General features: G+C 43.4%; 3 protein-coding genes across 4 annotated transcripts; 1 reads left to right on the forward strand and 2 right to left on the reverse strand.

Annotated features, from left to right (window-relative positions):
- Positions 1–1,818: 1,818 nt before the first annotated feature.
- Positions 1,819–73,478, reverse strand: TBC1D2B (TBC1 domain family member 2B). Its single transcript, XM_031956765.1, has 13 exons — positions 73,039–73,478; positions 53,129–53,282; positions 41,693–41,858; positions 33,249–33,412; positions 31,195–31,421; positions 30,040–30,429; positions 19,145–19,255; positions 18,064–18,257; positions 16,494–16,988; positions 14,778–14,895; positions 11,715–11,900; positions 9,880–10,001; positions 1,819–5,168 (listed from the first exon to the last, which is right to left on the reverse strand). The coding sequence occupies exons 1-13, from the start codon at positions 73,408–73,410 to the stop codon at positions 4,973–4,975; spliced, it is 2,895 nt and encodes a 964-aa protein (XP_031812625.1). The 5' UTR covers positions 73,411–73,478; the 3' UTR covers positions 1,819–4,972.
- Positions 73,479–97,757: 24,279 nt separating this feature from the next.
- On the forward strand, positions 97,758–106,353 carry SH2D7 (SH2 domain containing 7). Its single transcript, XM_003754907.2, has 6 exons — positions 97,758–97,936; positions 100,469–100,558; positions 100,988–101,153; positions 102,642–102,869; positions 104,010–104,828; positions 106,303–106,353. Exons 1-6 carry the CDS (start codon positions 97,758–97,760, stop codon positions 106,351–106,353), a joined length of 1,533 nt encoding a protein of 510 aa, XP_003754955.2.
- Positions 106,354–110,968: 4,615 nt separating this feature from the next.
- On the reverse strand, positions 110,969–138,934 carry CIB2 (calcium and integrin binding family member 2). 2 transcript variants are annotated; one of them, XM_031956766.1, is made up of 6 exons: positions 138,407–138,934; positions 128,811–128,845; positions 117,620–117,731; positions 115,186–115,333; positions 113,086–113,281; positions 110,971–112,030 (listed from the first exon to the last, which is right to left on the reverse strand). In XM_031956766.1, exons 1-6 carry the CDS (start codon positions 138,455–138,457, stop codon positions 112,009–112,011), a joined length of 564 nt encoding a protein of 187 aa, XP_031812626.1. In that variant the 5' UTR covers positions 138,458–138,934; the 3' UTR covers positions 110,971–112,008. The 2 variants fall into 2 exon arrangements, with proteins under 2 accessions (XP_031812627.1, XP_031812626.1); XM_031956767.1 differs by lacking the exon at positions 128,811–128,845 and having other exon boundaries at positions 110,969–112,030; positions 138,407–138,672.
- Between the last annotated feature and the right edge of the window lie 5,245 nt (positions 138,935–144,179).

The raw sequence follows: 144,179 nt of genomic DNA on the forward strand, positions 1-144,179 counted from the left end.
TAAAAAGAAATAAAAGGAACCTACCTATCATCTTTGCAGAAGTGGGAAGGGGGGGGGGGGCTGCTACAGGTGTGGAATAGTGCATATACTATCAGATTTGATGGATGCCTGTCAGAGGAGTGAAAGGGAAGGGAAATAGATGGAAACAAAGGTGATAGGAAATGGTATTAACAATATATACAAACATCTACATGGAGAGAGGAGGGGGAAGAGAGACAGAGATAGGAACATAGAAAGACAGAGACCAGGGACAGAGTTCAGAGTTCAGTCCCCCCAGTGACACTTGAACTGATTAGATGCTGGACAAAGATCTTACACTGGAGTTATGTCTTTAGGCAGTCCACATACTGAAATGACTGAGACACAACTTAACAATACTGTGTAATTATCACAAAACCTCTTTTACTATTCTCCCACTGCAGAAACAGAAGGCACAAGGGACAACAGGCCATTTTTCCCCCATTTTTCTCTTTTGTGGATCTCCAAGAGTGAAGAATTCCTCACTGAAAAATCAGCTACTGCCGAGACGATGGCTCTCTCCCCATTTAGAATTTCTAGGACGATTCTGGCATGGGAGAAGCTGTCACTGTCTTTGCTCTGCTGGCAGAGTCTTTAGGACCTCAGGATCCTACCTCCAAGCTGCAATGAGGCACTGCGGGAGGATTTTGTGGAAGGCATTTTAACAAGTTGGAGTTGATTGTGGTGCACATTTTGTTTATACCGTAGAGAGACAGCCACAATGGCAAAGGCCCTATGAGGTTCTTTGGATCTGGGCATGTTTAACCTTGATGGGGGTATTGGGAAAGATGGTGAACATAACACTTGATTTCAGTTATTTTTAGGGGTGTGATGAGGAACAATCAGCCTTGGTCTCCTTAGCGGGGGATAGCAGGAGCAAGGAGAAGTTACAAAAAGGTGAATTCAGATATAGCTATACTTTCTCTGTCCTTCCCCATCTTGATCTCTTTAGCAAACTAGTTCAATTCTAGATTGTTTCTTCTCTTGCCCATTTATCCCATTGCTGATTCAGCCTTAGAGAAAATCAAGAAACCTGGCTGGCTGGGTCAGCACAAGCTTATGTATCATCAACCGGGCCCTCCCTGTTGTGAGGCAATTATTTTACTCCTGCCTCACAGAGCCACTATTCCACTTTTCACAGCAGCTCTTCCAGACCATTCATCCCTTCTAAACCTTCATGTCAGACCTGGGAGAATTCTTAAAACAGAGAACAGGAACGGGAAGGACTAATTAGGGGTATGACACATTCCAATGAAATTTCTTCATACTCGAGAAGGAACAGTCAAACTGGCCCAGAGATTTAGAGAGATTTAGAATCTCTCTCTTAGGGGCCCAGACCCCCTCCCTCTCCCCTCCCAGTCCAGCTGACCATTCCGAATGGAAGAAATTGAGGTTGAGAGTGGGAGCAGGTGGCTTGGAGAAGTCTAGGGACTTAATAATTGATGATTTGGAATAAACTCTCATGACTGGGATACACACACACACACACACCCCATCACTAGCCAACTTCAACACCTTTTTATGTTTTTTCCCCTCATTAGAATATGAGGTAGCTGATGGCAGGGGCTATTTTGCTTTTTGCCTCTCAGTATTCCGAATACTCTGCACAGAGCTTGGCACACAGCAAGCACTTAATAAATGCTGTATCTGCATGTTCTGGGCTCTAACAGAGTTAGCCCTAGACTACTACACCTGATTTCTTGACTCCTGGTCTTTTTCTACACTCCGGCTTACTTACATGATCCAGCTTACTGATTCTTTTAATTGTGTAGACAGGGAGGAAAAAAAAAACACTGAAAGTTACACAAAATTAACATATTTTATTTTTTCCTTTAATATTACAATTCTAAAACTTCACTTGAAGACTGTGCACATAGCTCCAAGTAGAACATAAGCCAATGAGGGCCTTCCTTTAAGGCAGGTTACTTCAGACATTTTTAGCCAGCTCTGGGGCTGGAAGAGGGATAATGTGGATTCTCACATCACAGATTCCAGCTACACAGGAGCATCAGATGCTTGTGTCAAAACGGCCACCCCTGAGGATTTCTCCCCATTCCCCTGCTCTCCGATGATCCGGTCGAGCTCGAACTGCCAGATCCACCCTTGTACACATGAAGAAAAATACTGCAAGTAATGTCCCCCAGCCCTACTCCCAAAGTGGGGGCAGTTTATACAATATGATAAACCATTATCAAAGAAAACAAAACAGTAATACTTGTCTATAATATTTGATATTCCCATACACAGTATAGTTGAAACCTGAATTACTATCAACCCACCACAGACCCCACAGCTCTTCTTTCTGGTATTACTCTTAATATTCCAGCATGAGTAACACAAGGGGATACCTGGGGCCAGAAGTTCATGCATAAAGTGAATGCTGACCAAAGATAGAGGAGAACCGTAACTCAGTGGTTTGTGCTTACATAAATACACATAAAGGGAATCATGCATTTGCCATATAAAATAAAATGTCCATTACCTAGAAAAACCTTGACAAAATTGGCTATAAAAATATAAACTGTAGTGAAAATAAACAAAAAGTACTTATTAACAGATATTCATTGCATTTATTTATCTTTTTCATCTTGAATACTGGATTTCCAAAGCACTGGTTTAGAACTCACCAGGCTCAGCTGCGGTTCTTCCAGCTGAAAGGGGAGACCCAGAAGGCTAAGGTGCTCTGCATGACCTCTGGGCTCCTTCACTGATTCTCCAGTCTTGGTCTGCCAGCCCATTGACTCTACTGTAGGATGGCAGTAATGGAGCCCATTCCACTCTAGGGTGAACAGAATGAGCCTCTAGACATACTAGGATGAATTCTGAAGGAGTTCAAGCTCCATCCTGCCAGTTCTTTGGTAGACAAAGTGAATGTTGGGGCGAGGGAGAAGCCTATCCCTTCCTTTCCCCACCCCCAAGCTCTCCTGGGACATCGGTGAGCTTGTTCCTCTCCACATTCTCTTCTGGTGTGGTCCCGGAGCAGGAGGGGACAGACGGCAGGAGGCGATGGGGCTGGACCCCAGGACTGCCAGAGTGAGAGCTGCCCTTGCCGCCTGTTTCTATGATTAATTCCAATACAGACAGCCCTGCAGGGATCTACTGATGCTGTGGATTCCTTCTGCTCTAAAAGAGCCCCACAGTATCTACTAGGGAATCAAAGGATCAAATGCCGGTCCATTAAGACTCAGGGCTGAATTTACAAATTCAGACCATATGTGGCAGTTCTCTCTAGAAACTCCCTAGAACCACTTTCAAACAGCAACTGCAAGATTTGCTTCTGGAAACAGTACCTTGTGAAAAGTTAACTCCAAGGGGTCTGCCAGAGATGAGCAAATTCCCACTGGAACTTGCCAGGGTAGGGACCGTCACTTTATAGGACGGAGGTCAGCGACCGCTCAGTGTGTATCGGTGGCTGCGAAGTCCCAGAATGGCTCATAACTGCGAGGCTCAACTTTCCACTGACTTCCGGAGAGGCATGTGCTCCATGAACTCTAGCTATACCCTGTCTTTCCCCATCTCAGCCAAGGACCAATGTTCTGATGCATCTCACATCAGATTTAACTTCTGAATAGAGAATAAGACTATAGTTTTAAAGGTGTGGTTCACTCTAGAGTTTCTCAAAAGAAGAATAATCCAAATTCTAACATCAGAAAGACTAAACTGAGTCTCAGTTGATAGGATGATTTTAAAAAAAAGAGTAGAAATATAAAGTTTTTTAAAATCACAAAACAGAAATTCTAGAAATCACTAACACATTTGATAGCATTTGCGGAATATGCATCATTATTTCTAGAGGTCTTTAGTCCAAGCAGGGACTTGGGGGGAAAATGTCCTTTTAAACCTCAGTTTTTAAAACTATTCCTCACAATGTTCAGGAACCAGAGTGGAACCACGGCGTAAAGCCCAGACAATTGCCTCTAGCCCAAACTGCCTGTACACTTTCTACTATAAACTTTAGAAAGCCTCCCGCATCCCGATCAGACTTGGAACAAACGGCAGCCGCGGTGTTATCAGACCGCACCTCCCGGGAGGCCTGTTCACAGACCCGCCGCAGGGATCACCGGGAGGAAAACACGGAGCCGCTCGCCGACTTTCTCCGGCTTCTCACAGAGGGTCTACGACTCTCTGCTCTAAGACTAACCAAGAACAAGGGGCCATCGGGCAGCGGAGCGCGCCGGGGCAGGGCAGGAGACCGGGACTGTAGGGGAAGGCCCAGGGTTAGGGGACGCCAGGTAACTCACCTGGAGCCAGTCCGCTCCCGGGACAGACGCTTCCGAGAAAAACGGAGAGGGGGCGGGGCGGGGCTTCCCAGTCGCCGGCGCCCAAGCCCCGCTTCTTCTCTGCGTGGCGCGGGTTCGTCACCTCTCTGGGAAGTACAATCTCAGCCTCCCCCAAAGCCTCCCCCTCCCCCCTCCAATCGCGCCGGGGACGGGGCCGGGCAGCCCCAGCATCCGCCACCGTCGCCACAAGCCGCAGGCCCCGGGGACGCAACCCGGCACTCCCCGTAGATGCGGTGGGCCCATGAGAACCGGGGCGGGCGGTCCCAAAGCTGCTCCGGATCTCGGGCTCGGGGAGACGGCGGCGGAAGGACAAGGAGAGTGGCCGAGACGGCCTTGCCCGGGGCCTTGCACCGAGGCAGTTCCAGCAGTTTCCGGGGGGAGGGCGCCCCCTTTCGAGGCGGCGGTGGGCTCGCGCCTGGGGGTTCCTGCGGGCTGAGGCACTGCCGGGGGCCAGACCGGGGCCTCCCCCCGTGGCGGGCACGGGCCGGGAAGGCGGCTGTAGACGAGGCCGAGGGCTCCGGACCCGGGCGGGAGGAGGCGCTGTCGCGTCGGAAATGTGTCCAGCAGACTCCCGGACGCGCGGGCACATTCCCGGGAGAACAGAGCGCCCGAGCCGCGTCCGCTCCCCCACTCTGGCCGTGACGCCCGGGGTGGGGGGGGGAGGGGGCGCGCGCTCAGCTGTCCTCGTCCTCGTCGCTGATGAGGTCGCGCTTGTCGGCGTCCGTGTCGCGCTCGCGGACAAAGTCCTCGCGGATGGCCTCCAGCTCCGAGAGCTCCAGCCGCACCTTCTCCAGGTGGTGGCTCCTGCGGTTCCGGATGGGCCGCAGCGGGAAGGGGTTCAGGTCCCCGAAGGCGATGCTGATCAGCTTCCTGGAAAGCAAGCACATGGAGCCGCCCGGGGTCAGTCACGGCCTCGCTCCTGCGCGCATTCATTCAGCACCGACTCCGGGCTCGGCCCGCCCTCCCGGGGCGCTCGGCCCGCCCTCCCGGGGCGCTCGGCCCGCCCTCCCGGGGCGCTCGGCCCGCCCTCCCGGGGCGCTCGGCCCGCCCTCCCGGGGCGCTCGGCCCGCCCTCCCGGGGCGCTCGGCCCGCCCTCCCGCCGGGGGAAGGCAGCCGCGGGCAAACGAGCCGCGGGCAGCGTGAGCCCGGCCGAGGAGGAAAGCCTCTGACAGCGAGGGCCGCCTCAAGCCCAATGAGAGCCTCTCAGAACGCTCCTGAGCATCTTAGGGAACAGGGCCGGTCCCCTCCCAGCTCTCTGGGGAGGGAACCAAAGAACTACTAGAGAACATCGTGAAATGCAACACGGACACTAATTAAAAATTAAAAAGTTTTCGTACAAACAAGACCAATACTGCCAAGCGAGCAGGGAAGCAGAAAGCTGGGGAACGGGGAACTTGACAAACACGGACGATAAAGGCCTCTTTCTAAAACTATCTATTTATAGAGAATGGACTCAAATTTATAAGAACACAAGCCATTTCCCAATTGATAAATTGGGAAAAATTGATAAATGAACAATTTTCAGAGGAAGAAATTAAAGCCATTTCTAGGTATATGGAAAAAATGCTCTAAATCACTATTGATCAGAGAAATGCAAATTAAGACAACTCTGAAGTACCACTCACACCTCTCGGCTTGTCTAAGATGGCAGGAAAAGATGATAAATATTGGAGGGGATATGGGAAAACTGGGACACTGATACATTGTTGGTGGAACACATCCAGCCATTCTGGAGAGCAATTTGGAACTATGCTCAAAAAGTTATCAAACTGTGCATACCCTTTGATCCAGCAGGATATCTATAGGGTCTGTATCCCAAAGAGATCTTAAAAAAGGGAAAAGGACCCACAGGTGCAAAAATGTTTCTAACAGCCCTGTTTGTAGTGGCCAGAAACTGGAAACTGAGTGGATGCCCATCAACTGGAGAATGGCTGAATAAATTGTGATCTGTAAATATTATGGAATATTATTGTTCTATAAGAAATGACCAGCAGGGTGATTTTAGAGAGGCCTGGAGAGACCTACAGGAACTGATGCTAAGTGAAGTGAGCAGAACCAAGAGAACATTGAAAACAACAAGATTATGTGATAATCAACTGCGATGGAGAGAGCCAGAGAGAGGACTATGGGGACTGAATGTGGATCACAACATAGTATTTTCACCTTTGCTTGCTTGTTTTTTTTTCTTGGGCTTTTTTCCCCCTTTTGATCTGATTTTTCTTGTGCAGCTTGATAAATGTGGAAATATATTGAGAAGAATTGCACATGTTTAACTTATCTTGAATTGCTTGCTGTCTGGGGAAGGGGATGGAAAGAAGGAAGAGAGAAAAATCTGGAACAAAAGGTTTTGCAAAGGTGAATGTTGAAAACTGCTTTTGCATGTATTTGAAATATAAAAAGGGCCAAAAAAAAAAAAAAAAGAAAAGAAAAGAAAAGAGAAAAAGAAGTGTTCCTAGTGCATGGGGAAGCAGAGAGAGCACACAGGGCTGTGGGACTAAAGCCTAAGTGTGAAAATCAGTTCTGTGATATTGGGCAAGCCTCTCTGGACATGGATTTCCCTATGAAGGTCTCTTTCTAGCTCCAAATTCTATTAACTGTAATCCCAGGGAAGTTGTATGGAGTCTGATTCATACATTTATTCATTACAGAGAATAAAAAATTCAGGGACAGCTAGATGGCACAGTGAATAGAGCACCAGCCTTGAGGTCAGGAGGACCTGAATTCAAATCTGGCCTCAGACACTAAATATGTCCTAGCTGTGTGACCCTGTTTAAGTCACTTAACCATTTGCCTAGCCAAAAAAAAAAAAAAAGTGCAAAAACCAATGTCAACAATTTGAGAAAAAAATAAAACCCCAAAGGACTTGAGGAATTCCTCTAGATTTCTGACACTATTTCATCTATTATGTTCTTGTGGGCAAAAAACCCCTTTTAGAAGGTAAGAAGCTTTTCTGCCAATGCTGGCATAAGACACAATCAGCACAATGGTGCCTGATGGGGCCATGTACTCCTCAGCGTGGCTCTGTCCTGGTATCTGCTCTTTTCTCTCTAACTACCCCGTTGGCAATCTGAAAGGCTCCCATGGAACTCAGGTTTCCATAGGTGCCTCCCAAGTCTACACATCCATCTGCCCCGAGCACATTAACCTAGGAGTTTTGTCTGTACTTCCAACTCAATTTATCCAAAATGGAACCAATGCTCTTTCCCCTCCACATTTCCCTATTTCTATTTCTACTGTTTTTCCAGTCACTGGTTGGAAAGCTGAGTCACCCTGGGTCCCTCTCTCTCCTTTACAGGCCTCCACTTGTGTCCAATCAGCTGCTGTCTTGACTGCTCCATGTCCACAAGCTCTCCCTTGCTCTTCCCACGGTCAGCAGTGGACCATGATGGCCGCCTCTGTATGAGGCTCTCCGTCCACAGCGAGCAGCCAAAGGGATATTCTCTGAGGCCCCATCCTGCAGTGGTCCCTCTTGTCTAGGAAAAATGCAAACCCCTCTGTCAAGAGCGCTCTGGCTCCAGCCAAGACCTGTCCCCTTCCTATGCTCTGTGCCCCAGCCCAAGGATCCTCCACCTCTGTCTGTCTTTGCCCAGGCTGCTCCTCTTCAACTCCATCTTTCAGCTCAAGCACCCCTTCCCAGTGAGGCTTTTCTAGACCCCTACCTCAGGACCTTGTATTTGCTTTGTATGTATTTCATACTTCTTTTTACATCTGCATATGTAGAATGAGTGCTCCTAGTACACCTGATGGATAATTAAGTGTTTAATGACTGACTGAATGGGTCAGAGTCCTGCAAATTATGAGACCAAAGGAAGTCAGAGCCATAAGACTTGAGCTAGAAGGGATCTGAGCATGTAGTCCAGAGGCCTGGAGGGAAGAAGCCATCCATCCATGGCCTCGAAGCCAGTTGGTACCAGAAACAGAGCCAAAGGCAAACATCCCCAGCCGTGCTTCCCCTTCATGTATTTTTCACTAACTCTTTCTGATGAGTTAAGAATGTGAAAAAGCTAAGTCACAAAGTTGTCTTGGACAAGTGACAACCTCTCTGAGCCTCTGTTTCCTCACCTGTATGATCAGGGGTCTTCAAAATCCGTTTGAGCTCCACAAATGTCATGCTAAAATCCCAGGCTAAATTACCTCAAAAATACTGGACAAGCAACTCCACAGAAATTCACAAGGTGGAGCTCTGCTGCCATGTTTAAGAAGCCAAATCAATCCTGGGTTTGACCGATGGGGCTGAAGGCCACACTAACATTCCCATCAAAAACCACAGGCATTTGGCCCGAATCCCGGCAGAGATGCCCCGACACTGGCGAGTCGGCCCAACTAGGAACTTTGTGCTGGGAACCAAGACAGCCTGAAAACAGCTCATTTTAAAAGAAGAACCTACTGCGTTGGAGCTCAAACTCTGTCAAATCTTCCTAGAAACAGAGAAATGACAATAGCTCTCACAGTCCCTCTCAGGCCTATGATTCCAAATGTCAGAGATGGCTTCTTCAAGATTCCTAAGAACATTTACTTAGGCATCAGCTCAGTGAAGAAAGGTTTATCTCCCCCCACTTCTCCACCATCTGTTGTTCATCATCGTGTAGAGGCAGCACCCATAAGCTCGGCCCAGTCCCGCCAAGTACTGGCCCAGTAAAAACCCATGTGCTCTCCAAGGGCTGGGACAGAAGGGTCACTGCAAGGCTAGACGTGACTAATATTTTGGGCTCATCAGCTCAGAGGTTATGTATTATATTACCGAGAAGCTGACACTGCACCATGGAAGCCATAAGCACAAGGATGAAATCACTCCCAGGTCGGGGTGACTAACCCTACCTGAAAGTCATTTCCCATTTCCCACCAATACGGCACCTCCACATAGCCCCACACAGGCCTCTCAGTGTATGGGCGCCGCCCCAGCTGCGCCCTGTCCAGCGAGCTCTTACCCGTGTTCTCCGGACTATTCCCCTGCGCCCCTGACTGTATTATGGAACTGCAGGAACAGCTCAATCACTGCATCATCTAGGTCTTGTTTCTTTACTATGGTCATCTGGCAAATCAGGGCCTCAAGGTCCCCAACCTCAGAAAGAGGGGGGACCAGGCAGATAATCCCCAAAGTCCTTCCCCACACACTTGGCAAGGGGTTTACCCATTACACACAAGGGAGAAAGCTAAGCTCACCAAACAAGGACTGGAAGAAAGCTGCTTCTGAGACGCAGAGAACCTGAAGGGCTAGCACGCAGCAAGCCACAACACAGACAGGGAAAGCTGCCCACTCCACTCAGACCCTTGACCCCGGGGCTCTTTGGTTCACGTGGGCCCGTCTGAGGCTGCTCTGGTGGCCCTCGCAGCCACAGGTAAAACCTGGCAGGAGACGGATGGGGGGCAGGGGCATGACGGAGGCTGCCCAGCTCCTGGGAGCAGTGAAATGAGCATCAGGTCCTTTTCTGGCACCATCTCTCTATTCCCTGTTGCTCCAAAGGTGTCTGTGGGCTCCAGAGGCAGCCTTGAGCCCAACCCCTCCTCACAAAGGGAGATTTCTTTGTGACAGGACCATTAGCCGAGATTTCTAATCCCTCCTGTCTTATCAAGCCCATACCTGGCATCAAGAACTGTGCGGGTGAAATGTCGCAGGTACTTGAATATGGACATCGGATCGTGTAACTTCAGGATCGCTTCTTCTTTGTACTTAAAAAGCGCCAGAGCAAAGCGGAAAATGACCTGTGGATTCAGTGGACAAGAGTCAGAGAGCTCTGGGAAGGGTCCCCATTGCCAAGCTCGCAGCCCGGGCTCCCCTCCTCCAGCACACCAGGGAAGAGACATGGGTCTCTGCCTCAGGGGGAGCGGCGAGGGGCAGGTCATCTTTCCTGAGACTCATTCTGGGCTCCGACTACGTGGGCACCATGAGTCGAGGGAGAGCGGCCGATGTCAGGGCCCCTCTTGGAGGGCGGGAGAAGATGGAGCTCACTGGTTTCCACTCAACTGGCTCTCTCTTAAAACTCCAGCATCATCTGCTTCACTTTGGCCAAGGTCAAAAAGCTTTATGACGAAACATGGTTTTAAATTTTTCTTTCATAACCTAATGCTTTCCCTGTTGCTACCACTACGAGGAAATCAGATACTACTTTTCTTATCTGAATTAATGGGTTGTTGATTGAGAGGAACACAGAAAGAACGCTGGATGCTGACTGGCTAGCTCACCTCCAGCAGGGCCTTTAGATTCCCTAGGTCTCAGATTTCTCCTCCGTAAAAAGAAGAAAATAATCTTTATGCTTTGGAAGCAAAATGCTGGGTAAGCCCCCAGCTTACAGGGAATTGTAATCACCATTGCTGTCCAGGATTCTAACAAGTAGCCCCAGGCCAAACGAAGTCTCCTTTTCAAGTATCTGTCCCTTCATTAGAAAGCACAGAAGCCAAAGGGCCTAGGCAGTTTCTGTACCTATTTGCCACCATCATTAAGTGATTGATGACTATCAATTGTTAGGCTTGTTCCATTCAATCAGTTAAGAACTATAGTTCAAAAATAAATGTTACTGACTAGAAATTAAATTAATGAGGCCTAAACTCATGGGTTTCATATCATGGGGGGGTATATTACTGCAAAACTTAAGAGTGTGTCCTGCTAACATGGGATAGTTACCTCTGAGGCATAGTTGAGGACCATCTTACTGATGAACCAGTAGATAAATTCTTCCCTTCTGGGCACTTTAAAAAACATTTGTTTATTTATTCTGGGTAATTCAATTTTCAGAACTCCCAGAAATTCCTGACTGCCTTTCTTTTGCCCCTCCCTCAACCAAATAGCTTTAGAGATCTATTGTAATATATGCTTTTCTTTAATAATCCAGAAAAAAAAAAATCACTGATGTCTCACACAATGTAACAAAAGCCCAGAGCTGTGATCTTCCAATACTGTCTACAAAAAGGGTTAGTCTTATTTTTCTTACCATGCTGGGCAAAATTAAGGACAATGGATGGCAGATTTAGACAACAAAAAGAAAACTTTTCTGACAATCATAACAGCACAAAGGCAGACTGGGCCACCTCAACGAGAGAAAGGGTGGATTTTAAGCTATAGGTAGATCCTCATTGGTTTCATTACAGGAAAGATTTCTGATTTCAGGATTAGAAGGCTCTAAGGTCCTTCTGTAACTCACAGGCTAAAATAAAAGATCATTTGCTAAACAGTTCTGATTTCACCCAAATTAACAGACTGAGGTCACACAGACCTGCCTTGAGGAGGCAATCCGAAAATAGTCTCAGGAGATGGCCCGCATGAATTCAAATCAGACCAGGATTCAACTTCAACTCTGAGGTCTTCCCTTCATTTCCCTATTGCACTTTCTATTTGGTTCTACCCAGACTTCTGATGTAAAGTGGTAAAAGTATGGTCATGAAATAGCTTCAAATATAAAAGTTAGGAGGCAAACATACCTTGGGTCCTTCATAAAGGAAAGAGTCCCAAATTTTGAAGAGGATGTCACTGACCACACTGTCCACAAATATCACCAGGAACCAGTTGAAGGTGATGAGCGTATAGTCCACTTTGTACTGTTCAAAGTGGGCGTGTAACCGAGGCAGCTTCTCACTCATCAGGTCCTTGAAAACTCGCTGGTCCACCTGCAGAGACAGGAGAGAGTGATGAGGATGGAGAAGGAAGGGGGGCTGAGGGTGAGAGAGGGTTTGGCGTGGGGGGACCTCGAGAACTATCTTCGAGTGTGTTTGGAAGAGAGAGAGAGCCATTATTTAAAAAAAAAAAAAAGGAGGAAGTAGAAAACCAGCATTTTTGACAAGAAAACCTCATGATCGCAGAGCCTTGGACACGGCTGAACGATGACTCCACAAATGTCAAGTTTTGTAAACATTCTGAAGGAGGAGAAAGACAGGCCAAAGATCTGAGCTTCCAGCTGAACTCCATGACATCCCATGAGCCCCAGTCTTCACCTTTGCCCCTGAAGGTAGCATCAGGTGGGAAAGCTGGTTTGTCTCAGCCTGGAGAGGCTTTATCCCAGAGGATGGTGATCTAGTTGGAGAGATAAGAGAGCCTGCCTCATGCCCATCCCCCCAGCCTTTTTCTCCTTCTTCACTGGGGACACCCTTGGGTTTGGCCAAGCCAGAGCACTAAAGCCCCAAACTCACCTCAAATGAAACCGAGGGGCTTTGTGGAGCAGGAAGGGGCAACTGGGGAAGAGGGGTGCTGCAGAGGATAGAGGACGAGGCTGCAGGACCCTGGGCAAGTCACCTAACCCTGTGTGCGTTTCCTCATCTGTAAAATGATCTGGAGAAGGAGATGACAAAGCTCTCTAGCTATCTTTGCCAGAAGATTCTAAACGGGATCACGTGGAGTCAGACATGACCGAAAAGCACTGGACAACACAAGAACCATCAATGACAAAAGACATTTGGAGAAACCCAAATTCAGCATTGAAAACATTTATTAGTATCAGCCAGATGTCCCAGAGAGAGGGGGATGGGGCTGGGGCTTTCTGTGTGGTTCTGAATGTTTTCTCCTTCCCAGGGTGATGGGTCAGGGGCAGCGTCCAGGCCCTGCCCTTTAACATGGAACGTGGCTCCTGGGTAGTGGTCAGCAGCCATAGGGTCTGATGGGATCACCCCTTATTCTCGAGTCCCTGCCTTCTTTCCTCAGAGGGGACAAGGCTACACTTTCTGGTTCCCTACAGTAACTTCCAGGCCTGGCAAAGGTGGGGTTCAGCCTTTCTGGCAAAGCTTTGTGAGACTCTTTACTCTCTGGATGGCTTCTATCTTTTTGAATACATTAAGAAAGACTCGAGGTTTGCTCCATGCTGTGTGGAGATGGAGAGCTCTACACATGATCAAAGAGTCAATCATGGGGGCTTTTGATGTGAAAAAAAGCATAGATTGTTCCTGGCTTCATGTCTGGGGCAGACTTGTGGTAGTTCCGACTCTGAATGTTTGGGGTGCGCGGGGCACCCTGAGCATCCTCAATGATGATTTAGATAGCTCTGCTGCCTTCAGAATTCTCCAACTTATTTTACTAGTGAGAAGCCTGAAGAAAACAGGATGAAGTGACTTGTCTAGTCACTCACTGCTAATAAGCATCCAAGGCTGGATTTGAACTCAGGGCCTCTTGACTATGGGTCTGATACCTTAGTCACACAAACATCTAACAGATTTAATTTTTTTTTTATATTTTTAGCACAGATTGGTGCAAATTTTATCCTTGAATTCATATTTCAGAAGAGATTTGTTTTTTTCCCTTCTGCTAATCTCTAGCTGGAACAAAAGCAACAAGTTTTTTACCCTGAGACCCTGAGTCACCTCACACTTTGTCATTTGGTCCTTCCAAGTCGTTCCTTTTTGTGCTGCAGAGTGACAAGACTTTCCTCCTGCCTTTAATCCTGTTTTTTCCCCTTTTCTTTCTCACATGATGATGCAATAATTGGGAACTGACACCAAAATGGACCTGCAGATTCATCAGCAAAGTGTCTATGAGCAAATACTCTTCTCTTGGGATATGAGCAAGCATCATGCACAGAGATCTTGGAAATAATTAATGCAGAGTCTTCTTTTTTAGGTAGAGGAAACTGAAGCCCACAGAACCAACCCAAAGAGTAATGCTAGATTTCATTGTCTTGATTCGACATCATTTATAACTTCCCCTGGACTCCTTCCTTCAGGATCCTCCCAAAGAACCATCTTTTATAATAAAGAAGAAAAAAGGAGAATGAGGAAAACTTTGGCTGGCTAAGCCATCCGTCACAAAGGTTTACTGTCACGCGCCTCGGGCCCTGCTGGGGGACGTGTGCCTCGTCCGGCCACTTTCTCTGGAGGGATCAGGCTGGGCCGCTCTAACGCTCGATTATGACCACTGGGCTGCTCTTTCCGTCTCCACAGCCATGCCCCCTGCACAATCTGCTTTTCTAGCTCTGCTGACTTCACTCTGTATCAGTCCCAGAAGTCTTTCCAGGCATCTCTTGGCCTATCATGCTGGTCCTCTTATGGCACCAGAAGAGCCCAATTCATTTGAAGGACAGCATATGTCTAGCTGTTCCCACCTTGTTCCCAGTTCTTGGCCATCACAAGAAGGGCTACCATTAAGATACATGTACATGGGGCTTTTCTTTTTGTCACTACCCCCCTGGGCATATGGGCTTGGCTCAAACAGCAGGGACCCTTCGGTCACCATGGTGCTTGCACGACTTCACAACTGCTTTCCAGAAGGGCTGTGGCAGAGGTAAGAAGCTAAGCTCCATCTCTGGATTCCAGATCTAATATTCTCTCCACACTGAGCTGTTTATTGCCCTCCACACAACTGACTACAAGTGTGGGCCCACAGAATGTGACAAGCCCTTCTGATCTCAGCAGCAACCATAAAACAGCCCTTGTTTAACTTTTTCATGCTAACAATTTCTTCCACACTTTTTCCTGGCGTTAACTAAAACCTTTAAAAGAAGTGAATAAAATGAAAGATTTAACTCTAAAAACAAATGTAACATTTGCCGAATCCTGTAGTACCTGTGATCCCAAGAGCGTCTTTGTATAATAATCTCGGGGCATAAAGACTTCCACGATGGTAACAAGACACCAAAAAGCATCTTCTTGGTCCAAGTAGAGGAGAGCGACTGCAGCCAACCTGCAAGAAGACCAAGAAAAATGAAAGAGCTGAGACTTCCAGAAGACATCGCTTCTACCCTATTTACAGGAGACATGTTGTTTCTCATTCCTTTCCAACAATCAAAATGATTTACAGCTTCCCAATTAAGAACAGCTAGCAGTACTCCTCCTCAAGCCCAGCATTTGAGAATTGAAAAAAGATTTCCTTTTCCGTTTCCTTTTTTTTTTTTTTTTTTAAAGAAACTCATCTTTGTTGCCAGGACACCACAAGTCAGTTTTTTCCTTCGACTGGACTGTTTCTCAGGAGCAATCATACATATTACATGGAAAAACAATAATTAAAAAAACAAACAAGAACAAATCTCTTCATCTCAGTAATTAAGTTTGTCATCCTATTCAAAGAGTTCAAGTAGATCCACAGACACTTAAGAAATCAGGAAACCAACATGGAAAGTAGTGGCAGTCTGAAGCCCAAAGATCCTCCTGACTCAATGACTGTGAACAAGTATAGGACTCTCTGGAGCCTGCAACTGAGGCTTGTGCTATTTATGACACAGGGGAGAAAACATTTTTACGTACATCCCTGAGTTTGGGGGAACAGGCTTCCAAGGATTCAGAGAAACTGGCAGTCTGATTTCATGGCCTCATATTCTACAAGGTTCTGGAAAGCCACAAAGAGAAAGTTCTGAAGAGAAAAGAAAAAAGGGAGCCGTTTCCAGAGCTCAAGAAGCAGGCTGCAGAACGAACTCCTTGTCCACCTTCTGTTGTCCAAAGACACGCCCAGAGAATGGGAGCCAAGGCAGCTAAGGGAAGCATCCTGGGAGAAGAGGGCCAGAGGAGCTGGGCCCGGGCAGGAAGGGCTCGGGGCCCCATGTTTGCTTTGAGCTGGGTTTTAGCTATTCTGGTGGTCACTGCAGAGGAGCTGGGACCTTAGGCAGGAGGGAACTATGGAAGGGCCTGAATGGGAAGGTGACAAGTCAGACTTGTAAAAGGAAGGCCACTTTGCCAGCCGTGCAGAGGATACACGGGGGGGAGAGCAGAGACTGGAAGCCCCAGGCCTGAGGGGGAACAGCTGAATGCTCAGGAGGGCTTTATTTTGCTAGCAGGGGCTTCTATTGGCCCAAAAGCTTCATTACTAGGGATTGATCATCCCTCAACATGCCAGCTCAAGGACTGTATTCTACTGGGGAAAAAGTATCCAAAGCAGCACCTTCTGTACTCAGAGATAAGCAGGCCAGGCCTGGGACGGATCTGACACGTTTGTATGAATGCCTTTCTGCTGGTGCATTATTCAGTCCCTCCCTAGGGGAGAACCAAATGACTTCAGACAAAAAAAAAAAAATGGCTTTCCTCAATACTACATGAAGAGGAGACATTTCTCAGAACTCCTCTGCTGCCAAACTGCATGTTCTATTTCTTTTCTTACCTTAAAAAGCTGGGAGGAAATATGGCCCAATGGGAGAGCATTAGCTATGGATCCAAGGATCTGGATTCAAATTCCACCTTCCATCCTCCTCCCCCCACCACTGGCCGGATCCATCTTCCCACCCCCAACATTGGCCTGGACAGCATCTGAGACACCCCAGGTCCCAATCTGAGACCCTGGCAAGTTCATACCTGTTTAAACCTTGGCAATATCCTATATCGGGGTTTCTCCATGAAAAGGCCAAGAGGACATTGCGCAATTTCTGAATGCCTTCTGAGGTCGGGGAGGAGTAATGCTTGTTATTTGGCAACGTTCTTAAGAGGTCCAGCTCGATCTGCTTTGAGGCCGGATTCTGCTTCTCGAGAGCATTCTGGAGCAGGGTCTGGAAGTAGCCGGGCTCCGCCCGGTCCTTAAACTTCTTCATGCGGAGGTCCACACACCACTTCCAAATCTTGGAGCGGTGCTCGTGGGGAATCCCAGTGCGGATAAGGTTTTTTAGCTCGGGGGAGCAGATCATCTCTCGGTTCATGATGCTGGCAAAATAATTTTCCCACTTGACCCCAGTGGAAATGTCCTGATTTTCCGTGAGCGCCAGGGTCTTCAGATCCAGCGCCCGCACTTTAGCGACCAGCTTCTCTTCCTCGTCATCCTCAGGCACCGTTCGAAAACCGTAAATGTCGTACTCACTGAGGGGGAGAGAGTCAGAGCTGTGTCAGCCTTGGGGCTACGCTATCGCAGACACGTGCCTGCCATTACCTGGCACGCCGGCAAGAGCTCAGCCAGTGGGGTGTGAGGGCACCGAGGCTGTCTGGGTGAGGGGGACGGGGCACTTCCCCAGTTGGCTCTAAAATGGGGCAAATCCCACCACTCTGTGTTGCCTAGAGCCATAGTGCTGAAAATGGCAGAGGACACACATAGTCTTTGCCCCCAACGAAGGGGTGGGGGAAGAGAAGCATTTATAGAGCATCTCCTATGTGCCAGGAGCTGGGTTAAGTGTAGCAATAAGAGTTCTGAGGTGCCTACTGGATACCAAGCACTTTATTATCTCATTTAACCTCACGACCACTCTGCAAGGTAGGTGTGGCTAGGACTCTGTCTCACAGCTCAGCAAACTGAGGCAAACCAAGGCCACCAGGATGCAGCTGAGGCTAGATCTGAAGGCGGACCTTCCTGACTCTCCAGCCCCCGGGCCTCCAGCCTCTTGTAACCCGGTAGGGGAGAATCAATTAAGAAACATTTTGTGAGCACCTACTATGTGCCAGATACTGTGGCTAGAAGAACAAATGTAAAATAGACCTTGGGACCAAGGACATTCTATTGAGAAGACACATGTACGAAATAAAATAACTGCAAGATAGTTCAGAGAGAAGGCATAAGCTCCTCAAGGTGAAATCAAAATGTAAAAATCAGCAATAATGAGTGCAAGGACACAGCCTGGTCCACCTTGGGCTTCTCCCGTTACCTAGAAGCTCTGTGACGGCCAGTGACTCCACCCAGAGGGCTCCTCCCCTCACTCCCCAGATTCTATCCTTTTGTCCTTTTATGTTCTGGGTCCTGCTGGAGGCCGCAGCTGGGAGGATGGGAGTGCCTGGCAAGTGCTGCTGTTACTGGCTCCATTTTACACAAGCCAGAACCCTGGGCTGAGAGGCGGGACCACAGCCCTCTATATTTTTTTCTCTTCACCTATAAAATAGGGGCAGGGGGATAAAGGCCCCATGGTGGGACAGGCTGGATTCTGCCCCCGAGAGAGCTCCCACTTACCTGACGAGATGCGGTTTGACAAAAGCTTGTTCAGGCTGCTCAGAGCCTTCCACCTGCAGGGCATCTTCCAGGAGCCGGGCTATGACATCCCGGGCGGGCCCCTGCTCTTCAGAGCACACGGGGTTCTTCATTTCTTGAAGCAAGATCAAGTACTTGCTCTCTATTTGACACAGCTTGGCTTCCAGGCTAGAATACTGAAGAAAACATTCTTGTGACTACTTTGGGTCAAAGGCAGAAGCAGAAAGCACAAGGATCTCCCTTACGTGAGCACTCCCTCCACCAATGCAAATCACAACCCATCACCTCGCTCTGACAAGTGTCTACTAGTCCTTAGACAACACAAAGTCTACCAGTGTGTCCACACACCTCGAGGGCACTTGTCTTCACTGGCACAGCCTTTAAGGCTCCATGCCACAGTGAGGTATCCGAGTGGGACTTCAGCAGAAAAAGATGTAAGGGGAAATAATAACCCTAGCATCCTCAGTTTCCTCATCCATGAAACAGTACAGAACTGCTCACACTCTCATAGTACCCTGAGATTTGTGAAGCACTTTACATGTATTATCTTGTTTTGTCCCATCCCAAAAGTGTGGTGCTTCTCCCCCCTCTCCCAGGGCTAATGTGAGACATTTATCTTTCCAACTCCAAAATGCTACCAAAAAAAGTAATGCAATTTGCTAGACCCCGAGTTCTGAGCTCCATCTTCCAGATGATGCCATGGCCCGTGTTGGTCTCATCTCCTTTCCATACCCTCAACTCCTCTACACTTACCCCATTTGGTCACTTTTAGAGTCTTAGTTGCAAGATTAAGAAAAACATTACAACTTCTGAGCAACTTGAACAGTTCTTTTTAAAAGGAGACATACAAAAATGATATTTTTAGCTATCCCCAACAGTGTCCCTTAAAATGTCACAAGAGGATCCCTCTTTTCAATTGGGCAAACTGATAGTATAATTCTTCGTAATCCCCAATAACCTTTTCTTCCTCTGTGAGATTTCTGCTTGAAGTGACTCTTCCCCAAACTAATAAACTGGCTCTCCCCCAGGCCTTCCCCAAATAGGGTGAAACTTTCAATCTGACCTTAACCATTAAATCCTTCTCTCGTCTTTCCGCATTTCTCCGAAGAGTTGAGAGTTCCAAAATCTCTTTATTTAGAAATTTATTCTGTGTCTTATACCCTTGAAGACTGTCCTGCAGAAGGAAAAAAAAAAACAACCCATGAACATAAACATATATTTTGATTCTGTCATTAGCACAACAATTAGAAATACTTGTTGTGTTAAAGTGTCTTTCTTTTATAGGTGGCATTTATGTAAATCCTTTTAACGTTTGCAAAGTGATTTAAAAGTTTACTCATGTGGTCCTTACAACAACTCTATGAAGTAGATGTGATCATCCCCATTTTACATGTGGGGACACTGAGGCAGAGAGCAGCCGACTTGGTCAAGAATTACTTCTTCACAGAGTTGGCTTGATCTAAGGAGCCAGATCTAAAGCATTCCTTAGGTTTTCAATTTAAGGACAGATATTCTGAGCGAAATGGACTTTGCTGTAAGGTGATGATTTTCTCTACTGTCTATAACATAGCCCCCCTGTCTTGGAATAACTTCTTAAAGTTACACAAATGCTATGCACATGCAAGTCCCCTTTTAAGAGCAGGATAACAGTGTGTCAGATTGAGAAGAAATAGGCTGGTTATGGACATTCTCACTTCTTCTTCCTTCCTTGGACACATGCCCCAGGGAGGCTGTGATCACAGCCCCATCTCCCAGGCTGTGACTTCCCAGGAGTCCCACTGGCCTCCGTAGCCCAGCTCTCTAAAGTCAGTGTCCAAAGGGACCCTGGACCCCAGAGCCAAGCATGTTCACATCAGAATGAACTCCAGAAAAGAGAGGGTCAATTCTGGAAAGGAGGACAAAGGCAGGTCTGAGCTGCAACCTAGCACAGAGGCCCAGGGAGGGGGAAGCTGTAGTTGGTCAGGGCTAAAACTACAACTAGAACCCGACTCCTCCTCTACGGTTCTGAAACTTCACAGCAACTTTCAATAGATTAAGAGTTTTTGAGAATCAGCTCCTCCTCTCACTGCGTGTCACATGCTCATTTCTATTAAACACATCTGGTTCCATTCCAGGCAGTATCATTATCATTCCAGCCACCGGATACTGTGTGTGGATTTTAAAAAGTGTCCTGCCCAACACGATATAAAATCACAGTGTGCTGGGATTGGCTGAATTTTAAAAACCTTCTTGCACAATCCCCTCAATTGTTAGGGAGTAAACTGAGGTGCAGGGAGGAGCAAGTGGACAGGGCTGGAACCGTGAACTTGGATGCCTGGTTTCCAGCCCTGTCTTCCTCTGCCCCGCGGAGCACAAATTTTTACGGCCGTTCCCATGGGCTTTCTGGAGAAGACACACGCTAGCTCTAGGTGCACACACAAAAGCAGTTAGCTGAATGCATCGTTTTCACATTCCGTAGCACAAGAACAAGCTGGTGACGAGCTTGGCTGACCTGCGGCTTAAGTGTGGGCTTGGCAGAGAGTCAGGCACACTATCAGCTATCAGTTTCAGGAAACCAAATCCCTTGGAACTCTGAGCAGGAAAGATTGAAAGGAGTGAGAAAGAGAATGTGAAACCAGAGTTTTCGTGCAAGACCATATGCAAACAAGGTTCAACACACACAATCACACATCTAAAAATCAGGGTTTTCAACAGCAAGTTGAGCCAGGGGCTTCCCCTGAAACCATCGGAGCCGTAAGTGCCAGGCTTGCTGCTAGCACCGCTGGTGACACTGCTCAAATGCTTTCAGAGTTCCTCAGGGAAGTATTTTTCACCAACACCCAGATTTATTAGCACGCCCCTCCACACCACAAACAGCCCGCCGGTTGCTTTTCTTTGCTAACTGACCTTTCGCGATCCACATGCCCGGGCAACTTAGCTGTGAAAGAAAAAGCCCCTGCAGACTCTGAAGAAGGGGCTCCAGGTAGGGTTGGAGGGGCACAAGACTGAGGAGTTCAGATCCCAGCTCCGACACGTCTGGATCGTGTGAAGGCCACAAGCTTCAGTTTCTTCCTGCACAGATAGCTTGTACCATCTACCCTGGAGGGCCCTTTCAGGCAGGACCTTGGAAAACCACCCCCTGGGATGCCCTGGTGCGAGGCTGACTTGCCCAGCCAGACCAGAGCTGGCAGGAGGCAGAGTGGAAACCTGACTCAGGGTCTAATGGAGAAGGCTGCCCTGTGCCCAACACGCTGGGCCACGGCATCCCCATCTCTAGGTCACAGAAACAAAGCGATAGAGTGGTGTGGGGCAGGGGGAGCTGGGAGACCTGCTTCTGCCGGCCTCGATCAGTTAGAAGACCAGAGGGAGCTCCTTCCACCTCCCTGACAAATCCGGACAGGACATAAGTTGGGGCGGATTTGAATCCCAGTCTGGCTGACTCTAGCCATCTGGGCCTCACTGAGCTGTGTCAAGGGCATGCCGGCCATGGAGCCCGGAGCCCCCAGCAACAAAGGGCAGTGGGCTCTCTCCCAGAGGGGAATTAAAGGCCCAATTTGTAGGCAGTCACCCCTGCAGTGAAAGGGGTACAGGAGCAGGGGTCCCACCCCAAGGCCAGAGCCCTGAACGGGGAGCGGGTTTCTGGGCTGGGCCACACCAATCCACCAGGTAATAATGGGCCAATCAGTGAGGCCGGCCTACAGAGCAGCGCCTTGTCCACCCCTGCACTCTTCTCATTAAATCCTCAAGCTAGCCCCCACATATCACTGGGGCCCAGCTACAGGGGCTCCCACACCAAACCACAGCAGGCTTCCTCTGCCTTCTCCCAGCAGCCCCGGAGGGAGACCATCCCTGGCCCCAGGGAGGAAAGGCAGCTTCTTGTAGGCAGCCGAGGCCTAAAGGGGTGCTGTCCAGCTTGGCCCAGAAAGCACAGGGACTGCTCTTTCCCCTACAGGGCTGATTAGGTCCTTCTGAGCCTGGAACCCTTGATGACCCTGTGGACACTAAGCTGACAGTGGCTCCTGAGCTCAGAAATGAGGTGCCCCCGAAACCTTCGCCTGGCAGCCTCTGGGTGCTTTCCCCAATCTGCTCCTCCTCCTCCTTTTAGGGTTAGACAATGTTTTCTAGGGGTTATTATTAACACAGGCAAAAACTTTATTAAAAAAAAAAACAAATTCAAAAAACAACATATTTGTGTTTAAAATACAAAAAAAAAAAAAAAAATCTATTTCATCCCCTAAACTCCCTAAATTATTTTAGATTCAAGTTCCTTGAGTCCCAGCTTTCTGAGCCAAGCTCAGTGTCATGGCCACAATTCCCCTCATAGGACAAAGGCAGCTGGCTTCTCCTCAGAACAAACCCAGGCTGAGCCTGAGAGCCGGCAAGAACATTCCCTCTTCATGAAGAGGCCCACAAAGGCAGGGGCCCGCTTAGATGGTGCTCCCCTCACAGACATCCACCAGCATTAGATGGTGCTCCCCCCCAGGCAGGGCAAGCTGGAGTAACCTTCCTGTCCTTGCAGGGCAAGCATCAGGAAGGCACCAGGACACTGCTCTATAGACTCCAGGCAGCTGCCCGCAGCATTTGTACTAGAAACAAATGTCTGTTTAGAAAGTCTCTCCTGTACCTCTGTGGAGCAAAGGGAGGGTCATGAAAGTGACTGCAACAATCCCAGCAGTCCGTGAGGAAGCAAGCCTGCTGACCAGCAGGGGAAGGATAGGCTGCAGGCATCTCAGACACAGGGATGCTTCTTTGTGTTTGGGACTGTAATTATTTGTTACAAGGGAAAACTCTATGAAGGGATGAAAGGAGACCAGTGAAAAGCAACAGGTGTTTAAAAGAGCATCAATTATATATTTAAAAAGAAAGAAAATGTACAGACTTGGGAATTTTTTTGTTTTAGGAATATCCTTGTTAATCTCTGCTTCTATTAAAAAATCTATCATTTAGAATCATTTTGGTCTGATTTTGTCATTTCATAAGTGTAGGGAAATAAGTAAGCAAACTACCAATTCAGGTCAGAAACAGCCCTGAACTTACCCTTCCCTTACTCAGAAAGTTGTCTTGGCTGCCTGGGGCATTGAGAAATGGAGCAATGTGCCACAGTCATTCTGAGCAGCTGATCACTATCAACCCAGGCCATATCGCCTGTCTTAAAACTTAAAAGAATCCTAGGGCCCGGAAGTTGTTTGAGCCATCTTTATAATCCCTGGGTTGTGAAACGCACAAGTCCAGCTTTTATTAGGTATTTGTAAGACAGCACCAGAAGAATGTAGCTTAATTTCAAAGCAGCAGGCTGAAAGTTCTGTCCTACTTTGGCCTTAGAGACAGAAAATCTTGGTGATTTCACTCAGATTTGGAGCCTATAATTTCTAAATAGAGTTTCCATGAATTAGAAGTATGTGCCCTCAGTGAATCAGAATCGTCCAACAGCATGTTATAATGAGTACTGTTTAACCTAGCTCCTTCCCTGTGCTAGCTGAATTTCCTATGTAAACTGGGGCAATTTTCTCGTGACTTCTGGCTCACTCAATTTTTTCTTTCAAATTAGGAGGGTGTGGCACAAACCATTCTAGATAAATTTAATCAAATCTCATAAACTAAATAATAACTGAACTAATATCAATTTGTTGGGATCACCACTGGGGAAAAAAAAAGATTCAGAAAAAGCAGACATTTTACAAATCATTCTACATCCCAGCTCAATGACATCATCAAGGATCCCCTCTAGATGTGGAGGGAAAGTTTACAATTCACCAAGCAAAAAGCTCAGGTACTTTAATGCAACATTACAATTCTGGTTTTATCAGGCCTTTTCTATGTATAATCAAGTTGTAGGAGATAGGACTGGACTCAACAACATAAGGAAACTCTGCTAACAGGAAGTCTTGTTCTTGTTCCCAGACCCCAACCAGCAAACCCCCTGCCGTGCCCACAGCGCGGGGCTTCAGCTGTTGCTGGAGTAGGGCTGGAAGCGTTGCTCAGAGACGGCCTCAGAGTCCCCGCAGCTCACAGGCTCTGAGAGGAAGTACAAAGTTAAAAGAAGCGCCCAGAGAACGTGGGTGTCATGTGGAAGGCGGAAGAAGAGATGGTCAGGGATGCTCAGACTCCCCTGGGGGAACACCTACTGTACACTCTGAAGCCCCCCTTCACCCCCCACTGCCCCCTCTCCCTCTCGCTCACCCCAGCAGTGCTGGGCAGTCTGGGTGCAGCCTCTGGGCCATCTTCCTTCCTGAGGGCTGTAGCCACACTGAGAAGGGCTGGCCTCCCTCGGCCGCCCCTCCCCACCATTCTGGTCCTCCACTTCCCTCCCTGCAGCCTCTCATCAGTCTCGCCCAGGGCCTTGACCTGATGTTCTCTAACTCCTCAATGCCCCGCGGGTCAGGCCCCAGGGCACCCAGGCTCTCCCCGGGGAGCAGCAGTCCTCTTTTCCCTGATTGTATGTCTTACTGCGGGCACTGTCAGCTGCTTTTGCCCCTAGCTCTTAACACGGGAATGAGAGAGGTCGAGAGAGGCACTAACGGAGCTGAGGGGCCTCCATCTGTGCCCCTTACAGGGGCTCCTCCAAACCTCGCCACGTCCCTCAGTCTCCCCTAGCTCCCCCTGCCCTTCCACTTGGCTAAGAATCAAGGCCATCCTCCAAGAGCTCCCTCTACTACCCTGGTCTCAATGCCCATGTGCCAGATACCTTCTGCCTCCTCTACCAGGCAAGAGTGACCCCGTTCCATCCTAGTTTTACTGCAGATTGTCCCTTGTCCAGCCAATCTTCCCCTCTGACTGCTGGAGATGTCCCCTCCCTTCCCACCCACCCCCGCCCACTGACCTGCCCTCCCTCCCCCACCTTTGCAGACCCTCACTTCTTCCCCAGGACTACTGTCCCATAGCCTGTCTTCCTTTCATGGCCCCCCTCTGAGAGGGCTGACTAGCCCCACTTCCCACTGATTCCCCTTTGTTCCAACCTCATGGATCCCTTGCCCGTCCAAAGTCCCTGGGATCTTGTAATGGCCTTTTCTTAATCCTGGCCCTTGGCTCTGGTCCTGACCCCATCCCCCTCTGCACTCCCTCCAGACCACTGCCCGGGGCGGCTATCAGCCCCCATGGATTCACTCTGGGCTGACCACGACCAAACTTGCCCAACCTAACCTCTCTGCCCCTGAGCCGGTCCTCCCTTCGCCCCACAGCTTGCACACACCTCCTTTGGCCACCCCCATGCCCTCCCACCTTGTCCCGGTCTCTTGGCTCCATCTGCACAACTTTCCCAGTTTCCCTCAGGGCTGCCCCCCCAGATGACCCTCAACAGCTCTGTGCCGGTCTTGTCTGATCTGGCTCTTTCCAGGCTCTCTCTCACTGGACCGGTTCCGCTTTTCCTTGTACAAGAGGGTTTAACAGGGCCGTGGATGTGGTCGGCTTAGTGGTTTGACTTGACTCTACATTACACAATTTCTGGGGCGCAGTTGTTTGTTGACCATAGGTGACAGCACGTACCCCTACTGCCCTTCTGGTGCCCTCCCCAATTTTCATCCCCAGGGGCTTGTGGCTCCAGACCACACAGCTCCACCTGGGGAGCCCTGGAGCTCAAAATGAGCTCCCGAAGCCCACTCTCAGAAGGCCTCCCCTCCGACTGGGGGGGCCCTTCTCTGGCTCCCCTCAGGCTCCTATCTCACCATCGTACAAGGTCTGCTTTACAGGCGTCTCCTCTAGGCACAGATGCCCCCTGAGGGCAGGCCAGGACATCCTGACAACCCAGCGACCTTCCTGCTTGCCCTTCAGAGCATCCTTCACCTCTGGAAGTGACTTGTCCTGAGACCCAGTGACCTGGTGTAAAGCTTCTGTGGGGACCATGATTTCCAAACCTCCCCCAGGATGTCCTGCCCCAGGCCCATGGACAGGACAGACTGTTATTACGCAAGTTCCCTCAGAATCTGAGGTATTTGGCAGCTCTATAGATAAATCCAGTATGACAAAATCCAGTGGGCATGAATATAACATCCTATGTTCTAGTTTGAAAAAAGTTAATGACAAGAACATATGGTTGGTGAATTATGATCTGACTTTTCATGATAAAAAGAACTTTGGACTTTAATGGCCCGTGAACTCAATGGGAGAGCAGCGGGAAACGGCAACCAAGAAAACTAAAACAGGTTTATGGCGGTTGAGCAGGAGGACACCAGGGCACCATCCCCATTCCCGAGCTGACATCTGGACAATGAGCTCTGCCTTAGGGGCTGTGCTTTAGGAAAAATGCTGACTGTCTTATGACTAGTAGATGAGGACTGTTTGGGTAGCTAAAAGTCAAGATTACTTGTATTAGAAAAGGATGTGGAAGTGGGAGTGATCAAAACAGATCTCTGCTCACTCCCAAATGATGCACTGATAAATATTGGGCTTCTTTTCTGTTTGTGGGTCTTTTTAAAACACACACTGACAAGAACCTACTTTTCCCCCAGGCAAAGATTTTGGTGTTGTTTAAGACCAGTGTTGAAGTCAGGAAAACCTCAATTTAATTCCTTACTTTTGACATATTTTTGTGTGGCAACTGGCAAGTCCCTCAACTTCTCAGGCAACCATCAAATATAACGCAATGTGGAAAGAAGGATTCATCCTGAGAATTTCCCACACAGATGAATCATTTGCAGGACCACAAAGTGCCTTACATTTACCTCACAGACTCCCAAGCTTTCTCCAAGGCCCTCCAGACCTGCCCCATCTCAGAAAAGTGTCCCCTCCCTCTCCTGACAAGTGGTTAGATAGTCTCGGCCCAAGACCTCCAGTGAGGAATGGAGACAGCCCATTTATTCAACTTCTGGAAAGCGCGAATTGTCAGGAAGCTTAGATTTACAAGCAGAAACCTGTCCTATCTGCTGATTCTCTGAGATTAATGGAGCAAACCCATTCTCTCTTCTTCATGGCAGTCCTTCAAACACTTGAGGACAGCTTTCCTCAACTCCAGCTCAGCACCTCAGTTCCCCTGAATTCCAGAGGCCTTTCACCACCATGGCTACCTTCCTCAAGATGCCCTTCAGCTTTTCAGTATGAAAACGTGGGGCACAGTTCTGAACATGGGCTGGCGCACATCAGTTTTTTTCTTACTTCCTTATTCCTGGAAACTACACATCTTTTAAAGTAAGTAAAGGTTGCTTTCTTGACTCCCATTTCAAGGAGCCATTTTCTTGAGATTGCAGTCCACTAAAACCCACAGTCTTTTTCAGACTGCTGTCAAGATCCTCATCACCAGTCGGGTACTTTAAAAGTTGATTTCCAAATCCAGATGTGTAAGACTCTATTTATTACTGTTAACTTCAGTCTCTGTTCTCAGCTCCACGTCCCAGCCTACTGAGCTATTTCTGAACCTTGCCTCTTTTCTTCTGTATCATGGACATCTGCAAATCTGATAAGCACCCCGTCTATGACTTTATCCAAGTTACTGATAAAAATGGTAACTACCACAGGTCCCACAGTGCCAAGACAATCTTCAACCATTAAGATGGCTCTTGGGACCCTGGTCATTTGCTGTGGTATCATCCAGTCCACATTTTTCCATCTCTGCAACAGGCAGAGACACTTTATGCTGACCAGTACTCTGTAAGCTTCATCTACAGGCTTCCCCTGATCGTAAAAAACAAAAGAAGGGAGATAACGAGGCTAGTCTGCCATGAGTTGCCTTTTCTAGATGGTTACTAATCAAGCCCTATAAAACAGAACATAAATAAATGAAGATCGCTGGCAAGGTCTATCCACTCTGGACTCTTCCCTTCTCACTAACGAGTCCAGGATCTGAGGTCCCTCACCATCTTCCACAATCCTTCAGCAATCACACCTTCTAGGTATGAATTCCCAGAGCAAGGTGACCTGGACTCAAAAAAGGCAGAGCTTTGTTCTCTCAGGAATTCCATATTTACCTGCGGTATCAAATATACTATAAGCCACTTTGTTATTCCTTTCTGGCACAAAGGTCGCTCTCTTTGGCAGAGATAAGCAGCAGAATGAGTGGAGCAGTTCTTTCTCTTCCCCCTAAGCAACAAGGTCTATCCTGCCTTCCCTCTCCTATCACTCTGTCATCCTGGGCTTTCCAGGGCAGCAGCATTTCTGACCTTGCTCTGGCAGGACTGGAACTCAGGTCCATGCTCATTCTCTGTGACTTTTCTTTTGTATATCTCCCAGTGAGAAATACAGGCGCCTCATGAATAAAGTACTAGCCTGGAAGACCTGACTTAAATCCCAGCTCTGGGCATAATGGATCCTCTGACATCATCACTTATTCAATTAACAATCATTTATTAAGCACTTACTAGGTACTAGGCTTAGTGTTAAGTGGTAGGGATATAAAAAAAAGCAACAGTCCCTGCTCCCAAAGACTCACAATCTAAATGGAGGGGCAGTATGAAAACTAGGTAACAATAAGAGGTATAAACTGAAGGTAATCCACAGAGGGAGGCACATTAATAGTCCCTTTTTGTAGAAACTGGGTTTTCAGCTGAAATGTGAAAGAAGTCAGAGAGAGTGTCTTGATCAAGGAACAGCAAGGAGGCCTGTGTCTCTGAATCACCGAGGACGTGGGAGGGAGGTGGGAAGGAAGCAGGCTATGAAGGCTTCCAGTGCCAAAGGGAGCTTTTGAGCTGCACCCAGAGCCGCGATAGAAGCACTGGGTGAACAGGAGGGGGATGATGGGGTGCCGGGGCTGAGCAGCAGGGAGAGAAAGAAGGAGGACCGGCCTGGAGCAGAGAGCCTGCACGGGGGTGCAGCAGAAAAGGAGGCAAATCTGAGAGAGACTACAAAAGGAAGAGGATGAAAGCAGGTAGAGACCCAAGTAGGGCAAACAACTTGTAAACCTGGGAATCTGAGAGGACAGGCCGCTGGTACCCTTGACAGTAGCAGGAAGATGGGGAAAAGGGAGGGTTTGGAGGAAAAGGAAACTCTACTTTGGAATCACAGGCTACACAGTCTGCAATGTCTCACGGGATGGTGCAGATGTGTAAGTGGAGATTAAGAGGGGAAAGAGTTCCATAATCCTTGTATTTTGAGACAGTAACAAAGAAGGCTGTGGATATCTCAAGTGATGAGCAATGCATCTCCCCTGCAGAACACACTCTTGGTTCTGCTACCTCTGGGTCAACCTGGATTAGAGTAACCTACACTTGCAGCCTTGTTGCCCTTCACTATCATTTCTTGAGGAAGTGCGGGGCATCCTTTCCCCAGGAGCAGCAAAGCTTAGCTCTTTGGGGCTAACAAATCTCTGATTACTGTTCAACTAGGCCAGATGAGGAATTATGGCACATTATACAAACTGAGGACAGGCAAGAAATCATCACTGTCATGGACAAAATGTGATATAACATAAAACAATATGGCTTCCCTGTGTGATTCCAAACCATTTAAGCATGAGGAAGTCCACAGCTGGGGCCTTATTTCCCTTATTTGCCTCTTCAGTCCAACCAAACTGTTGCCCTTGCTATTTCCTACCTAGGACACCTTTTCCAATCCCTTATCTTCATGCCCTGCCCCAGCTGTCTGCCCTTTGCTCAGAATGCATTCTCTGCCCATCTTGGTCTCTTAGAATGTTTTTCTTTCTTTAAAACTCAGATCAAGTGCTGTGTTCCCCACGAGGCCTTTCCTGACCTAGAGGTGTGCTCCTAAAGGGCTCCCTTCATCACATCAAGTCCCTCTCTGCTCCTCTAAGCATGAGTTTTCTGAGGTTCGTTCATCTAGTACAACGCTCAGCACACAGCAGTTACCTCATCCATGCTTGCTGACTGACTGAGGGCCTCAAACTGATTACTTGAAAGGAGAACCTTCACTTAGATATGAATGACATCTTGAAAGTTCGCTAAAGACAGTCTCATTATTTTATAATCACATGGAGTGGGCAATTTCTCAAGCTTATCACCAACATCATTAGCAACCAATTTTTCCCAATCACTTCCAAACAATGTGAGTTTCTGGTTCCTCTTCCTGTAACAAATAAGATATCTTTTACTGGCTTACTTTTAGTCTGTCGAGCTCCTGGAGGTCTTTGTTAACAGAAGCGGACATGGACGTGCCGAGTGTTTGGGAAGATGCGTTCCCTTCACATTCACTGAGCTGTCTGGAGAGTTTAATGATCACTTCATCTTTGGCTTGGATTGTTTCCAATAACATGCCCAGCTGTTCGTTGAGTTCACCAACTTTGCATTTCAAGTTCTTTACTTCCTGTTGGAGACTGTCTTTTTCCAGATTGAACTTTTCAAGTTGGTTGCTGAGACCTAAGATCTGATCATCCTTTTGGTGCAGAAGCTCAAGTTTCTCCTTTGGGACTCCATCACAAAGATGGCTACTAGTGAAATATTTATCATATTGGGATGACCTGACCGTCTGCTGTAAAAGTCGTACAAGTTCCTGGGGAGAGGACAGGGAGTAAGGGAAATAACAGAGGTAGGCTGAATTATTAAAACCTAAAATGAAGAAAAACAAAAATAACAGCGACTTTCCTCAAAGCAATTACCAGAAAATAAAGAAACTTTACTGATAATAAATAAAGCCCAGAATTTCTCTTTGGTGGACTTAAGAAAAAAAGTATTTACTTTTTAAGGAAAGCAATGAGGAAAGAAAAAATTATAATACATGCATAACTAAATGAACAGTAATATTATGGGAATATTTGTATGAGTATTAAATTCATCTTAGAATCTGAGGCATTTTTAGCACTTGAATTATTTAAGTCCATGTAAGTCATAAAATATATCTTTCATTTCCGATTGACTCAGAAATTAATTTTGTTATCTGGCTTATCTCAGCCAGACATAACTAAATTATCATTAATTCTAATGACTCCTGAAAACCGGAAGCTAGCAGTGCCTTGAGTCAGGAAGATTTCTAAAACCTATTAAAAGTAATAATCAGGTTTGTGGATGCAGACCAAGGTAGGAAGTAGGAAGCTATTCCCCTTAAAAAAAATTAGTTCAACTTCAACGAAAATTCAAGGTATCAAGCTAACATTATTGAGAGTATTTGTAACTGCAACACTGGCTATGGGCCCTGGAAATTTTAAAATAAACTCACTTTCTGGGATTTAAAATGTCTTAAATATTTATGTGAAATATGGAAGCTCTTACTCATTTCTGGTTCTCTATCTACCATGCAGTTTAAAAAAGAAACAGTTACCTTTTGGCTAGAGAGTTCCTTCTTCAGTCTTTCTAGCTCTTCCTGCTGGCTTTGAAACTTCAATTGCATTTCAGAAGCTGATTTACTGCCATTGCCTGAAGTCCATTCAACTGGAGAATCACCACTATTATTTCGGTTCTTGTATGACCCAATCATATCTTTCAAAGGTCGCTTTCCTTTATAAGGAATACGGCCAAAATCAAAGGGGAATGCTGAGCCAGTCACTCCTATGCAAAAACAAAACCATTTGTCGAGTAGAGGCCATGAAACTCAATCTGAAACTTCACAACTGCCTTTCATCTCTGCGTAGGGGGCTTTCTAGCAGTCCCTGGTGACCCCAGTAGTGTGCCCAGTTTCACAGACAGAACATGGCCCCTGAAGAGCATCTCCTCCTCCCTCCACTTCGGGCTCTCCCTTAGCTCTGGCACCTGGGGACCTCCGGACTCACTGATGAGGGCAATGATCCCCATCCCAGAGCCCAGCTGGCAGAGTCACTCACTGCTGTGACCAAAACAATGCATCATCACCTAGCCGCTCATTCCACCAGATGAGATCCATGGGAAACCCCAACCTTCTCTAGATCTAGAGCCTCCGCCCCCAAGAAGCCCCCCAAGTGCTCATCGGTTCCCACTCAGCCGCTCGCTAGGGCTTTCGCTCTCTAGAAACTCATCATTCTGCCGGATGAAACAGCTCAGAAACCTGCCCCTCTGACCTTTTCCAGGCCGCAGGCCTATGCCAGGGACCCGCCCTCCAGCCCCACTTTTGTGTCTTATCTTCCCCCGCAGACAGGGTGCTCCTTGAGGGCAGGCCCTGCCTCATGTCTTACACAGAGTCTAGCACAGTGCTGAGGATACAGGGGAAGGGGGAGTGCTCCATCAGTGATCAGGGACTCTTACTCCAGATCTCGTCTGAATGAGGAGCGTCTCTGAACTTAGCTCTTAGCCCTCACCCTACACCCACTTGGCATGGCCTGCTGAAATTTGGCTTTGGAGGGCACGGGCTTCTGGAGCCTGGAAGCAGCACCCTGCCAACTGTCTGAGACACTAAATGCCAATCTGCTTGTTCAGAGGCAAGCAGCCGTGCGGGTATTTCTTCTTCAGTGGGGCACGATGGAAAGCCCTCCAGAGGAGCCCAGAGACCCAGACTCTAATCCCGCTGGCTCCCTAAGTTTTGCCCAGAAGACCTTGGAAGCCCCTGCCAGCGCCAGAGCCTGTGCATGTTCTGCCCAAAGGCGTTTTCCATCTCTACCGCTTCAACCTGATAAAGGTAAAGGGGGCAGTGAACACATGCACCCTTAAGTAAAAAGGGTGTGATAAGCACACTATTAGGGAGTATGGGCCTTTTCCAGGGGTACAGCCTCCAGCAGTGTTATTTCAGGGAAGATTGAGGAGGGGCAAAGAGATGGAAATGTCAAACACCTAGAGAGGGACAGAGCTGGGACCAGAATCCATTATTCTTTCTACAAATGGGGCTAAAAAGTCTTTGTGTTTCTGTAGCTTTCTCTAAAGCAGGCTCTGTTAAAAAAAAAAAAAAAATTAAAAAACAATGTACAAGAAGTAAAACAAAGCTATTTCTTAATAAAACTTATGTAGCCATATAATTTTTCTTTTGATGGTGCTGGGGCCACTGAAAGTTTCTGTTACTTTGAACTGGGCTCTATTTCTCTCCTTTTTTACCTTTTCACTACTTGTGTCATTTTCATACACTCATCAAGCATTTAAGGACTTGCTAGAGGCTGGGGACATAAGGATACGACAATCAAGGAGCTTGCATTCTATGGGGGCAAAGGAAAACTCTATAAAGACAGTTTTGCCAGGCAGCTACACAAGCTGGAAGCAATCCGGCCAGGTTTCAGTTGGAGAAGGCTCTAGAAAGAGAAAGTCTGAGAGGTGGAAGGAGGAGAGCAGGAGGCTGGGTAAGCAGGGAGGTCTGGCTGGAGGACTGAGGGAGGATGTCCAGAAGCTGGAGGGGACTGCAGCCGCTGGGAAGGCGAGGGCCCAGGGAGCCCCCATGCTGTCTGGCCCAGAGCAGGAAGTCCTCAGCTGGATCTTTACCTTTGTTTCCCTCAGAGGTTTGCTTCTTTCCTTGTTCATGAAGCACAGATTCCTCTAAATCCTTTGGATTGGGGTCTATAAATTCCCACTCTTCATTGGTATAAAACACACTCTTCCGGCTGTCATTATTTCCTCTTCCAGGTCGAAATGAAGACATCGAATTTCTGTGAAAATTGGAGGGAATGGCTACTTAAAAGCTTTTACTACACCAAGGAGAGCCTAATCACTCTTATCAGCACATTTCCAATTTTGGTAAATATCTGAAAGAAGTTAGTGTCTAATACATTGTTGGTGGAATTGTGAATACATCCAGCCATTCTGGATAGAAGTTTAATAAGAGGCAGTAAGGGCGAGTTCCAAAGAAGTCAGAAACCACCTCAGCCAACATTTCTCTATTTGCCAATTGGAAGCCAAGGACAAGAGTAATTTTAAAATTAAATTGTGAAATGTTACAGGAGATGGCAGATAATTATAAGTAGTTTTATCTCAAACAGCAAATAGAAGAATAATCCAAAAGAAGAGTATATACAGCTCAGTATGAAAGTTGATAAACTCCAAGTTAATAAACTAAGAACATTCAGAAAAAAAAGACAGAAAAAAAGAAAAAGTGGAAGAAAATAGCATGCATTTTTACAAGTGATTTTTTTTTTTTATAATCAGTGACAGCGTAACCACCAGTTTTGTCTCCAATGTCTACATGAGAAAGAAGTAGTACTTAAGTTATCCATACAAATTACAGCTAGACCCACACTGAATGGAGGAGAAAAATGTGCAACAGGAGATCATTTTATAAAATATTTCATTGAGGAGAAGATACCAAAGATATTGAACGGAACTGACAAAAAGACAATAATATTACACTTCCCAAAAAAGGCCTCTCAAAGTACAAAAATAACAACCAACTTAGACTCCTTCCAATCTTCCTAAGAAAGATCTATAGAGAGAGGTTTTTTATTGATGACAAAATGAGAATTGAACAGGTGGGCTCTCACTTATTTTGAGTTACTATACTAGGTCACATCTTTATAAGTATTCAATTCAGAGGAAAGTAGAGTGAATACAATAACCAGTTGTATTTGTTGACTAAATAAAAGCATTTGATCCAGTACTCCAAAATGTGGCTTTACAGGTTCTTCTTCAAGAGAAGGTTCTTCTCACCTGCATTTTAAGATAATACGGAATTCTTTTATAAATTCAAGTTTAAAGATGATTCTGTTCAACAATGCTTATAAGATACATTATATGTTGTTTGTCTTTGTATACCTAGTACTTAGCACAATGTCTGGCATATAGAAGGCACTTAGTTGTTGTTTGTCCTTTGTTCTCAAAGAGGACCATGGCATCAGGAGGTTGATGTCATGACATATAAGTGAATTGGAATCAAGTGAGGGTGGACTGTGGAAGGTTACCTGCCACACTTTCTCCTCAATAAGCATTTGTTAACTTACTGGAGGCATAAAAAATTGAGAAGCTCAAAGACATTTGCCAAAGTCATGAAGGATGTCTTATATGGGGTCTCAAAGGAAGACGTATTCTTACAGATGGTAAAATACTCCAGATTTTCAAATGAAATTACATGAATTACAATAAGACCCAGAATATACTAGAATCTCTTCAGTGAGAATCATCATCATTTAAAAAAAGAGCATCCTAAGAAATAAGGATAAAAAAAAAAATGTCTATTGTTTAGGATATAGAGTTTGGCAATGCACTGATTTAGTGAGAGTATGTTTTTATAAATGACAGGCACTAACAATTTATTAGGTCCAGAACTAAATATAAACTTTGTACAGGAAACCAAACAAAAAGGGTCAATATGGAATTGATATCCCATCTAAATAAAGATAGTAAGAGAGTACTGAGATGTCCTTACTGAATTCAAATCAACAGGTTAGTTTAACTAAATATTACCAAGTCATCATCAGTAGTCTTTGAAAGATCAAATGAATGACAGAATTGCAAGATTGGAAAAGGGCAAATATCTTGATATATCATACCTTTCTGACCCTCAAGCAAAGAATATAATTTGCAAATTCTTTCAGTGATTTTCAATTATATCTGACTCTTCATGACTACATTTAAGGTTTTCTGGGAAAAGATAATAGAATAGTTTGCCATTTTCTTCTCCAGCCCATTTTACAGACAAGAAAACAAAAGCAAACAGAGTTAAGTGACTTGCCCAGGATAACACAGCTAGTGCCAGAAACCAAATTTCAACTCAGAAAGTTGAGTCACTCTGACTGCAGGCCCAGCATTCAATCCACAGTACCACCTAGCCACTCTTCTGCAAACTTTTAGGTCAGAGAATTTGACTTTTGATTCCAGTCAAAATTCCAGAATTTATTATTAACAAGAATGGCTAGTGAACAGCAAAAAAAGAAAATGAGTCCCATCAAGAGTAAGGATGGCTTTGGTAAGCCCAAATCCTGCCAGATAAACCTTAATGTTAAACTGCTAGAAAATGGGAAGGAACGAATTTACTCATTCTTATCAAACCATGACAAAGTTATTTCATGCTCTTCTTATGGAAAAGTTGAACACAAGTGGAATAGATTAGATAAAGAATTGAATGGTTATATTCAGTCATTAATGGTTTGTTGTCCACTTGGAAGATGGTCTCTAATGGAGTGCCTCCAGGATCCTTGCTTGGCCCTTCACTACTTAACATTTTTTTATTTAATGACTTGGATAAAGGAATAAAAGTAGATTTATCACCTTTGTAGATAACCCCAAATTAGAAAGCATCTCTGCCCCATAAGGACTGACTGGAGACTATTAGCCTGGAGAAGAGAAGGCTCCTGGGGTCCTGATAGCCGCCTGCAAGTTATTGAAAAGCTGACCCTTAAAAGTTTGATCTGTTTTGTTACAGAGGGCAAAAGTAAAGGTAAGGTATAGACAGTTCAAAGTGACAAATTTAGGCTTGATCTGAGACCAAAAGTCCGAACAATTGGTTTTGGTAAAAAGTGAAGAGTATCAGGAAAGGAGGTTGTTCAAGCCTCAGAGGAATAATCCAGCTTCCATCTGGGGAACTGCTCCCTGCCTACCTTTGTACTGAAAGATCTTGCTCTTGGTCACTCGCAGAATCTATTTCTGAATTGAACTGTTAAATTTAATCCTATGTGTCTAGAAGTTTGCAGGCTTGAGGTTTTTTCTGTAGGCAATCTATGTATTCTTTCCATTGCTTTTCCTTTTCTGTGTTCAGAAGTTCCAGATAATTTTCTTCTATTATTTCTTGAATTATGACATTCAGGTTTTTTGACTTGGATTTTTCTAGATCTATAATCCTTGTGCTGCTGTTGTTTGATGACCTCTCTTCAAGACCAATATGTTTTTCTTGAAATAAGAATGTTTTCCTTCAATTTTTTCCATTTCTTCCTCTAGACTGTCCTTTGCTTCTATGTGCATTCCCAACAAGCTGCCCTCTCTTTTGTCTATTTCTTTAGGCAGACTTGGCCACTGTAGATTCAAATTTTTCTATTTTACCAACTATTTCTGATCCTAAATACTGCTCTCACAATTCTCATTTCTCTTTTGATATACTCAGGAACAGCAGGCTGGAGTCCCATTTCCCCCTCTTTTTTATAGTCTGCAGTTCAGATCTCCAGGAAACTTGAATGAGGGAGAGGGGACAAGAGTGCAGGGCCCATGGGTTAGGCGGGCACTGAGGTGGGTGGTGAGGAGAGGTTGCTGAGTGACCTGGAGGGAGGTGTTGGTTCATGGGATTTTTGTTTTGCTTTGTCTTCTTTTGGATTCCTAGTGTCCTAGACCAGACGGATAAAACATGGAATCACAGTGCTCTAGACTGGGAAATATTTTGCACAATAAATAAAATTACAGTAGAACACAGATGATGTTAATATATGATTTTCTAGTTAAGATGCAATTCATGGGGTCCCTATGCATAATTAAGAGACCCCATTTCCATCTGAGTTTGACACTTCTGACCTAAACCATGGAGATAGCTGAAGTAGCTTTATCTTTGGGGCATAACTTCTGTTTTGGAGAAGGTTGAGAGGCTGTAAGGATAAGAAAAAATGTCTAGTCTCCATCTTGTTGGTCATATGACCATTAAGTCTTGTGACTTCTGCAGTGCATTCGATAAACTCAAGCTGTTTTTTGACACAAAATCCGATCTACTGAACACATATGTTCTTCTGGTGGCAAATACTAAGATGGCACATTCTCCAAAGACTCACAATTATACCTGACTCAAAGGGCAAAGGAGATCTAATACAAGGTAGGTAGGTTGTTGCAGGTTGTAGCAGATGAAACAATGGCATGCAATAAATAGTATAGGGGATATTTTCCTAGAAATGTATCATCAAGAAAGGAAGTAGATCAGTCATGTTGTAAAAGCAAGAAGTAAAATTTGGCCACCCCAGGCATTGCTCTGGTACACTTCCCCCACCCCATTTCCCCCAAAAGAGGAAGGTTTCTACCCCACTGGGTAGATTTTCTTGAAGGATCTACTAAAGAACAAGTACAAGAATAAAAAAAAGGATAAGAAGGCATGAAGAGACTGCAATTTGCATCAATTTGTACCAATGAAGGTCTGCTGTCAATAGTTGATAGAGGTGGTTCCTTATTGCTTCAGGAGTAAAAATCAATTAATGTCTCCTTGAATAAATGAGCATACTTATTAGATGCTATAAAAACAAATACAAGAAACCCTTCCTAGACAAAGTAAGCAATACAAACTTCTAACAAGTTTTTGACCCCAGAGAGCTTCTTATCTAATAGGGAAATTATATGTATACAAGTAGGTAAGGCCTAAAATAAAATGTTCTAAGAGAAAGGGGGAAGAGGACACGTATTTAAGTACCTACTTACTGTGGGCCAGGCATTGTATTAATTGCTTTACAAATACTATCTCCTTTCATCCTCACACCAGCTGTGCAAAGCAGGTGCAAAAAATCATCTCTTTTTTATGGCTAAGAAAACTGAGGCCAAACAGGGTTAAGTGACTTGGCTGGGGTCACACGATTAGAATGTGCCTGAGGCTGGATTTGAATTTAGGTCTCCCTACTCCACCTAGATGCCAAAGAGCAGTTCTGCCTTTTTACCATAAAACAAAGATAAGATCCAAGAAGATATAATTTAAGGAGAAAGTGATTACTTTGACTCATAAAGAAGCCGACAAGGTCTTCAGTAGGCAGAGGTGTGCAATGAGGGAAACAGTGGGAGAAGACCTGGGAAATGCACGGAATAGAGGGTAGGAAGAGATTGGTCGGCAGCAGGTGGTCTTGCTCAGCCATTAACAGTCTGTGAAGGGAAATGGAATGAAAGAAGGCAGTAAAGTTAAGTTCACAATGAGTTTAAGTAGAATCTTTCTACTGAAAGAGTTAACAGTCAATATCCTGGTAGAGTTCCCGGATACTATAGATCCTATAATCAGTTCATTCATTCAACAAATACTTCGTGATCATCTATCAGCTTATTTCTTTGCATTTGTTCAAAAATAGGCAGCTTCTATGATCTACAACACAGCCCAAGATGGTAATAGCTCATTTCTGCCAAATGTTAATATTCTATCCAGATTTTCATAGGCAAATTGCATGGTTCACTTTTTTAAAAAATCTTCCTTATTGCTTTGTTATGTTTGGATCTTAAAAAGTTCATAGAAGCATTAGAAAAACAACTATCAAATTTCTCAAGGGCCTGGAGCCATATGAATTCCACCAAGAGACTTTTCAGATTCCACCGAAGCCCAATGTAACCAAACCTCTCAATGGGATTAAAAGATGTTAACAAAGAAAGGGATATTGCCTCACTAAGAACTCATTGCTTAAATTCTCCCTTCTAGCAGTCCAGAGACACTGCCTGCCAACAAAGTCTCTCAATCAGAGGCCTAGGAGCACACTTTAAAACAAAGCCCTGCAATGAGATTTTACCATTCAAGGATCTTTTCTGTCTCTGGACAAACTGAAAGGCTCCATTTTTCCATGGTCCATCTCTTGTGGGATTAAGTTATAAACATCAACTTTGGAAGTTCCAACGCATTTACATTGGTCACAATAGAGTTTACTTCTTTTGGGAAAGTTGCCTGGCCATCAAACCGACCCAAGGAAAGGCTGACCAAAATAGGACATGTCTAAGATACTTGAAAAAAACAATATTTTATGATGGACAATGTATTATGGAGCTCTCCAAAGTCATTTCTGTCCTCCAAGCTTTCCCTCCTCTTCACAAAGCTGTTCTTATTATCAGGAAACGAAAGCTTTAATGAAAAAATGAAGTCTGGACCCATTTTTTAATAGAGCAACAGAACGAGCACCATCTAAAAGAAAAACCGTAGCATTTTGTGTCAGAAATCTTAGTTTTCACTCCAGGCTTCACTTTTTACTAGTTATGTTAGCTGGCCAGCTCCTACACCTGGCAGTGACATTAAAGAAAACCCTTAAAAAATTGTAAAATGCTACATAAAAATGTGAAATATCATTAGGAAGAACTGTGGGTCTAATAATCACAATGATCCTAAACAAATATCAACTCCTGAACCAATGGACTTAGTTAATTGAGGTAAGTATATGGCAGAACAGAAGGGATATACAGGAGAGCAAGAGCCACCACTGAGGGTTAAAGAGCACAAATCTGTATTTCAAAATAAGCTAACAGAGACACTGAGCTTCAAAACAAGCAAGACTCAAAGCAAAAGCCAATTTTCTGTAAATATTAAACTCTGAGGTCGTATGGTGGCTATTGTATATTATGCCTTATTAAAAAAACATTTGGATAGCCATCATGACTTTGAAAATGCCACGTGGAAACTACAGTTAATATCTCTTATGATAAAAAGACAGTTATACCATACAGCATCATGGGCATGGGAATCTCCAATACAAATGCCACCTTATAGTAATATAAAATTTTGACCTTTCCGAAGCCCTTTTATATTTATTTCACGAGCCCCCCTCTCAGTAGAAGGTTTGAAAAGCAGGAATTTCCCCTATTTAACTATGAATAAAATGAGAAATTAGAGGACTATCACTAAATAGCTCTGTGCCATATGGATGGTTTGATGCAGTTACTTAAGAGTGTGGTATAATGGGTAGAGATCTGGGTTCAAAGCTCCCTGCTGGACTCTGGGCAAGTTACTGAGGACTGTATTTCAGGGCTCTGGTAAGGAAGCACTCCGACATTGATGAAATCCAACCCAGGCCTGGTCCAAAAAACACGCAATTACAAAACACTGCCAACACATGAAATCATCAGACTGGAGGCGTGGGGCCCTGACTCTCAGCCTCTTCTCTGCCTGATCAGCCACGGACAGGTCAATGGGTCAACAGCACCATTTCACAACAGATGCAGGGACTCCCCACCTCTCAAGCCTCACTCCATCCACTCTTCCTGGAGGGCACAATAACCAGGGCAGTTCTGACCACAAGCTGACCCCCAGGAAGGGGCCCAAGAAGCCGCCCGCTCGCCTCGGGGAGCCCAGGGCCTCCTCCATCCCAGAGCATCTTGCTTCCTCCTCTCACTGGCATTTTTAGAGATGGCAGTGATAGTTATGAGCAGAGTTCTGGATCAGATCAAGAATCTTGTGAGAAAGCTTGATTGGGGCTCAGAGCGACAAGGAAACACTTCCATCTGGCCTGAGGAGAGATTCCCTGACAATGACAGCTGTCCCTGGGAATGGGGGCTTCCCATCCCAAGAGGTTTTCCAGCCCAGGTCCAGATTCGCGCTGGCACAACTCAGACCAGCTGACAAGCTCTTAGGAAGCCCCAGCCTGGGAGCCGTCCAATGGACGGGACCAGCCAGCTTGGAGGAGCTGCTGCCCAACAGGAGGACGGGCGCCTCTCAGAGAACACCACAAGAGCCCAGGAGTAGGGCTGGCCCCCCAGAGGCCCTCTAGGTCAGGGAGGCGGGTGCAGGCCCGGAAGCTGCCCAGGTGGCAGGGGACGCGCCCAGAGAGAGGGCCCAGGCCATGTATGTCAGAAGCAGATCTGCCCAGCTCCCCTCCCTGCATCCTGCCTTGGAGCAGCCAGCTCCTTCTGCTCCTGGCCCCGAGCCCCTGGCCCGGCTGTCTCCCGGCCCTTCTCTGGGCCCCTGTTTGGGATCTCAAGGCTCTCTCCAGGCTAAGGTTGTGTAACTCTATGACATCTTCCTCTCCTTTGCACCACTTCTATAGTTCCATTTTATGTACAAGAGAGTCTTTCTCTAGAGAGAAGAGACTCAAGACAGAGTACCGGGGGTGCTGGCAGAACGCCCCAGACTCCTAAGGAAGGACCCTGTCTCACGTTTAAAGCCAGGAAGGCTTACCAAACCCTGCCGTAGCGTTCCCTCACAACAAACATTGTTCCCACTTTACAGAGGAGGAACCGAGGCCCAGAGAAGCGCCGCAAAGGCCCGGTTCACAAAGAGCCGGACCAGAGCCGGGCCTCTGTCCTGGAGCCCGGCCTCTGGACCTTCCACGCGGAGGCAGCCATTAAGCCGACAGACTCACTTGATGTCGGTGCCCCACTGCTTTAAGGAGAAGTTGCTGGTGCTGGGCTGGACCGGGGCTGGCTGGATGGCGGCCTGCTCTCCCACCAGCTCTCCGGGGGCGGCCTCCACAGAGAGGACGTTTCTGGCCTTCTCGGCGGAGGTGTTCGGATGCAGGAGAATCCCATCTGAAAGAGAAGGAACATCAGCATCAGGCAACCTCGGCTTCCCCCCAGAACTCGAATTCAGAACTTGTGGATCAGAGACGGCTTTTCTATCTATGAGCAGCTTCTGGCATTCTTTCAGGGCTCTGAAGTAGGTCTTTTCTTTTGAAAAGAGGAAGAGAGGCTAGACTAACAAAAGTGTGCCATTTTCTGAGCTTTTTGGAATATTATGAAATGTTTCCCAGGGATATGAAAGCAAACTACCAAATAAGATCACCAGTGACATATAAAGATACACTGTCACTAAATATGGCACTGATCACTTACCCACAACCCTATCCCATCTAAATTCAACTGTCTGATTTTGCAGAATGCAGAACAAAAAAAAATTTTTTTCCTATTGAATACACTGTCAAACTCTCTAAAATAAAATCTCTGCCAAATGTTTCCACCTACAAGTCAAAAAAAAAAAATTATGGAAATTCTTCCAGACGAGATAAACAAGGGAAAATACATAATTTAAATTTAATCAATAAAATGTGTCAAATTAATTCACATTTTCTCTTTATACCAAGAAACACAAAAAGCACAAAGTGGACTTCCAGAATGGTAAGAATCCCCCACCTCAAGAGTTCAGGGGCATAACAAGTTCTAGAAGCACCATGAAGCCAAGGTCAAAATAACTAGATATTTTGAGTCCAACTTCTACATAAACAGAATCACTTTTTTTTTCAATGGAAAAAAAGTTCAAATCAAAAGCAAGATTAACCCAATGAATTCAATCCAACTGACAATGAAAGCAGCGCAACAATTATGTAGTAAGGCATGAAAAAAAAGTGATCAACTTTAAATCATCCATAATGGTAGGTGTACCAATACTTACACTGATATAGTTGGCTGCCATCACTATTGTCTGACTCAGACTCTAGACACCCTAATACAAGTAGACGCAAGAGAGATAATAGTTTAAGTAGGAGAAAAACAAAGAAAAAAAACCCCAAATACAGAGAAAAAGATCCACTGTATTTATCAATGAAATTCACAAGTACAATTAATTAGAAAGAAGAAAGTTCACTGGACTTTTTCCTTTTTTAGATTCCATGCTAAAACTGAAATATCCTGCTGAGAAAAAGGTATATTCATTCCTATCCCCAATCAACTTTCTCCAAAGGTTTATCATACCTAACTTATTTCCCACTAGTATCTTTTGCTGCCTATTCCTGAAACTCACTTAACGTCTCCTCTAATAATCTGGATGCTATACCATTTGCTGCATACATATTTAGTATTATTATTACTTTATTAGTTATGATACCCTTTAGCAGATTGTAACGTCCTTATCTCTTCTAATTAGATCTATTTTTGTGTTTGCTTCATCTGAGATTAGGATTGCTATCCCTGCTTTTTTTTTTTTTTTACACTTCAGTGGAAGCATAATATATTCTACTCCAGTCTTTTATCTTTATTCTGTATCTTTCAGCTTCAAATGTGTTTCTTGTAAATAACAAACTGAAGATTCTGACTTTTAATCCACTCTTCTATCTGCTTCCATTTTATGGGACAGTTCATCCCATTCACAGTTAAGATTACTATTTCCTGCCATCCTTTTTCTCACATTATACTTTTCTCGCTTCTTTCACCCGGTCTCTCCTCACCAGTGTTTTGCTTCCTCCTTCAAACTGCTCTACTTTTTTCTCACCATCACCCTTTTCTTATCCTTTTCTCCTTCTATTTCTGCCCTCCTTTTTATTAGCCTTCCCCTTTCCTTTTCCCTTTTTCCTTCTACTTCCCTATTAAGTGAGATAAATGTCTATACCAAACCAAGTATGTATGGCATTCCTTCTTTGACCCAAATCCAATGAGATTAAGATTCAAACACTGCTCATCATCCTCCCTTCTTCCCCTCTATTGTAATAGCTCTTTTGTGACTCTTCATGTGATATAATTTGCCCCATTTTACCTCCCCTGTCTGTTATACTGGGGTTCAGTGGATCAAAATATGTTTTCTGTGGTTGCCTTAGAGTTCTCAAAAATGGCTTGCTGACCCACTGGCCTTCTGGACCAGGACAGAGTAGCCAATGATGCTGTACTTTGGTTAAGAGCCTCCTGCTGATTCTCCACACTACACCTGTGCTGGGCTGCGCTCCCTCCTACCCAACTGAGACAGACTTTTTATGAAATACTTTCAAAATATCTTAAGATGGAAAATCATTATGCTCTGAAATGTTTGTGGGTTCTGTCACCCCAAAATCAGTTTAGAGGCTTAATTTAGCGTTGATTCTGCAGGAAGCTGGGGAGAGATCAGGCAATGTCTTGTTTATTCTCTGCCATCTTGAATCTGCCTCCATAATTTCAACTACTGAGATGATGACAACATTGCTTGGCATTTCATATGCAAAACACTTTGAGTAATTCCATTTGAAAATAATACAATGAGAAGGAGAAACACCCATATGTCTGAAGTCCTCTGTAATCAATTAACTGAGAAATAAAAATTTTCAGATTTTCTATTGAGAATGAAGTAAGAGATACATTTAAAGACATTCATTTGATTACATGAGTATGATGTGGTATTGAACCTGATGTTAGAAGTTAATCTAGAAGACAATGCAATTTTTTAATTAAAGCTTTTTATTTTCAAAATATATACATGGATAATTTTCAACATTCTTCCTTATAAAATCTTCTGTTTTAATTTTCTCCCTCCTTTCCTCCCACCCCTCCCCTAGACAGCAAGTGATCCAATATATGTTAAACATGTGCAATTCTTCTATATATATTTCCACAATTATTGTGCTACACAAGAAAAATCAGATCAAAAAAATTAAAAAGTGAGAAAGAAAACAAAATGCAAGCAAACAACAACAAAAAGAGTGAATATGTTGTGGTCCACATTCAGTTCCTACTGCCCTCTCTCTGGGTGCAGATGGCTTTCTTCATCACAAGATCATTAGAACTGGCCTGAATCATCTCAGACAATAAAATATTTAAGAAAACTTTTCTGTAAAATTGGTGAATTTCCTTAATGAAGATGTGGGGAAACTATCAGATTCTGGAGTGACATAGCTTATCAATGTCAAGGTGAAAAGGTCTAGAATGTAAGGGCTGGAAAAGAATGCTATCTCCTGTAATTTAATTATATTTCATGCTTCAAAGACAAACAATTGTATTGAGAAATATAAAAAATTCTACACTTACATAAAATGAAAGCTACATACAATTTTTTAAGTTGAAAAAAGTAGCAATTTTTTACATTGGTATAAAAGTAATCAACTTTTAAAAGTAAATTGAAAGAAAAGGTCTATAAAATTATGATAATATAGGGACAGAAAATAGGACACATATTATAAAACATTAGATTTCTTGAATCAAAGCACTTTGAAAAGTATCAAAGCTTAAAAAAAGGAAAGAAGAAAAGAAAGGAAGGAAAGAAATGTCTATTTTTCTTCATGATAAAGCAAATTTATTTTGCAATGAATATTTTCACCTTATAATTTAGTATGTGGCCAATATTTCTGAAAAACTGGATGCTCTAAATAATCAGTTGAGGTCTTCAAATTCAAGATCTGATCCAGAAAAATGAAATGACTAAATGCATGAAAAATTTATTATAGACAATGAATTTAACAATTTTTTTAAATTTTAAAAAGACTTGTTCTGCACATCAAGAAGTAATAACTTTCTTTAATTGCTTCCTGGTCTATATAGAAGTCATTACCATTTTATTTTAAAGGCCTAGATATTTCTAAATAGTGATGGGCATATTCAAATTGAGTTTTACCCAACAATAGAACTCACAATCCATCCATGACTGGCTGTCCATCCTGGATGACTTATCCATGTTCTCCCAAAGGTTTGCCACAGGATCTATCAAACACTGGAGGTTGTCTTTTCCTCCCAACATTATTAATGACCCAGTGGAGCCCTCTGCCAATCTAATTTTTATGAGCAGCCCATCTTCTTTGACTTTTCTACAACTTCCTGTTCCTCTTTGGAATTTCCCACTGTCAATGTGCTACAGCCTGTCCATCCTCTCCCTCATCCTTCTTTTGCTCGCTGTGTGATACTTATCTTTAGTTCTTTGGAAGCAAGGGTGTCCCATACCTCATTGCCATATAGCAACCCCAATAAAATGCTGTCCTAAAAAGAGGGACCTTTGCTTCCACAAGCTACTTGAGGTCAGTAAAAGAACTTTGCAAATTCATTCCTGAATGCAATCTAGCCCATCCTCAGTTCAAGTCTGGGCCTAATCTCTTATCTATCTGTACTGTCTGTCCCAAATATATGTACTATTGGGCAAGCTCCATTAAAGGTGGATAGAAATCCATTTGCCACAGATTAATCTGAAACATTTTATTTTACTTCAACTGAACAAGAAGAGAATGTCTTATGATGGGACATTGAAACAAGAATTTAAACTGGAAAATCTTTTAGTTTGGCTAATAGTAAATAAAAAGTTCTATGGTTTATCAAACAAGTGGTTCAAATTTTAGTATCATTTGAACATCCTGTCTGCATAACAGGATTTTCTGTTGTAAATATTATAACAATAAAATATCTATCTCCATTAGTGTTTGAAAAAAAAATATGAGTAACCATATCAATGATGACCCATTTTAAGGAAATTTACAAGAAACCCCCATACTTCATATTTATAATACTATTGTGAGTATTATTTTTATGTTGTAAATGTGAAAATTATTAAGGAAGTTATATCAAAAGACATCTGTATAAGTTATGGTATATTTAAAGTTTGTTATAAAAACAGTCATAAAAACTGTGAGGGTACAAAGGAAAAAATTAGAACAGAACAGGTTCTATTAGTATCACATCTTAAATTATACTATAAAGCAATACTTATTAAGAAAAACAATTTGGTTAAAAATTAAGAATTTGATCAGAATCATTATATACTTCAACAATGATACTGTATGAAGATGTATTCTGATGGAAGTGCATTTCTTCGACAAAGAAAAGATCTAACTCAGTTTCAATTGATCAATGATGGACATAATAAGCAGCTACACCCAAAGAAAGAACACTGGGAAATGAATGTAAACTGTTTGCATTTTTGTTTTTCTTCCCAGGTTATTTCTACCTTCTGAATCCAATTCTCCCTGAGCAATAAGAGAACTGTTCGGTTCTGCACATATATTATATCTAGGATATACTGCGACATATTTAACATGTATAGGACTGCTTGCCATCTGGGGGAGGGGGTGGAGGGAGAGAGGGGAAAAATCGGAACAGAAGTGAGTGCAAGGGATAATGTTGTAAAAAATTATCCTGGCATGGGTTCTGTCAATAAAAAGTTATTATAATATAATAAAAAGAATGTGATCAGAATATAACATCTACTGTTCAATAAACCCAAACATCACAGTACTAGAATAAAGACTTGGTATTTGATAGTAACTTCAGGGAAAACTGAAAAGCAGTTTGGTAAAACCAACCTCTCACATCAACATCATGATAAATTCCAAAAAGATACAAGACTTAGTCATAAAAGATGGCCTCATGAGCAATTTAGAGGAGAAATTTGAGAAGAAAGCAATCTATGAATGGGGGAAGAATTTATAATTAATAAATAGGGAGAATCAGAGGAGATAAAGTGGATGATTTTTCTTATGAAAATTTTAAAAGATTTTGTACTTCTTTTAAATTAGAAGGAAGGTATTTGGGGCAATAGCTTTGCAGCAAGCATCTTTCTCTGACAAAGGTCTCCTTTCTAAATTTAAAACCAAGAATTATTCCCCAATAGATAAATGGGCAAAGGATATAAACAGGGAAAGGAAGAAATCCAAGTAATCAAAAGCCATATAAAAATGCTCTAAATCACTAATAATAACTAATAATAAATCCAAATTAAAGCAATTTATGACCTAGATTGACAAAGATGACAAAAGAAGAAAGTAGCAAATGCTGGAGGTCTATGGGAAAACAGGAACACTAGTGCACCTTTGGTGGAACTATGAATTGGATCAGTCATTCTAAAAATCAATTTGGAATGACACCCCCCAAAATAAGCAAACTGTCCATATATCCTTACGAGTTTCAAAGAGATCAAAGAAACAGAAAGAGAACCTACATGTACAAAATTTCTTATAGTAGCTCTTTGCAAAGTAGCAAAAAGGGTGACTTGCTTTTGCGGAATGGCTAACCAAATTATAGTCTATGAATATAATGGAATATTATTTTCCATAGAAAATTTAAAACAAAGAATTTTAGGAAAAAACTGAGACCTCGACATACTGATATAGAAGGAAATGAGCAGAAATAGAACAATTTATATAAATATTATTAACTTTGAAAGATTTTAGAACTCTAATGAATACAATAATTAAATTACAAGTCTAAGGGATGAAGATAAAATATGCCCATCTAGTACCAACTAGAAGTGATGGTCTTAAAATGTTCCTAAGATTATCAAAGGATAAGTTAAAATGAAAAACTGTCTCATTCAATCAACTTATGTTTGCGTATAGATCCTGTTAAGTATTAACAGTAAAAAAAAAAAAAAAAAAAAAAGTGCAAAAAAATTTTAGCATCTTAAAAGCAAGAACCTGAAATATCCAACCAGTCAACAGTAAATAGTTTATAGATGATCAATAGCAAAGGCCCCTAACTGGTATAATCAGGACTAGAATGAGGTTAACATCTAATCTATCTAATTTTTCTGCTAGATGATGCTGGGGGGAAGAGTCTAATGATGCATGTGTTTTATAGGAAAAAAAATATGTAATGAGAATAAACTTAGATACCTTCCTACTAATATCAACGGTAAAGTATAGATGTCCATCGCTACTATCCAATATTGTCTCCAAAATGCCATCTATAGTAAATACTAAGTGAACTAAAAGAAACTGAGAGAATAAGCATCAACAATGAGGAAACAAAATGGTCGCTTTTTGCAGATGATGCAATGGTTTATCTTCAAGAAATTTGGAGAATAAACTAAAACTAGTTAGATTAAATTAGTTAACAATTAAAATAGTTAACTTCAGTAAAGTTGTGGGCTACAAAATAACTCCACATAAATAATAAGTATTTCTGTTTATTACAAAACAAAACAAAAAGAAAAGGAAGAAATAGAGAAAACCTATTTAAAATTACTACAGAAAGTATTTTAAGAGTCTACTTGCCAAGAAACACACAAGAACCATGTGAACACAACTATAAAACACTCTTTACACAAATTTAAATAAATGGAAAAATATTCGTTGTTCCTAAGTAGGGGAAGTCAATATAAAAGAGGGAAATGGACAAAGTAATGGAAAATAATGGCAGAATTTGCTCCAGTCGCACAATTATTGTGGTTCCGAGTCTAGTCTTACTCTTCAATCTTACCTAAACAATTCTTTTGACCAAAATATAACTGAAAAAATGGCTACAAGAAAGCTACTCTTTTCCAGATTCTAAATCCTGATTTTTTGTGTATAATTATTCCACTTCTTTCTACTAGAATAGTCACCTTTTTTCTACGGGAGTAAGAAGATAAAGGAAAAGCAATCATAAAAATTGTCTGGAGTGTGAATATTCTTCAATGGCTGGTGAAATGGAAGAGACAGACTTAAAAAATTATCTTGTCTAACCTATCTCCATTTGACAGATGTGAAACCTCATCTCCAGCATGGTGAATTGTTTTGCCCCAAAATATACACAGGTATAAGTAGAAAAGCCAGAAGTCAAATCCAAGTTTCCTAACTCCCCATCTAGTGCTACGCCAAACATAGTCACTCGTGCTGGTCATCCTTGCTACCAAGGAAGGCGAGGCTGGTACATTGCTTGAGTTCTAGAACACTGAGCGGTGGTAAGCTAATCTAGTTGGGGGCTTGACGTTAAGTTTGGTACCAACATGGTGAAGAGCTAAATGAGGGGCAAACCAGCCTGAGCTGAAACCAGAGCAAATGCTCTGGGGAAGAGAGGAAGATCCAGTTTCTACCCGCTTCTGTATCCCTACCCCATCCCCACCACTTCCCACCCCATCTCCCCAAATCAGTATTCTTTCCATTAGAATTAATAATATTAGTTATATGTGCAAATCACACATGGAACTGCAACCACTATAGAAAGATAATGGGAGACAGAGGTAGTTTTTTTTAAATGCACCTTTTATAATCACTTGATTTGAAAATATGGAAAATTTTCAACTTGATAAAGAGGTAAATAAAAGAGTAGAAAAATGTAAGTTTAACTATATAGGGATCTGTATGTTTTTCCAACAATGCAATACTTGACGACTGTTAAGTTCACAATAAATAATTTTCCACTTAAAAGACAAACATTATAACAGTTAGGTGGTACAGTGGATAGAGCACCAGCCCTGAAGTCAGGAGGACCTGAGTTCAAATTTGACCTCAGACACATAACACTTCCTAGCTATGTCTCTCTGGGCAAGTCACTTAACCCCAATTGCCTCAACAAAAACAAAACAACAACAATCAAAAAAAACCCGCAAACATTATTAGCATTTAATGAACCATAATTTTTGGGGGAAAAATCATACTATGTTGAAACAAACTGAAAAATCTAGTTTCTTCAGTCTTAAAAAGAATCAATTCTTTAACTTCAATAAACTGTTCTTTACATTATGTCATGAAGTGTAAAGTGGAAAAGGATGGGAGGAAGAGATGGAGAGATGAAGGAGGGAAACAAGCATTTATTAAGCACTTACTATGTTCTAGACCAGGGTATTAAGGAAGCCACTACCGAAAGAACACTGATCTCACACACTTCTCTGTTTAAACACTTTCAAATGCTCTTTGCTTTTTGTAATAATTATGATATTTCTGGAATTCTATTTCCCCTCCAGGCTTCTACTTCCTTATCTGTCACATGAAGAGGTCAGACAGAAAGATCTCTGTAGACCCCTCAGCACTTCCAAATGTTAGGGATTTTTAAAAAAATGTTAGTAATCTTAAGTTTTCCAAAGTAAGCTTCCTAGACTGGAAGGGTAACCGTAGTAACCATCACTTCTGACCTCAGTAAAAAGCAATTCCAGTAATAACAAACCAAACTCTCCCTGCAGGGGATCACAATTACATAGGACTTCACAGCTTGACAAGTAGGTCTCTTGACAACAACACAGTGAGGCAGGAATGAGAAAGTATAATTGTCCCCAATTGACAGATGAAGAAACTGAGGCAATAAAGAGTGGAGATGTGCCCAGCACCACATAGCTCATTTGTCTTAGAGCTAAGACTCAAATTCTAACCCTAACCCCAACTCTAAATGCCTCTCCATTCTAACCCTAACCCTAGCAACCCCAAGATCAGTCAGTCTATGAAACCGTGTTGCTACAACTATGTCCTTAGGACATACTTTCTGTTCTGTAAGAGAAATGATAAGCATCTAAATGGGTTCATAAAATTTGTGATCCATGCAATGCAGCCTGGTTTATAGTTAGGTTTGCACTTAGGATGGACTGTGAGACGGGAAATGGACAATAGACAGGGAGTCTGGAGCCCTATTTCTGCTGCCACAGACCAGCCAAGAACCTTTCTCCAGAAAGAACATTTCAAACACGGTCTAACAAATCATTCCCTGGCCCAGGGCTTTTGCAAAGACGTCCCTTGCTGTGTCTGGCTCTCATGTCCAAGGCCTCTGAAGGCGCCTCTCCTCTCTATGTTCTCCAAGGAAAGGATCAGAGGCACACGAACGTCACCAAATGCTCAGTCAGCAAACCCAAGCACGTTCTCCCTCCCTGCCAAGCAGGGCTTGCGGAGGAACGAGGGAGTTTTCTTGGCCAAGCCCAGTGCAGCAGGCAGGGCCTGAGGACCCTGAAGGCCTCCGAGACCCTGAGGACTCTCCTGTGCACAGTGAGCCACCCTCCCTGGCTTATACAGTGATTCTGGGGGCTCTGTGGGACAGGCCTAACTGCCTCATATTTGCAGGGCCCAAAGCCTCGAAAGCCCAGTTTAAGGGCCTGGAGGGAATATGAGCCAATCACTGAGAGAACCAAAGCCCAGGTGGGGACATCAGGGCAAAGCCAGCTTCTGATTCACACTGAGCACCTGGGGCTCGGCAGACTCAGCCCCACCAGGTGGATGACACGAGCAGAAGTGTCGCCTCCCAAGTGCACGTGGACATGGAGAGCTGTCAGCCCTGCTTAACAACTGACCACATTCCCAGGAGTCTCTAAAAAGCAAGACCCTTGCTAGGAAGCATGAGACAGGAGACGCTCTGAGACTGTGAGCCCAGGAGAGGGAAGAGCCCAAGCCTCATGGGGACATCACTGCTGATTCTGGGGACTGTAGGTGGCTAGGGGGAGAGCAGGGAGAGCTCCCCTTCCCTTCTCTTTATGGGCCATGTTGCCCACACAGAGCCACCAGCCCAAAAAGACACAAGGCACCCAGAAGATGCCCTATAGCATCAAGGCAGCTCACCCGAGCAGCTCTGCAAGTAAAGGATATGCCCTTTCTATGGGGAAGAATCTGCATCCTAGAGGCAGCTGAACCACTGTTCCCCCCTGCCTGGTGCAGCCATTTCCTCTTCTTCCCCCTCCCATCCCCCATCCCCCCTCCCCCCTGCCCCGCCCAATGCAGCTGTGCTTCTCTGCCCAGGGCAGCTGTGTTCCCCCCACCTAGTGCCCCCTCTTCCCAGGGCAGCTGTGCCCCCCCAACTAGTGCCTCCTTCCCAGGGGAGCTGTGCCCCCCCCAACTAGTGCCCCTCTGCCCAGGGCAGCTATGGTCCCCATCTAGTGCCCCCCACCAAATGTAGCTGTGGTCCCCAGGCTGATGCAGCTATGCCCCCCCCCCCCCAGTGCAGCTGTGCCTGCTAATGACTTCGCACCCACTGCCTGTGATATCCCGGTGGGAAGCAGGCCCAAGTTCTTGTGCACAAGCCTCTCCATGACATCGCCCACCTGCTGGATTAGTGAGTCTCATCCTCCCTCTGTGCACACCGGGAGAAATACCCCAAGTGAGTGCAAGGAACATTTCACTGCTGTTTTTCTCTCTGTGCTATTTCACTGGAGGTTTTTGCTTTGAACTAATTGTGTCTTCTGACTGATCAGGAAGAACCCAGGAGCTGATTTTTAATGGAAATGGGGCCCAGAGCACCCTAATGTGGGGGACACCCTCCTGATATAGTTCATTCTTACATGCAAGCTTCCCTCTGGACACGTGGATGTCGCTTTCCTGGGTTGGAGAAAAGCATTGCCCAGTCAGTTGACTGTTTCAAACCCATTGAGAAATGTGGGTAACATGAAGACAAAAGGTATCAGTAACATTTTAACCAGTCAGCACTAAAGATCCATACAAGTTCTCCCACATTCTCTCAATTCCTGATGTTACCTGTGTTATCTTTGGCAACAAGACCTTTGGAAAAGTCACCGGGATTTGGGAAGGTCCTGCTGTCCCGCTTCACAGGATCAAGACTGTTGCAATATTCCCACCTCTTCTGCTGTAATTCTTGTAACCAGTACGTCATGAGTTGACGGTTAGGAGCCTAGATAGGGACAAAAAGTAAATAGAAGATAACTATGTACTAAGAAATGTAGAAAGAAATGTGGATTTATTCAGTCACAGCCAGTTATCTCTTTAGGAGAGAGAAAAAAAAAGGGTCAGGGGGGAGAGAGGGAATCTTGTTAGGTCTGGGAGTTGGAAGCAGCAGGGTACAAGCATACTGGGTTTGGATTCATTAGAAAACTAGGTAGCAGCCAGAAGTCACACAATAGTTAATTAACACTGACCACACTGAAGAAGGCAAAGTACACATCACCATCAGTCCTCCAAACAACTATAAAATAACACTTCAAATCAAACTCAGGACCAGCAGAAACAACAAAAGGTAAGAAGAGAGTTTTCTAACCTGACACAACTTAGGTCTGCAGGAGCACCAGTGTTAGCCTTGGAGGTGACTGCTAAAGCAGCAGCACTTTTAGGAACTCTCAGCCCAGAGACAATAAGGGGCAGCTGGCAATTGCTCAGAAAGAAATTACAGAAGACCCCTCACAGGCACAGGATGCAGTTGGTGCTGGTTGGCAACTCTATTGCTCACATGCAATTCTGGATCGCCATTCCGGAGGGAAAGGAGTGTGTCTGTGTTGGTCATAAGGTAGCAGGGGGCTCTAGTCACAGTTCCAACACCAACACCAAGACCAAAAGCTAATGCTTGCAGCTGCAGGGGAATGGGGGTAAATACCAGAAAGCAGATCAGGAGGGCAATGACCACACTTCTCCCAGGATACCACCTTGAAAGAACCAAAAAGTTAGACCCCCAGAACTAGCTCTGAAAACAGCAGTTACACACACACACACACACACACACACACACACACACACACAACCCAGAATTGGCCTACAAAAATTCACTGAAGAAAAAAAAAGCTTCTTTAAAAGAAGAATAGGCCATTCCACAGATCACTGAAGAAAATAATGCCTTAAAAATTAGGATTGGGCAAATGGAAGCTAATGACTTCATGAAACTTCAAGAAATAATAAAACAAGTCAAAAGAATGAAAAATAGAAAAAATGTGAACTATCTCATTGGAAAAACAAATTATCTGGAAAATAGATCAAGAAGAGATAATTTAAGAATTATTGGACGACCTGAAAACCATGACAAAAAATACCTTCTAGATATCATTTTTCAACAAATTATAATGGCAAATTATTCCCAATATCCTAGACCCAATGGATAAAATAGACATTGAAAGAAACCACCAATCACCTCCCAAAAGAGATCTTAAAATGAAAACTCCCAGGAATATTATAGACAAATTTCCAAGTCAAAGAGAAAATATGCTTTGTATGATTTCACATGTATAAATGAATATTGTGTGCTCTCTCAATGAGGGAAGGGTGGTGAGAGGGAGGAAGAAAATCTGGAACACAAAATGTAAAAAGAAGATAAAAATATATAAAAATGAACGTTTAAAAAAGACTGAACAGCATTGTAAATGAGGGAAAATCAAATAACAGAATGATTCTCTACTTGTATTCATGAAAGGACAGAAGCTTCAATGCTGTCAGAAGAGGAAATACTTCCTGGACAACAGATGAAAGCTTGTGTCATGGAAGGGGCATTTCTCATGACTCAATTTCTCAGCAACCAGCTGTGCCTCACTGTCTCTTGTTCCTTTTTGCCAACAAATCCATCTTCCCTTGTTACTTTCATTTCTTATAGAACATCAAGTTTGGGATAATACTTTCAAGAATGCTATTAACTTATTTAGCCCCCTTCTGGAACAAAAGCAAAAGCTGTTTAAAACCACCACCACCACCACCACCACCACCACCACCTCCTTTGCAGCATGATGTTGTGGCAAGAAGACTGGACTTGAGGTGACAATCAAAATGGAATGCTGCAAAATCACAATGACCAATCCTGGTCCCAAGCCAGAAATAGGAGAAGACACCTACACTAGCTTCTTTGCAGAAGTAGGAGACCATCGGAAACCAGTACATAATGTCACACTTTTCCAATGTACTGATTCATTTTGCACACTACTACTCTCTTCGTTGTGCCATCCTGGCAGAAGAAACATGCTACTTGCAAAGACACATGGTAACTTATAAAGTATTGCTGGGAAGAAACAACTCAAGTATTTAAACTAGGGGTCTGCTCTTGCTTATGTACCATAACTTTAAACCTGCAGGCCATATTATATGTCTAAAATCTCATGTGACTTTCACCACAACCTTGTGAAGCAAGCAAGGAAGATATTGTCATTCTATTGAAGGGGATTGGGATAGCCAAGGTGGCCCCACGACTCAAAAGAGCGTGGAATTTCTTCACTGGTGCTTCAGAGAATGGAGTATTTCATGACTAAAAGCTATACATCATTGAAAGAAAAGCTTCATTACAAAGATGGACCTCTCTTTCAGGAAGAAGTCTAAAATCATTACAAGACTTTTGCAGTTACCACAGCAATCCAACCTATTCACTTCCCTCAGTTCCATTCAGAATTAGGTCAAGTGAATTTCTTTCAACTCCTGGCAATCAGTGGACCAAGGCCCACTATGATGAATCTAAAAGAGGCCCTTAGCAGCAATGGAACTAGGAAGTAGAAAGCTAGCCATGATGGAAAGACAAACAGATAGACGGATGGAGAGATATTTGTATACACATATATGCATGTATATTAATGTATACAGGTATGTATAGAGAAACCATCTGCCATATCTCCTCTACAATATACCTGATAAACAAGCAGTCATCACTTTCATGTGGAGACTTCTTCTGGATAGAGGTTTAATTATTAAGAAGTTTTTAAATTATATCAAGTAAAAAAGGTGCTTAATGTAAATTGTAGGGAAACATGTAAACTAAGACACATTCTAGTAGCAGATACATCCAGCTGGAAGAGAATTCAGATGAAATATGGGGCAGAGGTATGCTGTGGCCATGTTGTCAGGGAACTTAAAAGGGAAACAGAGGTGAATGCACAAAGTTTGTTCAAGAAATAATAAAACATGATGAGAATCTTTGGTAAAATCTCATGTTTCTAATGTTGAATCATTTTTTAAATTTATATTTTATTTATAAAAAGTTCCTTGGTTAGAATTGTATAAAAGTAGGCTATCCTTCATTCAGAGTGCCTTCTAGAAGGCGCTTAATAAAAATGGACCTGAAAAAAAGATATGCTTATGGTCTAATATGACTTAAGCTAGATTATAGGGATGAACGGTAGGGCCTTAATTAAGCCACTCAGATTCACTTTTGCCATTATTCTCAAGGCAATAGGGTCAGGAATGGAGTCTACTGCCCTGCTCCTCCCACCCCTCCCAAAGCCGGGTGCCATGGGAGCAGCCCTTTTAGGAATGTGATCTGTGCCTGCTTCTGTAGGTGATGCAGCTCCTGCCTCTGCAGTAGTCAGAGCTAGGGAAGAATCAAAAGCTTTTTTCACCAAAATCCTTGTCATTCACCAACTGGTTCAGCATGAAAAATATATAAGGTTTTAGTTAGGATTTTGATATTTTACTATTCCCTGAAAAAACCTTATGCATTCACCCCTTTGTTTTTCTATTAGAAACAATACAATAGAGTGGAAGGAGCGTGGACTTGATCCAATGATGTGAAAAAGTGAGGCACTGTTGCTGCCTTGGCTCTGTTAGGCCTTTCCATCTGACTTATAGCTGAACTCCTCTGAGTGTTTTCTCCTCCATCACAATACAGGCTTTACCCACCCGGCCTTGGAAACACCAAAGCCCTCACACAAGTCAAGAGTGTGACGGTTATCCCCAAAGTTCATGAAATCTCAGGCTGCATTACGAAAGGTGTGATGTCAGAAAATCACTATCCCACTGTACTCTGCCCAGATGAGAAAAAACCTAGAGTCCCAAGTGCAGATCTAGGTACCAGTTTTTAGAAAGATTTGCAATATGAGAAGGTACCCAAAGGAAGATAACCTGCCTGATGAAGAGTCTTAAGATCCTGTCATAGAGAATCAGTTGAAGAACAAGGAAGAACACGGGAGGCCTGACTTGGAGAAGAAAGTGCTTAGAGAGCCATGAGAGCTGCCTCCAGGTATCTGAAGGGACATCATATCACATAAGAGACTAGATTTTTTTCTCTTAGATTAGACTTGTTTTGTTTGGCTCCAAAGGGCAACACAAGGAGCAAGGTGGGAATTGTCAAGGCAGATTTCGGGGCACTAACAATTGGAAACTTCCCACAGAGGGGTGGGCAGCCCCAGAGTCACGGCACCAGCACTGCAAGGGGCCTAGAGGCCAACAGTCCAATGCCTGCCTTTTATAGATACTTCAGCGTCATGCCTAAGGTCACAGAGACAAGGAAGCCTCTGCAGAGGCACCTAAGCCCAGGTTCTGTGACCAGAGCAGGCTCTCTTTTCACTGTCTCATACTCTCTAACCTAGGTGTGTCCCTCCTTTCTGAATCTTAAAGTACAGGGTAGATAAAAATAATGCCCAACATTGAGATGGCACTCACCTTGTGCCGGGTACTATATACAGTGCTTTACAATCATTATGTCATGAGGAAACAGAGGCAAACAGAGATCAAGTGATTTGCCCAGAGACACACAGCGAGGAAGTGTCTGAAGTTGGATTTGAACTCAGGTCCCCCTGACTCCAGGCCCAGCACTCAGTCCACTGAGTACTTAGATGAGACTTGTGGAAGATACAGAAGATCCCTATTCTGGTACAAGTTGGACAACACACCTGAGATGTCTGGGATTCTACAAGAACTAGGGCCAAGTGCTCTCCTTCATTTTCTATTGCTTGAGCACTGACAGCCTTCAAGAGTCACTCCAAGTTCTAGAAAAATGCCAGGCGTGGTGTCTGGGGCACCATGTGTTTCTCCCCCCCCCACCCAAGCACATACAAGCGCACTCATGGTACATGTGCGTGCACAAACCCAACACATTGCAGCCAGCACATGTATGTGCATACATGTATGCAAACACAGGTATGTGCTTGTGGTTTTTGCATGCATGTATGTATGTATGCAAAAACCACAAGCACACTCATGCGCACTCACAGTAGAGGTGTGTATACACACCCAATACACCACGATCACACATGTATGTGCATGCATACATGCAAATACACAATCACACACATATGCACACAATGCACTCATACAAGGCAAGTGCGCGTGTACACACACACACACAAACCACCCTAGATATTTCCTCAGGGAGTATAAAGAAAATTTGTCTTGATCCCATCCAAATGACTTGCTCACGTGCCAAATGGACTTTATAATAGTATCTCCTCCAAAGTGAATTTATATTCAGACCTAGGGACAAGTTTAGGAATCATTCCTAGGGTCAGGTATTCTAGGTATCAGAGAAACAAGAAAACTTTCTCTTTCAAAGCATTTACATTCTGAAATCAGATAAGACAATTATAATGGAAGCTAATGAGATGAAGACGATGAGATATCAAGAATCAGTCAAAGACTAAAAAGAAGAGAAAAAAAATGGAAGAAAATGTAAAGTATCTCATTGGAAAAACAACTGACTTGGAAAACAGATCCAGGAGAAACAATTTTAAAATTATTGATCTACCTGAAGGCCATGACAAAAAAAAAGAGCCTGAATAGCATTATTCAAGAGATCATCAAGGAAAACTGCCCTGATATACTAGAACCAGAAGACAAAATAGTCCTTTAAAGAATCCATTGATCACCTCCAGAAAGAGATCCCACAAGGAAAACCCCAAGAAACATTGCTGCTAAACTCCAGAACTATAATCTCAAGTTAAAAATACTGCAAGCTGCCAGAAAAAAAACAAAAAACAATTCAAGGATCGAGGAGCCACAGTCAGGATTACAGTCAGGCAGCTTCTACAATAAGGAATCAGAGGGCTTGAAATGACATATTCCAGAAGACAAAGGACCTGGAATTACAACCTAGAATTAACCACTCAGTGAGACTGAGCATCATCTTTCAGGGGAGGAGAAGGATCTTCAATGAAGTAAGAGATTTTCAATCATTTCTATTGGAAAGATCAGAACTAAACAAAAAAATTGATCTCTAAATACAAGACTTAATCATAGAAAGAAAGGAAAAAAAAAAAAAAAAACATTATTTAAAGGTTAAACTGTTTATATCCCTAGATGGAAAAATGATACTTTTAACACTTGAAAACTGTATCTTTTATTAGGGCAGTTAAAGGGGGCATACATAGACAGAGGATATGGGTATAAATTTACTCTGATGTGCTATTAAAGAAAAAGACATTAAGGGATCATAAGAAGGGGAAAAAGAAAAGGGGAAATTAATGGGATAAATTAGATCACAAGAAGAAATATAAAAGACCTGTTACACTAGAGGGAAAAGAGGAGAATGAGCATTATCTGAAACTTAACCTCATCAGTCTGGGCTCAAAGAGGAAGTATCGTATTCATTCAGTTGTATACAGAAATTTTTCCTCTAAGCGAATAATAGGAAAAGGGGGAAAGAAAGGGAGGGACTGGAAAAAAGGAAGAGTAGAAACACTAGGAGAAAGATTTAAGAGAAGAAGGGAGGAGGGACGATAGGAGGGCAAGACAGGGTAGATCAGAAACAAAACACTATTAAGGAAGAACAGGATAAAAAGAGAATAAAAGTATATACAAGGGAGAAAATAGGATGGAGGGAAATACAGAGCTGCTAATCATAACTGCAAATGTGAATGGGATGAACTCTCCCATAAAAGAGAAACAGATGGAAGAGTGGATCAAAAATCTGAATCCTACAATATATTTACAAGATACACATTTGCAACAGAGAGATACATATAGAATAATAGTAAATGACTGGAGCAGAACTTATTATGCTTCAGCTGAAGCAAAAATAAAATAAAACAGGAGTAATAATTTTGATCTCATATAAAGCAAAAGCAAAAGCAGATCTAATTAAAAGAGATAAGGGAGGAAATTACATTTTGTTAAAGGGTACTTAAAGAATGAAGTGGTATCAATACTAAATATACCACCAAATGGTACAGCATCCAAATTTTTAGAGAAGAAGTTAAGCAAATTACAAGAAATAGACAGCAAAACTATAGTAGTGGGGGACTTCAACCTCTCCTCAGAATTATATAAATCTAACTACAAAAAAACCAAGAAACTAGGAAGTTAACAGAATCTTAGAAACTCAGATATTTTAGACCTCTGAAGAAAACTGAAAACTCATACCCCATGCCAAAATAAGGTCAAAATAGGTACAAAATTTGGGTATAAAGGGTGATACCATTAGCAATTTAGGAGAGCAAGGATAGAGAAGGGAGGAATGTATGGCCAAAGAAGAAATAGAGAACATTATGAAATGCAAAATGGACAACTTTGTTATGTTAAATTAAAATGTTTTTGCACAAATAAAATCAAAGCAGTTAAGAATAGGAGGGAAACAGAAAGCTGGGAGGGGAAATTTCCATCCAATGTTTCTTTAGAAGTCCAAATTTATAAAAAGGCAAGTAATTCCCCAAATGATAAATGGTCAAAAGATCTGAACAATTTTCAGATGCAAATATTAAATCCTCTAAATCACTATTAGAGAAATGCAAATTAAAATAACTCTGAAGTACCACCTCACACCCCTCAGATTGGCTAAGAGGACAGTAAAAGATGATAAAGATTGGAGGGGATTGGGGGAAAATTAGAACACTAATATATTGTTGGTGGAGTTAAGAAATGATCCAATCATTCTGGACAGCAATTTGGAATTGTGCCCAAAGGGTTATAAAATTGTGCATACCCTTTGATTCAGCAGTACCACTACTGGGTCTATATCCCAAAGAAATCATAAAAGTGGAAAAAAGAACTACATATATAAAAATGTTTATAGTAGCGGCAAAGAATTGGAAAATGAGTAGAAGCCCATCAACTGAGGAATGCATAAGTTAAGCTATATCAAAGTAATGGAATATTATTGTCCAAAAAATGAACAGGCTGATTTTTAGAAAGACATGGAAAGATTTCCATGAATTGAGGCTGAATAAAACAGGCAGAACCAGGAAAACATTGTACACACCAACAGAAAGATTGTATGATGATCAATTATGACAGACTTGGTTCTTCTCCACTAGTGGTTCAGTGATCCAAGGCAATCCCAATAAATTTTGGATGGAAAATGCCATCCACATCCAGAGAGAACTATGGAGACAATATAAATCAACACATACTATCTTCACTTATTTTTTCTTTTTCTTTTATTTTTTTCTCTAATGATTTTTCCCTTTTGTTCTGCATTTTCTCTCCCAACATGAAATATGTTTTAAAAAACCCGAATATACATGTATAACCAAGAAAAAGTTGTTTTTTACATGTAACTGCAAAATAAAAAATTTTAAATTAAAAATATTTCTCAACTGTAAACCAGATCTGAATAGTTCCAAGGATCAATCAAAGCCATTAAGAGACTTAGGGATGCCCTAAGGAAGCTGTATGAAAGGAAGGAGTTATCTGAACCGGAAGAGTCCAAGGGTCTGGAAGCTGAGAAGGGATAGTAAAATTATAGGGATTGAGCCAAGAACTGGCAGCCCTGGGGCAATCAGTGAAAGGAAAAAGAAAAAGTAGAACTGAGTTATGGCAGGGAAGAGAGACCTGAAGGAGAGTCATTGGCTAGACAAGCATCTAAGAGCAGAAGTCTGATACTTATGTCGCCTGTGGACTCACCTCTTTTTTTTTTTTTTTTTTTTTTTAATTTAATAGCCTTTTATTTACAGGATATATACATGGGTAACTTTACAGCATTAACAATTGCCAAACCTCTTGTTCCAATTTTTCACCTCTTACCCCCCCCCACCCCCTCCCCTAGATGGCAGGATGACCAGTAGATGTTAAATATATTAAAATATAAATTAGATACACAATAAGTATACATGACCAAAACGTTATTTTGCTGTACAAAAAGAATCAGACTCTGAAATATTGTACAATTAGCTTGTGAAGGAAATCAAAAATGCAGGTGTGCATAAATATAGGGATTGGGAATTCAATGTAATGGTTTTTAGTCATCTCCCAGAGTTCTTTTTCTGGGCATAGCTAGTTCAGTTCATTACTGCTCCATTAGAAATGATTTGGTTGATCTCGTTGCTGAGGATGGCCTGATCCATCAGAACTGGTCATCATCTAGTATTGTTGTTGAAGTATATAATGATCTCCTGGTCCTGCTCATTTCACTCAGCATCAGTTCGTGTAAGTCTCTCCAGGCCTTTCTGAAATCATCCTGTTGGTCATTTCTTACAGAACAGTAATATTCCATAATTTTCATATACCACAATTTATTCAGCCATTCTCCAACTGATGGACATCCATTCAGTTTCCAGTTTCTAGCCACTACAAAAAGGGCTGCCACAAACATTCGTGCACATACAGGTCCCTTTCCCTTCTTTATAATCTCTTTGGGATATAATCCCAGTAGTAACACTGCTGGATCAAAGGGTATGCACAGTTTGATCACTTTTTGAGCATAGTTCCAAACTACTCTCCAAAATGGTTGGATTCGTTCACAACTCCACCAACAATGCATCAATGTCCCAGTTTTCCCGCATCCCCTCCAACAATCATCATTATTTTTTCCTGTCATCTTAGCCAATCTGACAGGTGTGTAGTGGTATCTTAGAGTTGTCTTAATTTGCATTTCTCTGATTAATAATGACTTGGAGCATCTTTTCATATGACTAGAAATAGTTTCAATTTCTTCATCTGAGAATTGTCTGTTCATATCCTTTGACCATTTTTCAATTGGAGAATGGCTTGATTTTTTATAAATTAGAGTTAATTCTCTATATATTTTGGAAATGAGGCCTTTATCAGAACCTTTGACTGTAAAAATATTTTCCCAGTTTATTGCTTCCCTTCTAATCTTGTCTGCATTAGTTTTGTTTGTACAAAAACTTTTCAGTTTGGTATAATCGAAATTTTCTATTTTGTGATCAGTAATGATCTCTAGTTCTGCTTTGGTCATAAAGACCTTCCCCTTCCACAGGTCTGAGAGGTAAACTATCCTATGTTCCTCTAATTTATTAATAATTTCATTCTTTATGCCTAGGTCATGAACCCATTTTGACCTTATCTTGGTGTACGGCGTTAAGTATGGATCAATGCCTAGTTTCTGCCATATTAGTTTCCAATTTTCCCAGCAATTTTTATCAAACAGTAAGTTCTTATCCCAAAAGCTGGGATCTTTGGGTTTGTCAAAGACTAGGTTGCTATATTTGTTGACTGTTTTATCCCTTGAACCTAATCTATTTGTGGACTCACCTCTTTAAGGACACTGGGAAGTCCTGACAAGGGATGCTTTTCCCCAACTCTATAGTTAGTATACTCCTTCTTTTCTTATTATTCATACTGTTCTTAGTATAACTTACTGTTCCTTATCTAAACTTTCTAGTAATATGAATTTTGTTTCAATTACAAAGAGACCTTATCTTATTAACTTATATCTTAACTAAAGATAGGAGAATTCTTTAGATTTGGGTAGAGGTTGGACTCTATGCCAAAATTCATCCATCCATCCATCCATCTATCTATCTAGATTTTACTAGGAGATGTGGAATGATTGTGACTGAACTCATAATTTCATTTAAAATAAACTCCCTAAAAAACAGCAGCAGGAATAAAGCTGACTTTAAAAAGTGATTCTATTTTGGCCCTAGATTTAAAATGAGCAATGTAGCTATATATTTATAAACTTATAAATAAGTAAATAAATTGATATTGGAGTTATATAATTAAACCTTTTTTTTTTATAGATAGGGGTGAGATTACTATAGAAACCACTGGTCTAAAAAATAAAATATAAACTCCTCAGCTTGACATTTAAGACCTTCCAACAACCTAGACTCTTAATCAATGTTTACCTGATCTGAACCTACCTTCCCAGCCTCCTGCTCTTCAGCATATACCAGTCAATCTGCATGCTTTGAATGCATCTATAAACTCATCTATAGCTTTCAGAAGACTTCTTTCTTCAAGGAGAAGTGCTACCATCTCTATGAAGCTCCCCAAGCCCCACAAAGAGAAAGTATTCTCTTCTCATTTCAATTGTCCCAGAGCATTATGGATTGCTCTTTTGCCCCTACCAGAGCCTAACTTCTGTTATACTTAGCTATGTCTCTGTGTTGTGATCACCAACACACACTCACACACACACACACACACACACACACACACACACACACCAGTGAACCTGACTAAATCCCTTGAGGCCAGAGATGATGGTATTATCTCTGGATTCCTTATGATGGTGGTATTGTTTATCTCTGGATTCCAAGCCTGAGGCCTGAACTTTATTAGGCAATTAAGAAACTTTTAATTGAATCAAACCAAGATAAAGAAGACCAAAACCATTTTCTGCTTTTATTCTTTTTCATGGAGTAGGAAATGTTAAAGATTGCTGAAAATACTTTCTGTTTCCAAAGAGCATGCTAGTAAGAACTGTTTAAAAAAAAAAAAAAAAAAAAAAAAAGACCACATCTACATTCTACATTCCAATAGATTAGGAGAGCAGCTGGGTCATTTGGGTGAATCTGACCTGTAGCTAACCACTATCCAATCTAGGACAGTCAAAATGCATGAGCTCCACTTTTGTTTATTCGGGATAAATAAAAACTCATATGGCCACACCCAGTGTCACACAGGGAGTTCTGCTCTTGGCTCTGTTGCTAATAGTTTCAATGTGCCATTACATATTGCATTACATGATCTTAGCTTTTCCAATACCATCATATTTTTGGAAATACATGAAAACTTTACACAAGTGGAGGAGGAAGATGATAAGGCTATACGTTCTAAATTAATTTGTATCTGCTTCTGAAAGAAAACATTTCAATATCCTGACCCCAAGCTAAAAACTCATACTCATCTCACCACACTGCTGCCATGCATTATAGGTTCAAAATAGTGTCACAGAAGAGCGTCTGTTATCTGACAGAGAAGTCCAGGGACCACAGGTTCCGGAGCCACTAGCCAGAGCCTTCTTGGCTTTCTGGTGGTGGCCATGGCAAACCCACACTGGCCCTATGAACTGCTGGGCCGGCCTCTCAGCTACAAGGCCTTTGCACTGCCATTCTTGATGGACATTGCTGAACACTGGAAGAAAGTCACACTTTGAAGGCACCAAGGAAACCAGGCTAGAGTTGAACCTCAAACCTCAAACCCTGTATTAACTATGCGATCTGTGCCTCTCTGTGCCTCATTTCTTCAACTCTTAAGTCAAGGGCCTATCCCAGAAGATTTCACAGGACCTTCCTTGTTTAAAATTCTACAGTCCTGTGAGTCCCAATAACTTTTTTTGTGGTAGCAAATACCTACAAAATAAACCATGAAACTATTTGAGGAAGTGTTGACACAAGAGTGCAGAGATAAACCTGAAAGCCACTGGTCTAGAGCAAGCTCATTTGGATAGGAAGACATTCAAATACTAACCACAAAGGGTTCCTTCAACAAGAAATATGTTCACGATTCATTAAAGATGCTTACCACCTGTTTTGTGGTCCTTTAAGAACCACTGGGCCTTTCTGTCTGTCCCATAACTGAACCTTCCTATATGGGTTGTCCCCCCCCCCCCAATCTCCCCACTGAAAGGTGATTTCCTTGAAAGCAAGACTAGCATGCTTTTCTTTTTGTAATTCCAGGGTTCGGCACAGTGATTTCACACATTTTAATAGATGCTTTCTAATTCCTTCGTTTATAACATGGCAGTGGCCACATAACATGGTACCCAACTCTATTTTCCATGAAATGGCTCACTTAATCCCAATCTGCACTGGGAGATGGTAACCAAGGTCAGTCACGGTGCTAGCTCCCTCTCAAGGTCCTAGAACTAATCCAGATACGGGAAGGAAGAAAAGAGAGAGGACAATACAACAGTTCTACTCATCACCACTATAGCTCCCAAACCCCAACTAGTATGTTCCCTGTTTCTACAATTAGTCATAATGACACTGTTAACACTTAAGCATGAAACATATCCTAACAGAGAAGGCAAAATCAAGAACAATTATAAAATGTACTTAAAAGGTGAAAAAGGGTAATCATTGAAAACATAAGTCTACCCATAACCTGAGTTATCCTCTCCCAGCACTGCACACAATGTCCATGTTGGAGAAAGTGGGTACAAATCTAGAAGAACCTAGAAGTGAGGCACATGAGAAGAAAAAGCCTGCTCAGGTCTGTCCCAGCCCATCGCTGGATATCCCAAGCCACTCCAGAGAATATTCACCTGCTGAGAGAGACTCTTCTGGCCCTCTTCACTGTCCAGGTGGACTCAGACCACAGAAGAAGTGCTAAGCTCATTTAATAGCCAGCCAACATTGACTAACTGCTTCATGTGCACCAGGCACTGTGCTAAGCACAAATCACACAAAGAAAGACAAAAGGCAAGTGCTGCTTTCAAGGAGCTCATCATTTGGTGGAGAAGATAGATAAACATCTATGTACAAACAAGCTGTGTATTATCAAAAAGACCGCTCCCATCCACAGGATCAAGACCTTGTACTTTATTCAGGAGGCAATGAATGTTTCCGACAGTCAAAGTGATCCTTAAATAATGTTACTCATTAAAATAAAGCACTACTTCATTTTCATTTTATACAGAGCACATACAGGTCAGAACAGTAAGGAGAACAGTTCAGAGTCAAGAAGACTCAAGCAAGTTTTGAATAAACCATGAAACTATTTGGGGAAGTACTCAGTCCTTGGAGTATTATTTTTTAGGAGAGGAAGAGGATTTCTCTCCTACTTGTCATATTTCCCCTAAACTGCTAGTCATTCCTTGCTGCAAACAACTTGGAACCTCTCCCTAGCTAATTCCTTACCTTGAAGACTTAACCTTCTATGACACTCGTAGATCTCTTACAACCCCCCTTGGAACCAGAGCCTCCCTGGACCTTGTAGCTGGAAAGATCTCCAAGCACAGCCCTTCCTGGACAAGCACCTCCTCATGCTTCAGCTTCATATCCCTCCTAGCCATGCAGCCATCCCACAGTCTGCCACACGTCACTTTTTAATAGTCCTTTCCCACAAAAATGCTTCTCGGTGCCCACAGCAGGCAATAAGAACAGAAGACAGTTAAAGCTCTCTATGCCACATAGAACATTTGAAATCATGAATTTCTGATCTAGATAGGAAATCCTTCAGATGAATTCTCTGATTGTTTTGTATATATATATCTTACCTCTTTAACAAGATCATAAGTTCCCTGAAGAGGGGATTCTTAATTTGCATTCTCTACAGTAGCCGTGACATTATTAGCACCCTTACATTAGCCAGACATGGTATTCAGCAGAATTCACTGGAATAGCCATACTGAAATTTTTAAAAATAGAATTTACCAATTTTCTATTTCTTTATGGTATTCATTGTTAAACAAAAACAAAAACAAAAAAAATATTGTTTGAAGAGAAAAAAAAAACAAATAAATTCCCATCAAAACATTTCTAACAACTGGCTATATGCTGATACAATTTAAATGTACATTCAATTAAATGTACAGCAAGTGCCATTAGGGAGGTCAGCTCAATACCTCTGCCCTACATTCATTTCACTCCTCCCACTGCTTCATAAACTGTGGTCACTCTTAAAAGGGAAGGAAATTGGGAAAGTATGTGATCTTGCACTACTTACTGCAAGTAGCAAGAGGAGTCATTAAAGGTTAACAGCAGAAAAGTTTCATGTTAACAAGGCTTAATAAAAGCAAATTAACTCCACATTACTTGTGAAACTACACATTTCATCTCACCTTTTGAGCTATATTTGAGAGAGGTTCTACTTAGCAGATAATTTTGTGACTAGATACATACATACATGTATACATATATATATATATATATATATATATATATATATATATGGACCTTCTCTGCAAAGCATGAAGCACAGCAAATGACTCCATTAAATGAAACACTTCAACAGGTTTTTAATAAGCACCTACTATGTGCCAGGGACTATGGTAGACCCTGGGAATAAAATGAGACACCCCAGCAAAGCGTGCAGATGAATATGAAATCCACAAACTGCATACAAAATCATTGCAGGGGCCAGCCACCAACACCTGGAGGAGCAAGAAGCCTCTGGAAGCCGAGCTTTCAGGGTATGAGCAGCAGGGAGGGGGAAGAGGAATCTAAGTGAGAAGCTAAGAGAACGACAGCAGCCGAGACAGAGTCTTGTGTGCAGGGAAGGGCAAGCAGGTGCAGGTGGTGAAGGGCTGAGGTCGTGGAGGGGAGCAATAGGCAAACATCATGGAAAGAAAGCCAGAGCCCAGCTGTGAAGGGCTTTCAATGCCAAGTGGAGAACATTGCATTTGATTCTAGAAGCAAGGAGCAGGTCACAATAAGTGTCAGTTGGACCTGACTGTTTCAGTAACATCCCTTTGGCTGCTGTGTGGAAGCTAGATACAGAAAGATTACTCAGAAAACTTCTGCAATGCTCCAGGCAAGAGGTGACAAGAGCCTGAAACACAGTGGTTGTGGTATGTATGAGAAGCAGGGGACGGACGGATGTGAAAAGGTGTTGCAAAAATAAAGTTTCAAAAACATGTTGGTGACAGATCCATTGATACCATTGGTGAAGCCATAAATTGGTCTAATCATTCTGGAAAGCAGTTTGAAACTATGCCCAAAAAGTGAATAAACTGTGCCTATCTTTTGACCAAGCTTTAGTACTGCAAAGTCAACCAGTAGAATGATGCACTTTAATTTTTAATTACTTTTGTTAGAGTAACAAATGGTCTAACATCAAACAAAATTCAAATCAAATATAAAATAATCATACAGTGTGTTGAAGGCACAGGATTGTGTATGAGTCTGTGGGAGCAAGCAAAGAAACAGAGGCGGGACCAGCATATAAGAAACCTCCAATCTTTGGGGAAAAACAGGTGAGGCAGCAAAAAGCAGCAGACTTAAGCAGTAGTTCAAGACAATAGCTAAAAAGTTGTGACCAGAAAATCTATAATTAAAGATTAAGTAATTAAATGCCAAACTACTGAGTTCTTTTGGATAAATTATACTTTCTGTGATTACAAAAACCACAAGCATCTGCCAAGAAATAAGATGTTTCACAGAAAAGTTGTATCTTTCACACAAACATGACCATGTGACTACTCAGTTGTAGTGACCTCGCCCTGCAAGGCAAAGGACACACAAAATCCCAGTGTGTGCCCAAGTCATAGAAACCAACCCAAACCCAAACCAAGGCCCAGTGATCAAGATGGGGGCAAGGAGGCCGGATTAAGGGAGTCCAATGAAATTCCACAGGCGCTCAGTAAACCCAGACTGGGCCCCAGGCAGGGCAGGGGAAAGACCCCATGAGGCAAGTCCTCCCACCAGCAGGCTCGTCCCCATCACCCTCCTGCTGTCCGTGTTCATTTGTCTCGTCTTATGACCTTATTTCGATCACAGGAACAAGGGGACACTTTGCAGGCGGCCCAGTCTGCACGTCCACCATTGAGCAGGCACTAAGCCCTCCCCGGCGCCAAGCCTGGCCAAGTGCTCTCCAACTGCTGGGCTTGATCTGAATGGCTCTGGGCTTTCCATTTGCAGGTGGAAGGGGACTTTTGGTTTATCTAAGGTCCTGGTTTTACAGAGAGGGAAACTGAGGCCTTGGGGCCTGAGCTGTCCTGTCCAAGATCAGGAGCCAGGCAGAGTGAAGGCTCAAACGCAGGCTGTTTCAGTGACACCTGAGTTATACAAGTCATAGAGAAAATGATTCCTATCCTTTACTTTTAAAAAAAAAAAAAAAGGTTAAAAGAAAATCCCTGAATGAAACAGCAAGAGTCCACACACTAAAATACCTCCAGCTCCTGTTGATAAACAAGAACTGCTTCCCAAGGAGCTCTGGCTTCTGGCAAGAGGGGCCACCAGTGGGCTGCCCCAAACCCACCCCCGCATGGTGGTTTTCACACAGGATGTTTACTAAGAAATATATGGTGAGCCATTTGTAGAGGCTCCTCAAGAAGTGGTGTCTCAGGAAAGCCCTGAAACCCCTAACCACGGGCACTGTGGGATCCCAGGGAAACAAAATTAGCATCATCAGAGTCAGAGGATCCCAACTGAATCCCCCCCCCCACTTTCTACTGCTGTCACCATGGGCAAGGCACCCAGCTAACATCTCTGAGACCCTCTCTTCTGCAAAATTACCAGTAAGGACTACAGTCTCTAAGGCACTTACTGACTCATCTGGGTCCCCTTGTGGGACAGCATGCAGAGTAGGTAGGTGGCCCATTGGATAAAGCACCTGGCTTGGGGTCAGGAAGACTCATCTGCTTGAAATCAAATCCAGTCTCAGACACCTTCTACCTGTGTGACTCTGGGCAAGCACTTAAGCCTGTCTGCCTCAGTTTCCTCATCTGTCAAATGAGCTGGAGAAGGAAATGGCAACCACTCCAGCGTCTCTGCCAGGAAAATCCCTTACCACTCCAGCGTCTCTGCCAGGAAAACCCCAAAAGGGATCATGAAGAGTTGAATGTGACTTACAAACAACTCAACAATAAAGAGGATATGAATAAGTTCATAAAAGGAAAGCTCTTTTTATATCAAATATTTTATACATACACATATGAAACTTCAATTTAAACAAGACAATCCAGAATTACAAAGTCCTTTTGGAAACTGAGTCTACCTTGTGACAAGTTGGGCAATGGCTAATCAAACTGAATTCACTATGAACCTGGAGTCTGATTGAAAAGTTAGGAAGAATGAGTACTAATTTTCACTAAAACTTCACTAACACGGCAAAATTAAAAATTATATTATGATTCAATCTCTTAAAGCCTATTCCCATCCCAAGTCTCATATGTTCAACTTTTATGTTGCTGCTTATAGGGCTCTCACTTTGTCTTCATTTTAAAAATATTTAAAAAATAAAAAAACTTAATTATTTAATTCCTTTATGGCCTTACTTTGTAATTAGTTTGAGGCTAATTTCTTATGGTGTGTGTGTGTGCATGTGTAGAGATAAGAGCAAGAAAAAAACCCAATGAATTTAAGATCCTTTGTCTTCTAACCTCAAAGTCACTCTCCTCAAATCTTAAAAGATCATTTCTGTAGTACAAATTTGAATCACAGAACTTCAGAACTGGAAGTGGTCTTAGAAACTGCCCAACTCCTTCATTTTCTAGATGAGGAAACTCACAGCCACAATCAAATTTGTCACTAGCTGCACTGTCCCTCTAGAAAAAACAAGGGTGAAAAAGTTTCTTCTCCTAGACAGCATAACTAAGGGCCAATTCTTATTTTATATACACAGTTCTATGACACACACATACTTGGAGAGGAGGAATAATAAAAGCATGCCCAAAAGTAATCAAAGAAATTTTGAAACAGGATACCAAGACTGGAAACCATGTGATGAGAAGCTTCTATTTTCATTTTTAACAAACAATTCCACAGGAAATTAAATTTTCGTTACAGTGATAATTTTGTTAGCTACTAACTTCTGGGCAAACGTCCCTCTGCAGTTGATGAACTATTCCTAAATTGATGTATGGAGTTTGGTAAACACAACTCAAAGGCTGCATCTCTTCTTCTTCGGAGAAAAGCGCCCACAGGTTCTAAGCATCTAGTAAAGTAGCACAGAGAGAATGTCTGCTAGAACCCTCAGGCCATAATCAAAGTGAGAACAAAATGATAATGGAGAATAAAGAGCTCAATAGAGAGAGCTCTGAGGATGACCAAGCTTAGTGGAGGAGGCCTGGTTCACAGCTGTCACCCCAGTAGCCAGCACTGGCAGATGCTGCTCTTGCTGTCACTTGGTGAGAGTTTTTAAAAGCATACCATCCTGGCGACTGATGACTTTGAATAAGAAACAGATTATGAGAAAGAAGAGAAAGAAGAAATGGAAAAGATGAGTAGGCTGGACAAGAATGAGAACGAGGGAGTTGTGGGCTCTGGCGAGAAGGTCATGAGAAGAGAATCAAGAAATGGGGAAGGGGGTAAAGCAGAAGGACTGAGCAAGCAAAGTTGGCGGGGATTTTAAGGGGGAAATAAGGAGAGGGAAGGACAAAAGTATGGAGAGAGGCCACGGAATCACTGTGAGACCTCGGAGGCACGTTACAGGCGGGGAAACTGAGGCAGAAAGGCTCCGTGGCGGCCCAGAACCGGTAAGCCCAACATCCCTCCACTACTTCTCCTTAGGTGGGTTCCAGAGGAGCAGAAAACGAAAAGGACGCCCAAAGACGGGCAAGGAGGTCCGGGAAATGTTTCCAGAGAAGGCGCAGGACACACAAACAAGGGAGGCTGCACAGCACCAGAAGTCACCCAGAGCTCTCAATCAGGCCAGGATTTAACCGTCGGAATCAATCTGGGGAGGGGGCGCGAGGGGCCACTGCGGAGAAGGAGCTCCACCTCCCTGTTTCTAAAGAGCAAAACAACTGAGGGACCCAAAGGGAAAAGAGGCAGTGAAAGGCAGAAGCGGGGAAGAGGGTGGGAAAAGGAACTGGAGGGAAGAAGGGGCTGGCGAGGGGGTAGACATGGAGGGGGAAGGAAGAGGAGGGAAAGGGGGAAAGAAACAGGAAGGATGAAGGGGTCTCAGTTTTCGGAGGGTGCCCGCTTGGGGCGGTTCTGGGGGTGCTCGGTCTCGGTGGGAGGGGCCCGGGAGTGTCCCGCTGGGAAGGGTCCCGCCGGGGAGGGTCCCCCGGCGGGGAGGATTCTGGGAGTGTCCCGTTGGGGAGGGTCCCCCGCCGGGGAGGGTCCCGGGAGTGTCCCGCTGGGAAGGGTCCCGCCGGGGAGGGTCTCCCGCTGGGGAGGCTCCTGGGGGGGCCCGTTGGGAGGGTCCTGGGAGTGTCCCGCCGGGGGGGGGGGTCCCGCGCCTACCTTGAGCACGGTGACACCGCCCCCGCTGTGCACCTGGAAGAGCGCGGCGGGGGGCTCCTCGGCGCTCCCGGCGGCGGCGGCGGCGGCCCCGGCGGCGGCGGCGGCGGCGGCGGGCGGCTCGTCGGGGCCCTGGTAGCTGAAGCAGGCGTCGGCGATGTCCAGGTGGCCGAGGGGCAGCGCGTCCTGAGGGCTTTTGAAGTAGTAGAGGTAGCAGCGGCGCGGGTCGAACACGAACCAGCGGCTGCGGTAGCCCCGCAGGGGGCCCTTGCCGGACAGCTTCTGCAGGTAGCCGCAGAGCCGCGCCGGCTCCCGGGCGGCCTCGGGGCACCCGCCCTCCTCGGCCGCCACGGCCCCGGCCTCAGCCCCGGGCATCCCTGGGCGCCCGCCGCGCCAACGGCCCGCCCGCCGCGGCCGATCCCGGAGCCCAGCCGCCCCGCCTCCGCCCTCGTCCCCGCCCCACTCCCGACTGACAGGACGGCCGCCCGCCGCGCAAGGCAGCCTGGGACGCGTAGTCCTCGCCCGAGCGGGAGCGAGGCAGCCTGGGACGCGTAGTCCTCGCCCGAGCGGGAGCAAGGCAGGCTGGGAAGTGTAGTCGCGCCCGCGCCGCGGCTTCTCTCCGGGCCGCTCCGGAGAGGCTGCTCCGCAAAGCAGCCTGGGATTGGTTTCCTCTCTTTCCTGCCCTCCTTCCCTCCTTTTCTCCGGCTTCTCTTAGCCGCATGGCGGGCCGCGGCAGCGCACGGCCTGCTGGGATTTGTAGTCTCTCCTGCCTTCCTCCGCCCCTCCGGCCCCGGGCTTTCCTTGGAGAGCGGACACGAGGTTTCGCTCCCGCGCCTGTAAAGCCCATGGCAAAGCTGCCGTCCCCGACAAAGTGCGCCCGACGGTTAGAGGGCCGGCCCCCTAGGGAGTGGCGGGTTCGAGTCCCGCCGCCGCCGCAGCCCGAGGGTCCTAAGCAAGGCCCCTCGGCATCCCCGGGGACTGCGGGACGGCCAATGGCAGAGTCAGGCTGCCAGCCTGAGCGCCCTCGCCCCGGGGCTCCTCACCTCCCCGGGCCTCGGCCGGCACACAGTCGGCGCCCAATAAGTGCTTGTTGGCTCTGGCTGAACTAGATCGGCTCTGAGGTTCCTTCCTAAGGAAATGGATGGTGCCCGGCATACAGTCGGCGCCCAATAAGTGCTTGTTGGCTCTGGCTGAACTAGATCGGCTCTGAGGTTCCTTCCTAAGGAAATAGTGCTTGGCACACAGTCGGTGCCTAATAAATGTTTGTTGATTGACAGACGGAACTAGATCATCTCTAAGGTTCCTTCCTAAGGAAATGGACGGTGCCTGGCACACAGTCGGTGCCTAATAAATGTTTATTGACTCTGACTGAACTAGATCATCTCTAAGGTTCCTTCCTACTGAAATGGACGGTGCCTGGCACACAGCAGGTGCTTAATAAATGTTAATTAATTGATTACTGTGTTTCTTCAGATCTGTGGTAAATCTCTGCCAAGGGCAGGATCCAGATTCAAAAATCAAAAATCAGCCAGAATTAGTTAGAAGACGCCTGGGAGATGAACCCAGTCCAGTCTCTTCTTTTTCCCCTTGGCCAAGGGACCTCTAGAAAGGGAAAGTGACCAGCGGGAGCCCACATGGCGATCCATAAAAAGAACCCGGGTCTTTTGTGTTTGGGGGGCCGGTTTCTGGGGGTGACCTTCCAGGGCACCACCCTCTCATTCTGACAGGAATGCATATTTCAGGTCCATCTTTTCCCTGACAAACTGCCCCAGGAGTGGAGGGGATGCAGCATGGGAAAGGAAGGGCCTCCACGGGGACGACGGAACGGAGCATTAGGGGGCTTTGGGTCAGCTGCAGGCCAGGACCTCCCCTTCCAGCTGGGTAACTGGCTAACAACTGCTGGCTAAAGAAAACCGGTGGCCGCTGTTCTTCACGGTTAATGCCTTTCTTTGGTCCTACCTGGGCCCGCCTGGGAGTTTGCAGCCTGACATGGTTCCCCCACAATCCCTGACTCCCTACTCTCCCCCTTACTGGCCGAGTCTGCTTCCCTGGCCCTGACCTTCCCATGTCTAATCCCAGACATAGCCAGACCCCTATTCCTCGTGAGACTCTTCGCTTGACCACCTGACACTGTTGTTCTCAGCTCCAGGCCGCTCTTCAGTATAATTCTGCAATAGAAATCTGGCAACTGTAGCCATTAGAAAAGGGAGAAAAAGTGGACAAAGAAAGGCTGTTGCTTGGAGAATAAAATGAAATGTGCATGAGCCTGTCTGTGTGTCTGGGATAGACGTGCACAGGATCGATGGGGAGGGGGCCAACTGGACGAGGGAAGCAGTCTGACTCGCCTTCTGAAAGTGGCCAGGCCCCTCGGCAGTTGCCGGCCCCTCCCTGGTTCTCCTCTTCTTCCCAATGTTCTTTGGTGGTTCCTCTTCCTGATCACTAGCCATAGGGGTCCCCCCTTTTCCTACCTTCCCTAGCATTGTCAAGGATGCCCAGGCCCCTCCACCTCAAAACCGAGGCTTTCGTGATTCCTCCCCATTTTTCACCTCCTCGGATCTAATCCGCAACAAGGTCCACAATTCCATCCTCCACAGCAAGCTTTGCTTGAGCTCCCCTCAGCCCACAGCCATCCAACAATTACTCTGTTTTAAAATAAATTCCCTGTTTATCCTGGACGCATCTTGATTTGCCTTATTTTCTGACAGATTTCAGTCATTCCATCTCAGAGTTGGATCTCCACCCTTCCAGCCTATCTCTGCCTAGATCAAACGCCTGCTGCAGGATGCAGATGAGTGCCCACTAGCCTCTGGGGCAGGGAGCGGCCCTTCCAGAGGCGCTTTGGGACCCCCTTAATTATTAGGACATCAGTTCTCACACCAGTCCTGACTCTTTGTCATTTCTGCTCATTGCATGCTCCCTGTGCTGCTCGCCCACCCATCTGCCCTAGGGTCCCCGAGCCCCCTTCTCAGGGACCAGAGATGGAAGGGAGCAGCTCAGCCAGTGCCCCACGCCAAGAGAGAATCTGACCCCAGCCCGCCCTCAGCCCGGCTCACTTCCCCAAGTCCATGTATGCTGGCTGAGGGGGCCTGGAACAGCACAAGCCACAAACTCCACAACCCCTCCCCCAAAGCCCCCCGCACATCACTGAGACAACAGGAGGAGAGGAGATGCCATTTCTGCCCAGGCTGGTCACCACATGGCACCTCCCAGCCTCAACCAGGCCTGATGCCCCCCCTGAGCTGGGCTCCCCTGGGCTCTCACCACCCAGAGCCAATGTGGGAGCTTGTGGCCAGAGGGCTCTCAAACTCAAATAGAGACAGAGCTTGGAAGAGCGGCTTATTGACTTGGAAAACTTCAAATTAACATTATCCATGCTATATAATATATTTATGGAAGCGTTTTCCTCATTCTGTGTTTGAAAGTTTTACAAGCAACAGGACTTGAAGTCAATCAATCATCCAACCAACAAGCATTTATTGAGTGCTTACTAGGCTTGGGGTCAGAAAGATTAATCTTCTTGAGTTTAAATTCAGCTTCAGACACTTATGAGCTGGGTGACCCCGGACAAGTCCAACTCATCATGACCCCTTTGGGGTTTTCTTGACCAAATCATTAGAATGATCGGCCATTTCATTCTCCAGCTCATTTTACAGATGTAGAAACAGGTAAACAGGGTTAAGTGACATACCCAGGGTGACACACCTGGTAAGCGTCTGAAGCCGTATTTGAACCGCGGAAGATGAGACTTCCTATTCCAAGCCCAGGGTCCTATCCGCTGGACCACCTAAATGCCCTTTCCACATTCCCTAGCCTCCTTCTACACCATCCCATCCTTCCTTTGAACAATTCCAAACAGCTGAGCAGAATGCTGATTGAACATCTAAATATTACCTGTTTTTTACCTTTGACACTTCCCTCTTTCTTATTTCTCACGTCTAATACATCACCAGATCCTAATAATTTTCCCTCAACAATATCTTTGCTGTCCTTGCTCTCCCTTTTATACTCTTTGGACTTAATAACACAGTGCAGGAAGTAGAAAGTGCCTTAAATTTGAAGCCAGATGAGGGCCCAAGTGTGATTTTGCTAACTTTCCAGTTGGGTGACTTGGATCAAGCGCCCTCAGTTTCCTCCTTTCTACAGTAAGGGGGCCGGGCTCGAGGACTTCCAGTGTCCCAGCCATCGCTAACCTGCTTTGATGGTTTTCAAGCCGGAGACACGCTCAGGCCACTGCCTTCTATCACCTCTGCAGTGACGTGGGGTCCCCCCCCCTCCCGTGCTGTGGTCCCTCTTGCCTCCAAACCCTGGGACACCCTTTTCTATTAGTATATTGACCCCAAGGGAGGCTGGGAATTGCCCCCACTCTATCCTTTTATGGGGAAAGACCATAAGGAAACAAGAATAGAGGAAGTAGCCAAAGTTTACTTAAAAGAGGGAACTGGGGTAACAAATGTATCATAATCCAGCCCTGTGATGGGCAGCCCTCTCAGGCTTGCCTCTTGCAGATGCAAACAATGACTCATGTAAAGCTGAAGGATTGGTTTTTCCTAGATGCCATTAGGGCTGAGGAGGAATGGGAGAGGGAACCGCTCCCCTTGGGCTGAACAACTCTTCTAAGCAGCCCCTCCACAGGTGAGTTACTCCATGTGGCAGCTGCTGCCTTCTCAGAAAGGGGAGCTTTTATCACAACACAGAGCGAATGATACTCAAAACACTCATTCCCTCTCGTCACTCATAACAAAATATCAGCTCCTCAGCCTGCCCCGGCCACAACCAGCTTCTAACTGGGCTTTCCAGGCTATTTAATGTGTCTTGTCACCCTTCGAAACACTGATACCATTCTGCTCAGATATCTCTAGGGTAGGGTGAGTGGGGATTTGCCCTAGGGTGCTAAAATTTAAGGGGGTAAAAATGAACTCTAGCAATGGCAGAATGAATGAATGAATGAATGAAAAAGCATTTATTAAGCACTTACTATGTAACTAGGCACTGTGCCAAGTCCTGGGAATACAAATACAAAAGAAAGATATTCCCTGGCCTCAAGAAATGTATTCCCTAATAAAAACAAAGCAACACAGGAAAGGGAAGAAGGGAGGTGGAAGGATGGTGGGTGGAGCCTTAGACAATCAATTGAGGTACCTTTTCAGAAACTGAGCGAGTTGGTAGTAAGTCAATGAAAGACAATAAAATGAAGTTATCATAGCAATTATATTACACCAATCCAAGAAAAAAGAATTTACAAAGAGGCAAACCGGTGCGGCGGGTAGATAGCAGACCTGGGGTCCAGGGGAACTGCCTCTGTTGCCGTCTGTGTGTGATTCAGGACCTCCCAGAGCTCCCTGCAATGGCCAGGGCTCCAGGCTGTAGAGAAGGGCACCGGCTCACATGGGGAGAGGCTGTCCTGTCACTAAGGAGTTCCTTGTACTGGCCCTGAATTTATTCCTATGAATGACAAAGGGACTGGATGCTACTGACTTCCAGCGTGGGTCATGCTGCTAATTCGGGGAGTCCAGCTTGCTGGTTATGGATCTGCCCCCCTCCCACACACATACTTTCAGTCACCTTGGACTTCCCCATGTCCATCCTTGTCACTATGCCCACTGACCTCCTGTTGCAACATCGCCCCTGCCAGTCTCTCTGACTTCCAGCGTGGGTCATGCTGCTTATCCGGGGTGCCCAGCTTGCTGGTTATGGATCTGCCCCCCACACACACACTTTCAGATTTCCCCATGCCCACCCTTGTCACTATGCCCACTGACCCCCTGTTGCAACATCGCCCTGCCAGTCTCTCTGAAAACATGACCAATCTTCCTCCTCCTCTTCCTTCTCAAGTCAACAACTTTCTTCTCCCTCAGCCCACCCTCTCTCTTGTTGTGTACCAAAAATACAAAGACAATGAAGCTCTTGCCCTCGGAGAATTTACATTCAATCTGAGTAAATCCCTCAGAGATGAAGAAGTAGATTCAGAATAAATGCAAATGTAAAAGATAATTAAGGGAAGAAAGCCCTTGTGACAGGAGAGATCAGGCTAGATCTCCTATAGAAAGAAACAACTGAGCCCGATTTTGAAGGGAGCTGTGGCAATAAGGAGAGAATACACCGGGCAGAGGGCACAGCCTGGGCAAATGTGTGGAGAGGGGAGATTGTATTGAGGAGCAGCTAAAAGGCCAGTTGGGCTGGATTGGTTAATACCACATCAGGGTAGAATGACTTCTTGCTCAGTCATGTCTGACTTTATTTAACCTCATGGGTATTGTCTTTTGGGTTTTCCTGGAAAAAATCTTGGAATGGTTTCCATTCCCTTCTCCAATGTGTCCCCATTGTACAGATGAAGCTCTGTGCCCTGTGCACCCCTGGCTACTCCACTCTTTAGACCTCACTATCTCTGGATCATTGTCTCCAAGTTCTGGAACTCAGAAATCCCTATCTCTGTCAAATAAGATAATAATTACAAAGCATTTGCACAGGTCCTAGGCCCTAGGGAGTGCTATGTAAATGTTAATATTATTATCATTATTATCCTCCTGTTTTCCCCATTCTCTCACTCACTCTAACCCTATCCCTCCCCTGCTTTCCAGTTCCAAAGCCCCTCGCCATGACCTTTCATTCCCAGCTGGGTCTTCTGGCTCATTTCCTCCATCGTGGCTCCATCACAAGCTTTGCTGCCATGTTGCCTCATGCACCACCCAGCGATGCCCTTGGCGCTCACTCGTCCCAACATGCAAATCCTCACTTTGGGGTAACCCTATAGTGAGCTGGTCCCTCTGTCCCATGCCCTAAGGCTCTCCGCCCATAGTGCATCATCCCTGCTGCGCAGGAAGCCTTCTAGTCTGTCCTTATTTCCCTCAATTATCATTCCCAGTCTCTTCTTCTCTCCTCTTCCTCCTCCAAGGAAGCTCAGACTCTGCCCTGGAAGTGCCCTGGGCTTTGGCAGAGCAGCTTTTGGCTCAATCTCCCCGAGAGCCCACTTCCACTCTCTTCTCCTGGCCGTATCTATGCTATGGTGTCCCAGGCACACCCTCCCCTCCCAGTGGCCCTTTCCTCATCAGAACATTAGGTCCTTGCTGGTTTGTAGTCCCAGAACTTGGCACGGTGCCTGAAATCTTGCCCAAACTCTTCAAAATCCATAATCTGGTAACAGACAGCCTCACTCCATGATGGAGAATTCTAGCTATCCAACATCAGTCTTCCTTGATTTCATCTCCCTCTTCCCCATCCCTTGGATCACTAAAAGGAGACATCTTCAGCCCTCAAGAAGCCCTTTCAAGCCCTGAATCCTGCTCCCTCCTGCCTCATCTCAGCCTTGTTCCAACCAGCCATCCCTTTTTGGTTATAAAGCTTGGTTTAGCATTGGAGAGAGCATTGACCTTTAAATCAGGAAGATACAGATCCTCATCCCAATGCCAACATTTACTGGCTTTATGGCTCTGGGCAAGCTGCCCACCTACTTCCTCATCTGTAAATTGGGGGTGCTAACAGCATTGAATCCAGCACCCTAATTTTGTATTTTATAGACCAAGAAATTTTTATATTTTATAAACCAAAAATTGGTATAGAGAGAGACTAACCCATAGTCTCACACAGCTAAGTCAGAATCTATGTGGGGATTCTCAACTCGAGACCCCAACTTACAAAACATTTTGCAAACCTTAAAGCGACAAATAATTGCTTGTCTTTCTTGTCATCATTTTATCTCCATCTCCTCTGACTTCTAACCATCATCTATAAAGATACTCATTTCCTCAATTAAAAAATAGTCTTACCTCGATTTTTTTAGAACTCAGTCCTTGAAGCAAAATCAGCTCTGGTTCCATCTCTCCCTCCCCCTCAATGAATGCTAAATGTCTTGACCAAGTTATTGACACCCAGAAAACGCCTCCACTTCCCCTCTCTCCTCCCTTTCTGTGTCTCTGGGCTTCCGACCTCACCACTTGTTGAAACTGTGGCCAAGGTTCACCAGTGAGTGGCTAAAAATTCTTTTTTGGGCTCTCATCCTCCTCTTCCTCTTCCTCCTTCTCTTCTTCTTTTCCTCCACCTCCTCTTCTTCCTCTTCTTCCTCCTCCTCCTCTTCCTCCAGGGGCCTTTCTAAAGTTTTGGCCATGATTGATCATAAGCTCTTCCATTCTGTTTTTCCTCTTTCTGTTTCAAAGATATCATTCTCTCTCTGTTCTCCTCTTTCTCTAATGGCTTTGGGTTCCTCAAGAAACATCCCACCTGTCAGAGGTGTTAACCTCTGTGTGCTGTGGGTCCCTCTGGCAGCCTCCCAGTCCGGAACACTAATTATGCTACTTTTGACAAGTTATTCATCTGATCCTTCTCTGTAACATGAGCGTAGGCGTCTGGGAGCCAGAAAATCTCTTAGCTTTAAGTTCTATAATTTCATAACCACAAAACTTTAGTGATGGAGGGAACCTTAGAAATCCTCTCGTTTTATAGAAGAAGGTACCAAGGATTAGATAAATTAATTGATTTAGCCAAGGTGACAGAGGTGTGAGAAGGAGAGTTTAGATTCAAACCCAGGGCTTTTAAGTCCAAATATGGTGCTTTTTCCACTCAATCCCATAATGTTGCTTCAGTTCAAATGAGACCGGGAAATAGCTTAAAAAGGCCAAGGTCTCCCACTGCATCGGGGGCCATTTCTATGTGGCCACTGGACTCATACAGCTCCAGAGGAGACTTTGATGATCTTACACAGTCCTCCCTCACTTCAATCCAATTCACTTGCATATCATGGCATCATCTTCCTGATGTCACAGCAGTCTTCAGGAACAAAGACAAACCTCAACAATATCCCATGAGGAAAAGGCTACTTTCCCATTTACAGGTGAGCCCACTGAGGGCTAATTCCTTTCCTCTCTCCCCGTGCTACTGCCTCTCATATTTTACAAAATTACAAAATCCCATTATTTTTTGAACCGGAAGGGGTCTCAGAAGCCCACTAGCCTAATCCATGCCCAAGCAATGGTCCTCCAGCCTTTGCAGGAAGACCCTCCAATGAGAGACGGCCTACTTTCTTTCTAGGCCATTCTACTTTAGGGTGATTCATTTGTCAAAAATATCTTTCCTATATCAAGCCCCAATTTGTCCTGACATCTTTCACTGTTGTCTGAGGTTCTGTCTTTGAGAGTGATATAACATCATGGATCACTTATTCACAAGACAGCCCTTCAAAGATTTGAAAATCACTATCTCATGCCCCCTCTAAAGGGGGAAAGATCTTCAGTGACTTTAAGTACATCGTTTAACATTTTTGTGCCTCAGTTTCCTGATCTACAAAATGGAGATAACAGTTGTATTTGCCTTATTATTTTTTTTGCCTTATTATTGAGGATCAGATGAGATAATCTAGGAAAAGCACCACATAAGTGTTAGCTGCTATTATTATTATCTATAAAATGGAGTTGAATTAGATGTTAATGTCCTGTCTTATCCTTAATCAATGAGGTTATGATCCCAGCTCCATCCCTCTAGTTACTATCCTAAATTGTGAGATCCTTGAGGGAAGGGATTGTCTTTGGCTTCCTTTTCTATTTCCAGGGCTTAGTGCAGTGCCTTGTACATAGTAGGAGATTAATAAATGTTTATTGATAGAGTGATTTTATGGCTGTCTCAGTGGCTTAACTCTTAGCTGACTTGAAGGGCGATGATGGCACCTTTACATGTTCCCTCAACTTCCAAGACCACAGGTATTGCCATAAAAGAATATTTAGCACACCAGAGGCCTCAAAATAAGAATGACTTAATAATGATAGAATTCAGGCCTCCTTGATGACCTATGAAGTTTTCTTTAAATGGGAACAGCTCAGCAGAGCTACAGTCTCAGAGCAAGTAGTATTTCTGACCTTCCAGGGAGATGGATACCTCTGAATGCTTGAGCATCCAGAATCACGTGCCCTGGGAAACTGGCGCCTCACTTCACTCAAATTTTCTTCTCCTTAAGCTCATAAATTTAAAGCTAAATGAACCTTAGAGGACATCTAGCCCATTTTACAGATGAAGAAACCAAGGGTCGGGGTGATTAAATGTCTTTCCCCACAGGAAATTTATCATCAGAGATGGAATTTGAACTTAGCTCTTTCTGACTCCTAAATGCAGTGGCTCTTAGAGGTACCAGCCAACAGAGAGAGGAGAAAGATCAGGAAATTCATCATCAGAGGTGGGATTTGAACTCGGCTCTCTCTGACTCCTAAGTGCGGTGCTCAATCCACTGTATCGTGATGGCTCTTAGAGGCTGGTCCCAACAACAGAGAGAGGAGGAAGATCAGGACCCAAGATTCTGCCTCCTTAGTCCCCTTCCTTTTCATCCAGAACCATCTCCACTCCTCTTGATCTGTCTCTGGCCTCTGGACCTCGATGGCTCTGGAGGGGAAAGTGAGGCAGGTGACTTTGCCCAGTCCTCCCTCCCTTCAATCCAATTCACTCGCATGGCACAGCATGGTATCATTTCCCTTAATTCATGGTTTTCTTTGGGAACAAAGGACAAACAACAATCTTTTCATCCCTGCACTGGAGACAAACAGACACATTCATCCCCAGGAAGCTTTGTAAAACACTCGGACAATCTACCCAGACCTTTCACAAGCTAGAGAGTCTTTGACTCTGTCTCTGAAAGCAACGGACAACAAGGTTACAGCTGATATAATTACCTAGAAGAAGCATCTTTCATTCTCTTCCACCTCCCAGATAAAAGCCCCCCCCCACCTCCACAAATGGAGATAATGAATGCTTGATGCTAGATCTAAAGCCTTCCCTAGCTACTTTGCTAATGTTCCAATAATGCTTTTCCCCAGATTTTCCTCTCCTCTGCTTTTCTCTCCTCTCCCTCTGAGGAGATGGGAAGCTGAGGGATAATAGAAGAAAATGGAACAGAGATCTGAAGGAATCACAGAAAAACAGGATAGCTTAGAAAGTTTTGTTCTGGATTTTATTACATACTTTAAAAGAAAAAAAGACTCTACATAATAGAGTTTCATAGATTCATACGTGGTCTCCATTTTCTGAACTAAATAAGATATATTTGATTTGGCGTTTGTTAAGTTCAGAATATTGTGGGTTGTTTTTTTTTTTTTAATGTAAAGTATCTTCTCTGTGTGGATTGAACCAAATATCCGAGGTCCCTCCCAGTTCTACATTCTGTAATTATGTGAAATCCCACTGAACAGGTGGCTGGTTCTCAGCTGCAGTTATGTGTGCAGGTAATAATGGCTCTGGTGATGGGTATTTTTCAGAATCTCAGAATGTGGGAATTAGGCAGAAAATTAGAGAGCAGCCCGGTGCAGTGAAAAGCTGGATTTAAAGTTAGGAGCCTCAGTCCAAATCCAGACACAGCCTGTTTCTTTATGAGGGGGAGGGACTGAATGGCCATTTAGTAACTGTTTAGCCCAATCTCCTCATTTTATTGGTGCTCCTCCTCCTGAAGTTTGGTGGTATTTCCATAAAAGAGCCCCAAATGTCTCCAAGGAATGACTCTGGAGTATGACCTTTGAAAGATTTGTGATGGATATCTTTCTGGGCAAATAAATAAGAGAAAAGACTGGAACAGGTAAAACTAGGGAAGGGAAATGACTGATTCAGAGTCACACACAATATAATTAAGTCTAAAGTTGGGAAGAGCCTTTAAGGCCATCTTGTCCAATCTACCTCATCTTACAGATGAGAAATAGAAGCTCATGAAAGTCTCACATGATGAAGACCATTATTCCTAACCAGGGCTAACTCCTCTACCTGTTGAAGTGATCCCATCCCATCCCATGTGCTGATTGTCCCCCTTTTCATCCTACATTTATCACTTCTTTTCTATCTCTATCTCTTTCCTACTGGCTCCTTCCATTCTGTCTACAGACATACCCACATCTATCTTATTCTGAAAAAACAACAACAATCTTTCCTTGGTCCTTTTATTCCTGATAACTATCATCCTATTTTCCTTCTGCCCTCTATAGCTAAACTCAAAAAGGCCATCTATATTCAGTGTCCTCACTTCCTCTGCTCACTCTCTTCTGACACTGTAGCTTCCAACTTTATTATTTTACCAAAAAGGCTCAGTTTCAGTCGATCAATGATGGACAGAAGCAGCTACACCCAAAGAAAGAACACTGGGAAATGAATGTAAACTGTTTGTATTTTTGTTTTTCTTCCTGGGTTATTTTTACCTTCTGAATCCAATTCTCCCAGTGCAACAAGAGAACTGTTTGGTTCTGCACACATATATTGTATCTAGGATATACTGCGACATATTTAACATGTATAGGACTGCTTGCTATCTGGGGGAGAGGGTGGAGGGAGGGAGGGGAAAAATTGGACCAGAAGTGAGTGCAAGGGATAATGTTGTAAAAAATTACCCTGGCATGGGTTCTGTCAATAAAAAGTTATAATAATAATAAAAAGAGAACAAATATTAAAATAAATCTAAAAAAAAAAAGGCTCCTCCAAAGGTACTAGTGACCATTTGGGTGGTGAAGCCCAATGGCCTTTTCTCTTTCATCATTCTCTTTGACTTTTCTGTGGCCTTTGACACAGCCGATAATTCTCTCATCTTTGATATTTCCTTCCCTCTCGGTTTTCGGGGCACCCCTCTTTCCTGGTTCTCCTCCTACCCATCTGACCACTCCTTCTCTGGATTCTCCTTCAGACTGTGCTCTTTAATAATAGTAGGTCTCCCTCGGGGTTCTGTCCTGGGCCCTCTTCTCTTCTTCTATCCCACTTGACTTAGTGTTCTTATCAGATTCCAAGGAATTTTATTCTCCTATTTATGCTGATGGTTCTCAGATCTACCTTTCTTGCCCAATTCTCTTTGCTGACCTCCGACCTTGCTTCTCCAACTGCCTTTCAGATATCTTAAACCGGATGTTCAGTAGACACCTTAAATGCAATCTGTCCAAAATAGAATCTATTATCTTGCCTCCTAAACTCTCCTCACCTCCTGCCTTCCCTAGCTATGACTGTCTAAACCAAACAGAAGTGTGACATCTTCTTCATCCTTCCAGCTACACTGAATGGGTAGAACTGCCGCTATGTTGACCTTCCCAAAGCATCTTTTCTCCATTAACCTGTGGGATTTGCTTTTTAAGAGAGCAGGAACTTTCCTCTCTAGGTTTATGAGACAGGATCATCAGACACACAAAATGGACCTGAGGGATGGGAGGAGACGCAAGTCATTCCTGCTCCTGCCTCCCTCATCCCGGAGCTTGCCAATAAATTCCAAAGAGCCAGGAAATAGTTCCACCCTCTATCCTTGGAGGGGAAACAACTGAACATCATTTGCCAAATTCCTGTGGATTCTGGCCAAGACAGAAGGTATGGAGATTGCCAGGACCTGTTTGTTTTCTGTGCTAGAGGAGAATTTACCTTGATTTTAGACTCATAAAATCTCTCAATTGGAATGGGCCTTACAAGCCATTTCCCTCAACAGGCATCCTCTGTACAATTTTCCTGACAAATTGCCATATAGCCTCTAGGGTGAATACATTCAGTGAGAGGGAACTCATTACCAGTTGAGGAAACTTGTCAAATCACTCAATCAACAAGCATTTATCAAGCACCTACTACATGTCAGACATGTCAGAAATAGTGCTCGTTCCTGGGAATACACAGAAAAAAAAAATGTTTGTCCTTATGGAGCTTACAATCTAGCTTGTATATTTTTATGAAAGTTTTTTTATTATTCCAAAATGTGTCCTTATAATGAACTGAAATCTACCTCCCTGAAATCTCTCTTCACCTGTCCTCTGGGACCAAGAAGAATTAATCAGATCCTTTTACCAAACAATCAATAAACATTTATTAAGCCCCTACGATGTACCAGGCACTAAACCAAAGGCTGGGGATACAAAGAAGGCAAAAGACAGAACCTATCACATGATGACACTTCAAATACTTAAATAAAAGCTAATATCCCCAGCTTACGCCTTAGAATCTGGGAGTCTAATCCGCAAATACAAGTGGGGGATTAGACTAGTGGGGATGCTATACATCATTGTACAGTTAAAGTGTTTTCAATAATTCTATATTGTGTCTAGAATCAAATGCAAAATCCTCAGTCTAGCAATGAAAATTCTCCACAAGATGACTAAATACCATTACATTGAATTCCCAATCCCTATATTTTTGCCCACCTGCATTTTTGATTTCCTTCACAAGCTAATTGTACAATATTTCAGAGTCTGATTCTTTTTGTACAGCAAAACAGCAGTTTGGTCATGTATACTTATTGTGTATCTAAGTTATATTTTAATATATTTAACATCTACTGGTCATCCTGCCATCTAGGGGAGGGGGTGGGGGGGTAAGAGGTGAAAAATTGGAACAAGAGGTTTGGCAATTGTTAATGCTGTAAAGTTACCCGTGTATATATCCTGTAAATAAAAGGCTATTAAATAAAAAAAAAAAAGAAAATTCTCCACAGCCTGGCTCCCGCTTCTCTTCCCAGTTTTATATCATGCTCAGAGACTTCCTCACAACTCCATTTTGTCCTACTCTGATTATCTTGCCCATACCCCGCACTGTGACATATGCCCAACTGTCACCTGGATCGGGAGCTGTAAGTTCCCTCTCACAATCCCTAGTTTGCTTTGAAGTACAGCTCAAGAGACGTCTCCTACCAGATGCCCAAGTAGCCTCAGTTATACTTGGAGGAGTAGGAGATATTGTCGGTTCCTACCAATTGTACAAACCCAGGACCAGAGAGCCTCCATCATGTAGGATGCTGCTCACCAGGTGGCACTCTCACATTGTTTTTAATGTCTTCTACCAACCCAGGAAAGGATACTTTTTTCTGGGTTTTCCAAAACTAGAGGAAAAATGCATATTTTTAGATTACTTTAGATCCACTTTAGATTAGAAAAACCTCTGGATACTCAAGTTACTTTAAAATTCTGCCCATTTCTTTTTTTTTCTTTATTAAAGTTTTTTATTTTTCAAAACATGTGCATGGATAATTAATTCTTTGAAATTAATCTTTGTAAAACTTCATATTCCAATTTCCCCACCTTCCCCCACTCTCATTCCTAGATGGCAAGTAATCTAATATATGTTAAACATGGTAGAAACATATGTTAAATCCAACATATGTATACCTATTTATATAATCATCTTGCTGCACAAGAAAAATCAAATCAAAGCAGAAAAAAATGAGAAAGAAAATAAAATGCAAGCGAACAACAACCAAAGAGTGAGAATGCTATGTTGTGATCCACACTCAGTTCTCCCAGTCCTCTCTGTGGGTGCAGATGGTTCTTTCCATCACAAGACCATTGGAACTGACCTCAATCATCTCGTTTTTAGAAAGTCATATTCATCAGAATTGATCATCCTATAATGTTGCTGTGTACAATGATCTCCTGGATCTGCTCATTTCACTCAGCATCATTTCATGTAAGTCTCTCCAGGCCTTTCTGAAATCATCCTGTTGGTCATTTCTTACAGAACAATAATATTCCATAATATTTATATACCACAATTTATTCAGCCATTCTCCAATTGATGGGCATCCACTCAGTTTCCAGTTTCTTGCTTCTACAAAGAGGGCTGCCACAAACATTTTTGCACATGTGGGTCCCTTTCCCTCCTTTAGTATCTCTTTGGGATATAAGCCCAGTAGTAACAGTGCTGGATCAAAGGGTAAAACAGTTAGATAACCCTTTGCACATAGTTCCAAACTACTCTCCAAAGTGGTTGGATCTGTTCACAGTTCCACCAACAATGCATCAGTGCCCCAGTTTTCCCACATCCCCTCCAACATTCGTCATTATCTTTTCCTATTAGCCAATCTGAGAGGCACATTTCTCTGATCAATAATGATTTAGAGCACCTTTTCATATGACTAGAAATGGTTTTAATTTCTTCATCTGAAAATTGTCTGTTCATATCTTTTGACCATTTATCAATTGGAGATTGGCTTAAAAGAAATCTAGTGTTAAGACAGAAGTAAGAATGACTGGCGATGGCCCAGGATGCCGTGGATGGCCTTGGAACCTCTGATGTCTGTCCAAGCTCTCAGTGCTCCACAGTGTCTACTTCAGTCACCTCCATGACCATTGGACCATATTGTTCTCATCCACCCATTCTGTCAGAGGAACTCTTTGCATGTGTGAACATCCCCTGACCCACTGACAAATCTGAGACCCGTCATTTACTCTTAACCTGGTAGCCCTCCTGCCAAGATTCTCGGGACGTGGCCAGTGAGTATTCTGTAGCTTCTTAGACCACAGGTAAGAGTTGGGTGAAAAGTAGAGACCAAAGCAGCTCAGAAAAGGGCTCAGCAGAGATGCTAATCTTCCCTGAACACCCCATGCAGTCTCTACCTCTCCCACTGGAGCAGAGGAAGGGCCAAACTAAGACCTCAGTTTTTGGTGTTTTGTTTTGTTTTGTTTTGCCAGACTCAGACAGTTTCCTTCAGAGACACCATCACGTGGCACAAAGTCTAAGACCGGAGTCTCAGCTCCCTTTCTTAATCATCCAAGGCGTATGTCACCTGAACTTTGGTTTCCTCTTTGAGGAAGGAAAAAGGGATTGTACTTAACGGTGTCAAAAGTCTTTTTCAGCTCTAAAGAGTATGAAGAATCCCATTATTATTTCTGCCCTGGGCAGATCCCACCTGGAACACCGATTTTAGTTCTGGGCCATACTTTAGGAAGGATATAAGCTGTAAGCAAAATGATGAGAGGGCTGGGTCACATGAGGATGGGTTGAAGGAACAAAGGTTGTTTAGCAAGACAAACTTTGTAATCCTGGATTCAAGTACCCAAAGGTCTACAGGGGTCCTCAAACTTTTTAAATAGGGGGCCAGTTCACTGTCCCTTAGACTGTTGGAGGGCCGGACTATAGTAAAAACAAAAACTTTGTTTTGTGGGCCTTTAAATAAACAAACCTCATAGCCCTGGGGGAGTGGGATAAACATCCTCAGCTGCTGCATCTGAACAGTGGCCGTAGTTTGAGGATCCCTGAAAGGGAACTGGTTATCCCCAAAGACTAGAACTGGACTGGGGTAGGGATTAGCAAAGGGGCAAGTTTCTGCGGGAGGTGAGGAAAATTCTCCCTAAAAGTCTGAACTACCCCAAAAGGGAATTGGCTCTCTCAGGCAAGGGGAAATGGAGCAGAGGATGCTATGGAGAGGGAGGGTTTAGCCAGGATGGTCCCTGAGGCTTGTTCTAACTCTGAGACATTGTGTCTCATCAAGGTGTGCAGCAAGAGCAGGTAAGGTGGGCTCTCACCCTGCATCAGGCTGTGAGCCCAGATTGCTGAGTGGTAAACTGGAAACAGAGACTCTGTTGGCTAAAGGGAGAGGCTGGGCCCAGCCCTACTTTGTCCTGGTCATTATGACCTGAGACCCAGAAGAGAAAGAGGATGGTACCAGATTCCCAGGAGGGACCTGCAAAGCACTGGTTAGCCCCTGGAAAAGTCAGCAGTTCATAGACCCTCAGACCTAGATAGAAGCTTAGTGATCCATCAAGACCAAAGGTGTTGAATACTCCCATCCTCAGGACACCCCCAGGAGACCCCTAGGTACAGCAAAACCAAATTAAAATGTAATTGGGAAATTTTTTAAACAAAATAAACAAAAATACAATAGAACATAGATGATGTTAATATGTGGTTTTGTAAGTCAAAACATGAATTACAATTTAAATTTGTGATCCTATGCTCTTCTTTCGGAAAATGAGGTCAGGGACAGACAGGTGGTGCTGGTCCTAGAGGAAGACTTGTGTTCAAATGTGTCACTGCATGATCCTGGGCAGGTCACTTAACCCTGATTGCCTCCAAAAGAAATGAGGTCGAATTGGATTATCTTTTTCCACTTCCAAAATTCTACGATGTAACTAAAGTGATTGGGTCTGGATCAGGCGACTCTGCCCGGGCTGTCCTGCTTTCTCATTCTGCATGTGGTCAGCATGAGCCCACCCTCTCTGGAATCTTCAGGCGAGCAATCTGCCCTGGCCATTGGACGACATCACGTTCCACCTGGCAGAGGCTATTTTCCTATCAAATTGGAAAGCAAATATTGTGACTCCCCCCGTTCTATTTATAAGGAAAACATTTCAAGGACACCGGAAAACATTTCAGAGACCTGAGCCTAGTATAGGATTGGGGCACCGAAGGCTGGATGATAGAGGGGGAGGTCGCTGGTCTGGGGGACTAAGTTGCAGCTTGCCTTCAGTAGCCCAACTCCTGCCTTCACCATGTCCTTGTGCTCAGAAAACTTTTCCTTTGAAAACCTGTTCTCAGGTTATCAGACCCAATTCTCTCTCATGTTACAGGTGAGGAAACTAAGGGCAACAGAGGGAAAGGGTCATGCAGCAAGCAGTAGCAGAGCTGGGATGGCTTTGGATCTCCCGGTTCTAAGCCCAGTATTCTTCCTATTTTCCCACATCAGTGGGCGCAGGATGAAATGACCGAGGGAAGGAAGATTTGAGCTTCCAAGCGTCTCAACTGATTTAGCAATACATGTTCATTGCCCAGCAAAGCGGGACCAGTAGCCTTCCCTGTCCTTGGCATCGGACTCCAAATACAGGGAGACATCCATTAAAAGCAATCAAGTAAGGTCGATTAATTCAAAGGAAACAATTAACTAGAACATAACATTAGATAATCTGAATTCTACTTGGAGGAAAGATTAGGGACTTTCCAAGGGGGAGAGTGATCGGGTGCAATTTCTTGAAATCAGAAGTCTCACTTCCCCCATGCGTTTTGAACAATCAAAGGAACATGGAAACAACAACTGATTGGCCAGTATGAGGGTAGTTTTCGGATAAGACATATGGGTGACTTGAGATCAATAACTGTGAGAAAACTTGCATCAATCTTCAGGTCTGACTGGGTTTCTGGTCAGCATAGCCTTGGTCCTTAGTTAAGGGTCTTTAAGGAGCAGGTAGAGGGGGTCCGGCTTCCCAGCCAGGCAGGGCAAGGTTCCAACAATACAATAAAGCTCCCTCCCAATTCCCACATTAAACAAAGATTTTTCACAAGACAAATTGGACTAGAGTCATATTGAATAGAAGAGCTAGCTCCAGATTTGAGTCACAAGATGCAGCCAGTATGGTTCTTTCAATTCCCACCAACACTTGCTGCTCAACTTCCCTTAACTCCAGCACATGAAAGGAAAGAGAAGGGGAAAAAAAAGGCTTCCTGGTAAGGATCCAAGAGAGATGGGTGGATTGTTGCATGTTCTTGAGGAAAGATTAAGGGATTTGGAGCCAGAGGACATGGGTTTAAGTTCTATCCAATTCCTTTTCTGTGTGACTTTGAGCAAGGATCAGTTTCCTTGCCTGTAAAATGAAGATTATCATTAAACCCATGACTACACTCCACATGTCTACTGCAATCATGCTCAATACATCCTCCAAGCTACTGCCAGACTAAATCCCCTCATCCCTAGCTTTGGCTATTTCACGACTTCACTCAAAAATGTTCATTGGCCTCCAGTTATCTGTGGAACCCAATTTAAAATCATTAGGTTGGCAGTGAAGGCCTTCAGCAGCCTAATTCCAACCTAACTTTTTTAACCCTATCGTTTTTCTCCTCTCTCAGTCCTTTTTGCCCTGGCCACGCCAGTCTCTTCATGATTTAGCGCCAACCCCTCATCTGGGAGACGAGAAAATGGCGACTCAGACAAATTCAGATTGCCCAAGATCAATGGCTACTAACTATCAGAAGTAGGATCTGAATGTGGGTCTTCTCAACTCCAAACTATATTCTCTGCCTCTGGTTCCTACCCCCTCCCAAGACTCTCCAGCTTCCTTGCCTTTACTCACACTATTTCTTTTTTCTGAAATTTCTTTCTTCCTTTCCTCCTTTGCCTCCTGATGTCTCATGTAGTCTTTAACGACCTAATCTCAAAACTATTGAGTTTGGATTTAGGGGAGTGGAGGGAAAGAGAAATCCAGGGAAAGGAAAAAGTAAGTTTCTCATGCTACAAGGTATTCAAGGGGAGAATGAAAGCCTCCTTGTTGGATTATTGAGGGGATTGTTCACAGACTATCCAATTTTCTTGGGATGCCTTCTCTTCCTCTTGGAGACTTGAGCTGACATCTTGGCTCAGCTCAGGGATCACCTTCACTTTTTCCTTACCTCCCTTGATGTTCTTAGTGTTTTTCTCCCTCCTCAAATTAAGCTAGTTTTACTTATATGTTTATGGGCTGCATCCCTCAGCTCTTTGAAGGCAGGGACTGTTTTTGTCTTTGCATCTGCAGTGCAGGGCCTGGATCACGGTGACTGACAACACAAGTGTGGAATAATGCTTTCTCATTCATTTTGTATTGAATGGGTGTGGGGAAGGGTCACTAAAAAAAATCAAAACTTATCTATAGGCTTTACAGTGAACACAAAGTTCATTCCAACACTCCTAGGAAGTAGCTAGTCTGAGTTCTAATATGCCTATTTTATACATAAAGAAACCAAGATTCAGGGGCAGCTAGTGGCCAGTGGATACAGCACCGGCCCTGAAGTCAGGAGGACTGGAGTTCAAATCTGGTCTCAGACACTTAACACTTCCTAGCTATGTGATCCTGGGCAAGTCACTTAACCCCATTGCCTCAGCAAAAAGAGAAAAAGAGAGAGAGAGAGAGAGAGAGAGAGAGAGAGAGAGAGAGAGAGAGAGAGAGAGAGGAGAGAGGAAAAGAAAGAAAGAAAGAAAAAGAAAAAAGAAAGAAACCAAAGTTCTGCATCAAGTAATATAATGCCTTGAAAGAAAGAGAGAAAGAAAGAAGAAAAGAAAGAAAGAAAAAGAAAAAAAAGTTCTGCATCAAGTAATATAATGCCTTGAAAGAAAGAAAGAAAAAAAAGAAAGAAACCAAAGTTCTGCATCAAGTAATATAATGCCTTGAAAGAAAGAGAGAGAGAAAGAAAGAAGAAAAGAAAGAAAGAAAAAGAAAAAAGAAAAAAAACAAAGTTCTGCATCAAGTAATATAATGCCTTGAAAGAAAGAAAGAGAGAAAGAAAGAAAAAAAAAGAAAGAAACCAAAGTTCTGCATCAAGTAATATAATGCCTTGAATAGAGCTGGGCTTTAATAACCGAATGCCCATGGATGGATGGGGCAGAGAGACGAGAGTCAGAATCTAGCTTCACAATTCTTCCTTGCCTGGCTCTCCAGCAGGTCCAAGGCTACAGCTGCAGGGGCCAGCACCTTCAGCATTTGCATGATTTCTGAATCCTGGAAGCCTGGCTGTCTTCCATCTCTCCAGGGGAGGGGAAGTTTCCATGTCCACAAAGCCCTTTATTTTCTTATGCAAAAAAAAAAATTAGATTCCAGGTCCATAAAAACGACCCAGTGTTTGTGTTCTGCCTGAGAGGGAGGGGAAGAGGGCCAGTTTCATGGAAAGGTTCAAACCTTCCCTGGCTGGTATTTGAATACTCCCAGCCCAGTTTTTCCAAGCTGAGAGAACTCTAGCTAGAGTTAAGAGTCAAAGGTGGTGGTAACCATTATCTCCAGAGCGGTCTCCATTTTGTGAATTTAAGGATGTCCTGTTCATCCAGGATTAAAAACAATTGTTTCAATTTCCTCACTTTGATGATGATGATGAAGATGATGATGATAACGACTTCTGCTACAAACATTTTGTCAATTTAGACAATTCAAACATATATTAACCAAGGAAGAGTAGAAGGATGTCTAAACTTTTTGAATCAGGAGACTTATTTCTTTAAGATTCTCAGCCTCAGTTTCCCTCTTTTCTAAAATGATAATAATAGTATCTATCCCCCAGGATTATTGTAAAGATCATATTAGATAATAGATTGTAGTGCTTTGCAATACTTAAAGCACTGTGTAAAATGTTGGCTATTATTATTAGCAATATCAACTCTATCAAAGTAAATAATAATTATAATAATTGGGTGAGCCCTCCCAGTTTGAAGTTCTTCAAAGAAGTCTTTGCCTTTGGCTTTTTCCAATTACTCAAAATTCCTGTAGGTTCGACTAGGAGAACAAAAATCTCTTTCCCTGCTGGGAAACCCTTTCTGGAGCGTTCTGTCTCATCTCCAGGGCAATTTAGTGATTAACACGGGGAAGACTGAAAGGCAGGTTCCCCTCTCAGCTCTGATCCTTACAAGGTTTGTGAATCTCTTCTCTTCAGTGGAATCTTCTCATCTGTGTAATGGGACTATTACCCGTAGCCTCTCCCTCCCCAGATTGTTGTCAGCACCAATGAGATGCTCATCAAGCATGTGGTCATTTTTAAGCCAATCTATAAATGTGATTCCTTATAGTCAGACATCTTTACCTACAGTGTCACTGCCCCCTAGATCCCATCTTCCTCCCCTCTGCCAGACATCCTCAGACCATGTAATGGATTGCTTTGGGAGGTAGTGAGTGTCACATCTCTGAAGGCATTCAAGGGAAATCTTAGGAACATTTGTGGGAAATATTAAGAGAATTCTTGTTTCAGGTAGTTTTACCCAAGATGATCTCTGAGCCCCTTCGAGATCTAAACTCTGTAATTTTATAGAAATAGTTGGCAAATTCACAAATCAGGGCACATGGTAGGGGAGAAAAGAAATTATACTTAGATTGTGAAAATATTTGCATTTTTCTCAAGGCTACTCATCTCATAAATTAAGGTTTTTTTCTGTTGATTAGCACTGCACTACCTGGGTACCCTAATGAAGGAAGGGGAGGAAATTTACAGTTGATGTTTAAAAAAAACTTTCTAAAATTAGATGAAGAAATCAATGAGCATTTTGCAAATTTAATTTTTTTTAGTTAACAAAAATCCATTCCACCCCCTTCACATCTTCCCAGGCTGGGGGAACGGGGTAGAGCAAAACCTTTGTAACAATATGCATAAACACAACAAAGTTTTATACTGATCTCGTCTAAAATATATATGTGTGTATATATACATATATGTATATAATAATCCATATATAATTATACATAATACATAACATATACATAGTATATATCTATTTAATATATCATTTTATATTGAATCCATTCCCCTTTTGTCAGAAAGATAACAACATGCTTTATCATTAATGTAAAATTTGTGTCAGTTATCGCATTTTCAAAATTGTTTATCTTTCTAATGTTGTCAGGGCAGCAGGATGGCACAGTGCGTAGAGCACCGGCCCTGGAATCAAGAGGAGTTGGGTTCAAAGGTGACCTCAGACACTTACTGGCCACGTGACCCTGGCCAAGGTGCTTAAACTGCATCATCCAAATAACAATAATGTTATTACCGACTAATTGTTTTCCTGGTTCTGCTTGCCCCAATGAGCATTTAATAATGACAATAGCTACTATCTATATATATTATAGGTAGATAATATCTGTATAACAGTGCCTGTTACACCCCAGGCGCTGTACTTTGTAAATATTCTCTCATTGGACCTCACAAGGTAAGTGTGCTCTTACTATCCCCCTCCTCTGACAGATAAAGAAAAGAAGGCAGAGTTAAATGACTTGCCCAAAGTGACACAGTTAGTGTCTGGGGCTAGAACTGAACTCGGGTCTTCTAGACATGGGGCCATCCATTGCCCCATTTATTGTTTCTGTTCCTGCAGCTCTGCTTGGGTTTGGGGACAAACCTAACAGACCCTTGAGGCAAGGAGCGCACATTCCATTGGGAGAAATATATCCCTAAATGGCTAAGGGGAGAGAGGGTGGGTCCCACCCCATTGGAGAGCTTCAAAAGCAAAGGCTGTGCTATTTTCCCAGTTATGGCCACATGATTCCCCTGTGGCCAAGACCTCTTTTTGTGATATTCCTTTCTCCAGCTCATTTTACAGATGAGGAAACTGAGGCAAGAAGGATTTCAGTGACTTACCCAGAGTCTCATAGCTAGTAGATATCCGAGGCTGGATTTGAACTCTAGTTTTCATGGCTGCAAGCTGTTCTTCTAGCCACTCTGTGCATTATGGCGCCACCTGGTGACCTCATTAGCTGATCAGGATCAGATTTTTTTTTTAATTTTAAGTTTTTATCTTTCCGTCTTTACGCCTCACTCCTCCTAAACTTATTTTTGAGGACTTGGTGGTGCAGAATTGTCAAGCCTTATTTCCACGTTAGTTAATCTTATTGAAATGTTCTTTTTTCCTCTTTATTTCATATTTTTGGTTCTCTGGGTAGGGGAAGGGGAAAGATATACAAATAAAGGTAATATAAAAACAACAAAAAAAGAATTTTTTGCAGAGAAACTTTTTTCTTTTTTTATTAAGAGTTACTATCCCTATGCACAGAAGAATTGCGTATGTTTAACATATTGGATCGCTTGCTGTCTAGGGGAAGGGAAGGAGAAAAATTTGGAACACAGTTTTGTAAGGACAAATGTTAAAAAACTATCTTTACATGTATTTTGAAAATTAAAAAACTATTATTAAAAATAAAAATAAAAAGTCATTGTCCCCATTGTACAGATGAGGAAAACTGAGGCTGAACAAAATAAAATGACTTGACATAGGGTACAAACCTAATAAGCATCGGCTAAGATTAGGCTCTTTTTAATAGACAATATTTCAGCTCAATGAGGAGTGAGGAAATTACCCGATTCCTTCACCTGATCTGACTTTCCCAACCTCTGCCCCGTCATCGGAGTGGAAACAGGTCAATGGTCTCGGTATCAATAAGGGCCTGTGTTCTCTGCCAGTTAGCCGGAAAGGAAGTCAGGCTTAAGCAAATGAGCTCTCCTTTAGGATATAGAGAGCTTGGGGATGGGACTGAAAAGTAGACCTATGCATTCTTTCTCACCATCCATTCCCCTTCAGATGTCCCAGGGCGCCGGGCGACCAGATGGAGGACGGGATGAGGATTTCGGGGCCAGGAAAGGGGGCGATGTCCACGGACAGAGAAAGCCAGGGCGTGGACATGCTCAAAGACATTGCCATCCAGTGGTTTATGGAGACCCAGGCACCCCTCATATTGCAAAATGGCACTTTACCCGAGTGGTTCCATGGATTCATTACAAGAAAGTAAGCTTGGCTCTTCTGGCCGGGGTGGGGAATGGGGACACATGTCCCTGGACCACAAGGGTGGCAGGCTGGTGGGTTATTTTTTTTTGCCTTATTTATATTGTATAATATTGCCCATATTATACAATATATTGTTATTATTACAATACATTATATTATTATGATGACAATATGGCATATATTATTTATATTGTCAGGGGGTATAGGGCAGGTGGTCTGGGACAGGTGAGGGGGAGACGATGGATTTGTTGGCAGAAGTTCTAGCTTAATATCCTGGCTCGGGTTCTCTTAGGGAAGTCCTTCTTCTGCGTCATCTATAAAAAGAGGAGAGAGAAGATGATTTCTGTATCTCCCAAACTGCCTGTGGCTTGGCTTAAAACAAGCAGAGATTGGGGGAAGATAGGGAAAGGACATTAATATTATTGGTCATCCTTTGGACAAATGGAAGGTGGTAAAAAAGAGTTTGTGTTTATGTCGGAAAGGATTGCTAAAATGGCGAGAGCAGGAGGGGTTTTCCCAGAAACCAGCTGCCCCAAGGCAGAGCCCCTCTCTGAGCTTGCTGTTGCTATCCAAAAGAGGGTGGGGCAAGGAGAGATTTGGGCTCAAAGCACTGGCTTGACCATTTGCAAATTGTGTGGTCTTGGACAAATGACTTAAGCCTCTCTGGGCTAAAATTAGGAAGTTGCCTCAGAAAAATAATAGGTTCTTAACTTGGGGTCTATGAACTTTTAAAAAAAATGTTTTAATAACTATATTTTAAAAGAATTCATTTTCTTGTCCTATATATTTTATTTGATTAATTAAACAACTTTATTTTAGAAAAGTTTTTATAAATTTTACCAGAGTGCCAAAGGGTTCCGTGACGCAAATCTTGGGGTCCTTGGGTTCTAGATTGTGATTCTGTGATTATATAGAATTTGATGCCCCATCCCTGCCCCATCCATCCATGGGAATTGAATCCCTGGCACTGTAGAGATTGTCTAATGTGGGAAGGCACTGAATGGATGGAAGGAGGATAAACAAAAAAAATCAATCAAGTTTGCTGATAGTATCATAGGTCTACAACTAGAAGGGGTCACCTAGAGCAACCCCCTCTTCATTTTAGAGAGGAGGAGGCTCAGGGCAAGAGACTTGCTCAAAATAGGGAAGTGACAAACCAGCATTGGAATCTAGGTCTCTGAGCAACAAACTCAATACTCTAGCCACTCTACCACATTGTTTGACACAATTTCTTTTTTTCCCCCTGAGGCAATTGGGGTTAAGTAACTTACCCAGTCACACTGCTAGGAAATGTTAAGTGTCTGAGGTCAAATTTGAACTTCCTGACTTCAGGGCTGGTGCTCTAACCAATGAGCCACCTAGCTGCCCCTATTTGACACAATTTCAAAATCTATAAGATGACCAGAATATTTCATTATTTATCCCACTCTTGGCATTTTGTAGGGACAGCTGTATGTCATGAGTCAGGAAAGACAGGAACACCAAAGATGGCCGAAGAGATTGGGTGGGATCCTTGAAGGAATATCAGCAGAAATCCCATCAGTCGCAATAATTCCAAATCTCCCTAGTCAGCCTTTAACTGGTATTACTTGGAATATACCAAGTAGTGTTTGAAAACTCGTTAGCATCATATTAAAACAGGGATCTAAAGGCTTATGATCAGCTGTTAAATTTTCAGTGTGACCATTTACAGCTCAGAAATTGGCAAATGAAACAAATCAGGGCTTGATTTAAGATGTAAGAAAAGATGGAGAAAATATTAATAATTAAAATTAAATTTTAAAGTCTGTCCCGATGACATTGTTTTTCTCTGAAGAATTAGTTGTTAAGTTTATTAGCACATCCCTGCCTATGGGATCTGTTTACAGCCTCCATTCACCCTGAGCATAGCCTGCCCTTCTTTGTCCTTTGTCCAGCTAAAATAATTGAATTTTAAAATTTTTTGTTATGAGAAACAAAGATTGAAATAGATATAGGCTATAAAATCAAACCAATATCAAACTGGCTTTGAGATCTCAAATCAGTCTCTCCATGACTCCTAGGTTTTATGCTGCTTTAAGGCTCTAGGTTTCCCTCTATCCTCCAGCCCAGCTATAAACTGACCTTGGCCTCTGATCAGAGGCAGAAATGTCAACCCTGGCTCCCCATGGCCCATATTGTAGCAATAGATTTACCCTCTGACCACAGTGAAGCTCTGCCCTGATCCTGAGTCTCCCTGAGACGTTCTCCTACGGATGACTGGTGTGAGAAGCTTTGGCTCCCTTGTCTCCTCTGCTGGAGAAGGAGCTCAAGGCAAAGCATCAGAAATGGGGACTTGGGACACGGGCATCCACCTCCATATTCATGGAGGGCATCCCTGGGAGAACCGAGAGGTAGCTGGACATTCTCAGTTATCCAGCAGAAGCGAGTGATCAACAGAAAATGCAAGTAAAGGATGATTTGAAATCCTGGAGGGGGATTCATGAGTTGATTGGAAGTGAGGAGGTGTCGATCCGAGCTTCAGGTTCAAAGGCGTTTATTTTCTCCCACCAGGCAGGCAGAGGAACTACTTAGAGACAAACCCCTTGGCTGCTTTCTCATCAGGCTGAGCGACAAGGCCATGGGCTACATCCTTTCCTACAAGTAAGTCCTGGACTCTGGTGGGCTCTAGCTTCCTGGGCGAGCTTTTCTGGTCACTACATGCTGATCTACAGAATCTTAGTATCTGTTTTCTCTTCTGTAAAATGGATCACAAGGTGTTAACTTATGATCCCTTGCTTCCTTCCAGATACAGTTCAAGTGCTCTGTACCAAATTTTTGGTGGTTTTTTGGTACATAAACTATTATTAAACTATTATTTACTTATTCCCAGCTGAATTGTCTTTCTCTAGTAGATTATAAGCTTCTTGAGGGCAAGGACTTATATTTTTGTTCTTGAATCACCAGCCCAGAGCACAATACCTGACACATCCTTGGCACTTAATCAATACTTGATGGATGAATGAATAAAATGTCTGGAGTATTTCAAAGGTTTTCTCTGACCACGAGACTCTGTGACTTGTTGATTTTTAGGGGATACAACCGTTGCCGCCACTTTGTGATCAGCCAGCTTCAGAACCGGAGGTATCTCATCTCTGGGGACACCTGCAACCACGCCACGCTCACCGACCTCATCAGCTATTACCAGGGAGCAAAGATAGAGCCCTTTGGGGAGACCCTCACCACCGCCTGCCCTCGGGTATGCTGGGGCTCACACTCAATGCGTCACGTACTATGGGGGCCTGGTGGGCGATGTCCTGAGATGTTTGCTGGGAGGATACAAGGTAGAGGAGGCATAAATTCTGCTTTCAGGGAGCTTAGAGAATAACCAGGAAGAGAAGATACAGATTTAAGTTGCTGGAATACAAGGAATAAGATAAGCACAGAGGGGAGATGAAATCTAGCTGGGGTACGTAATAGGGTGGGGCGGGCATTAGGGAGCAGATGGCATCTGAGCTGGAAGGAAATAAGGAAAGGGGGGATTTCACCTGGGGTCAAAGGAAGGATATTTTTTCTAGGATTTTGGAGCCTAGAGAAGGGGACAAGGTTATGAAAATGGGAAAGCATGAAATGGGAATGGGAATAGAAGCCAATCTGGATAGAATGTAGGGTGGACACAAAGGGAGAATCGGGGAAGAAGATCAAGCTGAGAGGCTGAAGCCCAAGGTGGGATTCATATTCCAGGGTCAGGGCAATTGGAAGCCTCGGAAGTTACTGCCCAGATCTGTCCAGTACACTCCCTCTTCTCCTGCAGGGGCACTGAGTCAGAGAGTAGGGACCTGCAGCCTAGCCCATTATGTTAGGTTCCTTTCCCCCAAGGGTGCCTCCCCTCCTCAGGTCTTAGGGGGAGATGCTGCAATAATTCAGTGAGTTTATACAGCGCCCAAATCTCTGTGGGAAAGTGGGGGGAAAGATAAGTCAGGTCTGTAACTGACCAGCTGGGGGACCCACACAAGTTAATCAACCTCTCATTAAATCTCAACATCCTTATCTGTTAAATGGGGGCAATAATGCTATTGGAAAACATGGAGCTGTTTTCAGGATCAAGCAGCATATCAAAAAAAAAAATAAGCATGTATTCATTTTTACAAAATGAATTAACCTTTTGTGGACATTGTCCACAAAATGAAAAACTCTTTTTACAAAAATGAATACATTTTTACATAATTTACACAGAGTCCTTTTCTTCACATACATATGTGTAAGATAAGATGAATTTCTCCTCTGTTGTCACACCTTAGTCTAACAACAGTACTATGAGGTAAGAGGCCAAATACTGTTATTCCCATTTATAGACATGAAAACTGAGCATCAGGGAAATAAAAAAAAAATCGTGAATTTCTATATTATGCCATAAGGCTTACAAAGCACTTACATGGTATTTGACCCTCACAAAACCCCGTGAAATAGGTGCTATTGTGGTTCCCCATTTTACAGATAAGGAAAACTGATGAGAAGTTAATAGAGTTGGTAAATATCTGAATCGAACTCAGATCTTCCCAGTATCTTGCCAGCACCTTTCCACTGTGTCACCCTGTGACCATAAAGCTGGGGAATGACAGAAACAAGGTCCTTTGGCTCCCAGAATTCTTTTCCCTCCACCTGGAAAGACTTTCCTATTCTACCTAATCCAACTTTGGGCTGGATCGAGAGGTGCTCGAAAGTGATGTCCTTCCCTCTGCCACAGCTCCAGGAGAACAGCTTGTATGATGCCATATCCTTGAACCTCCTGCTGGTTACCCAACCTGAGTCAACCAGTCCCTCCAAGGAGAAGCAAGAATTGGGGGACTTAGAAAATCCGGCTAAAGGCAGGGACCCCGAAGCCAGCCCCACTCCAAAGCCCAAGACTTCCTTTGTCCACTTCGAAAAATCCCTGGAAGAAGGCCTTTGGAGAGTCTCAGCGGAGGACAGTGAGGTAAGTATTCCCTCAAGGAGCAGCAGTGAGGTGTGATGGGCGCTGCCATTTATTAGCTGTGTGACCATGATGTAAGCTCTCCAGACCCCCATTTCCTCTTTTGTAAAATGGGAGAAAGTTAGACCAGAAGATCCCCACATCCCTTTTCATCTCTAAATGCTCAGGTGCTATACCACAGGGAAGATGAAGGATCAAATGAAACCATTATTTAGAAAGGTTATCTAGTCCAACTCCTCTCATTTTCAGAAGAGGAAATGGAGTCCCAGAGAGATTAAGCAATTTGTTTAAAGTCACACAACAGAGCCAGGACTAGAAACCTGTCTGATCTCTCAGCCCAGTGTCTCCTGGGCAGGTAAAGGACCATCTTCCTCCCTTTTCTGTTGCTACAAATGAGATCTTTCCCAGCTTTAAATCCACTTCCAGGATTAGAAATTGTGCATCCAGGAGTAATGATCAATCAATCAATGAGCACTTATTGAGTACCTACTACTCTTGTTCCAAGAGTAGTGCTAGGATCTGGGGAGAAGAATACTTGGACAGAGTCAGAGTGTGAAGAGGCTGGAAAGGCAGAATATGACATTGAATTAGGATCATTGGACTAAAGAATCCTAAAAGCTGGGCAGGGTCTTTGTAACTTACTGTCCACAGACAAGGAGTCCTGGAGAGACTTCAGGGGATTTATAAACTTAGTTGGGGGGAAAAGTGACATTTATTTTGACTCACCTTTATAATTTCTGTTATACGTTTTAAAACATTATTCTATGAAAGGGTCCTTTCTCCACCAGAGGGGTTCAGTGTCCACAAAAGGTTAAGAACTCCTGATTTAGGCCAATGAACTCTTTTTACAAATGGGGAAATTGAAGTAGGAGTGAATGGAAAAATTTACAGGAGGTCATACAGTGGGTGGTAGAGTCTGGCCAGTCAAGGAACCAATCAATTAGTTAAGCTTATTAGAATGCCTCCTGTGCTCAGGCACAGTGTTAGGTGTTGGTCATATAAAGATAAGAAATTGAAAAGGGTTTTTGCCCTCCAGGAGCTTACATTCTATTGGTTGATTGGATCTGAAATATGGGGGATTTTAAATGTGTTTTGATGGGTGGGTTTTAAGCATGTTTTGCTCAAGCCTCTCCCCTCCCTCAGCTCCCAGAAGAAGCGCCTCCTCTGCCTGAGAGAAGCTCTTCCCTTCTGACGGAATCCTTCAGTGGCAGGCACTTGGGAAACATCGTATATGCAGAGCTGAAGAAAATGAATCACAACCAGCAGAGCCTGAGCATGGAGGCGGCAAGAATTTCCCATCATCCCCCTTCTCCTGGCAGAGAGCACCAGAGAAAGCCCAGCAGTCTAAGTGGAGGAGAATCGGCTCCAAAAATCAGGGATGCTCCCCTCCCTCCTTCTCCAAAAGCCACCAAGCTCCTGGAGATGAACTTGGATCCCAACAAGAAATCTCCCACTGTTCCCCATCGCCACGCACTGGAGCCCAGCTCCCCTGTACCCATCTTGACCTCTCTTGGAGTCAGATCTGCCATGGCAAGCTCCCCATCTCATCAGGCTTCTCCCAAGGCTCGGTGCTCCCCCGAATCCAAAGGGAGCACCCAGGGATTTGCCATCCATGCTGTTCCTCAGTCCTCAAGAGACTCATGGCCCAGTAAGCCCAGAGAACCCAGCTCTCCAAATACCCATGAACTCATGTCCAAGGGGAACAGCTCCTATTCTCGGGAAGATCAGACTGCGGCCTCAGAGAGCCATGGCTACGAGCCTGTCCCCGCTAGGCTGCCCAAGCCAGCCTTTCTCCCACTTAGAGCAACCCATAATCAGCCGGAGGGCCCCGGAGGCTGGGTGGTTAATGCTTATGAGAAGATTCCAGGAAGTCACACAGAGGCCACGTCTTTTTTGCCAAGTAATCCCTATGAGCAGATCCCCTTGAAAGTCCAGGAGACCAAGCAGTCACACTCACATAAGGTACGGCGCATCCCAGGCGACCTGGGCATTTACCCCATTGCTCTGGGATCCTGGGCTAGGAATTTCCCTTCTCAGACACTCCATTTCCTTCTCTATTAAATGAGCAAAATAATACTGCCATTGAACATGCATTGAACGTACTGCCACGAACAACCATGAACGAAGAGCTTTATGAGCTTGAATCGTGAATCATTGCCTTTAGGTCATAGAATCAGAGCTAAAATCCAATCCCTTCATTTACAGATGAGGAAATCAAGGATTATTAAAGCTGAAGTGATTTAACCTCCTCTTCAAAGCCAATTGGCTGGGGAGTGAGGTTGGACTATATAATTTCTAAGGTAGCTTCCAGCTTTTAATCGATGATCCTAAGCATCAGAAATAGAACTTGAACCCAGATCTTCTAATTCCAAATTTATTGTGCTGTCCACCATAATCCCTCAAGGAAAATTCACCTCAGTCCCGATTCTTAGCCAATCTGTGAATGAAGTTATATTTGCTTTTGTCCAACTTCAAGCACCTACCTGGTGATTTTTATTATTGATCTTTGGAAGCAGAAAGGAACTCTGGAGAATACCTAGTCTAATCTCTCACCCAGTGCATAATCTTATGGATAGCCTCTCTGATGGGGGCTCATCCTTGCTCTGTATGCACAGTTATAGTAATAAAAAGCTTGCTTTTGCCTAAAGTACCCCGTCCCAAAGATCAGTAGTTCTGATGGTTAAAAAATCCTTCATAATGCTGAGTGAAATCTGGTTTTCTGTGATTTTCTGCATCAATCTCAGCTCTGCCCTCTGAGACCCCCATAGAATGTCTGATCCCCTCTTTCTGCCATTTGACAGTTCCTAATGTGAGCATCTAAAGTTGGTCAGTCTGTCAACACACACTTATTAAGCACCTACTATGTGCCAGGTACTATGCTAAATGCTGTTGATACAAGGAAAGGCAAAAACATAGATTCTGCCCTCAAGGAATTCACAGTCTGATGTGAGGGAGACAATGTGCAATAACTATGATCATAGAAGACATAGAGAGGAGAGATGGAAGACAATCTTAGAGAGAAGACATGACAGTGGAATGGGGGTGGGAAAGGGAGGCTGGGAAAGGTCTCCTACAGATGGTGAGTCTAGAAGGAAGCCAAGAGGTCAAGGGAAAGGGGAGAGTGTTCCCCTCCTGAGTTAAACCCAGATTTGAGTTTTCTCTGCCTCATATACTCTGGATGTGACTCTGTGTCCTTTCTGGATTTGTTTTTCCATTTGTAGCATGAAGGGCTCTGACTTGGTGCGTTCCTATAATGTGTGCTGAGCCATTATAGGCACATAATAAATCCTTGTTGATCAACTCTATAATTTCTAAAGTCCCTTCCAACTCTGATTTCCCATGAGTCTCTCAATACTTGAGCAGTTGTGATTACTGACTCTCTCATTCCTTCCTCTCTTCTCCCCACTTCCGGCTCACTCCCTTTTTCCTCTTCCAGGTTGAAAAACACCGGAGGTTCTTCTTCATAGACCGGAAGAATAAGCAGTGATGAGCCAGGACCTGCTGGCTGTTTCAGCAGCAAAGAGCTCAGAGGAGAGAAGCCTGGGGTTTGAGGAAGGTTCCCAGGCAGTCAACAACTGGCCAAGGGGCTTGGGTTGCCCAGGACCCAGTCAACTGCAGAACTTGTAATCCCAGACTCCTGGGCCACATAGACACAAGAACTGAATCCAAGAACTTAAAAATAAAACCTGAGGAACCTAAGCCCGAGGCCTTGGACTTTGTAGGAGAAATGAACCTGTAAAGGAGAGCCTTAGAAGATCAGAGTTGCTGAGATACTACTACATACCTGTCAGATTGACTAGAATGACAGGGAAAGATAATGCGGAATGTTGGAGGGGATGTGGGAAAACAGGGACACTAATAAACTGTTAGTGGAATTGTGAATACATTCAACCATTCTGGAGAGCAATTTGGAACTATGCCCAAAAAGTTATCAAACTGTGCATACCCTTTGATCCAGCAGTGTTACTACTGGGCTTATATCCCAAAGAGATACTAAAGAAGGGAAAGGGACCTGTATGTGAGCATTGGCAGCCCTGTTTGTAGTGGCCAGTAACTGGAAAGTGAGTGGATGCCCATCAATTGGAGAATGGCTGAGTAAATTGTTGTATATGAATGTTATGGAATATTATTGTTTGGTAAGAAATGACCATCAAAGAGGATTTTAGAAAGGCCTAGAGAGACTTACATGAACCGATGCTGAGTGAAATGAGTAGAACCAGGAAATCATTATATACTTCAACAACAATACTATATGATGATCAATTCTAATGGACCTGGCCATTCTCAGCAATGATTTTTTTGTATTTAACTTATACTTTAACATATTTAACATGTATTGGTCAACCTGCCATCTAGGGGAGGGGATGGGGGGAAGGAGGGGAAAAATTGGAACAAAAGGTTTGGCAATTGTCAATGCTGTAAAATTACCCATGCATATAACTTGTAAATAAAAAGCTATAATAAAAAAATCAGAGTAGGATGAGCCTTCACAGGTCACTAAATTCAGTTGCTTCATTTTACAGATGAAGGAATCAAGGCCCAGAGAAGGGAAGCAGCTTACTCAGCATCACATGGCAAAACCAGGGCAGAGTGGGACCTGGAATGCTTCTTGCCTCCTAGGCCAATGACTCCATCATTCAGTGCTTTCACTCAGTTCTTCCTGATTTTTATGTCTCTAGCAGAATCTCCTGTGGAATAAGGGGCCAGTAAGAGGGGAAGGAAGGAGGGAATAAGCATTTATTAAGTACTTACCATGGGCCTGGAATTGTGTTAAATATTTTATAAACATATCTCATTTGATAGCAAAGAAATAGTAAAAAAAATGTTTGCTCAATTTTAAATAAATGCCTCATCAATATTTTTCAAAATACAAGCACCCATTGCCACCACTTTCCAAAGCCTACTCTCTCTTCAACAGAACTCTCCCTTCTTTAATAAAATCCAGACTTAAGGAAAACAAAGTAATACATTTCCAACAATGCATGTTTCATTGGGCATTTCCTCTCCATGAAGAAGTAAAACTGTTTTAATCCTGATTTCAATTCTGCCTAAAAACTTGGTTCTCTATTAAATTGGGGAGTATCATATAGAAAACGCAAAATGGCTAATGACCAGGAAAAATACATGGCAATTGTTATTTCTTTTCCACTTACCTCCCAGGCCAAGAGCTTTACTAATGTGAATTTGAATCCCCAAAGCACACACTCATTATGTGGGCATTGAAGAGGAAATGTATCTTCTTCTGGGAAGATGCTAGGGTCCTCAAAGACAACGTGTTCCATTTAAAATTTGTCTACTTCCAGAAAATAATGAGTCAGATATTGGCAAAATGAGACTTGCTAAGTCATTCTCTTCAGGAACCCCAGCATTTGCAATCAGTGAATCTGCTTTGGTGCCCTAGCTCTGACATCTATTAACCTGTGTGACCCTGGGCAAATTAGCTAGGGTTGCATTCCCTATCTATTCTCCCCACCCATAAGGTTGATATGAGAAAAGTATTTTGTAGGTTTGCATGGGCTATAGGATTGTAAATTCCCGTTACAATTTCAGGAGCCTACAATAATCAAGAACCTCCCACCCTGGACACTGATGGAAGTCCCGTTCAGGGAAAACACCCCTTCAATGTTGCTGCATGTGGGTTGTCTGAGGAGGGCCCTTAGGAGCTTCTTAAGCATTTCAGACTGAGAGTGTCAGGTCCCAGAGCTTAGTGCAGACCAGGTAGCCTCAGACAGCTGGACTTCAGTGAACTGTGGGTCTTGGAAGTCAACTAGGTAGTAGAACAAAAGCTACTTGAGGACTGGGATTATTTCATCTGTCTTTGTTCTTCAGCACCTAGAACAGCTCCTGGCACATTACAGTTGTTTCTGGTCAATTATGAGGTCAGGGGCTGTCCCATAGCTCCTCCACTCCTCATTTATGATAGAAGAAGATGGCCCTGGCTCACTGACTTAAATCATCAAAACCAAGTTCAAGCCTGAATTCTCCATGAAACCCCCCTTGATGACTTCAGCCCATGGAGATCTCTTCTTTCTTCAAATTAAGTATAATAAGGTTCAATCAAGGCCCTAGAGAATGGACAGTAAAAGTCTTTGCCTCCTTTCTGCAGAAAGGTGAGGAATCTTGCAAAATGGTGCAGACAAAGGGAACATGGCTATCCCCCTTAGAGTAACATTAATCATGAGAGGTTGATGGATAACCAGAGAAGAACAATAACCTGAGTCTGAGAGTATCTCTGTGTGTGTCAGTGAAGGTATATTAGTGCTGCAACCTGGGCAGTCTTTGGAGAACTGGGTAGATTCTCAGAGGATTTGGTTTGTCCCTAAAGTGAACTTTCATTTATAGAAGCATGGGAATAATGGAGAATTAAAGTAGGCATCAACCTGTCTCTCTTCACCCCACCTCAAACACACACCCAATCATCTCTTGGCTAAACATCCAGGCTAACTTGTTTTTTTTTAATTTTCATTTAAAGCTCTTTTGTTCAGATCTACTAGTTTCTGCTGGACCTCCTCAGATGTCTCCAACTCCTGCCACCTAAACCAGGGAATCATTTCATGTCCATCACAAAGTAATGGTAGCAGTGGGGCAGAGTGTCACTGAATGACCCTCTGATTGACAGCCCTTACTTGAGGTCTGAACCAAATGTTTAATAAATTTCCATCAATTCTTCATCAAAAATTTCCTAAGGGACTCCAGAGCACTCATTATTCAGTCCTGAGGAAGAAGAGTGAAATAGAGGCAAAGGTAGTCAAAACAGGATCTCTCTGGCTTCCTTTAAGACTCAACTAAAATCCTACCTTCTACAGAAGGCCTATCTCAATCCTTAATTCTAGGGCCTTCCTTCTATAAATTATATCTAATTTATCTTGTCTCAAGCTTGCTTTTTGTATATTTGTAGCTTGAGGATGAAGCTATCTTTTGCTTCTTTTTGTATCCCCAGCTCTTCGCACAATGCCTGGCACATAAAAGACACCTAATAAATGTTTATGATTGATTGAAATGGTCCCTGTCAATAAAAAGTTTTTACAATCTAGTAGAGAAGTGTCATCTAGTTTATCTAGTTTTTATCTAGATGTGTTTATCTAGTTTAGTGACTAAAAAAGTTTCCCCTCTTGGGATGGGGGGGGGGGTGGAGTTTGCATATTCTAAGAAAATAAGTGGAGAGGATGATGTTTAAGCCAGAGGAATAATTCCTTCATGGTGAACCTTCTCAAATAATACTGTGCAAGAATTAGCTTCTTACACTTTTCATTTCTCTATGAACTCAGCTCCTAGATATACAGTAGATGCATAATGTTTGTCAAATCATCAACTGCTTATTGCATATTTCCAAGAGGATGTTCTATAGACATGTCAAAATCAACAAGTCCAAAATGAAACCAATCTCTCTCTAATGCTCTTCTGAACTCCTTGTTTCTGTTGAGGGCACCATCATCTTTCCAGACTTCCAGGTCCGAAATCTTGGATTTATCCTTAATTCCTCTCTTCCCCACCCTCTCATCCAACCAGTTGTCAAGTCTGGCCAATTCTCCTTCCGTATCCTCCCATCCATCTCTTTATCTCCTTCAGAGAACATTCAGATTCTTATCACATTTTTGATTATTACAATAACTTCTAAATTGGTGCCTTCAACTTAAGTCTTTCCCCAGTGTGATCCATCTTCCCTACAGCTACCAAAACAATTGCCCTAATGTTCAGATCAGAACTTAGCACTCTATTCAGCAAATCCAAAATGGCTACCTATTACTTCCAGGATTAAATATCAACTCCTTTTTGGCCCAATAACTTCACTCTACTTTTCCTGCCTTATTCTCTATCACTACCCCCACCTCCCTTCATGAAACTGGTTCTTTATTCTTCACACTTCATCTCTCAATCTTTGCATTGAAGAGGAAGTATATCTTCTTCTTCTGGGAAGATGCTAGGGCCCTCAAGAGCAACCTGTCCCATTTAAAATCTGTCCACTTTTAAAAAATCATGAGGCAGAACCTGTAATATACTCCCTACCTCTTAGAATCTCTAGATTTTTTCAAAGCTCCGATCAAATATGACCTCTTTTTAAAAAATTTCCCTAAATGCTAGTGACTTTCCCCTAAAAGTTATTTTGATATTTATTTTTTATATACACACAGGCTGTCTTCCCCAATAGAATGTAAACTCCTATTTTATCCTTTTATCCCCACCCAGTACCTAGTCCAATGTAGGAATTTAGTCGGCACTTGATGATTGTCTGAGTGAATGAATAATGGAGCCAAGGTTTACATACTCTTTAGCTATGGTCAAAATCCATCAGAATATTTAATGAGGAAAAGAGGGATGCAGTGAGAGTGACAGAGCCCTTCCTTTGACTGCCAGAGGCAAGCGGCAGTGGGTCCCAGGCCAGGCCCGGACAGCGGGTAACACAGTGTCTGGTGGAACAGGGAGAAAGGCAGAACTGAATACAGGCATTTGATGAGAGATATTGCATAGCTGATTCAAAACTTCATCCCTCTCTTTTCTTTTTGTGCTCACTCTCATGCTTTTCAGAAATCTCACGATCCTTCAATTAAGTGAATTTCCCTTTTTTTAAAGGATAATTTTTACCTTTCTTCTTGTTTTTTTAAAGAGGTTTGAGAAGGAAAAGTTATAGCTGCTATCATGTCTGAAGCCTCATTTCCCAAGGCAGGAGAGATTTAGACCCAGACTGATCTCCACTGTGGAGCCAATGGAGCAAACTTTAGGCCAGGAATCAAATATGGGCCCCTGCTTGTGACCCCGTTTCCCCCATACCTCCCAGACAGGAGATGGACAGCCGAAGTCACAAAAACTGGCTAGAGATCATTACTAGTCCCAGCATCCTATTGACTGAGAGTATTCCATATGGGGAGAAAAGCTGTCAGAGCATGAGATCTTTGGGAGTCTCCCAGGAGGTGAGTTGGTTATGGTTACTTTTCTGGTATTAAGTTTTGGGTATTGTTTTTGTTTGTTTGTTTTTGCTGATAGGGCCATAATAAATTTTCACAGGTATAAAATCACAGGAAAGCACATCTTCCATTGATAACGGGAACCTGGAGAAACCCTTTACTCAAAGAGAGAGTGTTGGGGACCTCATAGAGGCGCCAGGGCTGAGCTGATGTCATCTCTAGTGGTCTTCTGGGTAGCTTCAGATCCGAATGTGGAAAGTGCTGTGGAGAAACAGAGAGTTGTCAGAGAGAAAGAATTGGACCAGAGGAGGGGTCAGAAGGTAAGAAAACATTAGCTTAACTATAGAATCATAGAATGGGCAAACTAGGAGGGTCTTTAGTCATCTTTTAGTTTTGACTCCCACATTTCACAGAGGTCACACAGTGTTAGTAATAGCAAAAGTATGATAGGAAGATTGGGGAGTCGGAAGCCCTGGATTTGAGTAATTACCATTACTAATAGAATTGCTTTTGGTCCTCTGTTTAAAGTCTACTTAATTAAATCCTCTGTGTCTCTACTTCCACCTCTGTGAAACAGGGATAACAGTCACACTGATCTCACAGGATTGCTAAAGGGATCAAATGAGCTAACTCATGTAAAGAGCTTTATAAAGTGTTAAATATGATTATTAGGATGAGAATCCAGATCTCTTCAGCAGCCAGTTCAGAGATATTAGAGAAAGTCATCACAATGCCTGTCAGAAGGGAAACCACCAGCTATAGACTTCTAAGCTCCCACAGGAGAACTTGTCTAGAACAAGAAGGTGGGAGATGGGGGCAGGCCTCTTCTAGAATTGATTTTTCACCCTGTTGCCCGCTGGGGCCCATCCTGCTTACGGTCCATTGCTAAGGCTCCTGAAGGCATTTTACTCTGGACTATACTGTAGGTGGATTGATCTGGTCCTAAACTGTGAGCCCTTTGGGCACAAATATGAAAGCATGAATACTTTTTCAGGAAGCTCCTGAGATTCCAGGGAAACCCCTTCCTGATGGCTTTTAACTTCTAAGGAACTGCATCCACCTGGGGGCACTAGAATACGTTTTTAGTTTAAAAAAAAAAAAAAAGATTATTTGCTTGAACACAAGCTCTGAGTGGCTCAGTGGACACTGGATGCTGGACTTGAAACCAGTTTCCTAAGGGAAAGGGCAGTCCAGTTCTAAGGTTAGTCAATTTGAGCAGCAAGATTGAGGTTAAGGAGGAGGTGGAGCATCATGGAAAAAAAAATACTGGATTCAGAGTCAGGAGAGACGTGAGTTTGAATCCCAAAGGCTGTTACCTCAAAAAGTCAGGGGACTTAGCAATCATGTCTTCAAAGTCTGCATAGCTGAGTTTCCCATCTCCATCCAGATCCGCCTCCTCAATGACCTTATCGCACACCAGAACCACCTCTTCCTCCTCCAGTTCTGACTTAGTCAGCCGGGCCAAGGTCATCTCCAAGTCTTTCTTGCAGATGAAGTTGTCATTATTGAAATCTTCTCAGGGAAGGACAAAGAGGAACTCTCATTACTACTATCATCATCATCATCATCATCATCATCATCATCAAAATGGAAGTCTCTGAGGTCTTTCATTATGATTCCGAGATTCTGATCCTCAGCTTCTTGCCTTAGTATAATCTCTAGGGACTGTGATACTATAGCTCACTGGGTCCCAAAGAAACACTAGAAACAGGTCCCATTAATTAAGAAAATCCACCCTGGGATGTTTGAAAAAACACCGGTCTACATTCCAAAAGACCTGTAAATACTCTACTTCTGGCTCACTTGCTGAATGGAAACTTGCATAAATAATTTTGCCTCTCCGGGCCTCAGTTTATTTTTCTGTAATCATGTGAATAAGATGTTGGTTAGCACAGAGATGGCAGTTGGCCCCTCCCAATTCTGATAGTCTGTGAATCAAGAAACCCAATCAACTGGACAATCCATGGCAGAAAGCTACACTGAGCTCTAAAGTCTAAATTTAGAGGCAGGAGACCTAGCCTCTAGTCTGGACTCTTTTTTGCTAGCTGGGCAAGCATGGGCAAGTCATTAAGTCTTGTTTCCTCATCTATAAGATGATATTCCCTATCAGCTGTGGGAGGGATCTGAGAACATGGAATATCAGAACTGAGAGGGACTTGAGAACATGGAATATCAGAAGTGAGAGATCAGAGGAGAGGCCTTCATCTTATAGATTACATTCTCATGTTCAGCTGTTGGTAATTAATTTTCCTTTCCCATTTTCACCTTCAAGCCTTTCCTGACTTCCATGGTTGAAAGCCAGTTTCCCTTCATCAGATTTATCTTGGCCTTCTTGTTTTGTCTTTATCCACTTTCCCTTTTATTATAGCTAAGGTGGCTTTAAGATGTGACCCTGAGCAAGTCACTTAACCTGTTTCCCTCAGTTTCCCTATCTATAAAATGGGAATATAATAGCATCTATTTTGTGAGTTTGTTTTGAGGATCAAAGGATATATTAATTGTACAGTGCCTGGCTCACAGTAAATACTGTGTAAATGTTAGCTTTCATCATTGTTACTACTTGGCTATACAATGTTTGTTGTTGTTGCTTATGTCTGCTTCTTCATGACCCTATCTGAGGTTTTCTTGGCAAAGATATTAGAGTGATTTGCCATTTCATTTCACAGATGAGAAGACTGAGGCAAACGGGATTGACTTGCTCAGGGTCAAATACCCTGAAGCAGAATTTGAAGCTGGGTCTTCCTGTCTCCTATTCTAAGACCAACCCTCTGTTCATGATCTCATGCTGTCTCTCATTCATATGAGGTACCTCATAGCAGTTTGTTAAACTGAATCTTCCACAAGGGGAAGGAGAGAAGGTCGTGAATCTGGGAAAGCGAGCCCTCAAACTTTCCAAATACTGTTCTGCCTAGAATGGTTCCTGGTCCTTCCCCCTCGACGGAGGCACTTGCCTGCCCTGGTGGAACCAGTGGCAGCCATGACCATAGTTAGCTGGTGGATTCTGGGAGAGGGACACATGGGACTGGTGGCTCAGTTGCCTAATTCAGCTTAGTTGCAGCTGAGTATCCATCCTGCCTCACTGGGTAGCCTTTGGGTATCTCCTTCCAAGCCCAGAAGGCTTAGAATGGGAAACTCTAAGACAAGGGTCCTCAAATGTTTTAAATAGGGGGCCAGTTCACTGTCCCTCAGACTGTTGGAGGGCCAGACTATAGTAAAAACAAAAACTTTGTTTTGTGGGCCTTTAAATAAAGAAACTTCATAGCCCTGGGTAAGGGGGATAAATGTCCTCAGCTGCCACATCTGGCCCGTGGCCTTAGTTTAAGGACCCCTGCCTAAGACAAGGTCCTAAGTGAGCACCTGCTCTCTCACCAGCCCAGGTCTTGGGCTTCCTTTGATGCCAGCTGGGCACTACTCACCATAGATCTTAAAGGCATAGCTTGCTTTGAGTTCCCTGGGCGCCGACTCACAGAGGACTGAAAACATATCCACAAAGTCATTGAAGGTGAGATTCCCCTCACCATCTTCAGAGAAAGATGCCACAATTCTCTCCTTGAAAGGATTCTCCTATGGAAAATTAGAGAGTGTGAGTAGGATCACACAAATTCACAAATTTACCATCTCTATCTTTGTCTGTCTCTGTTCTCTCTCCCTGTCTCTCTTTCTCTCTCTGCCTTTCTCTCTCTTTGTATATCTCTGTCTTTCTCTCCACTTCTCTGTCTCTGTCCTCTTTCCTCCTCTCCTCTGTCTCTGTCTCTGTCTCTGTCTCTCTCTCTGTCTGACTCTGAAAATATTTTTCTTTTACTTACCATGTTTGTGTAGGTCCACCCTTCTTTTTCTGTCCCTTGATCCTTGGTACACATGTATATGTATATATAGATAGAAAAAAGGCAGGATAATGTAGTGGGCAGAGTTAGTCTCAGAATCAAAAAGATGTGGATTCAAATAGCATTTATTGGCTGTGTGACCCTGTACAGGCACTTAACCTTAAACCTGAGCAGATAGAAATCCGCTTGGGAAGAAGGAGCTCCTAACCAGGAACCTCTTAGCTCAATGAAATCATGAGTCTGATTTTTAAAAAAGTATGTAAATATATTTTTTTAAAAACCATATAAACATATGTATATAAAATACTTATGCAATACAGATAGTTATGATATATGCATACAGATCTATAGATTTATATCTATATCCATACATACATGCATATATAACATAGATGGTTGGTTATGCTCAAGGAGGACCAAATGCCATCTCTAAATTTGCACATCTCATACTTCCTTTGAGCTACTGCAATTTTACTTTGCTCATATTTAATATATATACATATAGATTATATATCCATCTATATACCTATACACACATATAGATTATATATAATACATCTATACATACATAAAGATTATATATATATATACATATAGATTATATATGGGTCTGGTTATTAGGAAGTTCTTTTTTTATTATGAAACCTGCCTTTCTAGCACAAAAAGCCCTAAACTGAAAGGCAGAAGAGCTGAGATTTTATTTTTGGCTTGACCATCAACTATATGACCTCAGATAGTTGATATGACCTCTCCTGGCCTCAGCTTCTCCCTCTGCTCTGGGATCTGGACCACCTCTTTCCCCAGTTCTTTATTCACTGCTTTCCATAACATCTCTCCCTTTCTACTTTGTACTATGCTTATTTGAGTTTCTGGTTGCTACATTCATCTGTCTATGATGATTCCTGGCTCTTTTCTCTCAACAGAGACATTTGCACGTCCCTGTGTAACCAATGGCAGCCATTATTATGGTGGAGTCTGGGGTCTTCTGCTTTTACTAGGAATCAGAAGCATCAAAGGAACTCTTTCTTTCCTATGGACTAAATTAAAAAAAAAAAAAAGGAATATCCTCATTAGTAGAACTTTGTATTGTGCTTATTTGGGTTATCTGGTTGACACACATGCAAGTTAATTTGCAAGACAAAGAGCAGGTCTCTTTTTATCAGGATCATGACGAAGGAAACTTTCCTCAGGAGGACACAATCTCAGAGGATTTAAATGACTTTTCTGGAGTCCCATATGTACTTAGTGGCAGAGCCACGACCACAGCTAGCTGGTGGAGTCTGGGAGTGGGACTGGGAAGACACATGGGGCTGGTAGCTTGGTTGCCTGGTTCAGCTCAGTCGGGATTGAGTATCCATCCTGCCTCAAGGTCCTTCGGCACCTTCTACCTCACTGATGCAGTTTTCAGTTCACATTAGGAAGATTTTCCTAACAATTCCATTCCTTAATATAACTACATCAATCTATATCATCTCCACTGCAAGATAATAAAGGAAAAAAAAAAAAAAACAAAGAGTGGTGGGAGGGTGGGGAAAGGCCCTTCAATTCAATTCGCCAAAATATTTATTAAACACTTACTGTGCACAAAGCACCGTGCTGGGGTACCTGACATATAAAGACAACAAACTTATATTGTTGGTAATATGCAATGTGTTTATAAGTATCATGGAATGAATCCTGAGGGAGGAGAGCTCACTACCGGGAGGAGAGGTGATCTTCATGGAAGCTTCATGGCACCTAAGCTGAGTCTTGAAGGAAGACCAGGATCCTGAGAGGCAGAAATGAAGGAATGCCCCCCCCAGGGACTCTCAAGGGGCTTATTTAAGTGCACGGAATTAGGAAATGGAATACTGTGCCCAAGGAATGGCCAGTCATCCAAGTTGATTAGAATGTGGACTTCATGTGGATGAATGAGACAAATCAATGAGACAGTACCACAGGCCCCCAGCCCTTCCGGTGGGCTAGTCCAGGGAGAGCCCCAAGGTTTTCTTTACACCCCTCTCCTGAAGAAGCCCTTTAAGAATACCTTGAACTCCGGCATTTGTATGATGACCGACATGGGCACGGTGACAATAGGGTTCTTTCGGTAGTCCATGGGCACGATGTTGGGCGCTAGCTCGTAGTACCGGGCATGCAACCTACAAAGCAACCAGAAGATGGGACCATCACACAGTTAAGGGCTGAGTATTCAGAGAGATCCCTAAAGCAAACATGGTACCCAAAGTCATTGACTAAGGAGCTGGGAAGGGCTTCAGGACCATCTGGTCCAATCTCTTCATTTTATAGATGAGGAAACAAGAGCTACTTGCCCAAGATCACCCAGATATGAACATCAGAAGTGGGATTTAAACTCATGCTCTCCCATTCCAAAACCATTCCTGTTATTTCATAGATAGTCCAAGAGTTGCCTTAGAGAGGAGGTTCTGAACCTTGGATCCTCAGACCCCTGGGGATAGATTTCAGAGGGTCCATGCACTTGGAGGAGGAGGAAATTACATCTTCATTTTCAGTAATCTAATTGGAATTTAGTATTTCCTTCAAAGGACCTGACTCTGAAAAGAGGTCCAAAGGCTTCATTGTTAAGGGGGTCTGTGACCCCCAAAAAGTAAAGAGCCCTTGTCTTAGAGGTTAAGTCATAGATACAGAGTTAGAAATGATTTCAGATTCCATTCACGCCAATCCTCTCATTTTGGAAATGAGTAAGCCAAAATCATATGGCCAGAAAGGGTCAGTGGTGAGATTTGAACTCGGCTCTTCTAGACTCGAAGTCTAGATCTCTATTCACCATATATCTTTTGTCCAATTTGGTCTCCTTTTTTTCAAAGATGACCAAAAATGGATTGGAAAGGGAGTAGTTGGAGTAGGAAGAGACCATGGAGATCATTTAGTCCAATCCCCCTATTTTACAAAGGAAGAAACTGAGACCAGAGAGAAGTTAAGAGAGTTGTCCCTGGAGAGAGTCTCGTAGGGAAAAATAGGGTTTGTGTTTAGAGAGAAATGAGTTCTCTGACCTGTTGACTATTTCTTATGAGTTAAGGAGCTACAATGGTCTGACATATTGGAGATGCTTATGAAAGGAAGGAATGATCAAAGCGCTGAACCTTCTTTGCCCTATAGTCCTACCCTCCAGGGACAGGCCTGGCTTGCTGGAAACAGGGAGTTCTACTTCTGAGGGCATTTCTTTTTTATCCAATCCATGGAAAGAAAAGAGGGGTCCTTCTGATGCTTCTAAGCTGTAGTGAAAGCTGAAGACCCAGCCTTCATGGAAGCAAGATCCTCAGAGTACAGGGAACACCAACATTCGAGTTATAAGGAATTGAATTATGGGGAGAGAAGAAGACAAACTCTTGAAGCACTTGGAAGTTCTGACATCAAAAGGGAAAAGATTCAGTATTCATGAAGACAAGGCAGGAAGCAACCTCGTAAGTAATGCAGGAGAACAGATGCAGAGAGACACAGGGAGGATTCCCCGAGCATCACAAAGAGCCAGCATCATAGGGCTGTTCTATGCAGCCCAAGAAAGAAGCAGGAGGGAGACAGAGAGAGAGTCCCAGTTGTTAAGTACAAGGGTTCAGTATCCTGGAGATAGAGTAAAGAAAGAGACAGAGACAGAGACACACACAGAGAAAAAGACAGAGACAGAGAGAAACTGAATCAGAGAGACAAAAACAGAGAGAAACAGAGAAGAGAGAAATACAGAGAGAGAGACAGAGAGAGAAGAGGAGAGGAGAGGAGAGGAGAGGAGAGGAGAGGAGAGGAGAGGAGAGGGAGAGGAGAGGAGAGGAGAGGAGAGGAGCGTACCAGGGTCTATGCATCTATAAATGAGGAGTCTGGACCAGGGATGGATCTCTAAGAGCTCTTTCTGTTCTAAATCATAAAATCCTGTGTCTGTCCATTGAACCCAGAACCTTCGTCACACACAGCCTTTGGCTCCTTCATCCCCTCATTCAATCATTTCACAAGTGTTTGCTCAGCACCAGTCAATGGGTCCAGCACTGCTGGAGGGAGAGGGGGGGGCGGACTTGGGTTTTTAGTCCCAATGTGTTAAGTACAAAGACTCAGCACCCTGGAGATAGAGAAGAATGAGGAAAGGAACAGGGAAGGAGGAAGACAGAGAAACAGAGAGAGACAGAGGCATAAACAGAGACAAACAGAGAGGGAGGGAAGGAGGAAGAGACCGAAAAAGACAGAAGGGGGGGAAGAGAGCCAGAGAGAGGGAGGGAGTTTCTGCTTCAGCACCTCAGTCCGGGAGAACGTGCAGCTGAAGCCTGAACCACTTCCTCGGTATGTGCTGAGGCAGCAGCCCGGGGCAACCAAGGGCAGAGCAGCCTGTACCCACCAGCCAGGAAGCCAAACCGCTCTCAGGGGCAAGGATTATAAGAGGACAGTACTAGGGACTGAGAGGAGGCTGCTAAGGGTCAACCCACCCTTTCCAGCTGTGGGGCCATTGGCCGGTTTCTCCCATATGTTCCCATCTTCTCCAGATTCTGTTTAAATGCATCCAGTAGGGAGCTTACTCCTTAATCAAAACCTTGCTGGACAACTCTAATTGTTAGATATCCTTCCTTCAATTGAGCCAGAATATGTCTCCTTTTAATTCAAGGGAATTCTTTTTTTTATTTTTCCCCAGGTATGGATTGCACTCGATGATCACTGACATCCCTTAGAGTTTCTGTGACTGCAGTGGCTCCTAGCCACTTGTTGGCCCAAGATCTATCCTAGGGGGCCATACAGTTTACTCCCTCTTCCACAACAATCCATTGATCACAGCTACCCCAAATCTTCCTCTTACTAAACAAAACATTTTTAGCTCCTTCATCATCTCTTAGAGAGCAACAAGGCAGTTTTGAAGAAATAAATAGGCAGTTAGGTGGTGCAGAAAGAGCATGGAATCACTGCACCCACCTAACTGCCTATTTATTCCTCAGGATTCCTTGGAATCTGTAAAACCCAAGTTCAGATCCAGTCTCAGACACTAGTTGAATATGTGTGAGATTTACTAGTGTAATCTTGGACTAGTCATTTAACCTTGGTCTGCCTCAGTTTCCTCAATTGTAAAATGGGAATAAGGATTATTGTGAGGCTCAAATAAGATAAAACCTATGATAAGATAAAACCTGGAACATAGTAAGTACTTAATAAGTGCTTATTTACGTCCCTAAAGAAATATACTCATAATACATAACCAGAAGTAGAATGCATTTATTTCATTACAGTAACAATTTATATAGATAGAACTTGTGACCTAGGCTGAGGTATAGTGACTAGAGCACTGGATTTTGAGCCAAGACGTCCTGGATACAAATTCTGCTTCAGATTTCTACTAGTTATATAACTTGGGCAAGTCATCCAACTCCATGGACCTCAGTTTTCTCAAATATAAAATGAAGTAGTTAGACTTCCTAAGGTCTCTTCTAGCTTTAAATCTCTGGTCTTCTTGGCCTATGGTCTCATCAGTATAGGGAATACCAAAGAGGAAACTTCTTCATAGAGATGTGTTAGAGGCAGCTGAACTGAGCCAATTGTTATATTTTCAGTGTGAGCAACATATGTGAGCATTTATACCTTGGAAATTGACAAGTGATACAAATCAGGGTTCTACTTAGTGTTTTATTGATTATTCAGACTTAAGATAATGATGCAGAAAACATTAATGATGCAGTTCAAACCTAAAAACCTATTCTGCCTTTTCAGAGAGCTGGTTGATAAATATTTACTAGCACATCCCTGTCCCTTCATCAAATCTAAGACAGCATTCCCCACCCATCTTTACTTCCATCTTGCTACTGCTCTCCACTGGCTCTGAAGGAGAGAAAATGAAGCTCATAACTTTGCTCAACTCTCCTCATTTAAATCCATTTCATGCATAAATCAAGACATCCCCCTCATGATGTCATTAATCCTCTCTGAAAATGAAGGACCAACAACATGTTCCAATCCATTGGAACTTTTTGAGATGACTATATTAGGATAGTTTTCTCTTCCTTTTTTCCCCTCTGCTCACAGTCTCCCTGAGTCTCTGTCCTAAAGCAGGAGAAGGCATCTATTCCCATCCCTAACCCCAATTCCTCCCACCCGAGAAATGATTCTGCTCCAATAACCCAATCTAAAATCAGTGAGGCAAGAAAAAAAAAAATGGAATGAGGAGGCTGACTGATCCCACTGGTTGGTTATTGCCAATAGCTCACTGTCTACTGAAGAGGCTGCCTGGCTCATCTTGTCCCTCTGTCATCAGCTTTACTGCATTTGAATTGATTTGGGGTTAGGAAAGTCTGGCATTAATTCCCAAATGAGGCTTAGAATTAACCACAGAAGCCCAGAGTTAGAAGGGACCACACAAATGCTTTTAGAGGTAGGAGGCTCTTAAGATATTATCACAAGCTTTTTTTTTTTTCACGGAGCCAATGACCCCTTTTCATAATGATGTTCTTAAATTTATAAAGTAAAAGGCATGGGATTATAAAGGAAGGCAATTATAATGAAATAATTTTTCAAATGTTTAACAAAAAGTCATGGATCCCTCAGCTTCAAAACCTGTGATCAAGTCCAATCTTCCTATTTTATAGATGAAATAATGGAGAAAGAGAAAGGGTGTGCTTAAGGTAACATGGTCACTAAGTTAGGTCATGGCCTTTGAGCAAGAAGAGAACTCAAAAACCACCTGGTTGAACCCCTTCATTTTACAGGTGAGAAAACTGAGGTATAGATGTAAATGTTTCTGAAGCAGTGACAAGGCTAGGATTTGAATCCAAGTCCTACCCACTGCATCATTTGAAGTCAAGTCTTCTGGGTCCAAAGCATTTCTAGTGAAATGTAAGATATACTTTATTCCAACCTAACCAGAAATGCCCTCACCCAAGTCCCTATCCTGCCTTCTGCATATAAAATCCAGGAACAGGTAATTCACTCACTGTCTCCTGAGGCTGGTGGGCAGTTCGAAATTCTTGGACAGGTTTTCTTTTAATAAGCTGCAATCTGCCACTGTGACATGTACACTATTAGCCATCTTTCCTTTGGGAGCTGAACAGAATTTCCTTAAATTAAGCTTTAAAAGGACTGAAGATCATAATCATGTCATTTTCCCACTGTCACCCTGACCCCAAGCTTTTCTTTTTTATTTTCTTTTAATTTTATTTATTTAATATTTTCCCCAGTTATATTCAAAACACCAGCCTTTTCTTCATTCCCAGAGATAGCATATCTCAGTTCACTCAATTAGTCTTCATAGGGAAAAACAGGCATGTTTTCTCAGTATCCTGGTCATCCTCATTTGAACTCCAGGCTGTAGTCATCAGAAGGAACCCCAAGACTCCACTTGTGGTCAGACCAAGGAACACCAGGCCTTTCCTGAAATTCCAAGCTATTAGCACTGTCTTTTAAAATTCCCTTGTATATTGCATTTATGTCCACATGCATTTGTTGGGTCCTTCCCCTCACCCGGAGAGAATGTAGGCATCTTGTGGGCAGGAACTGCTTCCCTTTTGGTTTTTGTAGCCTCAGAATTTGGCACAGTTCTTGGCACAGAGCAAGCAATGCTTGGTGAATCAAACAGAACTATTTCCTCTAATTCTACCAATTTCAAATTTCCAATCCTCCAAGCCCACATTAAACAGATTTTTGTTGATTTCTTTTTTTATTATTTTTAATTTTTAAATCAACGCTTTTTATCTACAAAACATATGCATGGGTAATTTTTCCAACATTAACCTTTGCATAACCTTTTGTTGCAAAATTTCCCCTTCTTCCCCCCACCCTCCCCTATCTTGCAAATAATCCAATATATGTTAAATATGTTGAAATGCTTCCTTTTTTATTTAGCCCTAAGGTTTCATCAGTTTAAAAAACTACAAGTACAGGCTGGTGCCTTCTTTGGTACGTGTAGCCTTACAGCTTGCCTGGTGCACTGAAAGAGTAAGTCACTTACTCAGGGTCATACAGCTGCTGTGCCAAAGGCAGGATCCAAATCTGGATCTTTGTGACTTCTGCCATCCCTATGGCTGCTACACCATGCTGCCTTATTCAGATTTAACAAGGATTGATTTTTAAAGTAGCAACATTGAAATACAATCCCTTTTCCACTGACTAAAAGTGTTCTCTCCTCAACAGTTACAGAAACAACACATATTAAGCTCCTATTCTATCATTGTATCCCCGGGGACAAAAATTTACCAGTCCCTGTCTTCAAGAGGAGAACATTCTATTGGACTGAGCTACAGAGAGCAGAATCACCTGACTGATAACTAGTTCTAAGTTCTAACCAGTGAGGGTTCTCCCACACTCTACTATCTAATTACACAGTATCTAACAATAAAAACAGTAACAGTAACAGCTAATCTTTATGTAGTGATTACTATGTTCCAAGCACTGTGCTTTGCATTTATCTCATTTGATCATCACAGCCATCCTGGAAGGCAGGTGTTATTATTTCTCCCATTTTATGGATGAGGAAACGGAGGCAAACAAGTTAATTGGTCTGTCCAGAGTCACATAGCTTATAAGTGTCTGAGGTCAGACAGGAACAGAAGTCTCTATGCAAGTACTCTATTCAGGGTCAGAAAAGAATGTTCCGAGTTATAAATCTTGCTTAACCATGGAAGGCAGTCTCAAGGACAAGTGATGGCACCCAATGATACGTCCTTTCCCCATCACACAGATCCCCAACTCACTTCACAAATAACCTTGGCCACTTAATGTGAGCCCTTGAAATATAATTAAGGATTTTTCCCAGTTGCCTTCGGGGAAAAGCGTTAAGAGGGAAATTCTCAACAGCCAAGAATTTCAAAGAAAAATGTAGGTGATGTGTATGACCTGTTGTTATTGTTGTTTCATGTCCAACTCTTCATGATCTCATTTTAGGATTTTCTTGGCAAAGATATTGAAGCTGATTGCTGTTTCCTTCTCCATCTCAATTTACAATTGGGGAAACTGATGTGAACAGGACTTGCCCAGATTGACACAAGGAAACTCTAGATCTATTTTTGGATAGTTCCTTCTTAGAAAAAAAAAAGGATCATGTTGCCAAAGGTGTTGACCTAATATACCATTCCTCCCCACTAGAGGTCAGTAGCACAGAAAAAAAAAAAGCTGGTGGGATAATAGGAAGATTATTAGAGCTGACTTCACAGTTCCAGGTTCAAACCCAAGTTCAGCCACTTTTGGTGTGATTTTGAACAAGTCACCTGAGCCCAAGTTTTTTTATCTGTAAAATGAATGGGGATGGACTAAATCAGAGATGTCAAATATTGCAACGCTCCCGAGAGCACCTGAACCAGATTAAAATGTAATTGGGAAATATTTAATAAACTAAAAATACAACAAAACATGGATAGAGTGCCAGGCCTAAAATCAGGAAGATCTGAATTCAAATCTGGCCTCAGATACTATCTGTGTGACTCTAGCAAGTCACTCTGCCTCAGTATCCTCATCTATAAAATGAGGGTAATAGTTACACTTACCTCCTAGAATTGCTGAGAGGATCAAATGAGATTAATAATTATAAAGCAGTTAGCACAGTGACTGGCACATAGTAGGTGTTATATAAATGCTAGCTGTTATTATTGATGTTAAAATGTGTTTTCCTTAGTTAATATATAACCATAAGGATCATGATTTAGTTCCACCTCTTCTCCCATTTCCATTTATGTTTGACACCATTAGGCTAAATGACTTGAAATTTCTCTCCGAGCTCTGAATCTATGCTCCATGACCTCTCAAGATGGGTGGGCTAAGGGAAGAGAGACCCTCTTATATAGAAAGCACCATAGCATCTTAGAGCCCATCTAGGCCAATGCCTACCTGAATAAGAAGGGATTCCTTCCAGACAACTCAGACCACAGTCTTCAAGGAAAAAAACCCCAAAACATCCTTCCCCTTCCTGGAGATGGGCAGGAATATGTTGATAAGGGCCAGTTTGTCCAGAAATAGTCATTCATGTTGATTCAATTTGAGACATTTTTTGTTTTCTGCCTGCAGAGGACATTGTACCCCCACTACCACTACTACTAATCCTCCCATAGAGCCTTAAAGTTAGTCAACTGTTTTCTGTACATGGCAGAGGGGCAGGAAGCTCCTGGAAATGGAGTCAAAGGCCCTGGATTCAAATCCTAGTTACCAGTTGGGTGACCTTAGGCAAGTCATACGTCTGGACTTCCCGTTCCTCATCCATAAACTAGCCTGAGAACCAGTGTGTCCTGAGATTGGTGAGGGGTACCACCACCATGCATTAGTTCTGGAAGAGCGTTGGGCTTTGAAGTTGAAAGATTTGTGCTATTGTGTCATCGAGCACTGAAGTAGCACCTATTTTCTGCCAGGACCTGGGCTAAGGCAGAAAGGTGGGCCCTGCCCTCAGGAAACTTACATTCTGATGGGAGATGACAACACAAGAAAAAAATCTGAAAGGGGGGAAGAGAAGAGACAGAGGGACAGGTGTGAGGGCCTTGTAGAGAAAGTCTGCGGAAAGGGCATGAAGGCCCAAGTGCCCTAGACATCCTCCTTCTTAGCTGTCCTTTGTTGTTGTTCGCCCTTCCTTCTCAAAGAAGACCATGACATCAGAGAGGTGATATCCTGACATGTGAGAGACATGGATTTAAGGGAGGGAAGGCTATGTAAGGTCACCCAGTCTCAATTTCCCCTCCAGAGCCAGACACAGATCAGGAGGCCTGGAGATGGCCCTGGATGCACTGGGAGATTGGACTTTTTTAAGCTAAGGTCTTCAACAGGTCTCAGTTGATCGTAGACAAGATTGAAGAGTCAGTCAGCCTGAGCATCCCCCTTATTAACTACATATGATTTGGGGCAAGTCTAATAGCCTCTCTGGGGCTTTCTGTGAGATGACTTGCTGACCTTTGAGTTCTTTCTAGCTATTCATTCTAGGATCTCTGATCCTCCCTTTGCTGTCCTAAGTCATCCCTTCCTGGAGAGGAAGAGATCAGAGAAACTTGTGGAAGGAGCAGAGTCTGCAAGGGAGAGCAGAACTCAGGAGTCTTCTGGAGAACCTCCTTGGGGAAGACCCACAACAGGGAGGGACGAAGACAAGCCGGAGACAAGCCGGCCTTTCTTGGACTGCAAAGAGGTCTGGCAACTAGAAAGCTGTCCTGAGCCAGGTCGCAGGCGGCCCTTGTCCCCTCATCGGAGAGAAAGCAAAACCCAGAGATTCTACAGCTGTTTCTGGCTTTTAGTGCAATCGGATATCCCTGCTGGCAGAAAGAGACCCAGTGGAGCCAAAAACGAGGTGAAATTTCCTGTCATTTCCCAATTCTGACAGGCCTCTTGTGATGGATGCAATCTTTACCCTTGCAGCAGACTTGGAAATCCACTTCAGTCAAAAGGGGGAGAAGCTGGGAGTGACAAGCACAACTCACCTCTAGCCCACAAGAAGTCGGGAAGGATACCAAAAAGTTCTGAGGTTGCTGTGAATTCTGGGGCCTCTACTTACTTCCTACGGAGAAATCCCTCCTCCTCTCTGCTTATCAATTTATTGTTGTATAAAATAAGGGGACTGGACTATAGGTAACCATGAGAGTCTGCGAAATTCCACATTATGTTGTTATCCTGATGTCCCCAGGCTTTGAGGGGGAGGGAAGCAAGAGGGTCCTAGTTGGTGATTTCATATGAGTTCCCGGTGTGGAAATTCCCTCCCCCCCCTGCTGGTTGTAAGACCATGAATCGGGAGTTTGGAGACTCAGAGGGCATCATTGGCAGGAATGGACCTCTCAAGCCAGGGTCTTTTCCACTGAACCACACATGCAGTTTCCCCAACACAAGTCAATAATCTGAAACAAGGTCATAGAGGGAAGACACGAGCAATGGAGGATGCAGCAAGTGCACATGGGAGGTGAGCCCTGGGGGAAGACATGAGCAATGGAGGATGCACAAAGTGCAAACGGGAGGTGAGCCCTGAGGTTTGAGCTGAGTCTTTAGGTAAGCCTGAGGCCAGAGTGCTCCAGGCAAGGCAACAGGTAGAGAGGAGGGGGCTCCATTGAGGACACTCACAGTCTCTGCAGTAGATGTTTTGCTGAATCATTTTTTTTTCTTTGTTAAAGGCTGAAATCAGTAAGGGATACTAAAACAGTTTGAAAGGTATCAATAAAAAGTTCTAGAGTACCGAGTCACAGAGGAGCTATGATTGGCAGTGATGGATGGAAGGACTCACACTGAGGGGCCCAGAAATGCAAGAAGTACAGCAAGATCAGCCGGTGGGCTCTGGAACACTCAGCCAACATTTCAGCCACAGAGCTGGCTTAGGGACAGGGTGGTCTAGTGGGAAAGGATGGGAAAGGGGTTGGGAGGACCTGAAATGAAATCCCTTGTTCTACACTTACCAGTTGTGTGACCCAGAATAAGTCACTTCTGTGAACCTCAATTTCCTCATCTGTAAAATGGGAATAATGCTAACAACAACCTAAGAGAGTTTTTGTAAATCAAATGAGACAATATGTGTAAGGTGTTTTATGAATCTTAAAGCTTTGAGTTTAATTTGTTGCTACATCATCACAGAGATATAATAAGTGCCTACTTATAGAATTGATTTTAGGGATACAAAGAAAGCCTTCTGGCCCCTGAAAAAGCATTTGCACAAACTACTTACAGATTTAATCTCTGTCTCTGACTTCTCCCTCCTTTGAGCTTTTGGCATCAATTTGAGCCTCTCCCATGACCAAATCTACTGGGTTTTATAGAACAATAGACCTTCAGAGGTAGAAATTCTCTGCACCAATATAGGTGCATCTATCATCTAGGTCAATCCCCTCATTTTACAGGTGAGGAAACTGAGACTAGAGAGGAAAGTCATGAACCCAAAGCCACACAGCTAACTAGAGAGAGAGAGCTGTAAACCGGAAGCTGAGCCCTCAGTTCCCATCCCACCAGCTACCTAAGGAAATCCCTTCGATTTTGTTTAGGACCCATTTAATCATTTATCAAACAGAGAGGGCAACATTTATACTAACCTACCACACCTGGATGTTGTAAATCCTTTGCAATTTTGAACTAGAATTGCAGTTCTTGTTACTAACATGATGAGGCAGCCCCAGATGAAGGGCAGGGAGGCAGTTTGAGTCTTGTATGTTTTCTGGCTCTAGGTCCAAGAACATCCTCTCTCTTTTCCCATCTTGGAAAGAAAGGATAGCTGAGGTCCCTGGGCTTTGTATGTGTCCTGCCAATGATCGGATACCACATGACCCCCCGAAAGAGAACAGACAAAAGAACAATCTGCTTACTTGAGGATGTCATTCCGATTGAAGAAGGAACAGTCCTGTTAAAGGGGGAGAAATCTGAGTGAGTCATTTACTTAATTACTTGAAGATCTCTGAAATAAAAATAGTAGGTAGTATTCATATGACATTTTTAAGTTTTGAGAAGCACTTTATACATCTTACTTCCATTTAATCTTTGAAACAACCCTGAGTGTTGGAAGCCATTATTATCTCCATCTTTACAAATATGGGAACTGAGGTGGACATGGACCAAATGACTTGTCCACAGTCACATAGCTAATCCATGTGTGAAATTAAATTTGAACTCGGGTCTTCCTGACCGAAGTTAAGAGCTCTCTTTAGCATCCTTTTCCGGGGTAGGGCAGTGGTCTGAACCATGGCCACACACATTCAGATAAAGCTAGGGGGAATGGGAGAATTGCTTTTCTTTTGATAGCAAAATGCCATATTGAGTCTACCCATAGTATTCAATTTACCAACAGGTAAAAGTTGAGTTTTTCTCTTTCACCCCATAGACCAAAACTTTGAGAACTGGGAATGTGGTGATTCTAAATGTATGATAATTAAATCTGGACCTGAGGACCAGAGAAAAAACCTAGCCTGTCCATGGTCACTCCACTAGGGATGAGAAGAGTTGAGACTGAAGACAGAGGACCTGCATTCAAATCTTCCTTCTGACCCTTACTATCTGTGTGATCTTGCAAAAGTCACTTTACTCTGATGTGACTCAGTTTCCCCATCTGTAAAATAAGATGGTTAGATTCAATGGCCTCTGAGGGTCTCTTCCATCTCTAAACTTATGTCCTCACCTCCCCATGATTCCCAGATCCCTCTCAGCTATGCCTCCCAAAGGAAGACAATAAGAACAAGGAATGGCTGCCGAGCAAATTACTGTTACACAACTGCAAGGATAATAACAAAGTTAATTAAATAGTCAAGATGTCCTAATTCATGGTTTGAGGTCTTCTAGAACTCCCTCTCTTTCCCCAGGGAAATTTTTTAAGGACACTTGGTAATCCTAGAGGGATGGAAGAGTTCCCTGCTCACCCTCTTGGGTTTCATTAGCTCAGGGCTCATATATCCCAGTTCCCTGGTCTCCCCTGTATGGAGCCTACCGGCAGATAGTGTAGCAAGAGTCTGATTACTGGGTCTGTGGCCAGATGGTACCTTTAGCTCATATTGTCTCAAGAAGTCCAAGTTAGGTGGTTAACTCTTTGTTCACTCTACTGCAGCAAGGCTCCCACATGGGAAGTTCCCTCAGAGTTTAGCACATACTAGGCACTTAATAAATGCTTAAAGACTGCTGCCATCATTTGGCAACACAAGGGATACTAAGGACAAGAAACAGCATCCTAGTGCATCTGAAGAACATTGGCTCTGAAGTGAGAGAACCTGCCTTTAAATCCTGCCTTTGATTACTTGTTACAAGTAGTGACTGCCCACAGTCTATAAGGATCTCTTCCCTCGGACCTCTTGTAGCATTTCTGTTTTATACTTCTTGGATGTATATCTCATGTATGTTCTAAAACATATTGTATTTTTATGCACATCTCTTTTTAGATCTTATTGTCCCACTAGACTATAAGCTACATGAGGGTAATAACCGTGTCTCATAGAAAGTTTGTATTTCTACCAGCACTCCACAAAACACTGCATAGAGTCACTATTCACTCTGACTTCTTAATAGATGCCATTTTAATGAATAAAGACCAAGTTAGACAATAGCAGAAAACGTTCTCAAAAAAAATGAAACTTGCTATTACTTTTAAAAACACATTTTCCATTTCATTTTTTAATCATCACTTAAAATCACTACTAACTAAAGTCTTCTCATTACAATAAGATCATAGCATCATATATGTGGGATTGAAAGGAACTTCTCAAGTCATCTAGTCCAGCTGTTTTCAAACTTTTGGTGTCAGAACTTCTTTATACTCTTAAAAATTATTGAAGGCTCCCTCACCTCTCCGGCAAAGAGCTTTTGTTTATGGGGCTATGTTTATTGATATTTATCATATTACAAAATCAAATATCTTAGTATTATTGTAAAAATAGTTTTGACCCCTGAAAGGGTCTTGGGGACACCCAGGGATGCCAGGATCACACTTTGAAAACCAGAGATCTGGCCAAACTGACTCTTTGTTTTTATTGATGAGGAAGCCTACAGCAAAAAGGGTTGCGTGACATGCCCAGGGTCACACAGATCATAAGTCTCATTTGGGTCTGGGTCCTCTGACTTCATCACAGTGACCCTGGGCTGGAAAAGGTCATACCAACAAGGAAGTTAAGTTTGAGGGAGTCCTTAAAAACAAGGAGTAGCTTTATGTGTGGGCCAAATGTAGGACCAGGTGCCTTTTATCTGGAGGCCAGCATGGCTAAATGGGAAATACTCTTGTCCAGAAATATATACTAGAGGACAGATTATTTATGGCTAAGGCAACTCACAAAGACTATCTACTGAGAAAATGTCATATCATTTGGAGCTAGAAAGGGCCTTACTGATTCTATATTACATAATATTATAATGTAAATGTAAGATTGCAATATAATACATATACATATATATTATAGTCTCATCCTTTTATTTTATAGATAAAGAAACTGAACCCCTATCACACTGTAAGGGGCAGAGCTCAGGGACATGGACTCCAAATCAAATGATTTCCTTTATACCAAATTGCCTGGGACAAGGATTTAGTCTCTATGGGCAGAGGGAGTCCCCACATGAGCCTCTAACGCAAAGGTATCAAATACATGTTAAATACCTTCCCAAGCATCATCCCAATCAGATTAAAATGAAGTTCCTATATGGTTTTAATGTGGCCATGTAAATGTGGTTTCCTAAATCAATATGTGGGCTACACGGATCATTACATACACTTAGTTTGACAGATGGTTTCCATTTACATTTGACAGCACTGCCCTAAAGAACTAAGTACAGCTTCTTGAAGACTTCTCTGGATAGACATTATTATTATTCTCATTTGACAGAGCAGGAAACTAAGTCCCAAAGCTGGGAAGTCACTGCCCTGAGGTGACACAGCTGGGCTAAGGTGACAGATTTGGCCCCCAGTGCAGGTTTTTCCCCTAACCCTCGAGATCTGACACAAAACAGGGAAAATAAACACCTGGGTACAAGAAATTGCTTCAGCAGCCAGAGTGGGGAGGGGAGGGCTGGGAAAGGGACAGAGGGAGGGTTCAAAGCTCCGAGCTCTGGTTTGGAGATCAGGATGGGGGCTCCATTTCTATAAACCATAGCATGACATACACACCAACAGGTGCTTTTGGGAACCAGTCATTTTTAGGAGGTGGTACAGAGGAAAGAACATTCATTGACCTTATAAACAAAGAACCTAGATTCTAAGGGAAATACCTTAAAGGACAGGAGATGGATGGAGAGAACAGATCCAGCTGGCAGGCCATAAGTCTGTATGGAAGTGCTAGTTTCCACTCCCCCACCCCTTGTCCTCAGTGCTATCAGAAGGGATGATTCTTGGAGAAAATAATCATGGAATATCTCAATTTTCAAACAAGGCAGCTTATTTTAATGGAAAGCACACCGGATTCAGTGTCAAAGGACAAAAGTTCAAATCCCAGTTTAGCCATTTAGGAAATCACAGAATTCAGAACTGGGAAATACTACATTTGGTCCCACCCATCATTCACTCCCTGAATAACTTTGGGAAAGTAATCTCTCTGAGCCTAGTTGTCTTTGGCTGTACAATGGGAGAATCCATCTTGAGATTGATTCTAAACTCTGGCCCGCCCTTGTCTCATCTGATGCTCCCGGTATCCCCGTGAGAGAGGCAAGGCAAATGTTCTTCCCATTTGACAGAAAACTATGACCCAGAGGGAAGGGAAATAATTTAAGCGAGATCACTCAAGTAGATAGTTAGTGGTAGAACTGGGACTAGAAGCCCAGAGCTTCTACTACATCTCATTCTTTCTCCTTCCTGACTTATAAAAAAGTAAACAAAGCTTTATCTGAGCCCTGCCTCTCCTTATTCCTCTAATTGCTAACGTAACTTCCTAAATTACTTTCTTTTCTTCTATATACCATATATTTCACATTGGCTTATCTGTGTGAGCAAATGAGATAATATTTGCAAACCACAGATTTTAATCTGCTTAATCAATGCTTGTTCCTTTCCGATTTGCCCTGTGTGCATGTTGTTTATCTGTAAACTTCCTGAAGCAGGAGCTTTATATTGGGAGGGGATATTTCTAGATCCTCAGCACCTAGCACAGCCCTTGACCTGTGGCCAGCATTTTCTAAGTGCAGAATGAATGAATGAATTTTGAATGTACTTTGGAGCTATTCGGATTCTGATGAAATTGCTTCAGAGAATACCCACTGCCCTGGCTCCAGCTTCCTTTTCTCCTGCCAGAGGAGACTGGGCAATTTGACATGCACGGCACTGAGAGATGCTTCTGTTTGGAACCCTGAGCAGCTCCCCCCCAGGTCCATTCTCAAAAAGGACCCAGCCTCTGTGATGGAGTTGTTGTCACTGCTCTGGTAAGCTGGAGTACTTTTTATTAATTTAATTATAATAAATAATAATTAAATAATAAATTAATAATTAAAATTAATAATTAATTTAAACAGAAGGGAAACAAGGGTTTGTGTGTGTATGTGTGTGTGTGTGTGTGTGAATGTGTGTGTGTGTGTGCAGATGAGATGCTTTAGGAAATTAATCATTTTGTGTTCTAATAGGCCAACAAAAGCCCAGTCCTGTTTTGATTCAGAAGAAAGAAGAACCCTAAAAGACCAAGACCCCCAATGACTTAGAAATCACCCTCACCAGGAGGTTAGGTGGTATGGTGAAAACAGGTCAGGGCAAAAATATGTAGGCTCAAGTTCCAGCTCTGCCCCCAGCTGTTGCACTTTGAAGAAAATCCCAACATCCTCAACAATAAAGTGGGGAGAATTATAGCAGTTTATTACAAAAGAAACCTTCCATTATCATGAGTGGAAAATTATTGCATTGTTGCTGCATGTTAAGGTCATGTATGAGGTTTGTCAGGAGGAATAAGAAGAGATGACATGGTACAAGAGGGTCTGGAGTCAGAGGAGCTGAATTCTAATCCTATCACAGCCTAGCTCTATGACGTTGGGCAAGTACCTTGCCTCAGTTTCCTCATCTGTATAGTAAAGGAGTTAGACTGGATGAACTCTGAGGTCCTTCAGTCTATAAATCTAGGGTCCCATAATATTGGGGGTGGGAAGAGAAGGGAGAATGAGAAGGGAAATGATTTAAAGAGAGCTGAGTTCATTGAGTGTTCATCCATCCAAAAGATGGAGTTGAGGAAGAATCAAAAAGGGTTTGAAAAAAAGACAAGAACATCAGTTGTCTCTTGGAAAACAGAGGCATCATGGGACTGAGGAAGGAGTGCTGGACTTAAGAGATCTGGATTCAAATCTCACCCTCAACATTTACTAGTTACATGGCCTTATGCAGAATCCTTCCTTTCTTTAGGCCTTAGTTTCCTTCTTTGTAAAATAGAGAAAATTCCATGTATTCTACTTTCCTCACAGGTCATCATCAAAATATGGGATAAGAGTAGAGACTGACCTGTGAGTTCTACTGATAGGGAATTTCCTGATGAGAAAATTCATTCTACCAATACAAATCGGCACCTTTGCTGTGACTTCTAGTCTTGGAGAGTTGTATGGAGCACTAAAGGATTGAATGAATTTGCAAGTCAGAGGAAGAGCTGGAATCCAGGTCTTTTTGCTCTGTGTCCTGTCTCTGCCCATTATACTACATGGCCTTACTTAAAAAAAAATAAGAAGTTTATATTGCAAGAATGTTGGAACAATGGGAAATTTATGACTTTCTCTTTCCTCACTTTGAGTGAGAAGAGAATTTAAAAGCAATGTGTTCAAATTTCAGTGAGGAGAACTATATTAAACTATAGTTTCATATAGGAGCCCCAGAACCAAGGCAAGGAAGCACATAGGTTAGAGCAATAGAAAACTTCAAGGAGTGGACAGAGGAGAGAGAGAAAAAAAAATTTTTTATTATTTGAAAAGAGCAAGAAAAGAAAAAAAGAAGGGAAGTAAGAGAGAAGGAGAAAGGGGAAGGGGAAGGGAAGAAAAGGAAGAAAGTAAAGGAACAGGAAGAAGAAAAAGGAAGGGAAGCAAAATAAAGGGAAAGTATGGTAAAGGAAGAGAAGGAAAAAGGAAAGGAAAGAAAATTACAAAAAGGTGTAACCTTCCTAAGGGAGATTAGAAACTACCCTGGAAAGTTTTAAGCAATAGCTCCCTGCTCAGGATGGCCAATGCTCAGTCTAAACATTACTCTTTCTTCTTCCTAACTTTTGAAATTCAGAGACGGCTTCTACCACTATAAATTACAGCAGGCCCCATACCACGAGGTACTTTTGGGAAACTATAATCTATAAGAGGTAGCGTGGCAGAGGGGAAAGAGCATTCTTCGCCTTTGGAGACAGAGGATATGAATTTGAATCCTGCCTCTGCCCTAACTGTGACTCCTATCCTCACTCCCATTCCCAAGACATGATCTTCTTGCTTGGAGCATCAGTGGAATAGAGTAGAAAGAAGACTAGACCCAGAGTCTTTAGACTCTGCCATTTTCTCCTCATGTGACTTTTAGCAAATTACTTAAAGCTCCCTAGACCTCAGTTTCCTCATCTGTAAAAAAGGAGAAGCATTGAACTAAATGACCTTTGCCATCTGTTCTGGATCTAAATCCTATAATCCTGTAGACATTCTGATTAGTTCATCTTTGGGGCATGAAATTACCAGGAACTATTTATAGGAAACCCCGCATTGTTCTGGGATACCTCCAAGCTACAGGAGATAAAACATCACATTGAAAAAAATAATGAAAGAAAACACATTGTCCTCCAAGGGCACCCATCTTGGGCAGTAGGAGGGTGTGTTGATACCCACCCTCTCCTTGGGAAATGACCAAGCATTAAAAGGTACTATTCCAAGGATGAAGTTTCAAGGATGACAGCTGAAGAAAGGAAGTCTCTGGGCTATAACTTCACATATTATTCTTCCTTTCAGTGCCAGAGCCAAGACCAGACTGGGCTCCAGAGCAGACTTTAAACTTGACACCAGTGACTTTCTCCAAGCTTTGTAAATGAAACTGGGTATAAGATAGAGACCCAGTAACCAGAACACTGTGTTGGCACTTCAAGTTCCCAGGGCCAAGATCCCAAGTCCACTTTATTTCTTCAAAATCTACTTGACATCTAGCAACCTGAGGGCCTTGGGTCATCCAGCTGAGTTTCAGACTCCTCTCCTTCTGAGCCAAAGGAGGCAGATTTCCAAGTGCTCTCTCTCCATCATCCCTCACCCCTACTCCCAAAGTGAAAGTCTAAGTCCCAAATCAGATTTTGTGGTAGGACCATTTCCTAAGAATATTGTGAAATGAAAAAGAAACCTGCTCTGTCAAAATAAAATATTTAGGGCAGTTTGTGCATGGTAATGAAAATAACTGGAAATAATCTATATGAGCAAGGATTGGAGCAAATTAATAAACTGTGAGCTAATAAAATAAAACAAAAATGAAAAGTCTTTATGGTAGCACAAGTGGGAAGGCTTTAGGATTAGGGAAGGGAATCACAGAATTTGAGGGTTGGAAGCCATCTGGTTCAACCCTCTCATATGTAAAGGGATCCCCACTATAATATACCCAACTACCTTTGCTTGAAATCCCCAGGAGGAAGGAAATCTCCATCTTTCTAGGTGAGTCATTCCCTTATGGGACAACTCTAATTCTCAAGATGATTTTTCTGTTACTCAACTGTGCAGCTTCCTCCACTGTCTACCCTTGGATCAACATGAAAGTCTAACAAATACTTGAAGAGGGCTACCACGTCTCCCAAACCTACTTCCTTCAGCTCATCCTCAGATGTCATGAACTCAATGCCTTTCGCTACCCTGAATGCCCTTCTCTGGACACTCTCCAGTTGATCAATACCTTTCTTAAACCACGATGCCCATAACTGGACACAATGCTCCAGGTGAGATCAGACAAAGGCAGAATACAGTAGGATTATCACCTTCCTATTCCTGGAAGTTATGTTCTCCCTAATGCCTAACAGTAGTTAACAGTAGTTTATTTGACTGCCATAGCAAACTGCTAACTTAGAGTGAGTTTGCAGACCACTAAAACCCTCAGATTGTTTTCAGAATGATCCTTGTCTATCCATGCCTCCTCTAGCTTAGGCTAGAGGAGCTGACTTTTTATACTCACACATAAGACTTTACATTTATCACTACTGAATTTCATCTTATTAGATCCAGCCCCATTAACGCCCCCTTCCCCCACGCTGTGTAACTTTGAATGGTCACAATCTTCTTGTGCTTCAGTTTCTTCATATGTCAATTGGGAGTGGAGATGGGTTGTACTAAATGATTTCTAAGGAAGAGGGAGGAGGAGAAAGGAAGGAGGGAAGGAAGGAAGGAAGTAGAGAAGGAGGGAAGGAGGGAGGAGGCAAGGGAGGAAAGAAGGAAAGAAGAAAGGAAGGGAGGGAGGGAGAAAAGGAGGAAGAAAGGAAAAAAGAAAGGGAGGGAGAAAGGGAGGGAGAAAAGGAGGGAAAGAGGTAGGGAGAAACTAAGGGAGGAATGAAGGAGGGAAAGAAGAGAAGAAAGGAAGGAAAAAAGAAGAAAGGAAAGAAGGAAAGGAGGAAGGGAAAAAGAACAGAAGGAAGGAAGAAAGAAGAGAAGGAAGGAAGAGAAGGAAGGACGGAAAAGGAAAGAAGAAAAGAAAATGAATAGAAAAGCCACATCTGTAAAAAAGGAGAAGCAAACACCATATTTTGAAAACCAAAAAATATAAGAGCATAGACAGATTTAGAAAAAGCAGGGGGAAATATGTTGCTATTATTTTCTAATATATATATGTGTATATATATATACATATATATCCCATTTCTTAGGTCAGAATATAAAACCACTTGACTTCTAAGGCAGCTGGGTGACACACTGGATAAAGTGCTGAGCAGCCCGGCCCAAGCTCTAATATTTTCTCCTACTCCAGAGCCCTAGAAGGGCTCTGACTCTAGGGCACCTGGATTGTGGAAGTGAGAGTCAGAGGTCCCATTGTATAAAAGGAGAGACAGACTCGGGAAACAGAATGTGTAACAGACATCCTTTACCAGAGCTCACCATCCTTTACAAAACCACTTTCCTAACAATAGTCTTCTAAGGTGAACAGTTTGAATATCATGCTCCTTTCACAGAAGAGGAAACTGAGTCTTCGGGAGATACTTAGTTACAAAGCTGGCAAGTGGGAGTGGGAGTGGATACTCAAAAGCTGGTCTTTGCGAAATCTTCCCTTTCCGCTCCCGAGAGGGGTGGAGAAGACTGGGAGTTCAGACCACAGTCCCCCACCTCTCTGTCCCTGCCCCGAGCATCCCAAGAGCCCAGAAAGATGGCAGGAGATAAAGGGCGGCTCCCCGCTGAGCCCGCCTCCTGGGCAGCGGAGCGTGGTTTCCTTAAGTTAGGATGGGCTGGGGCTGGAGGAGCAGGTGGCAGGTAGCAGAAGGAGGCAGAAGGGCGCACCATCCCACTCCCCCCGGCCCGGCCCGCCCGGCCCCCTGCTCCCAGCCGGGCTCCTCACCTGGTAATTGTCCAGCTGCTCGTCAGTGAAGATCGTCTGCTTGTTCCCCATCTCAGCGGCGGAGCCGGGGCTCGGCCCGGGCTAAGTCTTCCATCAGAAGGCGCCTGCTGGCTCTCGGGGACCCCGGCGTCCGAGTGGCTGCGGCCCGACCAGACGGACGATGTCCGCCCCCGGGTGTCCCTAATGCTGCCTCTCCGCCAGATAGCCCCCTCCGGGGTCAGGTGACGGGAGGAAAAGCGGAGATGGCCGGGAGGGCCGGGGGCCAAGGGTCAGCTCCGCGGCGGTCCCCGTGGACCTTCGCCGCTGCCTCTGCCTCTGCCTCTGCCTCTGGCAACGCCACCGGCTCCGCCTGGGCCGGGATCCAGAGGACGGGCAGAGGGGGAGCTGCCGGAGGGCGAGGAGGGCTCCCAGCCTCGGACAGCTCGGGACAGCTCCCGCTCCCGGCCTCCTCTCCAAGGTCCGCCTGCTCAGGGGGTCCGGGCCTTGGAGGCCGCCCAGTCCGGGGCAAGGAAGGGGAGTAGGGGGCGGGACTGTGGCAGCTCCGCCCCCAGGCTGCCCCTTGGCCGGACCGGGATGAAGGCTCCGCCTCCCGAGAACCTACAGAAGTAGGCAGACGCTGACCGAGAGAGGTCAGGGAACTGTCCTTCCCCGAAAACTGGATTCCATCTAGTTCCCTGACACCCCTTTTCGTACCCCATCCAGCCAACTCCCCACTTTCCATCCTCCCACTCCCCAGAACCCCCAACTGTTGTTTGCCAGAGGGGGTCTGCAAGCAAGGGCCCCGGGTCTCCACCCCGGCTATGCCCATCATTTATTTTCTGCTCACCTTATGCCCCAAACTGTGTCCCTAACCTCCCTGCCTCCAATCTGCTGGTCGGAGTAAGACACATGGAAATGGGAAGCCTGGCTGTGTCACTCACTATGACGAGGTGCCTACTGCCGCTGGAATGAACACTCTCCACCACACAGACACACACACACACACACACACACACACACACACAAACACACAAAACCACAATTTATTAAGGTCCTTCCTAAACTGGTCTCATCAATCAATCAACCAGCTGGACGACACAGAGAGAAAATAATGCAGTCAAGGAGACCTAAGGTCAGATCAAGCCACTTAACTTCACTTGTCTAAAATGGGAGCAATAATAGCCCCTACTTCCAGGTAGTAACAGCAGAGTTGTTTCAAGGAGCGCTGGACACAGCACCAGGCACAGAGTGAATGATAAATGTCTATGTGTTTCCTCCCCTCTGATAACTATTCAAGTACCTATAATGTGCTAGGTTGGGGCTACGGAATGGATTCAAAGCTGGCCTCGGGCTTGGGTTCAAGTGCTGCCTCTGACACTAAAGGTAATATGACACTTGGTCTCTTGGTGCTCTGGACAGCTCTAATGCTTGGACTACAGCTGTTGAGGTGCCTACCTGCCCTAGTAGAGGGAGTTCCCTTTACCTGTAAAATTCCAGGCCCCCATCCCAATCCCCATTCCCTTCAAACGTCCTATGCCTCAGACACCAGTGTCTGCCAACTGTTCCCCCATCTTGTTCTGCTTCCTTCCTCCCATGGACCAGCCTGGGGGCCCATCTTTATTGGGTCTGTCCTCCACTCGCTGCCTTAATCTATTGAAATCCTTTCTCTCTCCTTCATGATCCCTTCCTGACCTCCCCAGCTTGATGCTTTGGCTCTCTTCACATTTCCCTGAAAGATTTTGGCTGGATTTCTCCTGCATTTGTACTTCTATTACATTGGAAATCTCCCTAATTGTTTTCATCTTCGTCTCCCTAGAATCCAAGGTAGGGATCTAAGGGTTTGTTGAAATCGCTTGGTTGTTGGAGGCATCTCTGGCACCAACCTGGATGTCATTAAGAAAACAAAATCCAGATCCAGAGACTGGCCTGACTGCCTCCAGCCAGCCCTTGCCAGTTGCTAGAACTGTGGGGGGCAGGGAGGGCAGAGCATAGATTGACCCTGGCTTAAGAGAGGTCTTGGATGTGATACCCCAGTGGGAGATAAGAGGGCTCTCATCTTAAAGGGGAAGCTTGGTCAAGTAGACCTTAACTTCCTCCTTCCAGTGACTCCCTCTGGTGCCAAAGGCAGGAAGAGAGGAAATGATGGCAGGGGCCCTTCTGAGTCTGATCTAACTCAATTAGCCAAGGGGAAACCTGATTCCTAAGAAATAGGAAAGGAAGACTTCTCTAGAAATACTTTGATTTGATCCTCAGAATAACTTTGGGACAGAAATTATTAAAAAAATGAATTGCTAAAGCATTTTGAACATTTTTAAAAAATCTATAAATCAAGCCATCATTTCTCTCCTATGTTCTAGGTTTATATAGTTGATTATCTGCTAAACATCTCAATTGGATGTCAGATAGGAAAGCAAGTAAATAGATAGATGGAGAGGTGATAAATAGATGTGAGGGATGTAGAAGACCCTCACCCAAAATGACTACTCAGAGCTCACTCAGTAGAAGGCAGAAAAGTTGGTTATTGAAAACCTCCAGAGGATGAGCTGTCCCATCGCGAGATAAGAAAGAGAAAGCTCTCGGTGGGAGGGCTAAAGAAGTAGTAAAGATACATGGCTTTTATACAAGGAATTACATCACAAGTAAGAGAGCATTGAGAAGGGGAGGGGGAGGCATCTAATTGGTTGTTGCTATTTGGGGAGATTGGAATGAAAGGTTTCTGTTTCCCGGAAATCTCCTGATTTCTAGGAAACAGAAAGTCAGGCCTTCAGACTTAATCAAGCAGACAGTGGTCCAGCTAATAGACTAAATATCGATAAATGTCAAATACCAATAAATGTCTTCAGCTCAGGTTAAGTAAATACGTTTCTAGCTGGCCAAGGCTCAAATAGACATGAGCCTGCACATATTATACAGGTCATAGGGGAAACACAGAAATAATAAAATACAGAAAAAGAATTCATACATTCCTGTAAGTTCTTCACCTTATCTCTATTCCCCACATAGAGTACTCATTATTTATTTATTTAATATTTTGTTTTCCTCCAGTTACATGTAAAACAATTTTTAATATTCTTTTAAAAAATGTTGAGTTCCAAATTTTCTCCCTCCATCCCCATTTTCTTCATTGGGAAGGCAAGTAACTTCATATAGGTTATCATGTCCAATCATGTAAAACATATTTCCATGTTAATATGTGAAAGAAAACACAGAAAAAAAAACAAGGAAAAAAATGTAAAAGTATGCTTTGATCTGCATTCAAACATTACCAGTTTTTCCTCTGGAGATGGCCAACATTTTTCATCATAAGTCTTTCAGAATGTCTTGGATCATTGTATTGCTGGAAATACTTGGGAATTGCTTGGGAAGCCAAGTTATTTTCAGCTGGTCATTGTACAATATTGCTGTTCCTGCTTTGGTTCTGTTCACTTTAATTCACATCAGTTCATGTAAGTCTTCTCAGGTTTTTCTGAAAGCATCCTGCTCAGCATTTCTTGTTTGCTCATCATTTCTTTTAATAAAACTCTATCAGTCATATACTATACCTTGGACAGCCATTCCGCAATTGATGGGTATCCTCTCAATTTCTACCACTAAAAGAGCTGCTATAAATGTTTTAATACATATAGGTCCTTTTTTTCATTTTAAAAATATTTTTTGAATACAGTCCTAATAATGTTATGGCTAGGTCAAAGAGTATGCATGGTTTTATAGCCCTTTGGACATAATTCCAAATTGCTTTATAAAATAGTTGCATCAGTTCACAACTTTACCAACAGAAAATACTTCTTTTTTATTCCTAATCAGTTTATTTCCAGTTTTCAACATTTTTATTTGAAGGTTTATGTTCCAAATTCTATATTTCCTTCCTCTCCCCAGCTCCACGCTCCCACCCCGAGAGATGGTAAGCAATAAAATATAGATTATGTGTACAGTTATATAAAACATTCCCATATTAATCATTTTTTGCAAGAAGACTCAGATTAAAAAAATTAAAAGAAAATGAAAAACAGCATGCTTCAGTCTATATTCAATCAACATCAAGATAATCAATACTGTTTTTACTTGCTTAGTATGTGCCAGACACTGAAATAAGGGCTCAGGATACATACACTAACAAGACATTTCCTGTCCACAAATTATATTCTAATGGGACAATATGAGGCATGAAGGGAGATGGGTACATGGTAGAGATACTATAGGAAGTATCAGAGAGATTCAAGTCCTGGCAAGATAAAGATAAAAAGTCCCTCATAAGGGCTTCAAATTCAATATATCCAAAACAAAACTTAATTTCTTTTCTTCAAAGAACATCCCTACACTTATGTGTGTTGAGGGAACTACCATTCTTCAAGTCAGAGTCATCCTCCTCCCTTCGCTCTCATTCACAGCCTCATAGCTGTGAATTAATTAGCTACTATAATTAGCTACCAGGGCTTCCCAATGCTGCCTTGGAACCCTCCCTCAAATCTCACATTCTTCACTTTCACATCACAGATACCCTTATCCTTTTGTGTTATACTATTGGAATAACATTCTGCTTGGTATTTTTGTAGTCAGTCTCTCCTTTCTTCAATCTATCCTTTCTTTATACAACTTTTTGTTGTTCAGTTGTTTCAGCCATGTTCAATTCTTCATTACCCTATTTGTAATTTTCTTGGCATAAATGCTGGAGAGATTTTCCATTTCCTTCTCCAATTCATTTTACAGATGAGGAAATTGAGACAAATAGAGTTAAGTGACTTGCCCAGGGTCACACAGTTAAGATCACAAAATAATTCCTAGTTATAACTAATAACCCAGTGCTCTTCTAGTAATGGAACTTACTTGAGTAAGAATTCTCTCTGCCACATAGCTGAGAACTAGCCATTCAGTTTCTGCTTGAAGACCTTCAGCAAAGGCAAACATTATATTTCATTACACTTTTGGTCAGTTCTGCTTATTAGAAAGCTTTCTCTTCTATCAGAGGTCCTCAGTCTATTTCAGTTCCTGAATCTCTTAGCTTTCAGTGAGCCTCCCCCATCTCCTATATTCAATATAACAGAAATTAAATCCTAGAGTTTACCATTCATATATAAATAAAAAACCTAGATGAACAGATTTCAATAGGATGATATTGTTATTTATTAAATATTTCCTATGTCCCTTTATAAAATTTTCACACCCATTGGAGGTTCTCATACCCAGGATGGGATTCACTGTTTTTATTAAGAATTCCCCAGAGAATGTAAGCTTCATCATGGTAAGACACGCAAGAGACTTTCTCATCATTTTATCCTAGCAAAATGCCTGGCACGTAGCATTAATGCAGTATGAATATTTTGCTTTTCCACAAAACCAAACTCATCCTTTCTTTGACTTCTATCTATTGCTTCTTATTTTGATTTCTCTTCCACATGAAAATCCTTCAAAAGTTTGGAGGTGGCCATCAAGTCCTATCTTCCCCAGCTCTCCTATTGGTGAGGGCTAAATATTTCAGAGTCCCAAAAAGTACGATCCCAAAGTCCTTCTCAATTGTCTTCAGCTTGCTAATGCTCTTCCTAGATTGTACCCAAGTACCCAAGACTGAACACCATACTCTTGGAAGCTCTCCATATCGCTTTTGACTATTCTTGCCCTGTCTGGTTCTACCAGGATAGTATATCTAACATTATTCAAGGAAGAAGATATTTTACTTACAGCTGACTAATCTGAACCCATAGGGAGGAAGAAATAATGCCATAAAGGAATATATTTTGCCAGATTAGTCTCTATGATAGAAAGACTACTGGGCTTTGCCATTCCTCAGTTGATAAAT

The sequence above is a fragment of the Sarcophilus harrisii genome, chromosome 2 (genome assembly GCF_902635505.1).
Source record: "Sarcophilus harrisii chromosome 2, mSarHar1.11, whole genome shotgun sequence".
Taxonomy (NCBI): domain Eukaryota; kingdom Metazoa; phylum Chordata; class Mammalia; order Dasyuromorphia; family Dasyuridae; genus Sarcophilus; species Sarcophilus harrisii.

What these genes read in the sequence shown, in the direction of transcription:
- CIB2 (XM_031956766.1), bottom strand. Translation starts at nt 138,457, where the DNA reads ATGGGGAACAAGCAGACGATCTTCACTGACGAGCAGCTGGACAATTAC. An exon ending in TACAAATGCCGGAGTTCAAG is followed by an intron (nt 115,334 to 117,619) that starts GTATTCTTAAAG and finishes AATTTTCCATAG; the next exon opens with GAGAATCCTTTCAAGGAGAG. An exon ending in AAGTCCCCTGACTTTTTGAG is followed by an intron (nt 112,031 to 113,085) that starts GTAACAGCCTTT and finishes GTTTCTCCACAG; the next exon opens with CACTTTCCACATTCGGATCT.
- TBC1D2B (XM_031956765.1), bottom strand. Translation starts at nt 73,410, where the DNA reads ATGCCCGGGGCTGAGGCCGGGGCCGTGGCGGCCGAGGAGGGCGGGTGC. An exon ending in AACCTCTGAGGGAAACAAAG is followed by an intron (nt 31,422 to 33,248) that starts GTAAAGATCCAG and finishes GTTTTTGCATAG; the next exon opens with GAGTGACTGGCTCAGCATTC. An exon ending in AGGAACTCTCTAGCCAAAAG is followed by an intron (nt 30,430 to 31,194) that starts GTAACTGTTTCT and finishes TCCTCTCCCCAG; the next exon opens with GAACTTGTACGACTTTTACA.
- SH2D7 (XM_003754907.2), top strand. Translation starts at nt 97,758, where the DNA reads ATGGAGGACGGGATGAGGATTTCGGGGCCAGGAAAGGGGGCGATGTCC. An exon ending in CATGGATTCATTACAAGAAA is followed by an intron (nt 97,937 to 100,468) that starts GTAAGCTTGGCT and finishes TTCTCCCACCAG; the next exon opens with GCAGGCAGAGGAACTACTTA. An exon ending in AGCAGTCACACTCACATAAG is followed by an intron (nt 104,829 to 106,302) that starts GTACGGCGCATC and finishes TTCCTCTTCCAG; the next exon opens with GTTGAAAAACACCGGAGGTT.